The sequence below is a fragment of the Eubalaena glacialis genome, chromosome 20 (assembly GCF_028564815.1).
Source record: "Eubalaena glacialis isolate mEubGla1 chromosome 20, mEubGla1.1.hap2.+ XY, whole genome shotgun sequence".
In the NCBI taxonomy this organism is placed as follows: Eukaryota; Metazoa; Chordata; class Mammalia; order Artiodactyla; family Balaenidae; genus Eubalaena; species Eubalaena glacialis.
This window is the reverse complement of record NC_083735.1, coordinates 13,913,799-14,057,977: the sequence shown is the minus strand read 5'-3', so window position 1 is coordinate 14,057,977 and position 144,179 is coordinate 13,913,799. Positions and strand designations below refer to the sequence as shown.

Here is a 144,179-nt window from a genome sequence, read left to right as displayed (position 1 = left end):
TTTAATGGCAGTTTCTTGGGCCTGTGGAAGAGGGAGTAACACCGCAGATCACTAAAGCCCCTTAAAAGCCTTCTGAGAAACCTAGGCTTCTCAGAACAGAAAATCCCTATCTGCAGCTGATGGTCGCTGAAAATGGCGTAGACCATCGGTGTGGGTAGACATGGTGGGAGAGAGGATCCAGGCAGCACAGGGCTCACCTGGGATCGCTCATGGTCCCAGGCTTGGCAGTGCCCCAGCACAGGTGGGAACTGCGAATCATAAAAGCCATACCCTCTTCTCCCAAATTTCCATTCCCTATGGCAGCTGTGCCCCCCTCAGTCTCTCTTCCTTTTTTAATAATTTGCTAAAAATAATTTTTAATTGAGGTATGATTGACATATAACATTACATTAATTTTAGTGCACAACATGATGATTCAATATTTATATATATTGTGAAATGACCACCACAATGTCTCGTTAATATCCATCACCATACATAGGTATAATTTTTTTTCCTGTGATGAGAACTTTTAAGATCTACTCCTAGCAACTTTCAAATGTGCACTACATATTATTAACTATAGTTGCCAAGCTGTACCTTATATCCCTGTTTCTTATTTATTTTATAACTGGAAGTTTGTACTTCTGACAATTTTCATTCAATTCCCCCAACCCCGCCTCTGGCAACCATCAGTCTATTCTCTGCATCTATGAGCTGGGTTTTTTTTTTTTTTTTCTTTTTTCTTTTTTCTAAATATCCCATATAAGTGAGATCATACGGATTTGTCTTCACAAATTTCACTTCACATAATGTCCTTGAGGTCCATCCACGTTGTTGCAAGTGGCAGGATTTCATCTTTTTTTAGGGCTGACCTCACTCTCTCTTTTTAAAACGTCTCTTTCAGCCTTTCTAGGCCCACTCCTCCATCTCCATTACCTAAAACTGCAATGGAACAGAGTTCAGTAAAGCCTAAATCTGTCTTCAGCCCAAAGGTAAACCACTGTGCCTTAAGCATTCCTTTAATCCAGCTTGCCACTTATCCATCTACTTAAAGTCTTGTGGCCTCAAGTAAACTGGTAAACAGGGCAGAAGTCACCTTTGCACGCTGTGCCTCACGCGCACACACACACGCACGCAAACACATGCATGTGCACACACACACACACGCACACACATATACACAATTTAGAAAAATAAAATAATGAGTGAATGAGTGAATGAATGAATGAATACAAGTTCTATAGCCAGTACTGACACATTAGATGCCACTGTTCAGTTCTTGGGGACACCCCTGCTACCTTCTCCCACTTGGTACATTTCTTGTTCCTATAACCACAGTCTCTTTCTTCTCTAGAATGAGGAATAAAACATTTTTAAGACATCAGGGTAACTCCACTAGGACACCGACATCTGGCAACCCAGGGGTTATGGGAGACGTGATGCTGAAACATGGGTGAAAGCCATGCTCTCTCCTGAGTGCCAGTCAAAGGCAGGGGTCTTTAATGGTGGAATGGAATGGATCCCGATGTGCTTGTAAATGGGCTCCATGTGCACCAGCTTATATCAACTGCATTAGGTGCTTGTTCCTATGACCCCTTTGGCCAACTTCTGGGCCCTGGCTGTCAGTCCAGTTCGAGAAGTCAGAGAGCAGAGGCCCCACGTGGGCATTGGTTTGGGGAGAAATTAACACAATAACTGTACCCTGGCGTTTCTAGAAACTGCCTGTGGCTCAGCCAGGCCTGCTGTAGGTAGGGTCTCATGCCAGCTACGCAGGTTGGCTAATGAGCAATGAAATTCTGCGATAAAATCACGCCCTCTGTGCTCTTTCCTCTCTTGCAAACTGTTGGCACTGTTGGTTTAACATGTCCCTTATCTGACTGGGGAGAGGGCTGCCCAAGCCATGGCTTGTAACACTGTGGTCAGACCAGTTGGGAGCAGAGTATGTGTGGCATGTTCGAAGGCTTCTGTTCACTTGATTCTTCCTTGTGTGTCTTGCTGCTTATTGGCAATTCTTACACAGAAGGCAGTCTGTTTTCAAGGTGCTTGAGAAAAGAAGTACACTTACCCCCCTTAAAAAATACATTATTTCTCCCCTTGGGCTGTTTGTTCAAATCCACATTGAAATAGGAATATCATGTAATCTTCCCAAAGAAATGACATGATCACCCGATGACGAAAACATGGAGGACAATTGGTGTCTTTTCTTGTGAAGGTAGCACTCAGGTGGCAGTGATCTGGGTGACAGAAATTGGTAGCCGTTGAAAGAGACCTTTCTCCTTGCAGAAGAGTCTAGATCAGACCTTTCATATACCTTATTGCTATTACTGTGTTTTACTTTTGCTTTTGTTTATTTGGATGGATAAAGGGGCAGGTGGGGCAGAGAGCGGAAGGGTGTTTAGTTTTTATCAAGATCACACCTGGCTCAAAATTTAACCTCTGAAAGAAGCAATATCCTTCGTCCAGCTTCTCTGAGGATGAGGGAAAGCGTGGTGATGAAAGACATGGGTCTTTCGCAAATAAGCAAGCTGATGCCCCTGCTGGGCTGACCATCTCACAGCCCTTGGTGCCCCAGTGAGGCCAGCTTCCTCCTGACTCTTGAGCTGCTCACATGGTCCAGCCACCCATGACTTCTGGTGGTCCTGGGGTGTCTGTTCTCCCCTCGCCTGCTCCACCTCCGCTAGCTCTCAGCTGTCTCCAGCCTGTGGGAAGACCGCTTCCACTGCTCCAGTCTAGCCTTTTTAGCAGGTTCCGTATCCCGGTGATTTAAGCTCCCAAGAAAATCATCCTTTAATTTAGTTTAGTTAGTTCTTTACAAGTACTCTCCTTCCTGGGGTGCCTGCGCCCCACCTCAGAGATGAGGCAGGGCACATTACCCATAACCTTGAGAGAGTCAGAGCCCAAGGCCCATTCTGCTGCTGAGTCTGGCTCTTTCAACCCTCCTTCCTCACCTGTGGGGAGTTAGTCTCCTGGGGACCCGGTGCTCGGACCTCATGTCTGTCAGGGCCCACCGAGCCCATCAGATTTTCTGCATGTGCACTAGGATCCCAGCTCTGGACAGGATACAAGTTCCTTCCCATGGAGCTTCTGGCAAATCAAGGGTGTGGCTAGATGGTTGCTCATGTGTCCTTTAACATCCCTTGATTTTTAAGGAGCTTGGCCTGCCCCTGGCACCTGGACTGTCTCTGTATCTCCCCATTTCAGTGTATCTGAGTCTTTGGCACAATCAAAACTCTGTTGCTGGAGTTTCTATGTTTATGTGACAGGAGAAACTGCCACCCTCTCCCCACCTTTTATATGAAATGGATCTGGAGTCCAGAGACCCTCCTAGGGGATGAGAGAGCCGATGTTACAGGCGAAAAAGACCCTTTCGTGATTCCAGCAAGAGATTCCTTAGAAGAACATCAGAAACCAAACTCTCTTCCGTTTAAGGTTGGAGACCACTAGCCTTAAGAGCCGAACGAGTGCTTTGCTAATCGAGGAGCTCCTCAGGATGGGTTCAACTCCACTGTCTCCAGGAAAAATAATCATTTATCTCTAAGAGGTGTGTTTGCTTACTAGATCAGCTAGAAAAATCCCAACAGGCCTGCAGCCCTCTTGGTGCCCTGAGTGGGGAGAAGAACCCGTGAATGAGGGTGCACCCTATGAGAAGGAGTGGAGTTTTTCAGAGGGTGGGGTGAACTTATGAACAGAGACACTGGCAGCAGTGGGGGCTTGTGTTGGAATGAGGGGATCATGGATGCAAACTGAAGATGAGAAAATCAGGTTTGCAGGGGTAGGAAGGGCCCTGGGCATCCCCCCCGGGAGACTAGGTCGCCAGGGGCCACAAGGAGGACTGTCCATGTGTAGAACCTTAGCACTCACTCTATTACATTGTAATTCTTCTTTTTTTCCAAAGCCTTTTTTTTTTCGTAATAAAATATACATAACATAAAATTTACCATTTTAACCGTTTCTAAGTGTAGAATTCAGTGGCGTTAAGTATATTCACACTGTTGTGCAACTATCATCACTATCAATTTCCAGAACTATTTCATCATCCCAAACAAAAACTTTGTACCCATTGAACAACAACTCCCCAATCCTCCTTCCCCCAACCCCTGGTAATCTCTGTTCTACTGTCTGTCACTATGAATTTGCCTATTCCAGGTATCTCATATAAATGGAATCATACAGTATTTGTCCATTTGTGTCTGGCTTTTTTCACTTAGCATACTTAGCATAATGTCTTCAAGGTTCATGTATGTTGTAGCCTGTATCAGAACTTCACTCCTTTTAAGGATGAATAATATGCTGTTGCAAGTATATGCCACGTTTTATCCATTCATCTGTTGACGGACATGTGGGTTGTTTGCACCTTTTGGCTATTGTGAATAGTGCTGCTACGAACATTGGTGGGCAAGTCACTGTAATTCCTTTTTACAATTGCCCTCACCTTGCAGTCTGGTGGGCTACTCTGGTGGAGATGAAAAGGGTCAGGTGGCATAGAGGAGGTCCTAGCCCTCCACCCTCACCTAGAACCTCTGCCCAGGTTCCAGCTGGAAGGACCACAGCTCAGAGTCCCACACAGCAACATGGGCAATGGTAGAAACCCATGCTGGCAGAGGGTCATCCAGCAGGGACATTTGCAGGAGAGAAAGCATGGCCAATTTCCAATTACTTCTCCGTGTAGAGAATGCTGCCCACCCGCCCCTGAGGGGATGGGGGTGCCCATCCCACACCTGTTTGGTGACTGTATTTATAGTACATAATCTGGAAAGATATGAACCAAAATGTTTGCAGTGCTTATTTTGGAGGATGGCATTATTGGTGATATTTACTTTCGTATTAGACAAAAATAGAACTATTTCTGTTTTTAAAAAATGAATGCCAGGTTGATTACTCAGATTAAAAAAATAACAAAGTATTCTATTTTAGTGCTTGTTTCAAAATACATTGTTAACATTCCAGTTCAAATGTCCCTTCTTCTAGCTTTGTCTATCAGGAAGTTTTTCTACATCAGAACTGTCACAAATTTTATTAAGGTTTTTTTTTTTAATGTCAATCTTAAAGACAGTGAATTTGTGGCATTAATTGAGCATCTATTATGTGCATAATGCTGTGTTAGAAAACTACAAATAAGATGGGTAAATATTTATTCTCTTGAGTTGTTGTAATAAATCCATGTAATATACCTAAAAATATAAGATCTAAAATCGGATTTCCACCAACCTCAATAGAAATGCTTTTATCACATGCTGCATGTGTTTGGAAGGTAGAAAGCTTTATGCACACCCACAGGGCCAGTGTTCTTGTGGTGAAGTTTTAGGGAGATCCAGAAGGACTGGCTGCTCCTTCACCGCCCCAGAGAGCGCAGGAGCATGTTGTCACCTCAGATGCTTCCATGGCGGGAACTTAGGTGAGTGAAGCAGGCAGGGTATAGGTGGTGACCATATCATTGATCTTCCAGATGTAAACACTTTTAAGGGTGAAAAGGGGAGCTATTACTAATTGTGCAGGGATAGCCAGCATCAACTGGGACCATCCAGGTAAATCAGGATATATGCTCCCCGTTGGATATAAGGCATATGGAATGAGGGGACTCTAGCTCCAGCTAAAGAGCTGGTCCTTATCTAGAGGCAGTGAGATACAGCAGTCTTTAAAATAGGGCTCAAACCAAACACACAACCACTGATTTACAATATTTGAAAGCAGATCCATCCTTAGCAGTCCCCCCGCAAGGGGGTTAAAGCAGGGCGTCCGGGCACACGCCTCCTTTTAGATATGCCACAGAAGCTCAGCCAGTGACACACGTACACATGACTCTCCCTTCTGTTACACTTAAAACTGGACACAACGGAAATGTTGAATAATATGAAATAATGGGGGAAATCATGGTCCAGTCATATTAGCTTTTACTGATACTGTCCTTAAAGATTTTTCAGTGAGATGAACAAAAATCTCATTATATAATGTTGAATCCAAAAAAGACTACGAGACGACATATATAACATGAACCCAATTATGTGAGATATATATATATGTGCGTGTGTATATATATATATATACATAAATACACACGCACATATACACATACATGTATATATATATGAAAGTAGGAAAGAGATATGTAAAAGTAAAGTTTGCCCCTGGGAGATGGGTGAGGAATGATTTTTGTTTTCTAAATTTTCCATGAGGTTTTTTTTTTTTAAACTGTAAGTATGTATTGCAAAATTGGGGGGAAAAGCACTTTATATATGTGTGTGAAAGCTTAATATATATGTAGATGTGTGTGTATACATATACTGTTTTCTCATGTGGTCTGTCCAGCACCAGTCCCTCAGGCCAGAGAACCCCGAGTCATCTTACACTCGGCCTTGGGTGGTAGCCTGTGTCAGGATCGTGCAGGGCCCACGGAGGAGCCAAAAGGAATCCTCAGAAAATATCTGCTCCCTGAATTCTCTGCCCAGCCTGGTGCCAGGAAGGCGAGTGGGTGTAATCTTGTTAAAGATTAGCAGGAGTAGCTGTGTACCTATTTGCAGTGAAAATTTTTCCTATTATTACATGATCCTTAAAAATGGGCTTTCCTCTGCTGAGTCTATTTTCTCAGTTATCTCCTCTCTGCCCTGCCCCACACCCACAGAAAGGAAGGTTTTTGTTGTTGTCGTTTGTTTGTGCTAAAAGCAGTTCTGTTGGTGAGGTTGGATCCCATTGCCTGGCCACAAAGGGGGGACCCGTTTAAGATCTCTGCCCCTCCCCGTGTTCCATGGGCAGGGAGCTGGGTCCGAGGGCTGTCACCACACAGTCTAGGAAGAGAACCTTACCTTCTCTGTTTTGCTACTGGTTCTTTGGATTAAAAAATATCACAGAAGCTGGCAAAGTTGCTATGTTTTCCTCTTTGGATTCAGCAGCAGGATATCATATCTTCATGTGCAGTTTGTACTTCATTAGAAAGGCTTTGAGATGGCATAGCAGCGTTTATATTCTTAGGTTTGATTTTACTTATTACATTTGTATTTTGGGGTTTACCAAAATTTATACCTCCATAAAATTTTTAAAAATAAGGAAAAAACTCAGAGCAAAGGGAAAATAAAAGTAGAGGAGGAGGAGACTAGATGGAAAATTCGTGCACAGGATGCCTGTGATGAGGTCATGCTGAGTTACAAAGGTTGAGTGGGACACTGAGCCATGAGCTCCCTAATGCTTAAAGAGAATCCCAAACAGAAAAGCCACCTTATAACTGATTCAGTGAGGAGTCTTCTTCATGGTTCTAATCATTTTAAAGCACTATCAACAGGTAGCTGACACCGCGTGGAAACTGGTGGTCAAGATGGCGGAGATAAAAGATGGGAAAAAGATGGAGAGCCTGAGTCCCCAACTGCAGGAAAGCTGCCCACCTACCAAGAATTTATATTAAACATTTGGGAGTTTGTATGTTACAGCAGTCAACCTGCCGTAACACACCCAAGAAGAGAAATCACTACTGCACACATTGGTGTCATTACCTTTTTATATGTTCGGGTTCCCTCTCTTAAGCTGCAAATTCCTTTGGAACCCATCTTTTATTGTTTTTTATAACTAAAAAAAACTTTTTTTATAACCCCAGAGAGTCTAGCATAGAGCCGTGCACACAGTGAGCCTTCAGTAAATGCTGAATGATAGATTCAACGAGCTCCTAATGGGCTGAAACTGAGCCTTTGCCTTTTGTTTCCAATAGTACTTGAGATAAGATTATGTGCTATTAGTCACTTTTATTTTATTTTATTTTTTTAATTTTATTTATTTATTTATTTATGGCTGTGTTGGGTCTTCGTTTTTGTGCGAGGGCTTTCTCTAGTTGCGGCAAGCAGGGGCCACTCTTCATCGCGGTGCGCGGGCCTCTCACTATCGCGGCCTCTCTTGTTGCGGAGCACAGGCTCCAGACGTGCAGGCTCAGTAGTTGTGGCTCACGGGCCTAGTTGCTCCGCAGCATGTGGGATCTTCCCAGACCAGGGCTCGAACCCGTGTCCCCTGCATTGGCAGGCAGATTCTCAACCACTGCGCCACCAGGGAAGCCCTATTAGTCACTTTTAATAAAGGTTCTTACTCTTAAGGAACTTGAGACCCAATATTCTTATAAAGAGTGGAGATCTAGAGGAAAGAGATAAAATAGATATGCCCAAAAATCCATTTGGAATTTCTCTGAGAGATGTTTATCTCTTTAATCCCTGCAGTTATTGAATGTAATGGAAGCTTCAGTAGAACTTGAACAGGCCTGTGAGTCGGGAGGCTTGGGGTCTCTTGGCTGAGCTCCGCCACAAATGGTGACCTTCAGTTTCCTTGCCTGTAAGATGAACAGTGGTTCCTAAGTGAAATTCTATAGATTAATGGAACATTGGCTACCATTCAGTTACGTATCTGTGTCTCTATGTCTATATAGTCTCCACGTGATCTTGATGCACAGCCAGATCTGGGAGCCACTGGACAAGGTGATCTTAACCTATGAGTCCATCTTTTATAACATGGAAACATAAATTTGCTTTCCTGACCTGAGGTTGTGGAACTTAGAACTGGAAAGAGACAGAGGACTGAATTAATCCATCTCTTTGGGGGGGTGGGGGGAAATGAACAGTAATAACCAAAAACCACTTTTAGCTAGTCCAAGGATGAAATGGAAAAATAAACATGTTTTAAGATGATTTGGTAGAAGAGATATTTTCTTTGACAGGATATTAGAGAATTCGTCAAGAGTTATTAAACAAGGAAGTCAGGGGTTCCATTGCAGGAACTTAAATATTTGTTGATTAATCCGTTGATGTGCTAGTTCAAGCAGAGAAGGAATTTTGTTGCTGTTGTAAAGTCAGGGTTTCTAATTGCCCATTCAGGGAAAAAAAAACAAAAAAAAACTTTGTGTTGCCCTAAGCAACCTAAATTATCTATTCCATTATTCCAATAAGCACCAAAGAGCATTTAATGTATCCTTTGGCAACCGAAGCTAGAACTCCCACTCAAGCTTCTTTCAGGCAGATATTCATGGTTACTTTTAGTTATTGAGAAATATCACATGATCCATACCCTGTACTTGAGAAAGTAGACTTAAATTCTGGGCCCCCCAGGAATCTGAGGCAGAACACCTTATCCTTTAGGGGTGGCTTCATTCCCTGCCCCTGGGTGTTTACCATGATTCTGAGTGAAGCCCAAATGATAATGGCAGAGCTTTTCAAAATAGAAAGGATCCAAGGTCTTTTCCAAAGTGCAGCAATCAGAAGAACTATTGATTCTGAAATTGAGCAATTTCCAGAGGGACCAAAGAATTGGCATATCATAGTAATTAGAGCATGTCTTCTATTCAACACATTCCAAATTATTTTCCATTCAAACATATTCAAAATATATTTTAATTCAACGTATTCAGAATGTTCCTTCTTCAAAAAGTATCTCCCGATTAGCCAGCATCCCTCCTCCCCCCAGCCAGTTGTTCCCACCTTTATTCTATTCGGAGGGCTTAGCGGCCACTTGAATGCTCTTTGCTCTGAGTTGCTCTCATTGAAACAATGCACTCAAATTTCATGTGAATTTGAATTATGCAAATTTTAAATCATGCTGTGTAAAATAGTAATAAAATATCATGGAATGGGCAACATTTGAAATAGTGCAAATTCCTTCAAATTTGTATGATCGATCCAGAAGGGCATACAAATCCAGAACGGCATAACAAATCCAGAACACCAACTTAGGGAAAATCCCTTGTCTGGGGGCCATCCCACGTTAGCGGTAAACAGAAGCCCCCATGGGCCTGGTCTCTGTGAATCAAGCACAGAGGGTTTTGTGAGTGATTTTGGTGACTATAGTGATGTTATTTTAACATTCATCGTTTTGATAGTTTGACATCTTTTCTATCCTATGATAGTACCATCTAAACTTTTATAAAGTGCTGTTGGTGAAAATGTGCTGTAAATTACTATGAAACGAAGTTAGATGCAAGAGATAAAGAAGGCCCTGGCCATGATCCACAGTGCTGTTAATTTGGGAGAAAGACTGCAAAATAAAAGGGATATTGCCAAGACATTTTTTTAAAGCATCATTAAAGCAAAAATATGTTACTATGATTATAGATTTGTGTACTCTGAGAACATATTCCCCCCCACCCATTTTGTGATTATAACTATAAGAAAATTATACTTCAATTAGGCAAGTTTTGAATGATGTAGTTCTTCAGGAATGCAGTTGTCTTTAAAGCATCTTGTGAATATAGTTTATACTCCTCCTAGATTACAGTCTCTTTAAGATGAAGCAGAAACCATCTGCTATTTGCATAGTCCACACTCCAAACACCTACTAATAATCATGGTGACTTTGCTGTAGAAGTTCTCTGTTTACAAAGCTAATTGTCTCAGTTCGCCCTCATAATGACCCTATGAGGTGAGTTTTCTTATTTTCCCCATTTTACCAGAACCCAGGGGTCTAGGTTCCTTGATTTGCTCAGTCACTTAGCAAGGCGTGGTAGGTAAGGAAACTGTCGGATTGACCACTGAAATGGGAACCTATGGGCATCTGAATGGACTTTTAATATTTGCCTCATTTGAAGTCCTAAGTCTGATTCCTCCCTCCGTACATAGGCATGTTCTAGCAACACGGAGGATGAGAACCTCTCTCTGTTGGTTTACAAACTGGCCCCTGTACTCAACAGGGCAAGGAGAGACTGAAGAAAGAGGCAGACACTCCAGATCTGTGGGTGACAGGTTTAATGATTAAGGGGAGGGGCTTCCCTGGTGGCACAGTGGTTAAGAGTCCACCTGCCAATGCAGGGGACACGGGTTCGAGCCCTGGTCCAGGAAGATCCCACATGCTACGGAGCAACTAAGCCTGTGCGCCACAACTACTGAGCCCGCGTGCCACAACTACTGATGCCTGCATGCCTAGAGCCCGTGCTCCGCAACAAGAGAAGCTACCACAATGAGAAGCCTGTGAACTGCAACAAGAGTAGCCCTCGCTCGCCGCAACTAGAGAAAGCCCGCGCGCAGCAACGAAGACCCAACGCAGCCAAAAATAAAAAAGAAATTAAAAAAAAAAGAAAGAGAAAAGAAAATAAGCAAGGGGACTGACGTAGGACGCTTGTCTTGGGCCCTGAAAGACAGTAGGTCTCCACACCCATCGCCAGATCTTAGAAGTTTATATAGAAGCCTTCACTGGGCTCAGTCACATATGTCATCCAGATGGTCTCAACCCACGTCATTATCTCAAGGCTGTGTCCTTGGGGCAGCTCCTGGGAGCAGGGATGGCAAGCTGAACGCACATTCTAAGGACGGGGACAGGGTGAGGAGCCTCCAGTCACCTGGGTCCAGGTCTTGGGTCCACTGGCAGTCACATCCCCTCCATGAACTCCTTGCACGGGCCCCTGCGTCCCTCCTGCATTAGCTGTGACTGTGGGCCTGTATCCATTTCCCCGGAGAATCTTTCAGTTCAGGCAACAGTTTCCTCTGGGGCTGGCTCCCTGTGTGCATTGATGTTCAGGGCCTGAAGTGTGTCTCTAGGGAAGGTGAGAAAGGAAGGGGCTCAAGCATGTCAGAGCAGAATTGTCGTAGCTTCAGGTCCCAGCGAGAGCAGCAGAGTCAGGGAACTGAGTTCTGTTTCCATTCGGAGCTAATCAGGAGATCTCCAGGAGAGCCCTCTCTGAGCCTTAATTTCCTCATTTGCAAAATAAGAGTGACACTTGTCCAAACTACCTTCCAAGACTGTTGTGAACGAGGGGGATGTTTTCCTTCTTACACTTGCAGCCTAGGAGGGGACAGACGCAAGGGCCTGTGTCTCCACAGGCAGGCAGCCTTCCCAACCTGCCAACATGTCCACCCATCCAGCCCTCCACGGGCTCCCTGGTGGGCACAGGCAGGGTTTTGTTGTTGTTGTTTATTTTGAAAAATAAGCTCAGCTTTTCAGATTCAGAGAACAAATAACAAATATGATAGCTGGACAAAGAAACTGAAATACATGTTTATAATCAAACTTACTTTGTTCATTTTTACAGATACGAAATTATGTCTTCTTCTGGTCTATAAACTGAAATCTATAAAATTATTCAGGTGTAAGAAGTAAAATCAGTTCAAAACATTTTATTTTGAAAATGCCCAGAATAGGTCACTTAGATGCATTCTTGAAGAATCCTTTCTCCTTGCCCTGAAATATGCCTAGGGCAGAGGTTTGCCACGCCAAAGACCTGGGAGGGGACTTGTCCTTGTCAAACAGAAAACAGTGTGTGACTGTGCAAGCAACACAGGGGAGCAGGAGGGGCCATGTCAGCCAGGCCTGAAAAGGCTCGAAGCTCCTACACACACAGCCCTGGGGAAGGGGTTGGACAAAAGGCAGCAGTCCCTTGTCCTCTCCCAGGCCCCCACCAGGTAGCATCTTGTCCTTGGGGCCAGCCCCTCTTTCCCAGGCTGTCTCTAGTGTGTGTGGAATTTCACCTGAGTTCATAGATTTGTGGGAAATGGTTACACACAGTGGGGTTTGCTCCAGGGAAGGAGAGCAATACGTTCTATCTTGCAACAAATTGATCCAGGCTGCCTGGAGAGCCACGTTAAAAATGAGTCTCAGGCCAGACCTGGGTGGGGCAGAGAGTAATGAGCACCCATCCCATGTAGCTGCATCCTTTCTCCTGAGCCTCAAGCTCCCTTAGGATGGTCGTGGCTATAGCAACCGAACTTCTTTGTTTTATTTTAAACACACCAGAATTGGGCATAAAGCAAGGGTGTTATATTAAAGTTCTTTATAGAAGAAGAATATATGCAGATAGGTAAGTAGATAGGTAGGTAGATAAATAGATAGATAGACAGATAAGAAGTATGTTATAGGAATTGGCTTGTGTGGTTATGGAGGCTGAGAATTGGGGGTCAGTTGGTCCAAAGGCCCAAGAACTGGGAGCACCTGTGTCCAGGGGCAGGAGATGATGTCTCTGCTCAATCAGAGGCAGCAAATTTGCTCTTCCTGGTTTTTTATGTTGTTCTTGTTCTATTCAGGTCCTCAACAGAGTGGATCATGCCCATTGGTGAGGGCAATCTTCTCTCCTCAGACTACCTGTTCAAATGCTAGTCTCCTCTGGAGACATACTTGCAGACACACCCAGAAATAGTGTTTTGCCAGCCATCTGGGCATCCCTAAGCCCAGTCAGGTCGACACATAAAGTTAACCATCACTGTGTGCGTTCGTGCCTTGAGAACAAGGGCCTTCCATCTTATTCATGGTATAAATGAATTGTGTAAATGTGGAATTCACAAAATCCTCAAATTGCAGATGATCCAGGGGACCTCTAGATACTCTCCCCACCTGCCCCCCATTTTAGCACCTTTAGTACTTGCCATTTTGAGGTTGAGGAGGGAGGCTCAGGAAGGTCACGTGACTTGCCTGGAGCTACTTAGCCAATTAGTAGAAAGCCAGGACTAGAGCCATTTCTCTGTACTCTCCTGTCTGGGGACATGGCTTGCGTGACCTGGTTACCCATCAGATGGGAAAGGGCATGAAGATCAGAACCTGGGACTAGGTGTCCCTACCCGAATGGGACAGGCACCTGGAGAACACACTGAGAGGCCTTGGCTAAGAGCAGGGACACTCTGGGAAACAGAGTGAGGTCTCTGAAGGCTGTGGCTACAGAAAGAGGTGGTATAATTGACAGCTGTTGGAACCCAAGGAGAAGCTGGGAGCAGGTACCGTTGGGAGATCTTGCAGGCAGGTGGGGTTTGGTGCCCTGTGGGGCAGGCAGCAGGCCCCAGGCACTGGGCGCATTTTCAAGAACAGGTTTCCTGCTCCTGGGAGGGTCTCTGGAACTAGAAACTCAGAACTCAGCCCTATAAGGGCTGAAGTGGTTGGCAAGGCACACACATGGATATTCAAGTTTAAGAAATAGAGCAGGAACCCAACAATCAAGTCCAAGATGGAGTCCATTTTGGGGAGTAAAGCAGGAGCACACCAAGCAAGGGCCAGAAAAAGGTGTTAGGGCCTTGGGCTAAATCCACTGAACTGTGGACAGGATTGACCCAGGGGCCAGACTGAGGTTGAGTCTGCAGATTTAGGACGTTTAAAGGGGGCTGGTGCAGGGACAAAGGTGAAGACTGATGATCAGGCAGAACTTTGCACAGACCTTTAGCCCAGTGCTCTTTTCTATTAATTATTTATCTGTTAGGAGTTCTGCCGAGCTGGAAACTTTTCATCCTTTACCTAAAAAACAAATGAAAGAAAGGGTAAAGAGATAAGAGGTTCTGATTCGCTCCTGTCAGTTTGGGGAAAGCAGTGGTATTTACCCAGATTTGGCAATTGCATGTTGGATAACTCAAGCAAAGGAAAGTCATAGCCCTCAGAGTCTCCCATGGCCAGGTTTCAAGTTCTTCATACATGCTAGGAAAATGGGCACTTTAATAGTGTAACATAAGTCATCCTTTTAAAAAGTTAAGCAGGGTGTAAAATGTAGGATCAGTCAGTGAGCTGATTGTCATGGATGCCTGTGCAGGAAGAGGGGGATTGAGACCCGTATCTGAGACAGGATAGAGGCGGGGGAAGAATACTGGTCTTGGAGTCGGAAAACTTGGGTTCTGGTCAGGGCTCTTCCATTGAAATTGCTCTGGGCAATGTCCTCACCTATGACCCGGGGACTGTACACCTCGGACAGGGATGAGGAGTTCATGGAATCACGTCTTTGCAAGTGCCCTGAAGGAAGTTTCAGAGAATTGTTCTCTTGTAATTTCATTTCATAATCCCTTCCTTCTTTCTCTGAGACTCAGATATTCTTGGCTGGGTGAGGAGACAGGACTCCACTTGATTTGGCCTCTGTAGACTGAGCCTCAGGACCACTCCACTGTCCTGCAGGAGGTTGGTGGCTGGTCCTTCTAGCAACTACTCACCTTGTGTGTGATCACACTTCACTTTCTGAGAGCAAGAGAGAGAGGCTCGACTTCTCTCACTCTCCACACACCTACGATGATTGGGATCAAGCCCTATCAAACTAGGAGTGAGGGAGGTTGTCTAGATCCAGGGAAAGAGGAGGCTGAGCTTCCCATGGAGCCCCCGAAGCTCCTTTGTGACTCCCCCGTACAAATGCCCTCTCCTTCCTAGTTCTCCCAGGGACACATCCATTGTCCACGCCTGCGGGGCAGGTAGCTCATGCTGGACTCACTTCTGAGAATCTTCCGGACCTGGCCTCCTGGAATTGGGCAAAGCCAGTAGGCAAGGGACTGACCATCCTAGAACTGGCGTGGCCCAGCACAGGAATCAGAGGAGGCCCTTGTGGGCCCTTTCAAGGCATATGGCGTTTATTTCCTGGGCACGTTCTATATGTCTGGCACTGTGCTATCTGCCTTCTATACATATTGAAGAGTGTGTCATTGTAGAGGTGAGTAAGATGAGGAATGTAGAAGTTAAGTGGTTGCTTAATGTTGCCAGCTAGCAGGTAGCAGAGCCAGAATCCAAACCCAGGTCAGCTACAGAGCAAAGCCATGCTGTTTATATAACACCATGAAACCTCCTTCTCAGAGAGGTGCTCATTGCCTGGGCTCAGGGGGTAGGGCTGTGCACTGGAGCTGGAGAATCAAAGGCTCACAGCCCATTAGATCAAGGCCAAGAGTCCCACACTGACAACTGAGACCCTCACCCTCCCTTTCCTTCACTCCTTCCCCTCCTCCCTCCTGTTCATTTACTGGTGGCAGAGACCCCTGGAGAGGCGGGGGGAGCTTGGGCTGGGTCTGGAGGTGCTACCAGAGACCGAGGCTCTGCAGACCAAACCAGTGAACCAGAGCTGTGAATTCAATCCCACAAGGACTCATCGAACGTGTACCACATGTGCTCAATGAGGACAGCTTGCATCTTCGTTAGGGAGCAGGACATTCACCCCGAATGGTTCATGACAGTCAGGGCTGTGTCTGACTGGAGGCCAGAAGGAGGGCTCCAGGCAGCAAGGGCTCAGTTGGTGGTTGAGACCAGAGGAGAGCAGTGAGGATGAAGGGAAAGGCTCCCGAGAGGCACAGGGACCCAACTGCAGCCTATGCAGTGTCTGCCTCAGAGGAGTGTTTGTTGAATGAATAAATGAAAACTAAAGGGTGGCTTGAATTCAGACAGGAAGAAGTGAGTTGAGATGACACTCCAAAAATGAGAAAAACACCAAAGAAGTCTTAGGGGCAGGAATCAGCAGGAAGAGGGAGAAAGGAGTGGGAATAACATTGGGTAGTTGTGTGGGACTGAGAAAGGCAGGGCTTCGAAGCCCTCGGAAGACTCTGGCCGTGCCATAGGCACGTGTTACTTGCAAGCACGCTGGCATCTCCTCTGGGAGGCTAATGGCCTCTCAGACTTCACTTGTTTCAAGCTGAGCTCTTGTCTTTCGCTGCCAAATCCCAGTTTTCACATCTTAGTCCCATGCTTCCACTTGCTCAGGCCAAAAATCTTGGAGTCCTTCTTGACCCTTCCCTTCCTCTCACAAACTTTACATCTGGTCCGCTAGGGAAGCAGGCAAGCTCTACCTTCACAGTCTCTAGATTCTAGAACACAGCCCCGTTTCACCCGCCCACTCAGCACCTCCTGCCGAGACCACCACAGTGGCCTCTGGGCCGACCTCCCTCTTTCCACCCTTGCTGTCCTAGTCTGTTCTCAGTGCAGCAGCCAAAGGCATTCTTTTAAACTGCAAGTCAGATCCTGCCACTCCTTTACTCAAAACCTGTCCTTGGCTGCCATCTCTCAGCGAAAGGCCAGCATCCTTACGATGTCCTGTAAGGCTGATGGTCCCGTATACTTCTCTCCACCCTCCACAGCCTCGCCTCCTCCTGCCCGTCCCCCCTGATGGTCCCGTATGCTTCTCTCCACCCTCCACAGCCTCGCCTCCTCCTGCCCGTCCCCCCTGATGGTCCCGTATGCTTCTCTCCACCCTCCACAGCCTCGCCTCCTCCTGCCCGTCCCCCCTGATGGTCCCGTATACTTCTCTCCACTCTCCACAGCCTCGCCTCCTCCTGCCCGGACCCCCCCAACTCCCTCTGCTCCAGCCGTGCCGGCTCCTTGCTGGTCCTCCACGCTCCAGACACGCTCCGACCTCAGGGCCTTTGTACTTGCTGTTCCTTCTGCCTCGAGTGCTCTTCCTCCAGGTGTCGACATGGCCTCCTTGCAACTCCTTTATGTCTTTGTCCAGTGTCACCTCCTCAGGAAGCTCTTCCCTCACTATCTAATCTAAAATCGTATTACTCCTCTCCCTTGGCACTCTTACCCTTCCTTGCTTTATTTTTCTTCATAAAATTTACTATAATCTGACATATTTATGTCTGTCTCCGGCAACTAGAACTAAGCTCCATGAGGGCCAGAGTTGTGTGTTTTGTTTATTGCTGTGTATCTAGCCCCTAGAACAGAGCCTAGCGCATGGTAAGAATTCAGTAAATCTATGATGAATTGATGACTGAATGACAGAAAACTTGGTAGGGAGAATGCTGAAAGCAGATAACAAGAACAACTAATAATAACAAAACTTTTCAGTTTCAGCTTGTATCTGCTTCTTCGTTTAAGCTCCACCGGGGTGTTGTTTCGTTATCTGTCTTCTCCCTGTTCAGCCCTGTCAGATGGTAGTTTCGCAGTGCCGTTGACAGAGAAAAGTGATTAGATTGTGTTGTGAGTTGAATTCTATTTCCCCCCAAAAGACATAGGATGTCCTAACCCCCAGTATCTCGGAATGTGGCCTTATTTGGAAATAGGTTCTCTACAGAGGTAATCAAGTTAAAATAAGGGCATTAGGATGGGCCCTATTCCAATATGACTGATGTCTTTATAAAAGGGGAAATTTGGGCACGAGACAGACAGGCACAGAGGGAAGATGATGTGAAGACACACACAGCGGGGTCGGGGGGCGGGGGAAGAGGCCATGTGAAGATGGAAGCAGACACCGGAGTTACACTCCCACAGCCAAGGAATTCCTGGGGCCGCCGGAAGCTGGGAGAGTAACGGGGAGCAGATTCTCATCGCAGCCCCCAGAAGGAACCAACCCTGCTGACACCTGATCTGTCTTGGACTTCTAGCCTCCAGAACCATGAGACAACAAATTTCCATGGTTTGAAGCCACCTAGTTTGAAGTGCTTTGTTGCAGCAGCCCTGGAAAATTAATACAGATGGGATGCTTCCTCTTCACCAGGCAGTCAGCCTGATTTGGGCAGAAAACAGAAAACCCAGGCCTCGTCTCTCCCTGATGCTGACAGGCGGACGTGGAGATGAACTGGGATAGATGTGGAGGGTGTGGGCCCAGGGTTTTGGTTCCCACCTCGGCCACGCCCATGCCTTGTGCTGCAGGCAAACCACTCCACCATCTGGACCTCCGCATCATCACCTGTCAAATGAACTTTTGGGAGTGAATCTTGTCCCCAGCTCCAGCCAGCTCTCCATGTTCCATTGTTCTACAGCATTCTCAGAGGTCTAAACGTCAGCGGAAGGCAAGAGGAGAGAACATTTGATTAAATGGTGACCTTGAGGACATTTTCCAAATAACTCTTCATTTGCAGAGCCCAATTAAATAATTTTTAAAACTTTGTCTGTTCCCATTAGCTGGCATTTCATCAGCGTTTATTTCCAACCTGGGCTGATGTCATTGATAAAATGAATGGAGAGGAGAATCAATGCTTGAGTAGAGTGATAGGTCCTCATGGTAACTCCTACATTAAGCTAGGTGTAGCCTCTAAAGTTCAGTTCAAAAGCAAAAGTGAGGGACTTCCCTGGTGGCGCAGTGGTTAAGAATCCACCTGCCAATGAAGGAGACACGGTTTCGAGCCCTGGTCTGGGAAGATCCCACATGCCGCGGAGCAGCTAAGCCCGTGCTCCACAGCTACTGAGCCCACACGCCGCAACTACTGAAGCCTGTGCACCTAGAGCCTGTGCTATGCAATAAGAGAAGCCACTGCAATGAGAAGCGCACCGCAACAAAGAGAAGCCCCCACTTGCTGCAACTAGAGAAAGCCCACGCACAGCAAGGAAGACCCAATGCAGCCAAAAAATAAATAAATAAAAATAAATAAATTTTAAAAAGTATAAACGCTACAAAAATCTCTATAATAAAAGACTATCGGTAAAGGATTAAAAAAAAAAAAACAGCAAAAGTGAGAAAAATATCATGGAAAGGGAGAGGCCCAAAGAAAGATCATTTTCTGTCTGTTAGGGAATAGATTTGCACCGAGGGGCCTGAAATACTACATAATTGGCAAGCTTCCTGTCAACTCTGCTACTTTTGTCCCAGCAGAATTATATGTCAGTTGTGTAAACTGCTATAAATAATTATTGGTTTTGCAAAAATTATATCCAGACAGAAAAGTGAGTGTCATGTGGAGCTATTTCTCTGAAATATCCAGATTTGGAAACAGGATTAACTGCCTCCAAAACCTGCCACCCCAGCCTGCAATCACTTAAGTGTTGCAGCAACACAAGTGCAAGCACTCCCCTCCCCCCAAAATGGGGGTGGGAGGCGGAGGAGCTGGTGCCAAGTTGGTCTGGACAAGGCACAGCTGTTGTCCACGCCAGAAACGGGGACCTTAGAGGTTATTGATGCCACCTCCCACTCAACTCAGGCAAGTAGGGTATGATGGAATGAAAGGACCTTTTCTCTGATTCATTCAACATATCCTTATGCGAACCCACTACTCCCCAGGTGCCAGACCCTAGAGACACAAGATAGACAATGTTCCTGCTTTACAAAGCCTACAGTTTCAGATAAAATACCTGGAAATTGTAAGATCCGGGAAGGAAACAGAAACTAACAAGGACACAACTTTGATAAGTGCTCTTTGAAAAGGTGAAATTGAGACCTAACAGATGGGGATGTGAAGATTGAGATCAAGGCCATTCCAAGCAGAGGGAACAGCATTTGCAAAGGTCCTGAGATGAGAAAGTTAAATGTCTGCTATTGAAGTAGAAGGAAATATCTAGATAAAAATCTGCACGTCGGACAGAGAATCATGGATCTAGAAGAACTACAGAGAATAATTTGCCAGACACCATTATTTTATGTTTTCTAAAGTTTAGAGTCTCGTTACCTTCCCTAAAATCTCATAGAGGCCAGTGGAAGAGGGGGACTAAGATCCAGCACTCTGGACTATTCTGTTACCAACCCCTCTCATTAACCAAGCTGAGCAACTGAGTTTACTCCATTCCCATTCTTCCAGAATATTAGTAACTCTGTGTGTCATACAACAAGTGAATGCACATTTGGAAGAGATGTAAGAGGTCATTTTATGCGATTGCATTCATTCATCCATTCTTTTATTTTTTTTTTAAGATGGGAAGGTTTTTTTTTTAATATTTATATTTTTAAATGTATTTATTTATTTCTGGCACGTTGGGTCTTTGTTGCTGCACGCGGGCTTTCTCTAGTTGCGGTGAGCAGGGGCTACTCTTCATTGCGGTGCGTGGGCTTCTCATCTCGGTGGCTTCTCTTGTTGCAGAGCACAGGCTATAGGCATGTGGGCTTCAGTAGTTGTGACACGCGGGCTTCAGTAGTTGTGGCACATGGGCTCAGTAGTTGTGGCTCGCAGGCTCTAGAGCGCAGGCTCAGTAGTTGTGGCGTACGGGCTTAGTTGCTCCGCAGCATGTGGGATCTTCCCGGACCGGGGATCAAACCCATGTCCCCTGCATTGGCAGGCGGATTCTTAACCACTGTGCCACCAGGGAAGCCCCCATTCTTTCTTTCACTGACTTTCAACTGCTCAGTGCTCTCCTCAGGGAAGCCCTTGTACCCACCTCATTGCTACATTTCTGGCAACTGCATTTCACCATGCTGTTCTTATGTCCTGTGTACTTGTCCAGAGGTCCATGAGGAGGTCAGGATCTATCCCGAGCACCAGAGAATTCCCAGTGCCTACTTAGCCTGGCACATAAAAGGTGCTCAATTAATATATGCTGAAAGCTGAATGAGTGACTGAATGGATAGATGGAATCAATGAAGGTTGAATATCCTCAGCTCTCTACTGGAATGTTCACCTGTGAGAACGTAGCTCTGTATTCATTCATGCTCTGGTCTTGTCTTCAAACACTGCCAATAGGAAGTTGATAAATTATTAAATGCTTGTCTACCATTAAAGACCATTAAAATCCAGTAGCAAATTTTACAAAGACCATGATAATTTCTCAAATATTTTCTCAGTTTTATTTCTTGTTGTTTCCAATAGGTAATATACATGCATAATTCCAAAGTCAAAGCAATATAACAAGGTGACTTTGTGAAGTGTCACTCCCACCTGGCCCCAGTTACTCTGTCCCCCAGACCCCATTCCCACCCCTCTAGGTACAGACTGGTTTGTCTAGGACTGTACCAAGCTGTACCTATTGTCTTGGTACAAATATTAATAGTGACCCCTTTCACTCTCAAAAATATCCCATTTAGGCAAAAAAATAATTTGGTTACCTTAGCTATAGTTAACCATTTTCACTACTTCCTTCAAGCTTTTCTTTATTCAAAGTCAAACAAATAAGAATATCTTAATATATGGCTTATTTAACCATTCTGCTACTGATGGGCAGCTGGCTTATTTCCAATTGTTTGCTATTACAATCAATGTGGCAATGCTGTATCATTTACACGTGTGGAGTTGTGTCTACAGGAAAATACTTAGAAGCAGGATTGCTGGGTCAAATGGCACATGAATCTGTAATTTTGATAGAAATTGCCAAATTTCCCTCAGTTGGGGTTGTGACATTCTGCAATCCTAAAACAAGTTATGAGAAATCCCGTTTTCCTATAACCTTGCTCTCAAATGTCACAGACTACATGGCTTGATCCAAAATTAGCAACTGTGACCTAGAGGGGAACACTGTTGGTTAATCCCTTCCCCAGAACCCGACCTGGCTCCCTAGACCTGCCAAAGAAATGCTAGTGTATTAATATTTTGTTTCAATCAAGTGATGTAAGTTTTTTTTTAAAAAATCTTTAAATCAAGGGCTTTCATCAATACTAAGAACTTGCAGTATTTTCCTATTTTTTTTCTTAATAATTAATAGTTTTTCTATTAAATCTCCTAACAATATTATTCTAACCAGTGGTCCTTTAATCTGAGGCATACAAATTTCTAAGAACTATGGAAGATTGTTCTGTCAATAATATGTTGGGGTGCAGTAATTAGGTATGTAGCACTTGGGCAGCACTTACTCATCATCACAGTTTTCAAACCGTTTGGGCTAATGCAGTTAGTTGAGTTAATTGCCCATATCCTACTGTTAGAGTGGTCTTGCTAGAATAAAGAAAATGAGCCCATTTGGAAGCAAAAAATCAGGCTCATTAGTGAAGAGTTTCTCAAACTGTGGCCCTTGGGCCACCTACTTCTGAGTCATCTGAAGTGCTTGTTCAAAGGGTAGATTCCTGGACTGGCTTTATATCTACTGAGTTTCACAATTCCAGGCTTTTCACGTCATTGTTGTGATCATTAACACTATTGTTCATAATTATTGTCAAAAGCCATGTACAGGACACCAGACCAGTGCTCTGTAGGAACCTCCTAGCTCCCCTCACCCTGATTTTTAGAGAGGATTTCCTTTTTGTTTTTTTTTTTTTCACTGTCTCATGATTTTTAAAAAGTATTTTGTTATGAAAAATTTCAAACATAGGTGAAAATAGAGAGAATAGTACAATAACCTCCACATATCCACGATCAACGTTAGCAGTTATCAACTCATAGCCATTTTGTTTCATCTCTGTCCCTACCAATGGCTCCCCATCACTAGAAACCTTAGACATCTTATTTCACCTGTAAATATATTTGAGTAAGTATCGAGAGTTTCTCCTGTCCCCATAGAGGAGCAGCCGATAGGAGAGGGGGCTGGAGAGGCCTGCGGTGGGTGGAGGGAAAGCATTGGAGGGACGATGGCCCAGCGGGGTGTCCAGTGGATCTCCTCTGGGCTGGCTGTTACCCTGCTCTGAGGAGTCTCTACGAGGCACATCCTGAGATCCCCGGGCTCTAAGATGCGATTCTGACCTGTCTCCTGAGGGGGCTGTCCCTGCTGGGGAGAAGCCCTCCTGATGTGGACACCGCTGAACTTCAGCGGCTGAGTGCAGTTTTGCTACAAGTGAAGTGCTTTGTTGCGGCTTGAATATTATGCCAGACCTTTTCCACACTTCAGTAGTTTTGGTTTCTGTATTTCATTAGCATTTTGTCCTCACTCCCTTGCCTTGCACAAGCACGTAATTCCAAAAAGCATTCACTCCTCTGCAATCCTCAGTATCCTACCTGAATTGGAAGTGGATTTTTCTCCCCTTTTAAAGAAAAAGATGGCCCTATGCAATATAATAATTGCTGTTCCTGTAGAGAAAAGCCAAGCACTTCACTGACTGTGTGATAAAATGCCATTTCATGCTTTTGGAGCTGTGACTGGCTATCACTTGTACAGTAGTCCTCTAAGAGCCTAAAAGCCTTCACCCCATTGTGCTACTGACCGAGACAAGCATAGCAGACAATGGGGAAAGCAAAGCCCGCACCTCTCAGGTCAGTAACACAGGTGGCAAGAATGAACCACAAACCCAAACTGCAGGCACTCCAAAAGAAACCTCTTCCTCATCTCAGAGTTACAAAGTTTCCTACTAAATCCTGAGAGGAGATGTGTGAAGATTAGGATTAGGCTCTTGATTGACATTTGTCCCCCAAAGCAAAGAACTTCTTGCTGTTGGAACTGCTTTTCACATTCTGATTTCTACAGGGTTTTTTTTTTTTCTTCTCCAACATATTCCCAATAACAAAGGTCTTTCATCATTAGATAAACTGTTTAAAAAGAGATATATTTCTTCATCCTTAAGACACCATTCTGCAATCTTGTGAAAGACCGTGGTTTCGATGCAAGACACAAAGGGTTGGGACACGGGCTCAGATTTCTCAGCCTAGTCAGCACCTTGCTGTTTGACTACTCAGGCGCTCGGGACCTAAGGGCACTTGGCGGAAGCCTGTTGGGCAAAATCAGCCACTGTGCAAGGCACCCTGGAGCAAAGAAGAGGCACCAGGTTCCATTTTTCTTCTTGCCTCTTTAACAGCTTGGTAAATTGCACCTTAATAAAAATGTGAAAAAAAAAGTAAGCAAAAAAAAGTAAATTATAACAACAATAAGCTACTTTTCCACCCATATAATTGACAGATATTTCAAAGAATCATAATGCCCTAAGTTAGCAATGGTGTGGAAAGGAGGTCACTGATAACGGGAATTTAAGTTGATACAACTCTTCTGAAGAGAAATTTGGCAGGACCTGTCAAAAACCCTTTCAAATGCATATCCATTAACCTACTAATCTCTCTCCCAAGAAAATAATCAGACTGAGTTTGAAACTGTCTGCAACAGATGTTTATGATAAGAGAAAATTAAATGTCCAAGTATGTAGATTGGGTTAAGTGAGTTGTTATAAATTTGTAAAATGGAAATCTCTGAAGTCCTAAAAAATTATGAGGTAGAGCTATATTTATTGGTATGGAAGTATTCCACAGCACATTTTTTTTCTTTTGCATATATTTCTTGTCGCTTTATCCCCCCTCTTTGCAATGATGGATGTTACCATCAGCTATAATTAACATCAATAAACAGGTACTCTACTCTGTTGAAATCTAGACAGCCATTAGAATTGTGAAACAATGTGAATATTGTTACAATTTCACTAAAATAGTACAAGGAAACCTGCTGGTTCCTTTAATGAAATCAAATTCAGATGTCATCAGAGAGGTGAGACCTTCTTTTGGGAAAAAGTAGCTGAACCGCGTAGTCACAACTCTTATCCTCAGATAATCACCTTCCACCATCATCCTTGGAGGAGTCCATGGAGGGAATATTTCCTTATCTCATATTTTTCTCAAAAAGGTCTTGATGGAAAAGTGAAATTAGTGCAGCTGGAAAGTTAGAAATAAATGACAAACTGCTAATTTAATACTGAGGTAGGTAAAAAGGAAGGAGGTCCTTTATTATTTAAAAGTCTTTGAATCTAAAAGGTATGTTTCTAGACATTACTTGCAAAGGGACCAAAACGGAGAGCAAACATTGAGGTGGGTGGAGAAAATGCTTAACAACAATTAGAAATTTGGTCGAAATTCTCCCCAAACAATGCAAAGTTTGTTTTTAAATTTACAAATTTGTTCATTAAACATTTATCAAGCACCTATTGTGTGGCAGCTCAGATATATAAAGGTGAGCAAATAGTCTCTTCTCAAAAAGCTCCCAGTCAAACTGTCCTGGATTTGGTCAGGGACTACACCATGTTTCAGTTCTGGTCTATGTGGGCAAGTCCTCTTCTGCATAACTACGAGTGACCCATTCCACTCATTTTTTCACATATTTAAACTAATTTAACTAACTGGTTGTTTCAGTGTCACACAGATATAACCTGTCTCCATATGTTGGGGTGTCCTGGCTCTCAGTCCTGGGCCCTCTTCTCTTCTTTGTACACATTATTTCCCTAGGTGATCTCATCTAGTCTTATGGCTTTAATTACCATCCAAGTATGATGACTCCAAATTTGTGTCTCCAGCCCCTACCTTTCCCGAGTTCCACATTCAGATTTGCAGTGGCCTATTTGACATCCCACTTGGACATCTAACACACATCTCAGATCTCTCTGGGGACAATGGCACAGATCCTGTGCTCTGGTTGGCCAGCCCTGCTGTAGCAGGTGCTAAACTCTGCCGATGCTGGCACTCCACACAAGAGCAGGAAGGAGGAGGGGTCCACCTCTCTCGGTTGTTCACTTGGCAACATGCTTATTTCCTCGGTTACTTCTGGTCCTTGTTCCCTTGACTCTGAGCTTGGAATTCTGCCTGAAGCTCCCCTGACCCCATAGCTACCTTCTGAATGTGTTTTGGATTAGGGTTTCCTCAGTTAATATGATCCCTTCTGATTTTTATCATTCATGAATTTTTTCAAAGTTTTAAGCTTTCTGGTTGTGCTTCTTATTTTCTCTCTCTCTTTTTAATTCATTCTTTTAATGTTTTAAGGTATTTTTTCTGGATGTTTTGCATGGGGGTAGAAACGTACACTCAGTTTTCCATCTCGATTCAATATCTATTCTCCCTTTCTTATAGATTCAGTGTTGTACTGAATATAAGCCAGTTTAATAACTCAGTTATTTTGTTAATTATTGTCCTGTGCTCTAGGACTAAAATACCTTCAGGAGCTATTGAGATGTGTGGCACTACTGAACCCAAACACTAAGTGACACTCAATTGTTGGTTGAAGAAGTAGAAAGCAATCAGAGGTCTCATGGTTATTGTTTCCTTTAGCTATGAATTCTCACTTCTCACTTCCTTCACTGTCTCATTGTTGTAATTGGTGGTCTTATGTTTCATACAGTTGCCTCTCCTTTAGACAAAAAAAAAACATGCATGTGCTTTATGAAGCTTTTGCTCCTCAACACCACCACCCCAGGGGGAAGATTTCTGTCTTTGCAATTACATTATATGGGAAACATTTCCCCAGATTATTTCTTTCTAAATATATGATGTTCTACTATAATTATAATTTTTTAAGCCTTGAAATAAAGTAAAATTGGGTTTGTTTAAGCTGAGAGCCTATGCTTGAAGAGAGCACTATATAATTTACTTCTCGAGTTGTTCTGCTATCTTCAGGGTATGGGAAGAAAGAAAAGCTATGTTAACATCCTCTGATCGTAAAATATAATATCCTCCTCTACCTCAGTAGCTAGGCAAGAAGGTTGTGATGGTTAATTTTATGTGTCAACTTGGCTGGGCCATGATATCCAAATATTTGGTCAAACATTAATCTAGATGTTTCTGTGAGGATGGTTTTAGATGAGATTTACATCTAAATTGGTGGACTTTGTGTAAAGAAGATTACTCTCCATAAGGTGGGTGGGCTTCATCCAATCAGTTGAAGGCCTTAATAGAACCTAGACTTACCTCCCCAAAGCAAGAAGGAATTCTGCCAGCAGACGGCCTTCCAACTTGAACTGCAGCATCAACTCTTCCTGGGTCTCCGGGCTGCTGGCCCATCCTGCAGATTTTGGACTTGCCAGCCTGCAAAATAGTGTTAACTGATTCCTTAAAATAAATCTCTTTATATATGTATGTTTTTTTGAAACCTCTAAATTGACTTGGAGTCCTTGCATATCCTCACAGTGAGGGGTAGATGTTACAGAAATCAGAGTAAACACTACACCTATTCACGTATCTGCTTTGAGACTAGAGGTCAAAATCCCTTCTCTAGAGACCCTGTTGGGAGCCACTTGCTCACTACTGCCTTTGTAGACTCCCCTGGACTCGGAACTCGATTTGTCTACTAAAAGCCGTGATGGCAGCCTTGCTTCTAGCCCATTGGGCGTTCCCTGGATGTTGGATTCAGCTCAATTACCAGAACCACTATGCACAGCTATGACCTCATACCTTCATGAAACTCCTAGAATTTGCATTTGCTTCTGTCTCGCAGTCTCCCTGGACTTCCCAGTCACTGGATTGTGCCTTCATGTGCAGAGAAGTAACGTTCACTCATTTCGTCATTAACTGGACTCCCAGTCCCAGCCAGTCCAGGTGTCCTGCCCTTCCTCCCACCCCGTGACCATAGCGAGCACCACAGATCTTAGACTCGTTTTTCCTGGTTGTCATGACAACCTCACAAATTTATGTTTGTGTCCTTTGTTTTAATTTCTAATTTAGTTCCTATATTTTAATGTTATATTCCATAATATAAAGTTGACCTTAATAAGAAGGATGAAATTTTACAAATTGGAAAAGAAAACTCTTTTCCAAAAATTCAATGCTAAGTATGTCATCACAAACTAATGTTAAACTTGGAAAATACAACTGAGACCTGAGAATTCAAATTAAAAAACTAACTGAGCAGTACTTACCCTTTTAACAATGCAGAACTAGATGTGCAGATTCTACTTGAATCAGTCAGGGGCGAGTCAGGGGGTACAAACCTCAGCGGTTATTTTAACAGACAGAATTTAATATAAAGCATTATAAACTAGGTAACTACAGTAGCTTCCTATTGCTGCTGTAACAAATTATACCACAAATTGAGTGGCATAAGACAGCACAGATTTATTATCTTATAGTTCTGGAGGTCAGAAGTCCAAAATCAGTTTCACTGGACTAAAATCAAGGTGTCAGCAGAATTGTGTTTCTTCTGGAGGCTCTGGGGGACAGTCTGTTTTTTTGTCTTCTCCAGCTTTGAGCGATCACCTGTATTTCTTGTCTCACTGGCCTCACGTCACTCCAGCCTCTGCTTCCATTGTCACGTCTCCTTCTCTGACTCTGACCTTCCTGCGCCCACTCGTGTCGACCCTTGTGATTACATTACAGATAGTCCAGGATACTCTTCCCATCCCAAGATCCTTAAATTAACTGCAAAGTTCCTTCTGCCATGTAAGGTAACATATTCACAGGCGTGGGGGATTAAGACATGGATATCTTTGGGGGACCATTATTCTACCCATCAAAGTAACTGACAAGGCAAAAACAGAACAGAAGGTACCACACTTCATAGACTTAATCAGCAAGTGCAGGAAGCAGATAACCCCCTAGGGTTCCAATGAAGGGAAGATGTTGGAATGTTTAAAACTTAGATGCTTAGAAAAGGGGCCCACAGAGCAGAAGCCTAGGCTCTGAGGCCCCGATGCCGGCAGCTAGTGCTGGTGTGTCTGAAGGGGACAATGAGGCCAGTTCTAGGAAGGTTAGGAGAGCTGCACACTGCTGCATCTGGAACAAGCACAGCTGCAGTGGGGAAGAAGCAAGGCTTCTGATGCCGACCAGAACAGGAAGCAAACAGGAAGCCCACTGGAAGCCACCAGAAGGAGTAGATCCCTTTCCTCCTTCCCTCCCACCAATCTTCCTCTCGGGCTCCTTATTGGCAGGAGGGAGACAGCTGGCAAAAGAAAAATGTATGTGGAGTCCCAGCCCCACCGTTACAAAGCCGAACACAGAAAGTAAGTTGGAACTTGAGAGACAATAGCTTTACAAGTGACACAGGACTCAACTTGATGAAAAACAAAGAGCATAAATCAACCCATTGTTTATATTAAGCATCCTGGAACCATGACTTTTTCCCCTCAATTCCTTGGGTTTTTTTTGATATGTTGCAGCCTCAGACCACCTTGAGACATATGTATGGAAATTAGTGTTTTTAGATACACCTTATTTTGGGGGGGGGGATTTTTTTAATAGATCTTTATTGGAGTATAATTGCTTCACAATACTGTGTTAGTTTCTGTTGCACAACAAAGCGAATCAGCCATATGCATACACATATCCCCATATCCCACCCCTCTAGGTCATCGCAAAGCACGGAGCAGATTTCCCTGTGCTATTCTGCTACTTCCCACCAGCCAACTATTTTACATTCAGTAGTGTATATATGTCGATTCTACTCTCACTTCGCCCCAGCTTCACCCTCCCACCCCATGTCCTCAAGTCCATTTTCTATGTCTACCTCTTTATTCCTGCCCTGCAACTAGGTTCATCAGTACCATTTTTTTTTTTTTTTAGATTCCATATATATATGTGTCAGCATACGGTATTTGTTTTTCTCTTTCTGACTTACTTCACTCTGTATGACAGACTCTAGATCCATCCACCTCATTACAAATAACTCAATTTCGTTTCTTTTTCGTCGGAATGTAAATTGATACAACCACTATGGAAAACAGTATGGAGGTTCCTTAAAAAACTAAAAATAGAGCTACCATAAGACCCAGCAATCCCACTACTGGGCATATACCCTGAGAAAACCATAATTCAAAAAGAGTCATGTACCACAATGTTCACTGCAGCACTATTTACAATAGCCAGGACGTGGAAGCAACCTAAGTGTCCATCGACAGATGAATGGATAAAGGAGATGTGGCACATATATACTTAGGTAGTGCAAGGATTCCAAACTTTTTAGAAAGGATGCACTCTTGGATTTTTTGGTTTTACAACATCCCACGTGACCTCCATAAATCCCTTCTGGTATGTATTTAGTTTTTTAATTAAAGCAAATTACAACTGGTAATTCATTTGTTTAGGGATTTCATACCATTCTTTAGGACAATTTAGGATTACCCAAAACAGGAGGAGGATTTCTGGATCAAATCAGTGGATGAGTCCATCAAACCATTTCATAATAATTCAGGAAAAGAAACCCATAAAGGAGACCCCCTGAGTCAGAAAGTGAGATTAAGAAAAATATATCCTCAAGGACTCAGAGGCAAAGAATATACAAATCAATTTTCACTGCAAAGTAAAGGAGCTGTTACAGTGGAGGATTACTGGACTGAATGTCAATATTATGACATAGTATGAGTGTGTTTCGTGTTTGGTAATTGCAATCATTGTTGCTTTTGTTGTGGTCATCCATTTACAATGCTTGGTGTCAGTCTATTTATCTCTTGTAAAAATAAAATACAGTGTGTGTGTGTGAAAAAAATAAAATAAAATAAATTACAAAAAAAAAAAGAAAAAAGAAAAATATATCCTATTTTCAGAGTGAAATCTATGTATTTTCACTTATATTTTGGCCTCATACTTTAGTGGCTTGTATGAACACTGTGTTTCTTGACCCGGTTTTCAGTTTTCATATACCAGGTTTATGTTCTACAGTACTATGTATTTTCTGTAAGATGCTCGCCATATTTTCAAGTTGTTCTCCAATTATAAAAGCAGGACTAAAAGAGCTCAATGTTCTTGTGTCTATCTAGCATCTTCTTCTCCATGTTGACTTCTAGAATGTACCAAGCTTGAGTGCCTGCAGTGTTGTACTTGGTGTACTCTTTCGTTCTCAAGTAAACGAATTATCATGCTCTTAAGTCCTAGCCTTGGTCGGCTGGCTTTGCTTTCAACCTCATTCAGTAGACTTCCTTGTCATAATAACCAATGAATGGCTTCAAGCTAAAATGCTCGTTCAACTGCTTCTAACTCTCCATCCTCACTAATTCTATTTCCTTTCTTCTCCTGCATTTATAAGTGCATGTTTTGACTTTGTACTGTTGTACTGAATTGCTACAACTCTGAAAGTTGTACTTTTACTTCAAATCATTGATTAACCACATCACTGGAACCTTTTTATAAGCAGGTTTTTATGAAAAAGAAGCCAATACAAGGAAACAAAAATTATATCAGGAAGTTTTTCCAAAAACATAGTCCAGGATAAACTGGGTCTGTGTAGATTCATCCTATTCCCATACACATTTCATATTTCCATCTGTTCAATAAAGACTGTGTTCAAAGTAGTGACCCTAAAAAGCTGATTATAGAGTCCTAAGATAACAAAAAATCTTGAAATATATAATATGCATTGTAACTATTGAGGCGGGAAATAATAGATTAACTTATGAAAGACTGATTTTTCAATAAGAGTTTAAGGGAGTTTTCTGTTCAAGAACTTTTATTTCCTTAAATCTTATTCTAGCACCACTTGATTTTCTATTATTTTTGTTGGTGATAATGTTTCTTTAAGATTTCTTTTTTTTCTTTTTGTTAATGCTGCTGTGCTTTTATTTTGGTAGCACTAATCTGCTCTTAGTTTTTTTCACTCCCTCCCAGGAACCGTAGTTATCCCAATTATTATATTTTAAGTCTTTACTATTCTCACATATTTTTATCAACTACATTTGGCCCTCTGTAACCGTGAGTTCCACAACTGCACATTCAATTAACTGCAGATTGAAAATATATACATTTTTTAAATGCCAGAAAGTTCCAAAAGACAGAACTTGAATTTGCCACACTGGCAACTATTTACATAGCATTTACATTGTATTAGGTATTATAAGTAATCTAGAGATGATTTAAAGTAAATGGGAGGATGTGCATGGGTTATATGCTAGTACTACCATTTTATATGAAGGACATGAGCATTAGGGAATTTTGGTATCGGAGAGAGGGGCAGGGGTGTGGATCCTGGAACCAATCCCCTGTGAACACTGAGGAATGACTGTAATTAATTTTTGAATGGCAACTTTCTGTCTCTAATAATTAATTTACTATTTGCACCTTATTATATTGTTCTATTACTAAGTAACTGCAGTGTATACCATTTCTTTTTCCCTCTCTAAATTTCTTATATATTCTCACAAATAACTTGACAGTTTGTGTTTATGTAACAAATTTCCTCACACTTCTCAGGCAAATGTACCAAAATAAGGAGATGAATAGTCATAGGGGAGAATATATATCCATATACATATGAATATTCATATGTATATGGAAAGTCAAAGATAAAAGAAATATTGAGGAATATTAGAGGCTATAGCTATGTTTCACTTATGTTCATTTTATGTTCTTCATATTTATGTTCATGTACATATGATTTCTAATATTTTATTTTGTAGTCTGCCTTCTCCTTCACTCTGATTCTTTTCATTTATACCTAAACATTTTTGTTCTTAGGAATTCCAGTTCTGGATGTGGTAGTGTAAATAATTTGGATTAATCCTCCTGCTGAGAACTAGAATATCTGAACAATTATTTTTTTTAATGTTTGAAGTCATCAAGGAATTATGAAGTTAGGAAGAATCAAGCATCCACAATCTTAAAAAAGAAGGAAACACAAAGAGATGGTCATTGCATTCAGGTCTCTGGAGCTTCCAGAAGAGGCAGATGAGAAGCTGAGCAGCTCAGCAGAGGTACTGACAAATTCATGAAGTTAGGAGAAAAACCTGGAATTCACAAACTACTGAAGAAGAGGATCCCAGGAACCCCCCTAAGCTTTGGATAAGCTACAAGGCTACACTCTAGGACTAAGTGTGAACTCTAAATGAACTGACCTTCAAAGGGACTAAAGCAAGCTTCAGATAATCTCAGCTACTAACAAGAAGAAAAACATAAATGCTCTATTCAAAGATACCATCATCTTAGACTCCAATTTGTCTCCCAATTTTTCATATACAATATCTGCTACTCATTAAAAAAAAAATCAGGAAAATGAGGAGACAAGTTAATGTGATAGATAACCAAGGGGGGAAAACAATAATAAAAACAGACTTACAAGTATACAAATAATCCGACACAAACCTTAAAATAACTGTACTTAATATGTTTACAGAGATAAAAGGTGAAATTGAGAATTTATGTAGAAAACTGGAAATGATTTTTATTTTTATTTTTTAAAAATTTATTTATTTATTTATTTATTTTTGGCTGCGTTGGGTCTTCGTTGCTGCACGCAGGCTTTCTCTAGTTGCGGCGAGCGGGGGCTACTCTTCATTGCGGTGCGCAGGCTTCTCACTGCGGTGGCTTCTGTTGTTGTGGAGCACGGGCTCTAGGCGCAGGGGCTTCAGCAGTTGTAGCTCGCAGGCTCTAGAGCGCAGGCTCAGTAGTTGTGGCGCACGGGCTTAGTTGCTCCGCGGCATGTGGGATCTTCCTGGACCAGGGCTCGAACCCATGTCCCCTGCATTGGCAGGCGGATTCTTAACCACTGCGCCACCAGGGAAATCCTGGAAATGATTTTTAAAATGAAACTTCTATAACAGAAAAGTTTTATAATGTGTTTAGCAGCTGGAGAGAGAATAGTGAACTGGAAAATCAGTAATAAACATCCAAAATAAAAGCACAGAGGAACAAAAGGATAATAAATGCAGAAAAGAGGCTAAGAAACATAGGAGCTATAGTGAAAATTGTATGAGTAATTGGTCCAGAAGAAGAAGAAAGAGAGAATTAGACAGAAGCAATGTTTGCCAAGATAACAATTGAGAAGGTTCCAAAATGGATGGATGATATCAAACTACAGATTCAAGAAGCACAATAAAACCAAGAAGGTCACTATAAAACATATCACACCTAAGTACACCACAGTACACCTGCTGGAAATGAAGGGCAAAAAAGTGTTAAATGTAGCTAACAGAAGAAGAAAAATGACCTTCAAAGGAGAAACCAGACTGACAGCAAAAATATCCTTCAAAAATGTAAGTGAAACAAATACATTTTCAGACAAACAAAAATGAAAAAAATTCATCATCAGCAGACCAACACTAATGAAAATACTAAAAGATCTTCTTCAGCCAGAAAGAAAATGATTCCAGATAGTAGCTCAGAGATGCAAAAAAGAGTGAAAAGAAAAATAGAAGCTAAACATAAAGGGAAATATAAACGAATATTGAGGATTGAAACCATAATAGTGAAGTCTTATGGGGTTTTAAATATATAAAAATCAAAATACTTGGCAAAACCACTCTGGAAAACAATTTGGTTGTTTCTTAAAAAGTTAAACATACACCTACACGTGACCCAACAATTCCAATGTCCATCAAACGGTGAAGGTATAAACAAATTGTGGGATTTTAACACAATAGAATATCACTCAACTGTACCTAGTAATGAACTAACTGATCGATTTTTCTGAACCAACCATCTGTGAGTGGGCTGTGTTAGTCTTTGAAAGCTGGCTTGCTGACTATCAGATGAGTTTTGATGAGTTTTGACACAGCCAAGTTCAAACTGTCACGGAATAATTTTGCCCTGGGTTACAAGGCTGCAGACTTCCAGCTCCTCACTTATGTGAACCATGGCACTGAGTTTGGAGGTTCTATCCACCAGAAGGTTAAGGAGAAGATTGAAATGTCACCGAACCTCGCTTGGATGGCTGGCAGTTAATGATACCCGTTTCTGACATCACCGCTAAATACAAAGTGACTTATAGAACTTCTCTATCTGCTGAAGTAAGACATGCCAGCCTGATTGGACTGGGTCATACCCAAACACTTTGCCCAGGAGTCAAACTGACCCTATCTGCTTTGATCGATGGAAGGAACTTCAATGCGGGAAATCACAAGGTTGGGTCGGGATTTGAACTAAGAAGCTTAATGTGGTTTTGAGTAACGCACCAGCTTTGTTCCTGGGAATTAAGAGAAATGAACCCACTATGTCTTGACCTTAAAATTCTTCTGTGAAATTTGAAAAGTGTAAACTTTTATTCTTCCGAAGAATTGTAATCTTGCCCATACTGAAGTCTAGAGATCGTAAGTCCATCCTGAGGGAGGTGTTTGAAGGCATTCCTGGAGGTTGTCACGTTTGTGCCACCTTTTAGTTCCGAAGTGTTATTTTGAGTGTGTTCCTCAGTGACGATGTAATGTCATGTTATAAAGAAATGACATGATCCTCCAGTTTGTACATCATGTCCTGCCTGTCCCACACTTCCTCATGACCTTTTATTATATTGGTCTCTGTGCTGTAGTAGAATCTTTGGTTTTGCATCAGAAGAAAATAAAATAAAACCATCACATTTGAAACAAAAAAAGAATGGTTTAACACCTGAAAAATTTTGTCATATTAACAGAATTAGGGGAAAATATCATATTACCTTATAGATAAGTGCCAAAAAATAACTTGCCAAAATTCAATATATATTCATGATCAGAACTTTTAGCAAATGTAAATAAAACTGCTTGAATCTGATAAAATGCACCTATAAAAAAACGTACACAAACATTATGATTAAATGTTAAAAACTTTCCCTCTGGAACTGAGAATGAGACAAGACTATCTGAGCCAACTAATAAGAAAGATAAAGAAAACACGTGTAAGAATATGAACACAAGGACGAAAACTGCCCCTATTCACAGGCAATTTGGTGGTGTACATAGACTATCCAAAAAGATCTACACCTAAATTATTAAATTTAATTAGTTAGCAAGGTTGCTGGATATACCAATATACAAAAATCAATTGTATCCTTCAATCCCAACGACAAGCAAAAAATTAAAAATTTTATTTTTATTTATTTATATTTTAATTATTGAGGTATAATTGACAAATAACGTTATAGTATTAGTTTCAGGTACAACATAATGCTTTGATATTTGTACACATTGTGAAATGATCACTATGATAAGTCTAGTTACCGTTTGTCATCACAGTTACGAAATTATCTTTTCTTGTGATGAAAACGATTTAAGATCTACTCTCTTAGCAACTTTCAAATACACAATACAGTATTATTTGCTATAGTCAGCATGCTGTACATGACATCCCTGTGGCTTATTTATTTTATAACTGGAAGTTTGTACCTTTTGGCTTCCTTCACCCATTTTGCCCACCCCTCACATCCCCTCTCTGGCAACCACCAATCTGATCTCTGTATCTATGAGCTTGGCTTTTTTATTTGTTTTGTTTTAGATTCCACATATAAGTGAAATCATGCAGTATTTCAAGGTCCATCCATGTTGTTGCAAATGGCAAGATTCCATTATTTTTATGGCTGAGTAATATTCCTTTGTGTGTGTGTGTGTGTGTGTGTGTGTGTATCACATCTTCTTTGTCCATTCATTCATTGATGAGCACTTAGGTTGTTTGCATGTCTGTCTATTACAAATAATGTTGCAGTGAAAATGGGGGTGCAGATATCTTTTCAAATTTTTGTTTTTGTTTTCTTCAGATAAATACCCAAAGGTGGAATTGCTGGATTGTATGGTAGTTCTATTTTTAATTTTTTGAGGAACCACCATACTGTTTTCTGGAAAGCCATTTGCCAAGCAAATTGGAAAGAAAACATCAAGAGAAGTTTAGATAACATAATTGACACAGTAATTCACCTTCTAAGAATCTATCCTTAGAAAACAATAATATCACAAACACACTTGGACAAAGGCTTATGTCCAAGGGTGTTGCAGCCTTGCTTACCATGGCAAAAGACTGAAATAACCTAAATGTTCAAACATAGGAGAACGATTATAGCGACACTGTCTCTCAATCAGATAAAATGTGCCTGCCAAAAGAAAATAATAAAATGGATAAATATATAACATAATTATAATTATAATAACTGTAATTATTATATATAATTATATATGTAAATATATTCATATTATATATAATATACAATAAGAAATATTTTAATAAAATGGAGAATGATCATGAGATACTATAAAGTGAAAAAAGGAGATGCAAAATTGTAAATATGTACTGGAAAAACCCAAATGTCCATCAAGAAATGAATGGATAAATAAAATGTGAAATACACACACACACAATGGAATAGTAGTCAGCCTTTAAAAGAATGAAATTCTTTTTTTTTTTTTTAATTTATTTATTTTTGGCTGTGTTGGGTCTTCGTTGCTGTGTGCGGGCTTTCTCCAGTTGTGGAGAGCGGGGACTACTCTTCATTGCGGTGCACAGGCTTCTCATTGTCGTGGCTTCTCTTGTTGTGGAGCACGGGCTCTAGGAGCGCGGGCTCAGTAGTTGTGGCTTGCGAGCTCTAGAGCACAGGCTCAGTAGTTGTGGCACACGGGCTTAGTTGCGCCGCAGCATGTGGGATCTTCCCGGACCAGGGCTCAAACCCGTGTCCCCTGCATTGGCAGGCGGATTCTTAACCACTGCGCCACCAGGGAAGCCCAAGAAATGAAATTCTGATACATGCTACAACATGGATGAACATTGAAAATACGCTAAGTGAAACAAGTCAGGCACAGAGGGACTAATAGTGTATGATTCCGTTTATAGGGGGTACCTAGAATATGTAAATTCATAGGGACAGAAAGTAGAGCAGAGGTTATCAGGGGCTGGAGGAGGAATGAATGGGGAGAACTGTTTAATGAATATAGAGTTTCAGTTTGGGATGATGAGAAGTTCTGAAATGGATAGTGGTGGTGGTTGTACAATCTTATGAATATATTTAATGCCACTGAATTGTATACTTTAAAACTGTTAAAATGATAAATTTTATGTTAGGTGTATTTTACCACAATAAAAACATGCCCAGGAAAAAAATACACAAGTTTACAAAGAATGCATGCTTTGAAATATGGGATGATGTGCAACTGATATTAAGATGTAATTTCTGGATACCGATTGATTCATTTTTAAAGTATGGATTGATTTGTACAGAAAAGATGTGGAATTAAACGCCTACTATGTGCCAGTTACTCTTCTAGGATCTGGGGGTAGAGCTTGGTAAACAAGACAGGTGGCCCCTTAGGGCAGGAGATAACAGATATTGAGATTATAAGAAATTCTTTCTTTTTTATCTCTTTCTATATTTTCTAAATCCTTCTCATTGAGTATGCTATTTTTATATTTGGGGAGAAAACATAAGTGAAAGAAGAGAAGCAATTGAGATGGACTTTCTCCCTTGGTGTAAACTCATACCCCATCCATATAGAGAGGAACAGGCCTGATGATGGGTGAGGGGCTGAGGGGGGATCAGAATTTACGGAACCAGAGAGACCTGTGGTTCCTGTTCAGTCTGCCATCCTGCTCTTCTCCCTGCTATGTTTTGGGTTTTCCAGCTTCCCGAAGCATCTGGACTACAGTTACTCTGTTAATCCTGCCCACTCCATCCCATTCCGATGGTTTACATCCGTGTCCGAAAGATTAAGAGCTTCGCTTTTCTAGCGCCAGGATTTTATTTCTTTGAAAATAGTCCTGCCACAACTTTTGAATCATTGTGTTGGCCCTCTCTCTACTTACAAAAGGCCATGAAGTGTCTTCTAGAGACTCACAAAGCCGGTCTGCAAATATCAGGCAGAGGTCAGTAGACTTAGGGGTTCAACACCTCTCCACCGAGGAATGGTTGCTAATTTTTGGATCCTCTTATGACAGAGCAAAACTGAGATAATTTCAAGGCTTTGCAATGTAAGAAGTCCCCAGTGGCCTCATTTCTACATCCTCTCTCTGCCCCCAAATAATTGACCCTAAGTTTGTTCTTTCTTGTCTGATATGGCTGGGATTAGGGGAGGGAGCTTGACCTAACTGAGTGGAATCTATTTGACTTTCTTCATGATAATGCAAGAACCTCCCCCCTCCCTCCCCCGACAGCTCTTGCAATTCTTCTGTAACTTTTGGCCTAGGTATCTATTTTAGGCAGCCATTTCCACACTCTGTTAGAAATCTCTCTTGTTGTTGAACTAGATTTTGGAGGTGTATGAACATCTGGTTTTTAGACTGTGAGTCCCCTAAAAGCTGATATCATGTTTAATTCTAGCTATTCAGTGAATGTCTAATTTATAAGTCTATGATGCATGAATGAAACCGGCTTTGATGGCTTCATTTTCATCTTATTCTCAAGACAAATGTTATTCTCTGTATTTTCCCCACAAAAAACTAATGGTTTTTTCTTCTCCATTTCAATTCTTTTCATTTCTCTTTCCCCAAATCTCCAGTTATCAGTTCTTACCACTGAAAATTCCTTCTCTACTCTCTGTTCCTACTTGTTCGTGATCTAGCAGCTTTGCCTAGGAAAGACGGTGTGGTTTGGTGGTTATAAAGCACAGGCTGCCTGGGTTCAAGTTCTGATTCCACCACTGGTTTGTAAGTTCTGCATGCCTCAGTGACTTCATCTATAAATTGGGGCTAATTGACAAACTATGTGATAGGGTTGTTGGGGGAGGGGTCAGGAATGCAAGGCATCTAGTGTGGAATCTGGCAACTGAAGAAGGATTCAATGACTGTTCACTGGTAGTGGTGTTGCCTGAATGGGTATAGGGAATAATGTTATTTAGGTAGGCAGTCCTTCCTTCATGGACTTTGTCCAACTCTAGACTTGATCCTATGAGGAGAAAATGGATCATTGACCAGTGAGGGAAAATCTGGAAGAATGGGTTTTGGCCCCAGGGGAGAGGTGACTGAGAAGGGTGACAGCTGCCACTTGTCCAGCGCCTTCCAGCTCTGGGAGCACTTCTGTGTGCCTCAGACCCCTTGATGCTCCAGCATCCCCGCCATCTGCACAAGCTCTCTAAGATTCGGTGCCCCTCCTCATCAGCTGTATTGTTCCTCCCTTAAAAGGAAGAAGCCACAACCTAGAGATACAAACCGTTTGCCTGGGGCACACAACCAATGAGTGGCAAAGCTGAGCTGAAGTTCCAGGTCTTCAGAGGACCAACCTAGGACCTTTTGGAGACAGCAGAGCTGCTGGGTCTGTTCTTCATGTCCACTTGATCCACCACATTTCCATGTAATCGACCCTGTTCTGGGGGCCTTGCCTTCCTAATCAACCCGCAGTTACATCCTCTCATCCCCCCCAGCCCTGGAGTCAGTCCTGGACGCCACAGATGCAAAACATGAGTGTCTCCACCCCTCCTCACATACCTAGGGGGCTTGAGGATAAGCCACCAGCCCAGACTGGGTCCTGTGGCCTGGCCACAATTGCTGGGCTTAGGTGACTCTTGGAGGGACCTTGTGTGAGACCTGGCAGCTTCCAGAAGCATCCAGGGGGCTCACCTAGTCCCCAGCCCTCTCTCTCCCTGCACCCATCTCTAGCTAAGCACTGCTTCCTTAAGTCTGATCTGTTGCCCTAGCTAGTCTCTAGGCCATGGGGAGGCCAGCCTTATTCTGAATCCCGGTTCAGCTGTCAGTGGACTTGGCACCCAGCCCGGCCCCATCTCTGGGATTTGAACTGACCCATAGTGTCATTTCCTGCCATAAACAGATGTCAGTGAACAGTGCTTCATCCTCTTGGCTCCTGAGCACTTGAAGGCTGCCTGTGTCCCCCAGTCCCAGGCTTTGCCCACCTGATTATAGACACTTTCTTTACCTACTGCTTCAGAAACTAGGGCCTCCCATCCCTCTGGTCTTCCTTCCTACCACCCATTTTGTCAAAGGACCCATGATATTTTGCATCCAAGTAGCCTCAATTTCAACACAACCATAGGATTGCTAATACCTCTTTATGGAGTAGAATTAGACTATTCACTCCAACTGTGACATTGGGCAAATTATTTTACTGCTTCAAGACTTTACTTCCTTTTAGTTTTATAGTGGGCATTAAATTAGGTGACATCTTTCTGCTATAAAACTCTGTATTTAGAGCTGAAACATCTTTTCTGTTACCCGAGAACTCTAAGAGAGAAAACACGGTTATTGGTCTAATGACTTTAAGTAAGTCTGTCTGTCTTCCAGGGGGAGATTCTGCACATTTTCTCTGCCATAGACAAAGAACTCTAGCCTTTATTCCCAACTCATATCCCTCATGCTATTGTTTGAGAATAATCCTTTCTGTCTGTATAACCTCTATCATACTGGTCATTTTTTTTAACTTTCAAATCTACCTTGGACACTCTATAAAATACCCTCAACTTGCTACATTAAGGTACTTGCATGAAAAGCATGATAATTTCCTTCAATCTGAAAGAGGTTTGGAGACCTAAAATAACCTTGGAAATGAAATATCACCCTGATGCAAAACTGAAACATTGAAGTCACTAGATTTCATCTATTTCAAAGCTCCATACTTTTGTCTCTTGATAAATGCTGTAATTGTTGGCTGAGTGATTAATTTTCATAATTCTCATTTCTGTTTCTTAGATTTTTTTAAATTTCTTTGTTTCTTGGTGGGGAAGAATTAGCTCCCACTACATCCCTATAGAAGCTTCATTAATTTAGTAACTCATTGATTCAACAAATAAACTTACAATCTCCATTTACTCACATTCTTTTACCAAAAAACACATGAGACCGATAGGCTTTTTGGGTCTTCACAACCCAAAACATCTGTTTGAAATGAAAAATTAAATAATTCCATGCTTATAGGCATGTTGATTGGCTGAAAAATTTGAAGCATTATTTGGATTTTTAAAAATCCAACCCAATAGCTGATTCACTGTTATAAAGCAGAAAGTAACACACCATTGTAAAGCAATTATACTCCAATAAAGATGTTTAAAAAAAAAAAAAAATCCAACCCAATATTTCCCTCCACAGGGATTAACTCACCCCTCCTATTTCATACTCCTAGGAAAACAGTCAAATTAATTTCCCAGTCACCACTGCATCTAGGTGAGGCCTTACAACTGGTTCTCATCAATGGAATGTAGAGGAAGTGATCCTGCCACTTAGGGACTAAGGAAGTTCTCTTCCCGCTTCCCCCATTTGCTGATAGATGATTCCAGGATGATCTTGACATCTTGGGTTGAAGACAGCAGAACTTCACTGAAAGAGCTGCTTCCCTGAATTACTGTGTGGAAGGCCACCTGCCTAACACCTGATTGGACATTAGAGTTCTGGGATTGTCTGATGTAGCAGTTTGCACACCTGGTGAATACATCCCTCTTATCCTTTAAGTCGAACAAGCTAGTGACTGCAGAGTCTTTGGAGTAAGTAGCCTTGCCTACTTGCCTTGGCCTGAGGCCAAAGAGGCTGCTCTGCAAGTGATTTACAGCAAGCTGACTACTTACTCTGCCTTCACATCATATAATATAACTTACATCCCCTCTGCAGAATAATACAGGGGTTCAAAGCATGAATACATGCTCTCCTTTCAATTCTCCTTGGATGCTCATCCATGGTGGCCAGTCCCACCGGTCAGAGTTCATCAGCTTGTCAAGATCTCTCCCTATTCTGGCATTTTATGAATACAGCAAATGGGCTCCCTGGCGTGACTCAATCTCAGAAACCAAAACAAAGCACCTGTATCTAGCCTTTTTCACTTCTTCCAGGTCACTCAATAAACATAATCTGGTTTCTTTCAAAATAATATGGTTATCTGATTTCCTTCCTTAGTGGCTAGTTAAGCAATGAATCTGGCTTTCCACGAATTTACTGGGTCCTTGAGTTCATTTAAGGCTTTTCCTCTTACTCTTGCATCAGTCACAATATCACTTCTTTAATGTTGCCTGGGTTTTTCTGTTTAAATGTGCTTCCTGGTTTTTTCTGTGTGGTTTACAAACGTGAATGTCTTGGACCCTCTCTTCAGTACTTCCAGCTCAGGGCATCTTCACACCATTCTGTCTCTTTCACTGCCTGAAGATGTGTCTCACAGCATTTTCTCTTGGGTTTATCTCTTCTTTAGGAGAAAGAATTTAAAAGTAAGAGATGAATAATACAGAGATCTACCATTTCTCTGTCCCTATACTACAGTTGGTACCAACTCTTTTTCTGTATCTCCCGTTCTGGTTCAGGCTTCTTACAGGATAATCTAAACACCAGTCATTGATTGCTAAATCAAATCAAACAAGAGAATATCCAATTTGCTCCTTTTTCCTCTCACATTTCTCCTAATGTTTAAATTTCCCCATCAATCAATTAACAAATCACTTTGGTACACTTTGCCAAGAGCTTTGAGATGAGAACAGAAGAAATACAAACAAGTTCACAAGTAACTTGTGAGGCTGATTTATGCGAAACCATTCAAGAATAAGATAGTATATGATACTAGTTGTCTAGTTATATAAAAAGTGCATTCAGAATTGTAGACGGGAGAGACCAATGTGTGCTGGAGTAAAGGAAAACTTTAATAAAGATGGGATTTGGGATTAAGACATACAAACTACCAGTTATAAAATAAATAACCCACAGGGATGTAATGTACAGCACAGAGAATATAGTCAATATTTTATAATAACATTGTAATCTATAAAAATATCAAATCTAACCTAATATCTACTGTCTAATATAATATCTACTATAATATCATAAGTCAACTATACTCAATTTTAAAAATAAATAAATAATAAAAAATAAAAATGGGATTTGGCCTTTAGGAACTGTTAGGCTAGAGCAATATGAAGGACAAGCATTTCCTATGTGGGGAATATCATGAACATAGGCACAGAGGCAGGAATAATAGTAACAGCCACAGTGGGTCCTGTTTATTATGCACCTATTATGTTCCTTGCACCATGCCAGGCCCTTTACATTCATTGTATCGAGTCCTCACAGCTATCCTGGGATTATGAGGTAGGTATTTTACAAATAAGAGAACTCAGATGTAGGGAAGCAGTAGATGTCAGATTCATGATTCAATGTCTGTGCTCCACCCATTACATAGGAAGGTGGGGCCATTAAGAAAGGTACCACTCTGGAGAGTAGAAGGCAGTAAACTAGACAGATTGGTGAGGCTAGATTATGGAGACACTGGATGCTGGATTTGACCTGAAAAGTAACAGGAGACTGTTGTAGATTTTTTAGCACATATGTAGCATGACAAGACAGAAGTTCAAGGCCATATTCCATGTTAGCTGTATGACTCTGGGAAACATGGTTAAACTTGCTGAGATTCAGTAAATGTAAAATGTGTTTAACAGTAGTATCAATTCATAGAGTTGCAAGGCTTAAATGAAGTAATGTATTTAAAGCTTCTACTAAAGTACTTGACATACAGTAAGTGTTTGGTTATGATACTACTATGATACTACTACCACTGCTACCGAAGCAGTGTTTAAGGAAGATAATTTAGAGAAAAACAACAAACATTCTATTCCCTGGAGAGATGTAACGAGAAGGCTTGGGCTTCTTGGGATAAGGAGAGACAGGTATGAATTTACCAACATGGCAAAGATGAGTCCACAGGACTTGGTGACTGATGTAAGGGACAAAGGAACACAAAAGCCCAAAGACACAAATTTAGAAGAATTTGAGTGTGAAGTGTGATAACATGGCCAGAAATTAGGAAGTGAGGGGCGGGAGTTAGTTTTGGGAGATAGATGAGGAGGTAAGTTTTGGATGTTTTGAGCTTGAAATGATGATAATACATCAAGGAGTAGGTACTACAAGCTTTGGCAAAAAGGTTGACTGTGGAAATGCAGATTTGGAGATTATTATAAATGTATTTATTTGAAAAGTGAAAATGAACAAGAGTCCAGTATAAAGAGAGCAGACCAGAGGACTAGGATTGACACCTGGGGGTGCCCACAGTTGAGGAGCATGATATGGGAAAGGAGTCACTGAAAGATGAAACGAAGGAGCAGAGAGAGAGAGATAAGACACTAATGTAGGTCACGGAAGTCACAAATCAGGGAAGAGAGTTTCCAAAAGGAGAGAGCCCTACTGTGCCCAGGGCTCCTGTGGGGAGAAAAGACTGAGGGGATTAGGAAAAGACTTCCACCATGACAGCATGGAACCCAGATGGGGAGGAACCCAGTTAGCAGGCACTGCCCATTGATTTGAGACATAAATATACAAAGAGAACTAGGCTGTAGCTAGAGGTAGTAGCAAGACAAACAGAGGAGGTTATTTCTTGTTCTTGGAGAGGCCAACACCACCAGTAATCCTCAGAGTGAGCTTCCGTTCATCTTCACCCCTTGCCACGGTCATCTCTTCACGGACATGCCGCCTTTTCCCATGGCTACTACAACCGTCCTAGTCTGACCTCTATTAACTCTCATCTTCTCCTTTAGATCTCACTATTGCTACTACACTCATCAACCTCATCCATTGGACCCCAAACCCACCATTTCTGATGATGTTGTGGACTCTATGATCTTTAACAAACACAACTAAGATTGTTTCTCTTTTAAAGACATCATCAGGAATGAAGATTATTTTACCTAATTTATTTTCTTCTGCTTAGACACAGGTATCTAAAAAACGATAGCAATTGTTATTCAGATCACTCCTCTCAAGCACGCTCAAAGTTCCTTTACCTCTTACACTGTAATTGCATCATGAGATGTACCCAACTGTTATTTGGAGCATGCACTGGGAATAACCTCCCTGCCCAGCCAACTATGTGATTCTTAGAATCCTATTTCCTCCACAAACCCTCTGCAGTTGGATTTCTCTGATTCCTGCCCTGTTTAAGCATAGGACTTCAGTGATTATTTCCCATTTTTCTTCTTCCAAAACATGCTACCTGCATTCCATTTCAAGTAACAAATATTGTGTGCCAATGAACAACGTAGATACAGTTATTGCACCGCGTAAGTAATGTCTTATTTTCCTTCTGTTGTTGGTTTTACCCAATAAGCTAGCCTGAGTTAGCTTCATTTTACGTTACCTTCCATCATACAGGTCAGAAACCATGTCTAATCCAGCATGTGTAACTAAAGGCCATCCTCTACACTCCAGTATCCCTGCACAGTGTAATGTGCGAAATGGTACTTTAATGGTGCTTTTTGTAGATGAGTTGATAATGATTGCGACCCCATTCCTATTCTCTACAAGTTCATCTTTCATGGTAACAACCAGATAGCCTCATTTTTCTTCCACTTCCTGCAAACCCACTGCAGGCATCGTAAACTTTCTTGGTTGCCAGCAGCTCTGAGTTCCAGTTCTTCCTTTCAGAGAGTTTCTCTCTTAATACTTGTATCATAATGTTTACCTGCTTTCCTTGCATTGTATTCTGACTTTGGGCAGGTACAACAATTATTTTCTGATTGGAAGAATTCTCCACAGACTAGCTTCCGGTTATATACGTTTCACACTTTGTTTCTCCTCCACCACGCATGTGTTTTCATTCTAATTCCAGATACCACAGGACACAGTCAGATCACAGTACGAGCTCTGGCCTTGGACTTTAGTATCACATTCCTGGATGAGTTCCAGTAAGCCATAGGAGTATTTCTGGAAGTCATTTCTGCTTTGGGAAGCCCAGTAATAACAACTATATGTTGAAGTTACTGAAATCCACATCTATAAATCCCACTCCAGCAAAACTAAATGTATCCATAATTCACTTTCCCCTTAACAGAATCTCCAAAATGCTCATAATCATTCCAGTGACACCTGACACAAGGAGAAATGTGATGGAGAGGAGGTCAAAGTGGAAAAGTACAATGGATTTAACCAATTGCAGTTAAGATATCTTACCTCTGAAAATTTACAAAACATATGACCCTGTGAACACAATTCTGGGACCCTCTTAGGGCCTTAGAAGAAGGTGTCAGTGCTAGTGAGGGGCTCTGAAACTAAAGCTTCATTAAATTCATGGCAAATCCACCTTTCTACTCTTGTCTCTCTCAGTTTTGTTTCCTCATCTGCAAAATAAGAATAATAATAGCTTTGCCTATTTGAAAGGTTGCCATGATATATATAATAAAATTATCTGTGTTTTTAAAAAGTGCTTTATATTACCATTTAATGCATCATTAGAGATGGTTCTCACATATATTTTCTAAAATTGGCTATCACTTCTCCCCACCTTCTCTTCTTACAAAGAACTTTGATGCTCCTCGCATTGGGAGGCGGAGTCTCTGTTCCCTCTCTTTGCATCTGGGCTCGTGCTCACAGCCAAAGTGATACTCTGACTCCCTGAACTAGGTCGTAAAGGTGACACGTCTTCCACCTGGCTCTCTGGGAATGCTTACTCTTGCAACCCAACAGCTGTGGGGAAGCCCAAACTATAGAGGAGCCCACATAAAGAAGAAGAGACAGCCGTCTCCAACCCTCCAGCCATGGGAGGGGGTCCTCATGAAAGTGGATCCCCCAGCCCCAATTAAGCTGATGTTGAGTAGAACAAAGACAAGCTATAGATTCATGAGCAAAATAAATGGTTGTTGTTTTAAGCCTTTAGGTTTTGGAGTGGTTTGACTTGACAGGAACCATCCATCTTTCCAATGAAATCCCTCTCCACTCACTCCAGACTGAACTTCTCTGCATTCCCTGACCACACCTCAGAATTCCCTACCCCTATGCCTTTCTCATACCATTTCCTCTATCGGAATGTCCTCTTCCCATTGAAATCTTACATATCCTTGATGGGCTCACTCAGTTGCCACATGTTCTATGAAGCTCCCCTCGCTGCCTCAGTTGGTTGTGATATCTTCCTCCTCTCAAAGCTTGAAGAACTTTGTTTCCACCAGTCATATAGTACCTATTGCCACGATTGATATTCAGCATATTTCACTACTGGCAAGGCCAAGTACCGACCAGTCAGAAGGGGGCCTCTTGCGTTATCTATCCTGTAATTTGGTGACCCTCCGCCTTGCAGCACAGTTGGTTCCGTGTAGTCTTAGCTCCTCCTGTGGCCTGTATGCACCTTCAGGGCAGGGCGCCTCATATATTTTTGTCAGTATTCCCATCCCCCATGCAAAACATAGGGTCTTGCATGTAATATACTATATACATTATGAATACTTTGTCGAGACTTAAAAAATAGATCCCTGACTAATAAAAGAGAAAGTCCAGAGAGTATATACAGGGAAAAAAGAGCTTAAAACTTTAAAACTGTAAATAACTGAAAAATAAGATAAATTTTCTCAAATCAGGACCATGAAGGTTTTTGATCTGAGAGCTTAGTGATCATCTAATTGCATCTCACACTCTTGTGTGCAAAAGAATGGCTTGGGGAAAACTAGTGTGTGTTGGTGGGGAGAGAATGCAGATTCTGGATTCCACTCCCAGACATTCTGAATAAGTAGGTCTGGGTGGGGCTGATGAAATCTCCTCCTTGGTGAGATCTGCAGGGGACTCTGATGCAGGTGGTCCATGGACCACACTTGCAGAAACCCTGGTTTAGTCAGACCCCCTCCATCTGAGTCTGATTTATGCACTCACGCTGTGTCCTGTGCCCTTTGAACTGGCTGTGGCTGCTGGCTGCCATGGACCGGAAGAGGTAGCGTGGCCAGAAGGAAAGAGAAGTTGGGAAAGCTATAACTTCAGGGCTGTCTTTGAAGGAGAAATCACTGCCCTTAATCTTTGGGTGGTGGCTAAATGAAACAAAACACTTCACGGAGATCAGCAGGGAAGCAAGTAGCCTGGTTGGGGAGTCTTCCGTCTGGGGGTGTCCTCGGGTGGGTTGACCTGTTTCCTCATAGTTGAGTAAATTGTTGATGGTGTGAATCACCTCGTGCATTTCAGTCTCCACCCCTGGCTACCCGGTTGCTACCGGTCCAATGCCTAATTTCATTTACTCACAACCTCAGAGAAGCCTGGATTCTAACATCAGATTATCTACTTCAATGCCTTTTTTCCGGAATAAAATCTATGCGGTTCTGAGTCCTTCAACTATTTAGAAATAAACTCACAGGGTCTTTCCAGCTTTGTTCTTCCAGTTTCACTCGCACCATCTCCTAGAATCCTTTGCCCAGTGAGCGAGACTGCCCTGGAATCTGAGTCTCTGGAAGAGGCCTCTGAGTCACTGCTTATTCCTGTGCTGTCACCCTGGGGTCTCTAAGAGGCAGGGCCCCAGCCTTTCAAATCTCAATATTGCCCTGGAATAGAAACTGCCAGATGACCTGTAACTCAAACAGCTTTTTGTTCCCAGCATCTTCCTCATCTTAGAAGGCAGAAGAGGAAAGCAGGGAAGCAGTAGGCAGCTACCACTGACTCACCACAAATTATCCTTCACCGTAAATTATTCAGGAGCTGCGGAATAGCCATCTTCTATAAAATTTAGGCCTTTCTGAAAACACTCTTCATCTTCCCCAATCTTTGTGCATTTTAAAATTTTCATAAATATCTGCCTGGAGCATAGTCTAGAAACTGGCATCCACTAAGTGATAGAGACCCTGTGGAACTTGCACACCGGGCTAGCGTGCAGTGTTCCACAAACGTAACCACGAAGATGGGGAAAGTCCCTCTCATTGCCACAGACTTTCCTTAGAGCAACATTCCACACTTCCTGTTGTTGGTCTTTAACTGTGCTTTGTTGATTTTGTTCAACGCGGGCATTCAGTGTTTGTATCAACACTGTACAATGCACTCTCTCCCACGTGAGCTCATTTCATTTTCCACAACACTGTGAGACGGGTATTGGTTTCAAATCAAGAAACCGAGGCTCTGAGAGGCTCGGTGACTCATCTAAGGTCACAGAGCTAATAAGTGATGATCAGGAACTTGACCTAGGCCCTCAGTGTCAATTCCAGGGCACAGCCCCCCATGTCATGTGGCCCTTGCTCTGTGTATGAACCATGCACGGCCCACACAGCTTGTTCATGAGAGAAACTGGACATGGGCCTGAAAGCGGCCATGGCGGCGCACCTCCCAGACCTCCAGCTACCAGGGGCATCACTGGTCCAGGGCACCAGCTGCTGCTCTGAAATCCATCTCTGCCTTGGCCAAGGTCTCGCTCCCCACAGGCAGCTCCCCACCGATGACTGAAGGTGGCAGGGGCGCTAGGAACGGCCCCTTCCTGGGGGACATGGAGCTCTTCTGGCTGGCTGGTGACTTTGTCTCAGGCTCCCTTTGGCTCTGCCCAACTTTCCTACGACTGCAAGGAAGAGTCCATCCCAGCTTCCTTCCTCTCCTTCTCTCCTTCCCTCAAGTCTGCTGGCAGGCTCGCCTTCCTGCAGCTCCCTGATAAGTCCTTGGCTGCTGCTTCTCGAAGGCCCCGGGTTATCACAGCCTGTCTCATTCCTTCATTGCCGACGCCCCTGCAAGGCACATCTCTAGGCTCAGGAAGCCAGGGGAGGACCTAGTGTTCAGACTCTCGTGAAATAGCAGATGAACCAAAAAGGCAAAAGGTAGAAAGACTGGGCAATTTTCAACATGCATGCCCATGCTGGGCTGAATCTGTCCTTAGACATGGAATCTTCAGGGAAAAAGTTAAGCAGGAAAACTGCCACAGGCATGTCTGCACGGGCAGCCTTCTTGAAATGGTCGGGAAGAAGTACTTTTCCTAAGCAGCTTGCTCCCAGTGAAGCCCCATCTCACTGTTGGAGCTTCTGCACCTCTCTTAGGTTTCAGAAGCCGCTGTCCTCAAGACCTCTTTTTACTGACCTTTGAACTGCACGTGATGGGGAAGAGGCAACCAGCTATGACGCATCCTTGTTAAAGAAAGAAATACCCGTGTTGATTCCTCCTGAGAGGAAGATGTCAGAGAAGGCATTAGTCTTTGTCTATATCTGTCATTTGAGGAAGGAACCAATTTCAGAAACATAATCCCACACACTTTCCTCCCCTGAGTCATGGAACAAGCATACCATTCCCGTGTTCACTTGCTGAACACATAGTGAGCCCTACCATGGCCAGGTGCTGGGATTCAGAGGAGACATACCACCAAATGGAGTCACCACCACATGTCAGGCACACATGACAAGGGAGGTTGTCCACAGAGACTGCAGGATTGAGACAGCTTGATTTACAGAAAGCCAACTTTTTTTTTTAACCTTGCCAGTAAACATGTTTACCATGGTGGCAATGCTGCCATTTTAAGAGCACACAGCAGTTATCCTCCAGTGGGTCACTAATTAATCTAGGTGTGGCTTCGGACAGCTGGATACTGATCTGTGGAATGATAACGCCTGTGTCATCAGGTTGCCATTGCTGGCCCTTCAGGCAGCATGAACTGATGGTTTTGCTCTGGGGCCGTGATCCTCAGAGGTTCCACCTCGCTATTGTACAGCATCCTGGAGCTCCAGATGGTCCCCGATGTCCTGAGATAATCAGTGGGCAGAGGGAGGGATTTGCATATCAAGGAGCAAAGGTGTACAACACACTCTAGATCTGAGCTGTTCAATAGCCACGTATGACTGCTGAATTCTTGAAACGTGGTTAATCTGAACAGAGGTGTGCTGTACGTGTAAAATACACAATGGATTTGGAACACCTAATTTAAAAAAAAGTAAAATATCTCATTAATAATTTTGATATTGATTACATGTTGAAATGATATTATTTGGGGACATATTGGGTTAAATAACATATATTATTAAAATTAATTTCATCTAATTCTTTTTAGCTTTTTAATGTGGCTACTAGAAAATTTAAATTTACATATGAAGCTCAGATTGTGTGGCACAGTGCTGCTCTAGGTGTCAAGGTCGATGAGGGCAGTGATTGTATCTGTTTTTACTCATCTTATTACCATTGTAACCACAGAATTCAACACACCATCTAGCACTGAAAAGCACTCAGTAAATGTTTGAGGAAAAAATGAAAATATAAATTGACAAATAGACATCAGTTCCTCGTTTCTCTGAAGCCGAGAAGGATTTCTTCCCCCTCCTTACCTTAACCTAACACCTGAGAAGGAGGTTGGAGATTTGCAAACTCTGTCTGCCAGATCTGAATCTCCACGCCGGAACGCCCCTGAGTGTACATCTGACAGCCTGCTCAGAAACTCTGCTTAGATGGGTAGTAGACCTCTCAAACGTAACATCTCCAAAGCAGAATTCTTTATTTTTTTCTCTCAAACTTGTTTCTGCCGAAGTCCTTCTAATCTCAATAAACGGAACCATGATCCACCAGTTTTTCAGGGCAAAAACCTAATCATTTTAAGTACTCTATTTCCTCCATTAATAACACCACCCAACCCCATCCAATCAAGAAACAAGTCTTGTTGGTTCTACTGTAAAATATATTCCAGATATATCCACTTTCTCCACCACTGCTACCACTTTGGTACAAGCCGCCTTGGTCTTTCACTGGCACTACTGTTCCTAATTGGCCCACATGTTGCTGCCACTGCCCCCAGAAACCCTGTGAACCATTATTATCCTTCTGACAAAGACAAAGAAATGGATGCCCAATAAACTTGACCATAAGAACATTTTTATCTATATTTAACAAACGTGCTTCAATCAGGCACACAAACTACGGGATGGAAACAGCTGGGGCAGTCATCTAAATATACGCTTGCCTTCACGCAAGTATTCAGTTAGGCTGGTCCAGACAGAAATTAACTCTATTTATAAAGCTCTCTGCAGATGTAGGCTCCAGAGGCAGGCGGGTCGAGGCTTTGACTATCTGTTTGTTAACTGTTTGACCCTGGCCTTCCCCCGGTGGTGGGTACAGTAGCCACAGCAGCATCAGTCTCCATCCCAGCGCTTTTGGGCACGTCACCAACGATGCTCCCTAGCTCAGAAGCAAGCAAAGCAGAGCCCTCGCCCCTCCACTTAGAACATACAAAACATACAAATAGCTTTCAACTGCTGGATCACAGATAAAATGAATGATCACAGATAAAAGAAATCAAACACTCATGGAACTAAATCACAGGCACATTTTGCTGCCTGGGTTATTTAATGAGCTTGTACTGCTGCAGAATTGCAGGGAAAATTAGCTTAAGGGAAGAGGGACATGCTGAGCAGGAACCTTTCACAGGGACCTCAGCCTGTTCCCTTCCATGACAGGAGAGCAGGCATCTTCCCTGCTCATCTCTGCGATTAGACTAAGGCTCTACATCTCCATGGCCTCCCTCCCCCAGCCCCTAAATTTCACCTTCTCCTGGGACGATCCTCCTTAAACATCCTCTTCCCTTACAAACCACAGCCATCCTTCTAGTCCCTCGTGTCACCCTTGGACTCTTCCTTCCATCCGATCCCTCATAGCCATCGCCAGCTCTTGTGTAGTGCTCCAGACGTTTCTTAGACCTGTTGCCACTATCCGGAGCATCACGTTCTTCCCCGTGACTGCCCGTTTCCCTGGGGGTGGGCCTCTCTCCACTTTCCTCCCTACTCAGTCCTACTCACCATGTTCATTTCTGCCAGGTGAATCTTCCAGAAGCACCATTTTTTCTAAGTCATTTTCCTGAATATGAATCTACGTAGCCCCCTATGGCTTATTCATTCATTTAAAAAAATCCATTCATCCCACAAATATTTATGTCAGGCCGTATGCTAGGTGCTGGGGATGATGATGAGTGAAACAGTCTAGTGCTAAGTCCCCGAGTCTGAATGAACTCCACACTCTTCTGTATGATTTGTAATACTTCACCATTTCTCAGATAGGCCTTTGCTGTCATTATTTCCCCAAATTGGAGTTCCACCTTTGCTCATTTTCATCCTGTGAATTTTGCTCATCATGAAAGGACCGATTCAAAGCCTCCCCCCCACAATACTTCTCTGAATTTATATCATTTACTGATTTGCTTCCTATCCTTCACTGTCTCATTTCTTAAATGCAGTTATCTTTTCGTATGTGTAGGTGTTATCCCCACAGTTAAATATAAATATAAACACCCTGAGGGGGAGTCTCCCACAGTGTCTAGCTGGTAGAGTGTTTTGCAATATTTTTTGATTAATTGACTGACTTCTATAGAAATTTATTATTTGAGAGATCTACTCCACTATCAGTGAAAGTCATATATAGATATTTTCATCATCATACTCAATTATCCAATTGAATTTCTATTGTTTGAACTTTATATTAAATCTTTAATAAGCAGATATTTAATATCTATTCTCTACAATGAAAAATTGTTTAAAAATTCTATTCGTAAAGCAGGACACATGCTTAAAGTCAGGATTTCCTATTTTACTTTTTGTTACTTCTCGTGCTTAATATGGCATTGAGCATACAGCAAGTGCCTGATTAAAAAAACGATTGATGGTAATATTTCCCCGTATTTCAATGATTGAAAGTTCTTGTTGAACTTTGCCGTTACATTCTGATGTTGTCAAAAGTAAGATTGTGTTTTGCCCACTGCTGCATCAGCAGTGCCCAGGACAGGCCTGCTACCTGTTAGAAAGAAAAAGAATCAATGAATGTGATGGATGGATGGATGGAGCAGCAGAGATTTCTTCAAGCCTAGGGTATTAGAAATTTCCTGAAGGAACTGGTATTTGAGCTGTGCCATAAAGGCTAAGGAAGCTTTACATGTGTGAGATGGTAATAAGGGCAAACCTGGGCAAAGCAAACATCTTAAGCAAAAGCTTGATGGACCAGAAGAGTTCGACTGAAGTTGGCAAGATAGGAAGTGATGGAAAATAAGGTTGATGACTGAAAATGTGTTTGACATACTTGGGAGTCCATTGAAGGGACTTAAGCTCCTTGAGGGCAGGGCCAGTTCAGGGCTGTGTTCCCAGAGCTTAGCACAGTGCCTGCCACCCTGATATAATGGAATAATAAAAAACTTGTGGACGAAGGTTGACCCTTGGCCACTTCTCTGAAGTCATCCCTGTCTGTTTTCCTGGCTCGCTCTTATACTCTGTGGATAGCCTTGCCCTCTCTTCTTTTAAACTTTTTTAAAAAAATATATTTATTTATTTATTTATGTATTTATGTATTTATTTAGGTTGCATTTGGTCTTCGTTGCTGCATGTGGGCTTTCTTTAGTTGCGTCGAGCGGGAGCTACTCTTCATTGCGGTGCAGTGGCTTCTCTTGTCGCAGAGCACAGGCTCTAGGTAGTTGTGGCACGTGGGCTCAGTAGTTGTGGCTCGTGGGCTCTAGAACACAGGCTCAGTAGTTGTGGCTCACAGGCTCAGTAGTTGTGGCTCGTGGGCTCTAGAGCACAGGCTCTGTAGTTGTGGCGCACAGACTTAGTTGCTCCGTGGCATGTGGGATCTTCCCTGACCAGGGCTCGAACCCGTGTCCCCTGCATTGGCAGGCGGATTCTTATCACTGCACCACCAGGGAAGCCCAGCCTTGTCCTTCTTAAACTTGACTCAGAGCTTTTGCATTTGCTTGTCCCATTTCCTGAAACATCTCTTATTCGGCTCTGTCCTCTCTGACCTTCCTGCTCTTCCTTAAACATACCACCCTGAGACCTTTGCACTCACCCTTTATTTGATCACTCTTCTTGGAAAATTCTCCCCACCTGTTTTCATGGGACTCAATCTCTTCCTTCATTTAAACCTCTGCTCAAAAAGCTCTTTCACTTCCTCTAGAAGCCTTCCCTACCAGCCTATGTAGGGAGTGCCTCTCTCCTTCTGTCACTCTCAATCCCAACTTTTATTTTTCTATTGTTTTAATTTTCTTAATAGCATGTATCGCCACCTTACATTGTTAGAGTTGTTTCTTTACTGTTGGCCCCCTCCCTGTTAGAATATAAGCTCTCATACGGTGGTGAGGACTTTTCTTGTTCACTGCTATTTCCCTGAAGCCTACCTTGAGCAGTGCCTGACGCATAGAAAACACTCAATAAATATCTGTTGAATAAATAAATAAGTAGTTTAAATACCTTTTTCCTAAAGCAGAAGGCTTTTCTTTTTTTTTAACTTTATTTTTTGGCTGCACTGCTCAGCATGTGGGATCTTAGTTCCCAGGACCAGGGATCAAGCCCGTGCCCCCTGCATTGGGAGCGTGGAGTCTTAACCGCTGGACCACCAGGGAAGTCCCCTAAGGCCTTTTATTTGCATCCTCCAATGTACCTTTAAACTAAGTCCTAGAACTTTAAAGGTAGAATGGACCACATTAGAATTATGTTACCCGTTCAAAGCATTTTAAGATGACACTAACGAGGCCCAGACAGGTAAAGCCCAGGTTGGAGGCCAAATCACACAGTTAATTGGTGAAAAAGCCAGAATTGGAAACTTGGTCTCCCCAGGCCTACTCCAGGCTTATCTAACCCAGGCCAGTTCCTGCCATCTGCCTTCAAGAGTACAAGATAAGCCTACTCTAGGCTTATCTAACCCAGGCCAGTTCCTGCCATCTGCCTTCCTGAGTACAAGAGGAATGGAGATTTGAAACGCTGTTATTATTCATTTAACAGGTGTCTGTAGATAATTCACTGCTACCACCAGACATGGTGCTATGGGCTCTGTGTCATATAAAGGTGAATAAGGCACAGTCTATATGTGTGCATGTTGCACAAACAAGTGATCACAATTGAATGTGACAAGTCCTATACCAGAAACATTATAAAGAGCTGTGGGAGCACCTCCAGAGGAAGGAAAGATTATACCTAAGGGAATGAGAAGCAGTTCTCCTGGAGGTGACCTGTCAGTTCAATTAAATAAACGTGTATCAAGTGCCAGGCACTGCATTGGCATGGGGCTGGAAGATGTCTAGACGCTGCGTATTTGCTGTCAAGGAGCTCAAAGCCAGGCCACAGGCCTAGAAGCATAGACAAACCTGTTACAACAAAGGCCCTGCGTCTGAAGTGCAGGGTAGCACAGCTCTGGGAACAAGAAATGTGTGTGTGTGCACGTGTGCACGTGTCCTGGAGAAAGTGATGCCTCAGTTAGGTTTTGGACGATAAATAAGAATTTAAGGGGTTGTAGGTAGAAAGAGGAATAGATACAAAGGCTTTCCAAAGAGAAGCAAAAATACTAGTAATTATAGAGTGTTCACTTGGCACAAAGCGCTATACTAAGTGCTTGGTGCCAAGCACTCTGTGACATATGTCACGAGAGACACCGCTTTTTTAACATAATGGTCCTTTCTTGGATAGAAGGTGACACTCAGCCCCAAAAGAGCCTACCATACTCCAGACACATCTATCCATCCATCCATCCATCCATCCGTATCTATTTATCTATCAGCATCATCTACCTATCTATCCATATCTCTCCCAGTGTTTATTCAGGAATCAGATATAGGATTTTCTTTTCTTCAGAAATTATAGTTTTCTTCTAATAAGCAGAAAACACATTTTCAAAAATATTGGCTTAAGTATTCCTGTATTAGGTTGGCTGAGTGATTACTGAGTGAAAAGAGAGCACCACGTATGGAAGACAAGACTGTGATTCATATTTAAATACCTTGAAAGGAGCTCTCTTGGTGATATATTTCATCTCATCACCCCAAACTGTTTAAAGTGACATTCCAGGAATTTGTGGTTTGTCAGAGCAGTAGTGGTTATGAATTGGGAGCTTTAGTTCTATAAACTGTGTGGACTCAGTAAAGTTTATGTACAGCTGGAGGGCTCAAACGGTGGACCTGCCAGGAATGCTCCAGAGCAGAAACTCCTTAGGGAAAGCTGTGTATACCATTGTCGTCCGTTGAACTGGGCAGTCCTACATGTTTTCAGGTTGATCAAGGAACTATTTCCTTGGCAAAAACCCACAGAAGCGTTATTTTTCCTGCAAGAGCATTATTTCTTCTGTGAAAACAAAAGGACTGCAGGATTGTAATCTCTGAAGGAAATGGGGGCTGAGGGGGAAGGCTTTGTGAGCATCTACTGTTTAGAATGGAGAATATTTGACTTACTTTAGTCATAAGAGTAAAGGGTGGGATTCCTTTCTCCTTCAACTCTAATATCTTCCAACTTTATCTGTATCCTCTTGTACTTCTTTCCCTCCAGTCCCAGAAAAAGGTCTTTTCCTCTGCTAGAAGCTTTACCTGTTTTCAAAAACATTTCCCTCCCATCTCTTCCAACATTGAGGTCTGACTCCACCAATAATCCCTGTTCCCATTTTATTTTCAATCTCTTCCATTTTGCTGGCTTCTGACTCAAAGCTTATAGGTTTATACATGCTCTAATTTCTCCCATCTTTATAAGTTAAAGCTACAGACAAAATAAATATTCTTAAACTCTATGTTCCCTTTAGCAAATATGTTTCTTCTCTCCTTTATGTTCTTAAATTGAGACAGAATTGACATATAACATTATATTGGTTTCAGATGTACAAGATAATTATTTGATATGTATATATTGCAAAATGATCACCATAATAAGTCTAGTGATCACCATAACAAGTCTAGTCCATCACTATTACTATATTTTGTGTATTCTTAGCTGCATAATTTTCCAGATTTTTTTATTTTTTACATCTCTAGAATCAGGATGTGAGGTAGATAGTTTGCAAAATGGCCACCATGGTTCTCCTCCTTGTATCCATGTCCTTGGGTAGTTTTCTATATGTGTGCATGTTGCACAAACAAGTGATCACAATTGAATGTGACAAGTCCTATACTAGAAACATTATAAAGAGCTGTGGGAGCACCTCCAGAGGAAGGAAAGATTATACCTAAGGGAATGGATTTTCCCACATGGATTCTTGACGTGGTCATGTGGCTTGCTTTGGCCAATGGAAGAGCAGCAAACATGATGCAAGCAGAGGTTTGAAAAGCAATTGTACATTGGGGCTTGTCCCCTTTGCAGAGTTAGAGCCTTGAGACCACCGATTGAACATGCTTGAACTAGCTAACTGAAGTGGCCGTGTGGAAGAAAACTAAAGGACCCCAGCAAATAGCCTGACAACCATCAAACGTGTGAGCGAGGCCATCCCTGGACCATCCAGCCCCAGTTTATCCACCAGCTGACCAGCTGCAAGAGAGAGCCCAAGAGAGATTAACAGAGGAACTGACCAGCTGAACCTGGCCCAAGTGCCAACCCACAGAATCATAAGCTAATAAACGATCATTGTTTTAAGCCACTTAGTTTTAAGGTGATTTGCTATAAAAGCTAATCAATATAGGATGCATCACCCAACAGATGATGTCTTGCAGTTATAATGCGCAACATTTTTTTTTTTCTTTTTCAGGGGTACATAAAGTAATGGTGCATCTTACAATTGATTTTGATTTAGATTGGACAAAATACAGTACTATACTCATTTGGCAGATAATAAAGCTAGGGTCCAGAGGGTTTTTTGCCCTAGGTTTGCAACCAGTAAATTGTGGAATTTGAATCCAAGTGGTCTGACTCCAAAACTTTAGCTCTTAACCTGCAAGTAGTTCCATGCAGCTGGAGAGGGGAGTGGTCAGAGAGCTGGCTGGTGAGAAAAGCAACCAGCATCTTATGAAGGGCGTCTTAGAAGTTCTGATAAAGACTTTGAATTTTATTGGTTGACAATGAGAACCCAGTTGAATTGGAAGATTGGGGTACTTACAATTTCTATTTGATGGACTAAAAAAAAAAATCTTCATCCCACCTCAAGAAACGAAAGTCTAGTGTTGTGGGAGTGCAGGATAGAGTCTGGAAGCCCTGTCGTCATCCAACAACTCTGTGTTGGGGCAGCCCTGAAAAGCCAGGAGAGGGCCTAGAGAGCGCCTCTAGGAGACCTGGTGGACCCTCACCCAGGAGGAAGAGGGGCAAACCCAGAGAAGTCACTGCCTGCGCAGCTGTGGACTAGCTCTCCCTCATAAAGTTAACAGAGTCGGTGGTTCAAGTGCAAATGAAGCAACTGACAAAGGATTCATCTCCAAGATTTACAAGCAGCTCATGCAGCTCAATAACAAAAAAACAAACAACCCAATCCAAAAATGGGCAGAAGACCTAAATAGACATTTCTCCAAAGAAGATATATAGATTGCCAACAAACACATGAAAGAACGCTCAACATCATTAATCATTAGAGAAATGCAAATCAAAACTACGAGATATCATCTCACACCGGTCAGAATGGCCATCATCAAAAAATCTAGAAACAATAAATGCTGGAGAGGGTGTGGAGAAAAGGGAACCCTCTTGCACTGTTGGTGGGAATGTAAATTGATACAGCCACTATGGAGAACAGTATGGAGGTTTCTAAAAACAGAACTACCATACGACCCAGCAATCCCACTGCTGGACATATACCCTGAGAAAACCATAATTCAAAAAGAGTCATGTACCAGAATGTTCACTGCAGCTCTATTTACAATAGCCAGGACATGGAAGCAACCTAAATGTCCATCATCGGATGAATGGATAAAGAAGATGTGGCACATATATACAATGGAATATTACTCAGCCATAAAAAGAAACGAAATGGAGTTATTTGTAGTGAGGTGGATGGAGTTAGAGTCTGTCATACAGAGTGAAGTAAGTCAGAAAGAGAAAAACAAATACAGTATGCTAACACATACATATGGAATCTAAGGGGGAAAAAAAAAAGGTCATGAAGAACCTAGTGGCAAGATGGGAATAAAGACACAGACCTACTAGAGAATGGACTTGAGGATATGGGGAGGGCGAAGGGTAAGATGTGAAAAAGTGAGAGAGTGGCATGGACATATATACACTACCAAACATAAAATAGATAGCTAGTGGGAAGCAGCCGCATAACACAGGGAGATCAGCTCGGTGCTTTGTGACCACCTAGAGGGGTAGGATAGGGAGGGCGGGAGGGAGGGAGATGCAAGAGGGAAGAGATATGGGAATATATGTATATGTATAACTGATTCACTTTGTTATAAAGCAGAAACTAACACACCATTGTAAAGCAATTATACTCCAATAAAGATGTTAAAAAAAATAAAAAATAAAAAATAAAATAAAAGGGATGTGGGAGACGGGAGGACTATGGCTTCATTAGGGCAACTAAAGACCATGTGATAATCATCAGTAGCTCCAGAACAGTGTCAGTTTGGAGAAATATCCTCCCTCCCTATTGCTGGAAGCACAAGAGAGCTGCACTAGCAAATCTGACCAGTAGCACAGTAGCTCTGCAAAAAGTCCTGCCAACTGTGAAGCTAACGTAGCTTAATTTTCAGGTCCCCTCCTTACAGCAGCCCCTTGTAAGACCTGGGAAGGGCTTTAGCAACATGTTCACATAGTTCAATGTTTCTGCAAAATTTGCAAAAGTAAGATAATTTAACTGCAATCAGTTAACACTGTTGCCACTCTCTACTCCAAGTCCCCTCTGTCACCACCCCTCCCTTGGCAGTGCTGAAGTGGTCAGGTCGTTTTTGGCACCCAGCTAAGGGGAACTGGAGTTGGGCATATATTACTGTGGGTTTGGGGAGATATATATGGGATGTTCAGTCAACTGCATGCATATTTATAACCTCAAAGTGTAAGAAAGCCTTCAGGACTATTCTCTCTGCCAACTCACGCAGTATCCTGGCAGAAAAGCTCAGGGCCAGTGCTCATATTTCCTTATCAACCTGTCCTAAGGCATCTGGAAGTATTTGGGCAATGAAAGAGAAACACGGGGTGAAAGGTATATAGCCAGAAGCCATACTACTGAAAATTCTTCTGATCAGTGCTTGTTTAAAATGGAAAGCACTGGATCTGGTTCTCATCAACAGCTAATTAAAGCTATCATTAAAAAAAAATTCCATCAACCATGTTGAAGGAAAAGAATGAACTTTCCTTCTATTCTCTCTATAGAAAATTATATAATAAAAATGTCATATGTGGTCTTCCTCCCCAAAATCCATACTTATTGTGAGAAAAACCCCAGACAAATCCCAATAGAAGGACATTTTACAAAATAAAATAACCAGTATTTCTCAAAACTGTCAAGGTCAAAAACAAGGATCATCTGAGAAACTGTCACAGCCCAGAGGAGTCTAAGGAGATACAACCACAAAATGTAATATAGTGTCTGCTCAGGAACAGGAAAAGGACATTAGGTAAAAAATAAGGGAATCTGAGTGACGTATAAACTTTAGTTATAAAAAACTATCAATGGTGGCTCATTAATGTTAACAAATGTACCATACTGGGGACTTCCCTGGTGGTCCAGTGGTTAAGACTCCACGCTCCCAATGCAGGGGGCCCAGGTCCGATCCTTGGTTGGGGAGCTAGATCCCACATGCTGCAACTAAAAGATCCCGTGCGCCACAACTAAAGATCCTGCACCCCGCAACAAGGATCCTACGTGCTACAACTAAGACCTGGCACAGCCAAAAAAAAATTCATTAAAACAAATGTACCAGAGATTGGTTCAAGATGGCAGAGTAGAAGGACATGCACTCACTCCCACTTGCGAGAGCACCAGAATCACAACTAACTGCTGAACAATCATCAACAGGAAGACACTGGAACTCACCAAAAAAGATCCCCACATCCAAAGACAAAGGAGAAGCCACAATGAGAGGGTAGGAGGGGCACAATCACAATAAAATCAAATCCCATAACTGCTGGGTGGGTCACTCACAAACTGGAGAACAGTTATACCACAGAAGTCCACCCACTGGAGTGAAGGCTCTGAGCCCCACATCAGGCATCCCAACCTGGGGGTCCGGCAACGGGAAGAGGAATTCCCAGAGAATCAGACTTTGAAGGCTAGTGGGATTTGACTGCAGGACTTCGACAGGACTGGGGGAAACAGAGACTCTACTCTTGGAGGGCACACACAAAGTAGTGTGCACATCAGGACCCAGGGGAAGGAGCAGTGACCCCATAGGAGACTGAACCAAACCTACCTGCTAGTGTTGGAGGGTCTCCTGGAGAGACAGGGGCCAGCTGTGGCTTACCATGGGAACAAGGACACTGGCAGCAGAAGTTCTGGGAAGTACTCCTTGGCGTGAGCCCTCCCAGAGTCCACCATTAGCCCCACCAAAGTGCCTGCAGGCTCCAGTGCTGGGTCACCTCAGGCCAAACAACGAACAGGGAGGAAACTCAGCCCTACCCATCAGCAGACAATTAAAGTTTTACTAAGCTCTGCCCACCAGAGCTCTACCCACCAACAGTCCCTCCCATCAGGAAACTTACACAAGCCTCTGAGATAGCCTAATCCACCAGAGGGCAGACAGCAGAAACAAGAAGAACTACAATCGGGCAGCCTGTGGAACAAAAACCACATTCACAGAAAGACAAAATGAAAAGGCAGAGGACTATGTACCAAATCAAGGAACAAGATAAAACCGCAGAAAAACAACTAAATGAAGTGGAGATAGGCAACCTTCCAGAAAAAGAATTCAGAATAATGATAGTGAAGATGATCCAGGACCTCGGGAAAAGAATGGAGGCAAAGATCAAGAAGATGCAAGAAGTGTTTAACAAAGACATAGAAGAATTAAAGAACAAACACCTAGAAGAATTAAAGAACAAACAAACAGAGATGAACCATGCAATAACTGAAATGAAAAATACACTGAGGGAATCAAAAGCAGAATAACTGAGGCAGAAGAACAGATAAGTGACCCGAAAGACAGAATGGTGGAAATCACTGCCAAGGAATAGAATAAAGAAAAGAGAATGAAAAGAAATGAAGACAGCCTAAGAGACCTCTGGGGCAACATTAAATGCACTAACATTCACATTATAGGGGTCCCAGAAGGAGAAGAAAAAGAGAAAGAACCCGAGAAAATATTTGAAGAGATTATGGTCAAAAAATTCCCTAACATGGGAAAGGAAATAGCCACCCAAGTCCAGGAAGTGCAGAGGGTCCCAGGCAGGATAAACCCAAGGAGAAACATGCCAAGACACATAGTAATCAAACTGACAAAAATTAAAGACAAAGAAAAATTATTAAAAGCAACAAGGGAAAAATGACAAATAACATACAAGGGAACTCCCATAAGGTTAACAGCTGCTTTCTCAGCAGAAATTCTACAAGCCAGAAGGGAGTGGCACAATATATTTAAAGTGATGAAAGGGAAGAACCTATAACCAAGATTACCCGGCAAGGGTCTCATTCAGATTTGATGGAGAAATCAAAAGCTTTACAGACAAGCAAAAGCTAAGAGAATTCAGCACCACCAAACCAGCTCTACAACAAATGCTAAAGGAACTTCTCTAAGTGGGAAACACAAGAGAAGAAAAGGACCTACAAAAACAAACCCAAAACAATTCAGAAAATGGTAATTCAGAAGATACATATCGATAATTACCTTAAATGTCAATGGATTAACTGCTCCAACCAAAAGACACAGGCTCTCTGAATGGGTACAAAAACAAGACCCATATATATGCTCTCTACAAGAGACCCACTTCAGACCTAGGGACACATACAGACTGAAAGTGAGGGGATGCAAAAAGATATTCCATGCAAATGGAAATCAAAAGAAAGCTGGAGTAGCAATACTCGTATCAGATAGAATAGACTTTAAAATAAAGGGTGTTACAAGAGACAAGGAAGGACACTACGTAATGATCAAGGGATCAATCCAAGAAGAAGATATAACAATTATAAATATATATGCACCCAACATAGGAGCACCTCAACACATAAGGTAAATGCTAACAGCTATAAAAGAGGAAATCGACAGTATCACAATAATAGTGGGGGATTTTAACACCTCGCTTACACCAATGGACAGATCATCCAGACAGAAAATTAATAAGGAAACAAAATCTTTAAATGACTCAATAAACCAGATAGATTTAATTGATATTTATAGGACATTCCATCCCCAAACAGCAGATTACACTTTCTTCCCAAGTGCACATGGAACATTCTCCAGGATAGATCACATCTTGGCTCACAAATCAAGCCTTGGTAAATTTAAGAAAATTGAAATCATTTCAAGCATCTTTTCCAACCACAACGCTATGAGATTAGAAATAAATTACAGGGAAAAAAACGTAAAAAACATAAACACATGGAGGCTAAACAGTACATTACTAAATAACCAAGACATCACTGAAGAAGTCAAAGAGGAAATCAAAAACTACCTAGAGACAAATGACAATGAAAACAGGACCATCCAAAACCTATGGGATGCAGCAAAAGCAGTTCTAAGAGAGAAGTTTATAGCAATACAATCCTACCTCAAGAAACAAGAAAAACCTCAAATAAACTATCTAACCTTACACCTAAAGGAACTAGAGAAAGAAGAACAAACAAAACTCAAAGTTAGTAGAAGGAAAGAAATCATAAATATCAGAGCAGAAATAAATGAAATAGGAACAAAGAAAACAATAGCAAAGATCAATAAAACTAAAAGCTGGTTCTTTGAGAAGATAAACAAAATTGATAAAGCTTTAGCCAGACTCATCAAGATGAGAGGGAGAGGACTCAAATCAATAAATTTAGAAATGAAAAAGGAGAAGTTACGGACACCACAGAAATACAAAGCATCATAAGAGACTACTACAAGCAACACTGTGCCAATAAAATTGACAACCTGCAAGAAATGGACAAATTCTTAGAAAGGTAAAACCTTCCAAGACTGAACCAGGAAGAAATAGAAAATATGAACAGACCAATCACAAGTGATGAAATTGAAACTGTGATTAAAAATCTTCCAACAAACGAAAATCCAGGACCAGATGGCTTCACAGTTGAATTCTATCAAACATTTAGAGAAGAGCTAACACCCATCCTTCTCAAACTCTTCCAAAAAATTGCAGAGGAAGGAACACTCCCAAACTCATTCTATGAGGCCACCATCACCCTGATACCAAAACCAGACAAAAATACTACAAAAAAAGAAAATTACAGACCAATATCACTGATGAATATAGATGCAAAAATCCTCAACAAAATACTAGCAAACAGAATCCAACAACACATTAAAAGGATCACACACTGTGATCAAGTGGGATTTATCCAAGGGATGCAAGGGTTCTTCAACATACGCACCTATGGTCAACTAATCTATGACAAAGGAGCCAAGGATATACAATGGAGAAAAGACAGTCTCTTCAATAAGTGGTGCCGGGAAAACTGAACAGGTATATATAAAAGAATGAAATTAGAACACTCCCTAACACCATACACAAAAATAAACTCAAAATGGATTCAAGACCTAAATGTAAGACTGGACACTATAAAACTCTTAGAGGAAAACAGGAAGAACACTCTTTGACATAAATCACAGCAAGATCTTTTTTGACCCACCTCCTAGAGTAATGGAAGTAAAAACAAAAATAAACAAATGGGACCTAATGATACTTAAAAGCTTTTGCAAAGCAAAGGAAACTATAAATAAGTCAAAAAGACAACCCTTAGAATGGGTGAAAATATTTGCAAATGAATCAACAAAGGATCAATCTCCAAAATATGTAAACAGCTCACACAGCTCAATATTAAAAAAACAAAAAATGGGCAGAAGACCTAAATAGACGTTTCTCCGAAGACATACAGATGGCCAAGAGACACATGAAAAGCTGCTGAACATCACTAATTATTAGAGAAATGCAAATCAAAACTACAATGAGGTATCACCTCATGCCAGTTAGAATGGGCATCATCAGAAAATCTACAAACAACAAATGCTGGAGAGGGTGTGGAGAAAAGGGAACCTTCTTGCACTGTTGGTGGGAATGTAAATGGATACAGCCACTATGGAGAACAGCATGGAGGTTCCTTATAAAACTAAAAATAGAATTACCATATGACCCAGCAATCCCACTACTGGGCATATACCCAGAGAAAACCATACTTCAAAAAGACACCTGCACCCCAATGTTCATTGCAGCACTATTTACAATAGCCAGGTCATGGCAGCAACCTAAATGCCCATCGACAGACGAATGGATAAAGAAGATGTGGTACATATATACAATGGAATATTACTCAGCCATAAAAAGGAACGAAATTGGGTCATTTGTAGAGACGTGGATGGACCTAGAGACTGTCATACAGAGTGAAGTAAGTCAGAAAGAGAATAACAAATATCGTATATTAACGCATATATGTGGAATCTAGAAAAATGGTACAGATGAACTGGTTTGCAGGGCAGAAACAGAGACACAGATGTAGAGAACAAACGTATGGACACCAAGGAGGAGAGCGGGGGGCGGGGTGGGATGAATTGGGAGATTGGGATGGACATATATACACTAATATGTATGAAATAGATAACTAATAAGAACCTGCTGCATAAAAAAATAAAAAATAAAATTCAAGAATAAAAAAATTTTTTAAAAAAGCAAAAACTAAAATCAAATATACCATACTAATGTTAGATATTAATAATAGCAGAAATTGGATGTGGAGTTTATGGAAATTCTGCAATTTTTCTGTAAATCTAAAACTGTTCTAAAAAATAAATTTTAGGACTTCCCTGGTGGCGCAGTGGTTAAGAATCCGCCTGCCAGTGCAGGGCACACGGGTTCAAGCCCTGGTCCAGGAAGATCCCACATGCCACAGAGCAACCAAGCCCATGTGCCACAACTATTGAGCCTGTGCTCTAGAGCCCGCAAGCCACAACTACTGAGCCCATGTGCCACAACTACTGAAGTCCGTGCGCCTAGAGCCCGTGCTCTGCAACAAGAGAAGCCACCGCAACGAGAAGCCCGCGCACCGCAACGAAGAGTAGCCCCCGCTCACCGCAACTAGAGAAAGCCCGCACGCAGCAATGAAGACCAAATGGAGCCAAAAATAAATAAATATTTTTAAAAATAGAGATTATTTTAAATAAATAAATAAACTTTTTAAAAATCTCATATAAAGAAGCAATTAATGAGTATGCAGCCAAAATGGTAGGGGTAAAAACTTATTATAGAGGTCGGAAAAAATTAATAAAATGTTTAGATTTCTCCTAGTTTTTGTGAAATGTATGGTGTTACAAAGTTTTAAAATTTGAAATTTATCATTATTTCTTGTTTCAATCTATAGAAACGTTCTCTTTTGTATTCAACTTTGTAATTTTCTTAAGGAGGCCCTCTAAATTATATAAACTTCCAGTTCCACAAAACCTGGATCCACGCTTGTTTGATCATGTGTGAATAGTTAGAAAAGTACGTCCAGTTCAACAACTGAGTATGTACTGTGCGTAAATAGTATGCTAGGACTTGCATAGGCGTGCGGGGTGGTGGTGGTTTATGAAGATTAATAGGATATGGTGCCTGCTCTCCAGACACTTACAGTTTCATGGGGGAGATGGTTGTATGTCTAACGTAGACGTAGCCTCCAAACAGACTGAGTGACAAACGCCCAGCCACTGATGCCAACCCTTTCTTTAACCATCCACCTCCCAAGGTCTGGAAGTAAAAGCACATTGGCCATTATTACTTAATTAATTTATTTATTTTAGCTGTGCCGGGTCTTAGTTGCATCACGCAGGATCTTCGTCGCGGCATGCGGGATCTTTTAGTTGCGGCATGCAAACTCTTAGTTGTGGCATGCATGCGAGATGTAGTTCCCCAACCAGGGATCAAACCTGGGCCCCCTGCATTGGGAGCGCATAGTCTTACCCACTGGACCAACAGGGAAGTCCCAGCCATTTTTTTTTTAATTGTTCATACATTAAAAAAAATTTTTTTATTGGAATATAGTTGCTTTACAATCCAGCCATTATTAACTGATGTGGCTTAGTTCAGAGGACCATGCTCAAAAGCAACAGATGTAGACGATTAATAATCATCACAACTTCGCAGGGGGCAACTGCAAGTGAGGGCTTTGGAGACAAGGCCATTGTCAACCTGCCCCTCAGCTTGTCTCCAAAGGAGGACTTTGACTCACTTTAGCTTCTCTAGAAGATTGATGTAGATTTAGATCTAGCTGGAATTAGCCACAAAATTCTAATCAAGCCAAAATGTAATGGGGGTGAGAACAACTGAGAAAACTCAAGCTTCTGTTAGGAAATTCGTTGCACTGAAACATCCAGTTGGCTCTTGGTCGCTCAGGTAGAGAGGCGTTTGGAAGAAATAAAGTAGAAAAGAGGTTTGAGACTGGATTCCTACTTCTACGCGAGTCACAAAATGGAACCCCTAACAGTGGAGTCTGGAACTTTCATTTAATGAGAAGACTGAGGCCAGAGGATGGCAATCCTTGTGACACCCTTCTAAGGTACATACTCTTAATCTCGTTTTACAGAGGATGGAATGGGGCTTTATGCAGGTTGGCCCAACCCCAAAGCCTGTGTTCTCAACTTCTGTGCAATACTGCCACCCATCAGGTCTGTATCTGATGGTCACAGGACAACCCCATAAACTGTCACCGCTTTTGAAATGATTACGGAGCAAAGGTTTTTTAAAAAGTCTTTGTGACCACCAGAAGGGTGGGATAGGGAGGGTGGGAGGGAGGCGCAAAATGGAGGGGATATGGGGATATATGTATATGTATAGCTGATTCACTTTGTTATACAGCAGAAACTAATACAACATTGTAAAGCAATTATACTCCAATAAAGATGTTAAAAGAAAAAAAGTGTTAGTGCCCAAAAGGACCTGAGAAATGATTTCATCTAGCCCCCTTAATTCCCGAGGGGAAACCTGAACTTCTGGGGAGTGAAGTTGCTTCCCAGCGTCACACAGTAGCTTCTGCCAGCGGGCTAGGAATCGAGATGCAATCCCCGGTTGTGTGCCGGTCCCGATCTAGAGCCTGAATTAAGGGCTAGAACCCAGGGACAGGCATGCTCATTAGGAGAAAAGTGTCCTTGGAGAGGGAAGGGAGAAGAGGAGGCAGCCAATGACAACTGTGACATGTTATGGGTGGAATTGAGGGCCCCCCCCCATTTATATGTTGAAGTATTAATCCCTAGGACCTCAGAATGTGACCTTATCTGGAGATAGAGTCTTTACAGAGGTAAGCATGTTAAAGTGAGGTCATTATTGTGGACCCTAATCCAGTTGGACTGGTGTCCTTATAAGGAGAAATCTGGACACAGGCACATATGGAGGGAAAGCCACACAAGGCGACATAGGGAGAGGACGGCTCTAGAGAGAGGCCTGGAACAGAGTCTCCCCACACAGCCTTCAGAGGGAAGCAACTCTGCTCTCACCTTGATTTTGAACATCTAGCCTCCAGAACTGTAAGACGATACTTTTCTGTTGCTTAAGCCACCCAGTTTGTGGCACTTAGTTATGGTTGCCCCAGCAAACTAATGCACCACAGACCTTGGGAAGCATCTGAGGAGGCACCGGGGCTGAAGGACCCGGAGAAGTCAGGAGAAGTCAGGGGGCAAAGGAGGGGCTGCAATGATGAAATCACGGGTGGGGAGAAGGAGACACAGGCAGAGATCTAAATCCAGGATTAGCAAGTGGAAACCCATACAAACGAAAGTGGAGTCCATTTTTTTTCTTTAAATGGAGAGTCAAGATCTAGCAGATCTAGATGGAGAAGGGGGCCTAGGAGAAGTGAGCTGTTACAGAGGCCGCCGGGGTGTGGGCTGCCTCACCATCAGTGGACCTCCGTGCAGGAAACAAGTACTGTTGCCACGTTCAGATGTTCTGGAGCAGTGAGAGAAGCCCAGGGGAAGTCCTTAAGAGATTATCATGGAGTCAGCTGCAGTCCGCTTTGAGGTCTCCATGAGCACAAGTTCACCAGAATATTAAGTACAAGTACACTTGTACTGTACTGTATAGTGTACAAGTACACTTGCGCGGCCTGACTATTGTGGACATGCTCTGGAGGCCGACTGCCTGAGTTCCCAGTGACTTTTGCCCTCACTAGCATTCAACCTCTCTGGGCCTCAGTTTCTGCATCTGTGAAAAGGGAATAATGACTGCACCCACCTCATAGGGTTATGATGAAGATTCAATAAGATAATGTGTGTGAAATATTTCAGTAAAATTTATCTGTCATTAGTAGAGGTGTTTATTATAACAATAATTCTTCTCCTGCCTCCAATTCCAAGCAGTACTAGATAAGAGCCCTCCACGCACTGCGGGGCACAAGCGCCACTGTAACTGGGACCACCGGTATTAGAGGTTAAGGATACTGGCAGGCCACAGGTGCTAAGAGGAAAAATAACATTTGGGCTACGAGCCTGAAAAATATTGCGTTGGCTTCTGAAAGCCCCAAATCGGCATCGCATGCTCGCAGACAGAAGCCCTCAAAATCGCACAGCCAGGACTGAGCAGTGGACAGGCCACAAGAATTGTCAGGTGAACACTGCCCTTGAGCGATGTCGAGCCTGCGCTCTGCTCCACCTGTACCCGGGCTCACCTGTCCGGGTTGCTTCATGTCCAGGGCTCTGCAGAAATCCAGACCAGAGCCTTCCCAGCCAGGGAGTGTGGCGAAACTCTATGTGGGGGCCGTAGTGAAACCAGGTTAAAAGGGGTGGCGCACGTCGCTGCCAAAGAAAATAGGAAAGGAAAGTCCTCGGGCCCCCAGGGCCCCTCCCTGCAAAAGCCCCCGCCCGCCAAGGAGTCAGCGGGGCACGCGGTTGCGGGTGGAAGACGCAAAAGGGCGTTTCGCGGCCGCCGCGGCACCGCAGCCTTCCGGGCTGAGCCACCACAATCTACCCCTTGCCCTTCCTCGGACTCGTTATGAAATCCACGGCAGTTCGGACGACTAGAGATACGTGTGCCCCGGGCCTCTCCGTGCCCTCCCGGCATGCGCGCGACCAGACGGGAAGGCGAGCGCTCGGCGGGCGGGGCGGGGCCTGCTGTGGGGGCGGGGCCTGAGGGCGGGGCGGGCGCGGTACGAGCACCCGCCGCAGCCTGGCTCCAAGGCGGCGGGGTCTGGGGCGTAGCCAGCGCACGCAGCGGCGGCGGCGCCCTTAAATAGGATCCGGAGTCGGCTTGGGGTCAGCAGTGGGCTGCGGTGACAGCCGGCGGTGGACTGCCGAGCCTCTGGAGGAGGTGAGTGCTCCTGCCGCGGGGAGCCGCATCCGTGCCCGCTGCGGCGCCGGCGTCTCGGCGGGGCGCGGGGCTGAGGCTGCCCTGCCGGCCCGAGCCCAGGAGGTAGCGGCCGCAGCGGAGGCACGCGAACAGGGCCTCGGCTCGCAGGGACGTTCCGCTTTTCCGGCCTCTGCCCCGCAGCTCCTCGGGTTCCCGCCGCAGTGGAGGCCTCCGGGCCGCCCTTGCCGCCGCCGCTTCCTGTGCCGGAGCCGGAGATGCCGGCCCGCAGCTCCCCGCGGGCGGCGCGGGCTTGGGGCTGGTGCACGGCATGGTGCGTGTGACGCGCGCCGCCGGACCGGGTCCTTGTTTGTGTGGCGGCGGGGACCGGCCCGGCGGGAAGCCGGACCCGGAGCTGCAGATACCAGGCAATGATCCCGCGGGGCCGTGACGGTGCTCTCTGGGCCGCGGCCTCCGTGGCGGGGTTTCAGGCGCGCTCGGACCGCGCGTGGAAGCATCGGAGCAGGCGGTCTCCCAGCCTCGGCGTGACGGTGGCCCCTGCGCGCGGCGCCCGCGGGAGGGTCAAAGGCAGCATCAAAAGCCGGTTGCCACCATGTGGAAATTCTCGCGGTGCCTGCAGAGGAGAGCCCATATCCGCTGCACATGGCCGTGATGGAGTGATTTAAAGAGCCTGGCATGTTTTGAAATTAGGAAGCAAAAATCATGTTATCTATTACCTTGTAGCCTAGACGGTGACTTGAATGAACACGTGCACGAGAACCTAGAGACAGATGCTCCTGCTAATCAGTGTGTACGTTAGAATTGCAAACTCCTTCCCCACCCCACTCGCTTTCAAGGTTATGGAGCTTAACTAAGACCATTATAAAAGTGCCCTTGCCTTTGAAAGTTCAGACTTTTAAGCTTCTTGTTGGTGCAGGAATATACAGAGTGCCCTAACTGTTAATATCCTTACTTTTATTTTTGACCTTTGCTTAGCGTAAGAGAAACTGGTTAAATTTCACAGTTTCTGACACAAATTTCACCTGTGATTATCTCAATGTAAACAATTATTTGCTTAACACTTACAAACAAAAAGCCAGTCAAAACCTCTGGTTTGATTCAGCATTTTCAGATGGAGGTGGCAGGTTAGATTGGCTTAAAACTTAAGGTCTGAGTTGACAGTCTGGTTGGGTGGGCTTGAGAAGGTGGGACTTTCAAAGGAACCTTCGCTTGCCATCAGGGTAGAGCCAGTCCTGGGAGACTTTCTTATTCTGACTCAACTGGGAGAATCCCTTCCCAGTATGAAACTTGACTCCTCATTTGGAAAAGACTGCATTAGACCAAAGTCTTTCACAGCTAAAATTCTGTGACTAGAAAAAGCAAACCCTGAAGAGCAGCACACTTCTTACCTCCCTCCCTCACTTAAAATAAGATAGACGCATCATAGACCATGTGTTACAGATTTCTGTTTTCTGCATTTGCTGTAAAATGAAAAGACTTTTATTAAATCACCCTTCTCTCACAATTATAAGCATGTTGACCTATTTCCTTCCCGTCTCTGTTATGCATAGCTTGGCAGTATTTTTATTATTGTTGTGGGCAGACTGACTAAAAAGAATCTCTGGGCTTTTAAATTTGGGGCATTTAAGAGATAGATACTTGTGACAAAGGCAGGTAGAGACAGGTGTCTATTTATATCACAAAGGTCAAGTGTTCATAACTGTCTCTGCTTCTGGTTCAGAATAGCTGACAGTGTACCGCATGCCACAGTGTCCTGCTTGATATCCAGGGCTGGCTACATCTTTGGTTTTTGATGTAGCTGTCCTGTGGAAGTTTGGAAGAGGGGCTGGGGAAAGATCATGTTGTTTTGTCATTACAGCTGGGGATTTCTCCTCTCTCCCTTGAAGTTTCACTTTTCTGGAAAGAGTGAGACTGTAGGAATAGTAGTAATTTCTAGATGTGACACTCAGTAACCTTGGGGGAATAGATAATTTTTTAAGGTCGGTTGCTGAATTTATTGTGCAAATTTGCCACCTATGTCCATTATTCTTTTGCATTTACTATCTGTTATAACCAAATTCTGTCAGTGTTGACAGAATTAATCACGTTTTGTGAACAGTATTGTTTGGATGATGCAATGCGTTAGACTCCTGTCTCAGAAAATACAAAAGAACATCCTTTAAGGCAGCTCAGAGTTGTAGTTATCCTAAGTCCTCTTCAAGCTCTGCTCTCTGACAGGCCGTGGCCAGTCAGGAGGGAGATCAAAGATGCCAGAGTTTTTATTGAAGGTTATCGGTCCAACTTGATGTCCAAACAAACACATTAGAGTCACTTTGCTTTGACGCTCAGGGAACAGAGAAGGTGCCAGGGGTTGAGTTTGAGTTTCAATGTTCTAGTACTTATAAAGGAGCTTTGGAGAGCTTTTAAACAAGCACAAGCCCTGAAGTCATAGCTGGACGTGATGAACTAGAAGGTAGAGGCAAACTTACCAGTGCTTGTGTCCGCAACTCCATGCCATTTCCTCGCCCGTTCCTCATCTAAAATGCTGAATGCCAGCTCTTAAGAAATCCTAGTTTGTGTAAGCTCGAGGTGATACATAATTTGTACCACAGTGACAAGAGAAAAGGGTCACATAATTTGAGTTCGGTTCATTTTTCTGCTTTCTCACATCCTAACATTTAGAATTTCTTAACTGTGTTGGAGGCGACACAGGTATTAGTCATAACTTTTGTGGAATCAAGAGGGAAGGGTGAAATATGACAGAGCCTTCCCTGAAATTTGGCCGGCTTGGAGGGATGGCACTTTCTTTGGCCAAAAACTTAGCTGGAGGTGAGGACTGTTTCGCTGCTGCAGAAGAATACATTTGGCTGGAGGCCAGCGTCGTGTCTCTAGAATCTAAGATTTCAGGACTGGTGGCTCCATGTAGTTTTCAAGTTTTAAATAAAAATTTGAAAGCTGTCTAATATCTAAGTCAAAACCATTTGCCTCAGAAAGTCTGTATGTATAAATAAAATTATATATTTATATAAATACAGTATACAATAAGACATCATTTTTATAATATATATATTTAATGTTGTAATAGAAATCTATGCTTGTTATAGAAAATTTGTGAACTATAAAAAAGAAATCTGGGAGTTCCCTGGTGGCCTACTGGTTAGGATTCTGGGCTTTCACTGCTGTGGCCCGGGTTCAGTCCGTGGTCGGGGAACTGAGATCCTGCAAGCTACATGGTATGGCCAAAAAAAACCCCAAAAAACAAAAACCTCTCTTCAAGAGATTGAATATTATTAACATTTTCATGTATTTCCTTTTTGTGTTTTTCCAGATTTTTTTTTTAAGCTTAGGTGTATATTTTTAATCGAAGATAAAATTTTTGATAATTTAATTTTAATCACCTAAGTTATATCATGAACAGTTTTTTTCATGTTGTTGCATACTTTTGAAAAAAAATGAGTTTTGAAGGTGACTGCCTTATATGGTTTATGGGATATGCCATAATTTATTTACCTTTCCCCTATTGTTGGATATTTAGGAACAACTGTCTATTTCAGAACAGTTCACCAAGCTTCTTATATATTTCAATATATGTTTTTTTAAGTTTGGGCATGTTCTGCTTTAAAATTGTTGAAATTGACAATGATTTGGAAATTATTTTTATTAGTGTATGGTTTTAATGGACTTCTGGGTTCATGTGTTCTAGTCAAAAGCTGTTGAAATGAGGATTTCATGCTTTGGAAAGATAAGCGAAAAGAAGTTAGGGCATCACAGGAGGAAATGTGGCTGCCTTTTGCACCATTTCCTCATTCTGGAGGGACTTCTGTTAAATGTATTATCTGTCCATTTGCACACTTATTTGGCCGCTATAGAAGTTGGCACTTTTCCCACAGGTTTGTAGTGGAGAAAATGTCCATATACGTAAGGCCAAAATGCCCTGAGTACCATTTATTCTTTTGTTAACCAGAGTAAAGAGAAAGTTCCTCCAGGAGCTCGTTTCTCCCTCCAGGCTTAGCTGTCAGCTGCAGAGCAGGGCAGTGTCAGCTGAGGGACAGGATAGAGCGTAATGACAGCTAACAGCGCCAGGCACTGTTCTTGGTGCTTCAGATCTGTTAACGCAGTTAATCCTCCCAACTACCCTGTAAGGTAGGTCCTCCTTTTATCCATATTTTACGAAAGGTAAAGGAACAGGTGCAGGGATTAAGTCTCCCAAACCAGGGTTTGAACCTAGGCAGTTTGGCTTCAGGGCCAGAGCGCCTAATGGCTTGGCTCTGCTTCTTGAACTTGAAGGGTTCTTAGTCCAGGGGGGCCTGGAGGGTTGTAGGTTATCCAGCAAGACTGAGGACAGAGCTGGTTCTTCTTCCGTATCATTGCTCCTTGGTCATCCCCTATCTCATTCACACGCTGTCTTTACTACCAGCGGGCTGAAACGACAACAGATTTTGATTCAGCTCCATGCGGCGAGTGATAAGATCACTTGCTACACAGCTGTGACTTTCTAGAAAATTAAAGAGTAAAAGGCTTTGTCTGCCCTGGAAGTTAGTCTTGTTCTAGACCGTGCTGGAAACTTTTAATAGACAAGAGAATAGAATTGTGGATTTGCAGGGTTTGAAGGCACAGAGGTATAGTCCAGTGGTTATGGCCTCCTTTCCTCAGGACAGTTTTAGGCAGAACCCCAATATATGAAATAGATAAAAGCAGGGCTGCCATGGTTTAAGGAGGGAGGGGTGGGAATCCCAGATCACAGAGACTGCAGACGCGGTTGCTTCCTCACCTCTGAGACACTCCAGCGCCCCCCAGGTTCCCCGGGTCCCTGAGCCTAACTCACTCATCGCCCGACGCAGTACCTGGTGCAGGAGAGGCGGTGACTTACCGAGGTTACACAGACCGTGTTCCCCTCGGGCCGTGACACACAGTGGCGTTTGTTCCCGGGCCCTATGCCTGTTGGAGGAACGGCTGGACCTCGGTGTCATCCTTGACTTGTGCCCCACGATCCTGCCGGTCAGCAGCTTCTGCTCATTCTGTCCATGCTGCCCAGCACACGCGCATTTCTTCCTTTCATTGTCCATGTCACTGCCCGAATCCAGAGTCTGTCACCTCTAGTTTAGACAGCAAAAGTCCCCAGTTAAAAAAAGAGGGGGAGGATGATGAGTCTTCCTAACACAGAGTTCGGATCGAATCCCTCCTCCTCCCAGAAGCCTTCCAGGGTCCCTCTGGAAGGCCCCAAGTCTTCACGTAGCTTGGCTCTCGGGGGCTTCTGGGGTCTGGTTCCAACCTGCTGTTTCCCATGAGTCTCCCAAACCACCACGAGCTGGGACTTTTGGCAAGAGACTCTGGTGGCACAGGGTTGAACCCAGGCCTCTACACCCATGACTCTGTCTTCCACCCAACTCGCCGTCCTGTGCCCCGGCCGAGCCTCCCGGGCCTGTGTGCCCGCCGTCCCCTGTCCACAGTGACGTTCCTCGTCCCACCCTCGTTGCTCACCGCTCCGCTCTTCAGAGGCACTTTCCCCAGAGGGACCCTCGCCGTCCTCAGACTCCACGTCGCTCCCTGAATCCCTCGGCTGACAGCAACTGGTGGTTAAAATGATGAAACACTCCCATTTCGGTTAGAAGACAGCTGCTACCCCAAGAGTCCTCACCCCTAATTCAGAAACTGAAGGGTTAGCGCCTGGCCGGGGAGGCTCTCCTGAACCCTGTTCTGCGGGTTGGCCTACTTCTTTTCCAGTTGGTTGGTGCCTGGCTGTGCTGGTTACTCTGCGTTTTGAGTGGCACCCCCCCTTCCTTTGCCTCTTCGTACGCGCATAGCTCACTTCCCCACTAGGTCCCCAGCCACGCACTGAGCTCTGTGCATTTAGGAGACCTAGTCACTGTCGTTTCTGTGTTTTCAGCAGCGTTTAACACAGGGCCTCGCTGCTAGTAAGTCCTTAGTATTATCTGAGGATTGATTGAGACCTGGAGACATTCAGATGGACAGATGTCTCATAGACGGTGTCACTGACGAGAATGTACATTTCATCGTTCCAGGGTTGTATGTTATGATCCTGTGCAAGGCTTAGATCTTGTAGCTGAGATCAAGGTGTTGAAAATCTCCGGAGGCACCCCAGACTGAGCAGCTGGCAGGGACCTTGCTGTCACACTGTCCAGCCAACCGGCTCACCGGGGAGGGACCCGCAATGCAGAGGGTATGCCCAGCAGCCCGAGCAAGCTAGATGCCAGAGGCGGTGCCGGGCCGTGTTTCCCCTCCTGGCATGAGTCAGAGAGCAGCATGTCAGACTCCAGGGCCTCTCTGGAGGGCACGCAGGGACTCTAGCTGAGGTCCCGGGACAGACTGCCTCCCATGAGCCAGGCCCTTAGCCTGCCGGGGGCCCTTGCCTAGAGTCTCCTTCCTCCAGAGCAGCCCCCCCAAGTCCGCTTGGCCTCGGCACTAGCCCGGGTGCCTGTGACCTGTGCTGTACTGCCCTCCCCGGCACGCTTCTTTCCATCACAGGGCGATGCGGAGTATTTTTGTCTCCCCCTGGATGGAAAGTCCGTGTGCAGCTTGGGCCGGCGCTGTTACCCTGCGTCCTGGGCGCCGCGGGCTTTTGCAGGCGCTCCGGTTAGCAGTTGTATTTACTGCTGCCCGTAGTCGGGAACTGACAGAGGCTCTAGCCAGGCAGGTGACAGAGAGGAGGTGGAGCGCTGGTCTCCAAGATGGGGTGCATGTGCCCTGGGTGGGGGGAGACCATCTATTAGGGTGCAGGTGGATGTATTAGAACTTCTGTAGATATTTATTTTTTAGCTTTCTTTTTAAATTCATAATTGTATGTTTCATAATGTTCAGAAAATATTTGCACATGTATACAGTATAAATAAGTACATCTACATATTAGTGATACATTTACTTACGGTTTTTGATGCATTATCAAAAGTTTAGAGAGCCAGAAAATTAACTCCTTCTCTGCCACCAGTGTGGCAAGACCCCTCCAAATGCCATTTTTAAAAGAAAGGAATTTGTTAGTTAAGGGGGGATAGACACTGCTTTGTGACACTGGGTTGTGATTCGTGTCAAATTGGCCTCTGACTTTAGGAGAGCTGGGTTAAATCTGGAAGATGTTTTGCCTTTGGCCAAAACTTGACAATGTAGAAAGAAGCATCCTTAGGACAAGGATTTCATTTTTTTCTGTTTTATTCACTCCTGTGCCTCAGGCAGTGCTAGATGTAGAGTGGGTGCTCCCTAAATATTCTCAGTGTGTATATATTTACCTTTTTCTTGCATGGCAATTAAATATCATGCTGGGTTGGACACTTCAAGTCAATATTTGAGTTGGCTTTCTTTGTTTAAACCTTTGGTCAGTGGCAGGTTACAGCATCTGTGCCCGTTTTACTCCTCTTAACTAAGTTCTCAAAGCTGTAGGATCGTAGAGCTAAAACGGGCCTCAGAAGTGTCACCTGAATGATGAGATGTTTGGGATTTTCTTTTAAGTTGTTTTTTAAGAATGAAACAATGCTGACAAGATGTTGATCATTGTTGAAACTGAAGCTGGGGTTATTATGGGTACATGGTGGCTTCTTATACTACCCTGTATACTTTTGAATAGATTTGGAAATTTTCATAATAAAAATTTAAACAAAACATAAAGGAAAAATAAAGACCCAAAACTAGCATCACCTGTTCTGAGGAGGTACGGCCAGATGGGACAATCTCTTTTTTTTCCCCTTCCTTCTTTTAAACACTGGGTCATTATTCTATAATCCTTTGCAACTGGTTAGATTCGTTTTGTCTTTAGCTTCCCCAGGGCTAATCACCTCTTATAGTTACCTGAACTCTGGGTGTAACCCTCGCTCACCGAGGCCTCCCTCATCCCTTCTCACACAATGAGCCAAATCCTGCTTAAACCTTTTCTCTGTTTCTCCTGTCGCTTCCTGCTGCACCACTGAGGGTGTCCCCAGAGCTGAAATCCGTCAACGCTCAAAAGTGGATTTCTCCCAAGTTTGGGAGTAGCTGGCCTTGCTCTCTCTCTGGGTAGAAATCTGCCTTTTATTCTGTGTTCCACTCACCCCTGCTTTGTTAGCCATTTCTCTGGTTTATCTGTCCCTTTGGAACCTTGGTCTGTTTTCAGAGGTGTAAGTATCTCTACCCAACCTTGTGTCCCCTCAGCCTCCTTATCCAGGTCACTGACATTTGATCACTGCAACCTCTGGGAGCTGCAAGGGCTGGTCCTGCTTCCTCTCTGGCTCCTGCACCAGCTTTGCCCAGACTGCCGCCAGGCTGCTCTCCTGGGAGAGAGGAGTGTTGGGGCCTCTGGTTTATGTCACTGTTGTCCTTAACCTACCCGCCACCCTGAGTGCTGCCAGCACAGGCTGGGCCTTGACGTTTCCCCACCCCCAGCTGCCTCTGCCTGTTCCTGTCTGGCTCTCGGCTCGCTGGACCGCCCTCCCTCTGCGCTCCAGCCCATACACAGTGCTTTCTCCCCTCTGGCTCCTGGAGCCCAGGGCCCTGCATAGTTTGGTTAACTCCTGCAGGTGTGTTAACTCCTGCAGGTGCATTAACTCCTGCAGGTGAGTTAACTCCTGCAGGTGAGTTAGCTCCTGCAGGTGAGTTAGCTCCTGTAGGTGAGTTAACTCCTGCAGGTGTGTTAACTCTTACAGGTTAGGGCAGACGGTGAGAGCTTAGATATGTATTTTCTGGGAGGGGCTTTCACCCCATCTGTCACTTTGCTGGAAGGACAGGTTACCACCCGGGGCCCTTTCTGGAGCAGATGGGAAATACATAAATACAGGAGGAAATGAACTGACCTGATCTAGTTATAGCTTGTTTATCTTGAGAAACTAAAAAAAAAAAAAAAATACAGCAAAGTACAAACAGTAATAAAACCATAAAATAAATACCCATAGAATTGATGGTTTTTTTAACAATGGGTTGTTTTCTTTTTATGTCCTGCCATCACCCGGAGTTTCTGGGTGGGTGGGATCCTGTTATTTAGTCCCAAATGCCAGGACTGCGTGGCCAGCTTTTGCCTCTTTGAGCATCACCTTGGAGATGCTCTGTGGTGTTGGTGACAGAAGGGGCGAAGCTTCCCTCTGTTCCCGCTCCCTTCCTTGTCCCCCGGGGGCCTACGCAGGCAGCAGGGAGGCTGGCTCAGGTTTTGCAGCTCACGGGGCACAGCCAGTACCTGGACGGAGAGCTCCGTGCGTGTGGGTCTAGCGTTCTTTCATGATTCTGTTCTGCCCCCTCCCATGGCCACTACCAGAAGTTGCTAGCTTTGGACAGAGCATCTGAAGGGACCCCAGGACTTCGGTGCCTTCTCTGTGTGCAGCTTCTCAAACAAATGGACCTCCTCCCGGTCCTGAGGCCCTTAGAGGAGGGCCCCTGCCAGCTGGGTCCAGCCCTGGTCGTTGTGAAAGACATGGGTCCTGTTTCCTGTTCGATTGTTGTCCCCTTCTCTGGGGAGCCTTCTGCTTCAGGGTTTACTTTGTGGTTCATTGCATGCCCGGAAGGTAGAGAATCTTGTCTTCTGGATTGTTTAATGGCCACAAGAATTTTATTTCTTCTCCAGCTATCATCATAACAGGCTCTCCTTGTGTTGCCTGACTGCCCCATACCACGGTGTCATTCTCTGTGACGTGCAGGCCCCCAGACGTAATCAGGACCCTCCCTGTGCCCAGATCAGCTGAAACAACCTGCCTGTCAGACCCACTGATGAGCGGGAAGCCTCGCCTGCAGGAGCCTCTTCTGTCTTGGTTCTCACGGAAGCCTGGGGTCAGCCTCACAGACAGCCTCCTGGTCTCCAGCCGCTGAAGCAGAGCCGGCTGACTGTGGGTCTGCTCTGTCCAGGGCTGTTCCCTTCTCTGGCTCTTCCTGGGAAACGTCCCTGCCCCGTCATGACTCATATCTAGATAACACTTAACAGTAGCGAATCGTTGTTTGAAGACCAGTGGAAACATCTTCCTTCTCTTAGGAATTTTTTTTTTTTGAATGGAAACATTTCCTCTTAAATCCATGCCACTAAAATTTCACCCTGACGGAGAGGCTTTTAGGTGACCTGCATATCTTCACCAGGCAGGGCCTGACTATAATTATCGTTTTCCCAAGTGGATGTACCTGACAGGTCTCTGTATCTGTGTTGAAGAGAGAAGGGAGGAGAGCTGTGTGCTTGGTGGTTTTTTTCTCTCTGGGGAATGCTGGGCAGGTCCTGCTTCGAGGATTCCTTGCATCCCAGATGGCCACCCACCCATCCACGCTCTGGGCCTTTCTGAGGGCTCCTCACGCCAGCCCGCCATTGTGTTCCAGCCGCTGGGCAGTTTCTCTGGTTGGGAGGATTTGCTTTCCTTTCAGAGATAAAACTCACTTACAGAAGTTGGTGCCCAGCCCTGGGGTCAGGCTCTGGACTCAGCCCTTCCTCTGGCATTGGCTGTTCTGTTTAAGAAAGGGGTTTGCTCTCTTGTCTTCCTCATGGGCAGCCCTGATTTGCTGTAAACTAACCCACAATCACATGTCTGAATGGATTTCTACAAAGGAGAAGTGAGGACCCTTGCCCTTAGATGACCTGGGGGGTGACATCATACCTAAGTGAAACAGTTTGAGAAATAGGCAATGGGAAGATGGGAAAGTGGATGTTCTGAGGTAGCCTCTCAGTCAGTGGCTTGCCATCCTGTCTGCTGGTTTGTTTCTTTCCCCTTCAGTTCCCCTGGAAGGTGCTGCTTCCTCCCAGCTCACTGCCTCATAGCAACAGCGAGGGTGCCGAGTGAAGATGCTAAAGTTTGGAAATGGCCTGAATACCCCCTTTCTCTTTGGAGAATCGCAGCTCTGTGTACACATCTTCCGGAGGCTTGCAGTAGAGAACTGGGCAGAATCACAGAGGGTTGTTCATGACTCAGGAAATGTTTAGGAAGCACCTGTTCTGGGCAGGGCACCATGCTAAGCACTGAGGGCATCTTGAGACAGTTGGGCCAGGGCTCTGGCCCATGAGGAGGGGGAGCATCTCCCCAAGTGAAGCGTACACTCACCATAAGCACAAAACAGGAGACGCTAAGGACCACATGAGGGCTACAACTAAAGCATTCCTGGAGTTCAGAGGAAGGACTCCCCGCTTCTGACTGAGTGGGTCCTGTAAGAATTTATTCAGGAAAGCAGCCTCTGGCCTATTTGGGTAGGATTTGGACATCTTTTTTTTTTTTTTTTTGGCTACGTTGGGTCTTCGCTGCTGTGCGCCGGCTCTGTCTAGCTGCGGCGAGGGGGGGGACACTCTCCGCTGCAGTGCGCAGGCCTCTCATAGCGGTGGCCTCTCCTGCTGCAGAGCACAGGCTCTAGACACGCGGGCCCCAGTGGTTGTGGCTCGAAGGCTCAGTAGTTGTGGCTCACGGGCCCAGCTGCTCCATGGCATGTGGGATCTTCCCGGACCAGGGCTCGAACCCGCGTCCCCTGCACTGGCAGGCGGACTCTCAGCCACTGCGCCACCAGGGAAGCCCCAGGACATCTTAAAGCAGGACCAGGGAGGAGAGCTGTAGGTGAGGGGGACTGCGGAGCGGGTTTGGAGGCACAGGGACCTTCTGCTGGGCTTTGGGGGGTTCGTGAGGTGCAGCAAGGGCAGGGGTGCCGAGGAGGAACGGAGGTGGCGTGCGCTGTGACACCTGCCTCCGTGGCTGCCCCGAGGCTGGGGTCGGCAGGGGAGACCGGAGGAGCACGGGGAGAGGAGGGATCGCCCTTCCACTCGCCCCGGGACGAGGGCCTACAGATGCCTCACAGCCACCTCCGCACTTCACGGCTCCACCATCAAAAACTCATCCTCCAATTCCTTCTCTTTTTTCCATTTATATCCACTTAGTTACCGAATCCTGGTACGTATTTTTTTTAAGTGATTAAATTTTTTAAAATTCTGGTAAATTATGAGTAACATAAAATTTACCATTTTAACCATCGTTAAGTGTGCAATTCCGTGGCGTTAAGTACATTCCCAGTGTTGTATAACCATTACCACACTCTAGTCCAGAATTTCTCATCATCCGAAGCAGGAACTGTACTGTGAAGCAGTAACCCCCACCGTGTGTCTTCTTCTGTCTCTATGAATTCGCCTATTTTAGGCCCCTGGTATAAGCAGAATCGTATGGTATGCGTCCTTTTGTGTCTGGCTTCTCTCACTTGGCATAACGTTTTCAAGGTTCACCCACGTCATGGCGTGTATCAGAACTTCCGTCTTTTGTGAAGGCTGAAGAATATTCCATCGTGTGCCTGCACCGCATTCTGTTTATCTCTTCTCCTGTGGGTGGACATTGGGGGTCACATCCCAGCTTTTTAAAGCCCCATGTGTCCTCGCTTTTTGTCATCCTCTGCTTTGTGCCCCACCTTTGTGTAGATTTGAATCACTGTGTGCCTGGGTCCCAGCACTTGCCTCTTAAGGTCCAGTGGCCTTGCCCTCAGCCCAGGCTCTAGTCCTGTTCTTGTGCGGAGCTGGGCAGGGACTTGAACTTTCCCGCACGGTTTCCTGGTCTTTGCATTGACAGGAACAGCTCCGTGCAGTGAGGACTGTTGCTACACGTGCTCTCACGGGTGACTGCTCAGCACCGGCGTGACACGTGCTACGTGCTTAGCTCACAGTGGCCTCACAGACATCGTAACCGCACGCTGATTTCCCCGAACGTCTTCCTTCCCACCTCCTGTGCAGCTTACCCTGTCGTGCGTTCCGGATTAACTTGCTCCAAATCCTTGAGCTGAGGTGGGGAGCTGCTTCTCATCCCCGGAGCCTGAAGTTACGCTCATTTTCTTAGGCCACACTCATCTCCTGCGTCCACACACAGCTCCCCCGAGACGGTGTGATGGCGTCCACAGTTTCTTTTGCACTTACTGGCACCTCGTTATTCTCTATTTTGTGTCTGTATTGTTGTTATGCAGTTTACTTCCAAGCCTCATGGATGGCGTCTGCAAGTTTTTGAAGTTTGTACGCCCAAGTGGATATTAAATCATGTACATGCCCAATAGAAGGTGAGGTTTTCCCAAACCCTCTTTCAGTCCTCACGTTAGAGTCTTACCAAGCCTTTCACGCTACGGAGTGTGCTCTCTCGGGCACTTTATTTTGAACAACATCAGTAGAGGGGGCACCCTGCCTTTTTTTTCATTTATTTATTTTATTTATTTATTTTTGGCTGCGTTGGGTCTTCGTTGCTGCGCGCGGGCTTTCTCTAGTTGCGGTGAGCGGGGGCTACTCTTCGTTGTGGTGTGCAGGCTTCTCATTGTGGTGGCTTCTCTTGTTGCGGAGCACGGGCTCTAGGCACGTGGGCTTCAGTAGTTGTGGCTCACGGACTCTAGAGCGCAGGCTCAGTAGTTGTGGCACACTGGCTTAGTTGCTCCACAGCATGTGGGATCTTCCCGGACCAGGGCTCGAATCCGTGTCCCCTGCATTGGCAGGCGGATTCTTAACCACTGTGCCACCAGGGAAGCCCGGGCACCCTGTCTTGAAGCCACCCATGCCAATCCGAATCTTGGGTTCTTGTAAAAGTCTAAGGCAAAGAAATTGAATGCTGGCTGGGTAATTACTTCTGGGTAATTACTTTTGGACTTTACAAAGGCAAGCGTTGGATATTATTATAAAAACCTTTTAAACATCAGTTTAGAAAGCAGCGAAGTATGTGGTTTAGTTATATGAATATGGACCCATAGGACAGATTTTTTTTAAACTGTCCTAACATTATACAGATGTATTCCTTTGACTTGGGAGAATTTTTGCAGTGGGAGCTGCAGATGGGAGTTCAAAAAATGCTTCCACTTAGCCAGCTTAAATGGAAGAGAAAAATGTGAAGATATGCCACAGAAAACTGTTAATCCTCAAAATGTGGCTTTGGAGATTCTGAAGACCCTGTTGGAAGAAGCATGTTCAAAGACTTTGAATAAAATATTAATGAAATGTGAATAGAAAACCAGTAAATATTTCTAAAGTAATGTATATTGTTGTGTGACTTAAATATATGTATAGCTTGGTGAATACAGAGACTGTAATAAGCAGGCATTTGACCAGTTTCATCTGATGCCTAAAAGTTTATCTGTTCCAGTTGGGCACGTTATATTTGGAATCTCTTTATTTTGGGATATATGTGGTAGTGGTGGCCGGTGGCCAGTGTGAACGGGTGAGGCCTGGCCCTAATCTTACTGGTAAAAATCAGTCTAGCCCTATACTTGCCTGTGAAATCTTTGTGTCCCACTCTTGGACAGCTTTAAGGAGGTGGGCAGGGAGTGGTTGAGTATAGAATTACTCAGCTTGCCTCGACTATTTCAATAAAACAGTTTTCTAAAAACAAAGCATCTCCGCTCCCTTTCTCCTTTTAAAATCTTCTTGGAAATTGAGTTGGGGATCCACACACAGAATCAGTTTAAAGAAAATTAAGCGGGCTTAAGGTTTACTATGCTTCCTTGGGGAGGAAAGCCCCAAGGCAGCGGGTGGGGATAATTCCCTGTGGAACTACTTGCTCCTTGTGCCTGGGCTCCCTGAGTGACCCAAGTGGCCCTTCTCCTTCTCACGCTCGGGATGAGGAGATGGTCCAGGGGCAGCGACCACGGTCAGGAATTCCCCCATGGGATGGGGTTGGAACAGCAGACCTGGGCACCTCTGTGGAGCTTCTATGGCTCCCACTCTCTACAGAGAGCCTGACTGCCCTTTCGGTTCCAGAGGGGATGGTTTAAGCAAATCTAGCTTTAGGTACTTTGCCAGCCAGGGTTAAGGAGCAAGAATCCAACGGGTTTGGAGAGGCCTGTTGAAAGAACAGCACACGGTCTGGCTGCTGCCCTCTTGTTGCTCTCGAGGCCGAGCTCTGCCCAGCTAGTGCCGGACAAAGAGGGCGCTTTCAGGCCTCTGTAAACAGCCTATTGTGCAGGGGAGGAGGTGTACAAGGAATGGCAGCATCTCGCCAGCTTGGCTTGCTGCTTTAAGGCGAGATGTCAGGACTTCTTCATTTGCTGCTGCTGCTGGGGCAAGGGTGCTATTTATGTGGGTTTGTTTGAGGGCTGCATTCCTGGAGAAATAGTCCATCAAACCGCTGTTATTCAGCTGGATGAAAGCCTGAGGAACTTTAGAAGGAGAGAAACATCCAGCTCACCCATTTGGGGGATTTATAAATGACACGAAGACAATAAAATGCTAATGTAAGTATCCTTTTGCAGAATCGCAGGAGCTGTGCGTGTGTGTGTGTGTGTGTGTGTGTGTGTGTCCATAGAAAATGCTGCCCTTGTGAGTCACCTCTGGCCCTGAGCCACTTTTTTCCTGGTGCAAACAGAATGGTAAGAGGTGACCCTTTGTGTACAGTGGGCCTTGAACCCACATGCCCCCAGGCCAAGGTAAAGGGGTGAATGCTAGCGGTTCTGTAGGACATGGAGAGTGAGATGGATTTCAGATGCCGAGCTCTCCTAATACTGTGGCGTGTGAGTGCTGGAGGGACCTGTAGAGGCCGCCTGCTCTCATGGTTCCTAACCTGGGGTGTGGGCTGCAGGGGGCTTGTGAGCCCCAGGTGCAAACAAGTACGTGCATGTTCTTAGTGGAGAGAGTCAGCGGCCCAGCAGAGGGTAAGAATTGTTCCTGTAGAGGAAAAAGCATGAGTTTAGTTGGGTTGGTGTCCCGGTCTTGGGAGATACCTTCTGGAAGCCTTGTAAGTGTCCAGCCTCCGTTTCCTCATCAGATTTTATATTTTGATGTTTAAATAAGACACACAATGTGAAAGCCTTTCCAAAACACAAAATTGAGGCTAATTGTATCATTTAGCTCTTCTTCCCAAAGTTCCGGCAGATGGGTGTCAGGATTTCTGTTTTCTGACAGTCATGCAGTCCAGTTTCTATTCCCCTGCCCGTACATCTATTTCTACCCAGGTCTATTTAAAGGCGTCCTCTGCTCTGGTTCTTTGCAGTGAGCTTGTGCCAGGTTTCCCCCACCATTGGTACGCTCCCTGTCATCCTGTGGTTTTAGACTCCAGCTTTATAGGAGTTTCGAAAGACTCAACTGAGCAAGCTCACTTTCTGTAGGTGTGAGAGTAGCTATAGGGAAAGAGGAGCTGGCTGCCAGTAGCCTTGTGAGTGCAACAAATACTGGCCGCTTAAGCCGGCTTAAAAGCCGACTGAATCATGTTCTTAGCAAACAGCACCATGATTATATGCCTGGGCTATAAAAAGCTTCCTGAGATGATGATGTGGAGATTAAGAATTAGGAAAAAGATTCCAACTAGAGCACTATTGGAACAAGAATAAAATCTGGGTTTTAACCGCTTGTTGGCAAGTACGTGAGTCTTGATACTTCTTAGAGACCTGCTGGGACTGTCTTAAGACGTGGTGTTTGTGTTCACCTGGAGCATTTAAAGGCTATTTATTGTGGCTAATTTTCTTTGAATATAGGTCTGCCTCCATTTCTAAATAGCCCAAGTGCCGTTTCCTTAATAGCAGTTAAATAGAACGGAAAAGATTTATAATACTCCCCATTCACGTTTAAGAGTTCTCCCATACGTGGATCTACATGAGGTATTGCCTTTGTTCTTCATTGTGTGGACTATAGTTTTCCCATGTATAGCATTAACCGATTTGTTCAGCAAAGTTGATTTGCAGCTTGTTACCTGGCTGCCAGCTAAAAAAGGCATGAATTAAACTGCTATAGCTTGTCATCATCACCCACTAAAGATAAGAATTTAGCTGGATTTAAATCCTTAGTGTTACAGATTAGTACCTAATAAAATGTTCTTGCATGGGTGCTACTGAATCAGCACTTTTCTGTGTTTTTTTTTTTAAAGTTTTCTTTCCTAAACTTATTTCTAGAAATAGACTTATTTTTTTCTTAGTATAATGCTACTGAATCAGCAATTTTCTGGGTTTTTTTTTTTTTTTTAAGTTTTCTTTCCTAGACTTATTTCTAGAAATAGACATTTCTTTCTTAGTATATAATGCCATCTACTTGTAGCTTGGCTATTGCTGATGCTTAATATAATATAAAAAAATTAATCACTTGTTTATGACTGTGTTTGTTTATGGGGGGATGATTTAATATTCTCACACAGGGATGTGAGTCTGTTGAACAACTCCTGTAAATTTGCACCATCTAGGTTTTACGGAAATGACTTCAGGGACTTTGGGGAGAGAGGAGGGAAAGGCAGGCATGTGTGTAATAAATAGGGTGGATACCTCCCATTCAGACTCGAAGTGCTGTGAGGTGATGAAGACAGCCAGAATGATTGGAGGGAAAGGCAGGTGTACACATTATATGCATAAGGTTTCTATGCATCCGTGGAGTTGCAATACTGTGTATGAAATCTGACCAGTCGGGGCCAGACCTGGACTTGATTTGTCTGCTTATCCTCGAAGTCTCGGTGTAAACGTCCCCTCCTCAGAGGGGTCTTCCCTGATCACTGGATCTTAACGGTGCTAAGACTTACTGCACCTTGTAGACAGATCCTGCTTGTTTATCTCCCCCACTAGCTGGTTAGCCCGTTGAGAGCCCAGACCAGGTCATCTGGCACTGTCTTCCCAGCTCCTAGCCCACACAAGATGCTCAGATTTGTTGAATGTCTGGGATAGTTCAGTTCGAGTTATGAATTCATCTAGAAGAAACCTGCTGTCAGTGTACTGATAATCAGTTACTTTCTTGATCTGTCTTATGTCCGTTTGACATGACCACCCAACATCTGATCGTTCATTTCAGTAGTTTTAAAAAAAATACGCCCATTGTCTCTCCTTATTGGGCTGCTGAGCAGAAAGAAAGCAGTGTCTGTCTTCGGAACTGGCACCGGCATTGACACTCACTGATCCTGTCCCTGCCCAGTGGGGTGACTGCTCCCAGCTTCTCATTGGCCTATCCTCCACTGTCTGTTCTCTTGGGAAGTCAAGTATGGATTTTGTCTGCTAGTTACCTTTAGCCCAGTGGGCAGCAGCACAGGACCAGGCATGTGATGGATGCCCTGAGAGACCTTGGCAGGCTGGGTAAGCGCCGGGTGAGCACGTCCATCCCCTACTCCGCCCCTACCCCGCTGCCTAGTCTGTTTCTGCCGTGGTGTGTCACCCAGCAGCCAGCTGTTGGTGGCACAGATGGTGAGTGGTTTTGTAAGTGCTGGTGCTTTCTCTGCACAGTTATGACCTGAAGAAATGCACTTACCTGCTCCTTCTCTGTTGTCATGTTAAAGCTCGAAATTTTCTGTGTGTCTGTGTGTCTGTGTGTGTGTATGTATGCCTGCACAGGGCTATTGTAGCACAAGATTGCATTACATTGCCTCCTAGAGTATTGATGGCCAGTGAAAGCTCCTGGTATTCTGCAGCTCTGTAAAAATATATATACGATGATGTAGATTTAAATTTGAAGAGAATTTCTATATTTGGAAAAAAAAAACGATTTTCAGTCTTGGGACCTAGCTATTTAAAAAACATATAATAAGGAGCTCAAAAATACCATCTGAATTAATGATAAAGGTTAACACTTGTCGCATTGCCGGGCAGTTTTTGAGAAAAGTCTTTAAGATCGTTTACTAGGATTTCCTTCCCTGTACTGCCAAACATACTTTAGAGCAGTTATTCATCAATAATTTTCTAATTAGAATTATTCTTATTTGTTCTCTGTACTGCACATTAATTTTTACATTGATATATATATATATAAATTGCTTATAATATTCAATTTGAGGCTTTAATATATATATGGGGTTGTTCATCTGATTTTCTTCTGTGTGTTTTGGCTTCTTAATTTTGTATGTAAACTCCTTGTAGTTGTGTCGTCTTTTATTACCTCTGTCTCTTACTGTTCTCCATGCAGGACTAATCACAGAATGTCGGTAGAGGAAATAATAATAATGCCCAACATGGATTGAACACACTGTGGTGCCTCACACCATTCTAAGCTCTTTATGTGACCCATTTAGTCCTTATAAAAGCCCTATGAGATAGGTGCTGTTTTTATGGATGAGGAAACTGAGGCACAGAAAGGGCAAGTGATTTGTCCCCAGTCATACAGCTGATGAGCTGGGGAGGCGGGATTTAGCTCTAGAATCTGGGATCTTAAATACTATTTTATACTTTCTCTCAAATACTATGCTATATAATCTCTCTAGATATTTGCTAGATAAATATCTCTAGATATTTATGCACACCCTTTTATTATTTATTTTAGCTATAATAGCTTGAGGAATATAAATGACACTGTTTTGTCAGAATAGCCAACTCCAGTTTTCCCTGCGCTTATATGGCTGCTTTTGTGGTACAAAGAGCGTGGGGAAGGTGAGGGGCCCACTCAAAACCCAGCTTGGTCTCTTTCACCAGCTGGGGAGCTTGTGCTGAGCTTTGTCAGAAGAAATGGAAACTGATGGCCTTTGAGTGGTTCGGGCTAGTTTCTGCCTCTCTGTTCTTCTCCCCATCAGCTGTGATAATGAGAGTTGAGTGTATTTGATTAGGTGGAAGAGAACAAGAGAGAGAATATAAGGCAAGAAAATGGTAACTTATGCCCCTTGTGTGAACATTTTATGGCAGGAATTCTGAGTGACTAAATCTTTTTAATGTGGTCAACAAAAACTTTACACAAGATGATAGAAGTAAAACGAATTCCTAAAATGTTTTTAGAAAAGTGAGATTTGACAGCCAAGAAAAGACCTGGACCATCAGCCTGTGGCTTTAATGCCCCCGATCGGTCAGCCAGCGTCGAGCTGATGGTCGGCCCCGGGGAGTCTGGAGCAGCATCGCGCCACCCTGGAATGAACGTGACGTTTTTCTCTCCGGCAGATATCGGTGTAGTGTGCCACCAACCCAGGACGATGCAAGCCCACGAGCTGTCCCAGTACTTTCGGATGCCAGAGATGGTTGACTTCCGGCAGTACGTGCGCACACTTCCAACCAACACACTCATGGGCTTCGGTGCGTTTGCGGCGCTCACCACCTTCTGGTACGCCACGCGGCCGCGGGCCCTGAAGCCACCGTGCGACCTGGCCATGCAGTCGGTGCAGGTGGCGGTAAGTGGAGCCTGGCCGCCCCCAGGCCTCTGCCTCTCTCTCCACAGGTTCCAGGCCCCATCGAAGGCGGCGTCGAGCAAGATCATAATCACAAGCACATATTGGTGGGGCACTTTGTGAACTGAAATGTGCTCCCCAAACAGAATTTCAGCAGTGATGAGAAGAGGAGAGCAAAAAATAGGGCAGAGGGACACAGGCAGTGACGCTGCTTGGGTGTCTGGCCACGTCACACGGAGCAGAGGCTTGTCCCATAATCTCATGGGGCTTCTGCCCTGCGCTGGGCTCTGAGCTGTGCCCGGAGGATCCTGAGAGGGGAAAGGACAGGCACAGGGTCCCTGCCCTCAGCGGAGAAGAGGTTTGTCAATTGTTAGAGAAAGAAGGATTTCACCTGTGGTTGTCTGATACCTGGAACACATTGCACAGGGCTTAAAAAGGACTCAGGGATTTCTTTTTTTTTTTTTGGCTGCATACTCATTAACTGCTTCTTTATATCAGATTTTTTTTAAGTTGAGTTTTTAGAACAGTTTTAGATTTACAGAAAAATTACAGAATTTCCATAAACCCCACATCTATTTCTGCTATTATTAACATCTAACATTAGTATGGTACATCTGTTTTTTGTTTTTGTTTTTTTTTTAAGCTTTTTTATTCTTGAATTTTATTTTATTTTTTTATACAGCAGCTTCTTATTAGTTATCTATTTTATACATATACGTATAGTGTATACATATAGTGTATACATGTCAATCCCAACCTCCCAATTCATCCCACCACCACACCCCCACCGCTTTCCCCCCTTGGTGTCCATACGTTTGTTCTCTACATCTGTGTCTCTGTTTCTGCCTTGCAAACAGGTCCATCTGTACTATTTTTCTAGATTCCACATATATGCATTAATATATGATACTTGTTTTTCTCTTTCTGACTTACTTCACTCTATATGACAGTCTCTAGATACATCCATGTCTCTACAAATGACCCAATTTCATTCCTGTTTATAGCTGAGTAATACTCCATTGTATGTATGTACCACATCTTCTTTATCCATTCGTCTGTCGATGGGCATTTAGGTTGCTTCCATGACCTGGCTATTGTAAATAGTGCTGCAGTGAACATTAGGGTGCATGTGTCTTTTTGAATTATGGTTTTCTCTGGGTATATGCCCAGTAGTGGGATTGCTGGGTCATATGATAATTCTATTTTTAGTTTTATAAGGAACCTCCATAGTGGCTGTATCAATTTACATTCCCACCAACAGTGCAAGAGGGTTCCCTTTTGTCCACACCCTCTCCAGCATTTGTTGTTTGTAGATTTTCTGATGATGCCCATTCTAACTGGTGTGAGGTGATACCTCATTGTACTTTTGATTTGCATTTCTCTAATAATTAGTGATGTTGAGCGGCTTTTCATGTGCCTCTTGGCCATCTGTATGTCTTCTTTGGAGAAATGTCTATTTAGGTCTTCTGCCCATTTTTGGATTGGGTTGTTTGTTTTTTAATATTGAGCTGGGTGAGCTGTTTATATATTTTGGAGATTAATCCTTTGTCCGTTGATTCATTTGCAAATACTTCTCCCATTCTGAGGGTTGTCTTTTCGACTTGTTTATGGTTTCCTTTGCTGTGCAAAAGCTTTTAAATTTCATTAGGTCCCATTTGTTTATATTTGTTTTTACTTCCATTACTCTAGGAGGTGGGTCAAAAAAGATCTCGCTGTGATTTATGTCAAAGAGTGTTCTTCCTGTTTTCACCTAAGAGTTTTATACTGTCCAGTCTTACATTTAGGTCTCTAATCCATTTTGAGTTTATTTTTGTGTATGGAGTTAGGGAGTGTTCTAATTTCATTCTTTTATATATACCTGTTCAGTTTTCCCAGCACCACTTATTGAAGAGACTGTCTTTTCTCCATTGTATATCCTTGACTCCTTTGTCATAGATTAGTTGACCATAGGTGCTTGGGTTTATCTCTGGGTTTTCTATCCTGCTCCATTGATCTGTATTTCTGTTTTTGTGCCATTACCATGTTGTCTTGATTACTGTAGCTATGTAGTATAGTCTGAAGTCAGGGAGTCTGATTCCTCTAGCTCTGTTTTTTTCCCTCAAGATTGCTTTGGCTATGCAGGGTCTTTTTGTCTCCATACAAATTTTAAGATTTTTTGTTCTAGTTCTGTAAAAAGTGCCATTGTTAATTTGATAGGGATTGCATTGAATCTGTAGATTGCTTTGGGTAGTATAGTCATTTTCACAATATTGATTCTTCCAGTCCAAGAACATGGTATATCTCTCCATCTGTTTATGTCATCTTTGATTTCTTTCATCAGTGTCTTATAGTTTTCTGAGTACAGGACTTTTACCTCCTTAGGTAAACCTTAGGTAGGTTTATTCCTAGGTATTTTATTCTTTTTGTTGCAATGGTGAATGGGATTGTTTCCTTAATTTCTCTTTCTGATCTTTTGTTGTTAGTGTATAGGAATGCAAGAGGTTTCTGTGCATTAATTTTGTATCCTGCAACTTTACCAAATTCATTGATTAGCTCTAGTAGTTTTCTGGTGGCATCTTTAGGATTATCTATGTATAGTATCATGTCATCTGCAAACAGTGACAGTTTTACTGCTCCTTTTCCAACTTGTATTCCTTTTATTTCTTTTTCTTCTCTGATTGCCGTGGCTAGGACTTCCAAAACTATGTTGAATAGTAGCAGTGAGAGTGGACATCCTTGTCTTATTCCTGATATTAGAGGAAATGCTTTCAGTTTTTCACCATTGAGAATGATGTTTGCTGTGGGTTGGTCGTATATGGCCTTTATTATGTTGAGGTAGGTTCCCTCTGTGCCCACTTTCTGGAGAGTTTTTTATCATAAATCGGTGTTGAATTTTGTGAAAAGCTTTTTCTGCATCTATTGAGATGATCATATGGTTTTTCTTCTTCAATTTGTTCATATGGTGTATCACATTGATTGATTTGCGTATATTGAAGAATCCTTGCATCCCTTGGATAAATCCCACTTGATCATGGTGTATGATCCTTTTAATGTGTTGCTGGGTTCTGTTTGCTAGTATTTTGTTGAGGATTTTTGCATCTATATTCATCAGTGATATTGGTCTGTAATTTTCTTTTTTTGTAGTATCTTTGTCTGGTTTTGGTATCAGGGTGATGGTGGTCTCATAGAATGAGTTTGGGAGTATTCCTTCCTCTGCAATTTTTTGGAAGAGTTTGAGAAGGATGGGTGTTAGCTCTTCTCTAAATGTTTGATAGAATTCACCTGTGAAGCCATCTGGTCCTGGACTTTTGTTTGGAAAATTTTTAATCACAGTTTCAATTTAATTACTTGTGATTGGTCTGTTCATATTTTCTGTTTCTTCCTGGTTCAGTCTTGGAAGGTTATACCTTTCTAAGAATTTGTCCATTTCTTCCAGGTTGTCCATTTTATTGGCATAGAGTTGCTTGTAGTAGTCTCTTAGGATGCTTTGTATTTCTGCGGTGTCAGTTGCAACTTCTCCTTTTTCATTTCTAATTTTATTGATTTGAGTCCTCTCCCTCTTTTTCTTGATGAGTCTGGCTAATGGTTTATCAATTTTGTTTATCTTCTCAAAGAACCAGCTTTTAGTTTTATTGATCTTTGCTATTGTTTTCTTTGTTTCTATTGCATTTATTTCTGCTCTGATCTTCATGATTTCTTTTCATCTACTAACTTTGGGTTTTGTTTGTTCTTCTTTCTCTAGTTCCTTTAGGTGTAAGGTCATATTGTTTATTTGAGGTTTTTCTTGTTTCTTGAGGTAGGATTGTATTGCTATAAACTTGCCTCTTAGAACTGCTTTTGTTGCATCCCACAGGTTTTGGATGGTCATGTTTTCATTGTCATTTGTCTCTAGGTATTTTTTGATTTCCTCTTTGATTTCTTCAGTGATTTCTTGGTTATTTAGTAGTGTATTGTTTAACCTCCATGTGTTCGTGTTTTTTACGTTTTTCTCCCTGTAATTTACTTCTAATCTCAGTGTTGTTGTCGGAAAAGATGCTGATATGATTTCAGTTTTCTTAAATTTACTGAGGCTTGATTTGTGCCCCAAGATGTGATCTATCCTGGAGAATGTTCTGTGTGCACTTGGGAAGAAAGTGTAATCTGCTGTTTTCAGATGGAATGTCGCATAAATATCAATTAAATCTATCTGGTCTATAGTGTCATTTAAAGCTTTTGTTTCCTGATTAATTTTCTGTCTGGATGATCTGTCCATTTGTGTAAGTGAGGTGTTAAAATCCCCCACTGTTGTTGTGTTACTGTCGATTTCCTCTTTTATAGCTGTTAGCATTTGCCTTATGTGTTGAGGTGCTCCTATGTTGGGTGCATATATATTTATAATTGTTATTATATCTTCTTCTTGGATTGATCCCTTGATCATTATGTAGTGTCCTTCCTTGTCTCTTGTAACATCCTTTATTTTAGAGTCTATTGTATCTGATATGAGTATTGCTACTCCAGCTTTCTTTTAATTTCCATTTGCATGGAATATCTTTTTGCATCCCCTCACTTTCAGTCTATATGTGTCCCTAGGTCTGAAGTGCATCTCTTGTACACAGCATATATACGGGTCTTGTTTTTGTATCCATTCAGTGAGCCTGTGTCTTTTGGTTGGAGCAGTTAATCCATTGACATTTAAGGTAATTATCGATATGTGTGTTCTGAATTACCATTTTCTGAATTGTTTTGGGTTTGTTTTTGTAGGTCCTTTTCTTCTCTTGTGTTTCCCACTTAGAGAAGTTCCTTTAGCATTTGTTGTAGAGCTGGTTTGGTGGTGCTGAATTCTCTTAGTTTTTGCTTGTCTGTAAAGCTTTTGATTTCTCCGTCGATCTGAATGAGACCCTTGCCAGGTAATCTTGGTTATAGGTTCTTCCCCTTCATCACTTTAAATATATTGTGCCACTCCCTTCTGGCTTGTAGAATTTCTGCTGAGAAAGCAGCTGTTAACCTTATGGGAGTTCCCTTGTAATTTGTCATTTTTCCCTTGTTGCTTTTAATAATTTTTCTTTGTCTTTAATTTTTGTCAGTTTGATTACTATGTGTCTTGGCATGTTTCTCCTTGGGTTTATCCTGCCTGGGACTCTCTGCCCTTCCTGGACTTGGGTGGCTATTTCCTTTCCCATGTTAGGGAATTTTTTGACCATAATCTCTTCAAATATTTTCTCAGGTTCTTTCTCTTTCTCTTCTCCTTCTGGGACCCCTATAATGTGAATGTTGGTGCATTTAATGTTGTCCCAGAGGTCTCTTAGGTTGTCTTCATTTCTTTTCATTCTCTTTCCTTTATTCTGTTCCTTGGCAGTGATTTCCACCATTCTGTCTTTCGGTCACTTATCCGTTCTTCTGCCTCAGTTATTCTGCTTTTGATTCCTTCTAGTGTATTTTTCATTTCAGTTATTGTATTGTTCATCTCTGTTTTTTTGTTCTTTATTTCTTCTAGGTCTTTGTTAAACATTTCTTGCATCTTCTCGATCTTTGCCTCCATTCTTTTTCCGAGGTCCTGGATCATCTTCACTATCGTTATTATGAATTCTTTTTCTGGAAGGTTTCCTATCTCCACTTCATTTAGTTGTTTTTCTGCGGTTTTATCTTGTTCCTTCATCTGGTACATAGTCTCTGCCTTTTCATTTTGTGTGTCTTTCTGTGAATGTGGTTTTTGTCCACAGGCTGCAGGATTGTAGTTCTTCTTGCTTCTGCTGTCTGCCCTCTGGTGGGTGAGGCTATCTAAGGGGCTTGTGCAAGCTTCCTGATGGGAGGGACTGGTGGTGGGTAGAGGTGGGTGCTGCTCTGGTGGGCAGAGCTCAGTAAAACTTTAATCTGCTTGTCTAGTGATGGGTGGGGCTGAGTTCCCTCCCTGTTAGTTGTTTGGCCTGAGGCAACCCAGCACTGGAGCCTGCAGTGCCCTTGTCCCTGAGGTGAGCCACAGCTGCCCCCCACCTCTGCAGGAGACTCTCCAACACTAGCAGGTAGGTCTGGCTCAGTCTCCTATGGGGTCACTGCTCCTTCCCCCTGGGTCCTGATGCACACACTACTTTGTGTGTGCCCTCCAAGAGTAGAGTCTCTGTTTCCCCCAGTCCTGTCAAAGTCCTGCAATCAAATCCCACTAGCTTTCAAAGTCTGATTCTCTGGGAATTCCTCCTCCTGTTGCCGGACCCGCAGGTTGGGAAGCCTGACGTGGGGCTCAGAGCCTTCACTCCAGTGGGTGGACTTCTGTGATATAATTGTTCTGCAGTTTGTTAGTCACCCACCCAGTGGTTATGGGATTTGATTTTATTGTGATTGCACCCCTCCTACCGTCTCACTGGGGCTTCTCGTTTGTCTTTGGATGTGGGGTATCTTTTTTGGTGACTTCCAGTGTCTTCCTGTTGATGATTGTTCAGCAGTTAGTTGTGATTCCGGTGCCTCTCACAAGAGGGAGTTCTAATAGGATGAGGCCAGACTGGGAGCCTGCAGGGTTAATGTGGCCACAGAATTTAGGATGGGCGTGAAGAATCAAGGACATTCAAGAGGTGTGTAAGGTAGAGTTGGGTGCCGTGGTTGTGTTTAACTTGGGCAAACAAAAGGTCAGGCTCTCATCGCTCTAAAAACCAAGCAGAGAGTGATGTTCCGTAATTAGGGCTTGCTGGGTGGGATGATAGGGACGTCCAAAGGGAGATCCTCAGTGCTCCTGCTCTACCTTCCTTCCCTCGCGCATCTCTTTTTAAGGTTAATAGAAAAGATGAAGCAGCCAGGTGTTCACTGGTGCTTTGACTCTTCACCTCCTGTCTGTAGTTTTCTGCTTTCCCCTACCCAGGTCAGAATTCATTTTCAGGATTTATGACTCGCAAAAGAAAAGCAATGGGAAACAGAGAATCGCCTCATTTACTTTTAGATGTAGCAGTGACTGGTCGCCCCCCACCCCCTCCCTGCCCTCCTCTGACCCGGACTGCTGGTCTCGAGCAGGAGAGTGTGTCCTTCCAAATGAAGCCCTGGCCTAATTAATACCTTTTTTGTATTTATAGGGTTTCTGTTCTTTGTTTCATTTCAGACAATTTCTTGGCTTCGTTAATGTGGAACTCTTAAAATATATAAAAAGATATGTCATTGTAATTCATGCCAAAATGTAAAAATAGAATGAACTACTGCTGAGGAAGGCTGGCTTTGTATTTTATTTCTAGTTAGAAGGTAAACTTAGTATTTCACAACAGCTAGTCAGATACCAAACGTAAATAGAATTTAATTTTTTCTAATATGTGTGAAGTTTTTGGCATCCCTTCTCTTCTGGCAGAGGACTTGATGTCTCACCGTAGCATTGCCATCGCTCTGAAAAGAGTACTTGGCCAGTATAGATTTAAGATATTTTTAATTAAGCAGTAACTGTAAAAAATAAAAAATAAAAAAGCCAAATTCTTATTGTATGAGAAATTGGAGAGGCACTTACAATGTGGTTTTTAAGTTCCAGTTTAACATAAAGTCATTGAGCCTTATTAAAATAATCATACATGTTCTCTGTAGAACAATTTAAAACTGCAGATAAGCAGAAAGAAAATTAAAATCTCTAATTCCATTACCTGGTGTATGGGCTTCCTGATTTTTCTCCTTGTTTATAGGAATAGATTTAGCTCTGATTTTCAGAATTTGTAGGTCTTAGGAAGAGATACAAAATTTGCTTTGCATATCTAAAAAAGAACTTAAAATATTGAATTTGGGATTATGATACTTAGTAATATAGATGCTTTTATATAGCTAGCATCATCATATGGACTTCCATGGCAGAAAGAGTAACTTAATTCATTAAGTATTAATCAGCAGCCTGTCTGGCTGGCACTGTTGAAGGGGCTGATCAGCCGAATAAAGTATTGTTGCTTTGTTCCTACTTTGAAGCCAAGTAAGCGCCATTTGCCCATCCCCACCTTCACACCCCCCTCCCATTTTGCATAGGCAGTTTTTTCACCCTCCTCTTCCCGGAAACTTTACATGGCTATGAGATTGAGAGGAATCTGCCCTTTGCGTTTGGCTGCATCTCATCACTACCCACACGGGCTGCTTCCCAGTCACACTTTTCTTTTAAAGCAGCAGCACAGAGGGGACTTCCCTGGCAGTCCAGTGGTTAGGACTCCACGATTCCACTGCAGGGAGCATGGGTTCCATCCCTGGTCACGGCACTAAGATCCTGCATGCCGCACAGTGTGGCCAAAAAAAAAAAGGAAGAAAATAAATAAATAAAGCAGCAGCACAGAGGTTCTGGATAAGTTAAAGCTTCTGAAATTTCCTTTTACAAATCAGGGTAATAAAGAGGCTGTTAGCACCTGTGCAGGAAAGGTGATGCAGACACACTCTATAGAATAGGGCAGAGAAACTGGAGTTGGCAACAGAATCCCAAAAGTCTGTCATAAATTTTTGAGCCTGGTTTGATCAGGACCCTATTTAGAGAGCCGTTTCCCTCTGTCTGCAGGTACAGCCCCCAACCTGCAGCGGTGCGTGTCCGGGAAGAATTCTGTCTTCCACAGCGTTTCTCTACTGTTGCTCCATAGCTTTGAGCAGGGGATGAAAGCACGTTTTTGTGTGTATATCTGGGTTTTTTTGTTTTTTGTTTTTTAAATCACATTCACAAGTGATGTGCAAGTTTTCCAGTTTTAGCTGGTCTCAACCTGTTCTCTGGAATTGAGATCTCATGTCCCACTCGTGAAGCTGATCTTTGCTGGAGTGACCAGAAACCCTTTGGGACTGATCAGGGCCCAGGCCGTGGTAGTTGCAGTTACGGGGCGTAGGAGAGCATTTTGGAGCCGGAAGGGACCAGAGGGACAGGGGCAGCTGTGGCCGAGGCTGGACCTGACCACTCTGCTTGGACCAGGCGGCCTTGGGCAGGCTCACCCAGCCTGACCTTCAGATTCCTCATCTGGAGAACGGAAGTGACGGGACCTTCCCTCCCGCAGTGTTAAGAGACTGCATAGTTGCAAGCAGCATCCACTCGGCCCAAGAGAAGCGTTCAGTAAATGTTAGTTTCTTCTTCCGTAAAGGTCTTCTCTTTGAACCCTCACATTTTATACACAAGAAAATAACTGAGCCCACAGAGGCGAAATTATACCATACAGTTAGTGGAAGTTCTGGAACTCTGTTATGCTGCCTCATTACGGTGGTTGAAAGTTATGTACTATAACTAGGACTCTGGTCGGGGGAAACGGATAAAGCAGGATAATAAGGAAACTTTGGATCCATGTGGGTAAATTTGACGAGTCAGTGGCTAGAGTTTCTAAACCCAGGAGCAGACTCTTCTGAAAACGGATTTGCAGGCAAATGAGTCCAAAGGTAGTAATGGAAATGGAAGGAGGAGAAGATACAGGTAGGGTAAGAAACAGAGTCTGGGGTCCCCCACACGGGTTGGTTGTATTGATAGGATCAGAAACTGTCAAGGGTGAGGTGGAGGTGGGGACCGGGGGAGGGGCAGAGCGCTGTCAGAACCTGGGCAGCAGCCCACGCGAGTTGTGGTGAGCTTCTGCCTTCCCTGAACCGGGTCGGGCATAGGTGGGATTAGAGCAGAACTCGGTGCTGATGGGGTCGTGGGCCTGGGTTTAAGGGGTTTAGGCAACAAACCATTACAAAGTATAGGTGAGAACCATTGCCGTTGCGGAAGGAGGTGGCAGGACAAGTATGTGAATTCCTCCAATTGATGAAAGATGTCTTACAGGCATTGAGATGGCTATCTTCTCAAATTACGTTGGAAAGATTTTTGAGACCTACCACGAGATTATAACGCACTGAAACAAAAACTCAAGTTAACTGTTTTGTTTTGTTCTTAAAAATTAGAGAAGGGAATACATCGTAGCAAGTAAAAACTTTTTTATACCTTCCAGTCCTGAGTGTTTTAAAGGCTTCATTTGAAGACTATCACAACTTAGTTTAAAATGTACCTCTGGTAACTCAACCAGTTAGTCTATAACAGAGTCACTATTTAGACTTGTTACCAGGCCTTGGCTTAGCGTGGGTTCATACCTTTTAATATGTAGAACCAGTTCTGTGGGTATAACTCATCCTGTCTCCGTGTTGGATGACTTACTTCCACCCCAGATAACCTCATGACATCCAGGTCACATGCTGGCTGGGTGACCCTTCTGCATGAAAGGTTGAGATTTAAACATTCATATGTTGGGATATATATATGGTGAGGAACTTGCCTTAGCATTTTAATCCCGTGCTGCTGAAAGTCAAATATAGAGGCTGTGACACTCTGGATTCGATCCTCCCTGAGTCACAGAGTAGATATGAGATGGGCATTCATTCAGCAAATACATGGTGTGCCCAGACCAGGCAGGAAGAGGCTGCTGCTCTTGTGGAGTGTACAGCCCAGCAGGAAGGACCACCAAGGACTCCTTCCAGCCCTGGCAGAGGACAAGGGCCATCCTCAAACTAAGAATCACATGAGCGACTTGTTTTCATGCCATAAAACTGGAACCACGGTTCTTTATCAGGAAGAACTTGAAAGAAGCAAACTAAAGGTAGCACATCCAGCCTGTGGAAGACATGCTCAGTAAATAGCAAGGCTTTCGAATTCAAAAGTCCCCTCCTCCAGGGAGGGCCTCTTGATGCCATCGCTTATCCGGACAAACCTTTGGCCTCCCAGCTCACGTGCCCGCTGTGACAGGGACTGGCATTCTTAGTCTACGTGTACAGGTGCCTATGGAGACTGTCACTGAGTAGGGTTTCCCCCGTGGCTGGCAGAATCACGCTTGACACAGGGTATGGTGTAAAGACCTACTTGCAAACTGGCAAAGCAATTTCCACACGAGAAGAGAGCAGGTCGTTGTTTGAAAGCTTTTATGAAGTTCTCACCCTGGACTTGTGGAGACAAAGGGGTGATGATGGTGCCTCCCCAAAAAAAAGAGTTGAACTCCTAGAAACAGTGAGTAGAATGGTGGTTGCTAGGGGCTGGGTGGGTGGAGGAAACAGGGAGAGGTTGGTAAAGGGTCCAAACTTTCAGCTGTCAGAGGAATAAGGTCTGAGGATGTGATGTCTGACATGGTGACTGTAGTTGATAATGTTGTATCGTATAATTGAAATTTGCTGAGAGAGTAGAACTTAAGTGTCCAAAAAAGATTTAAAAGGGTAAATATGTGAGGTGATGGATGTGTTAATTAACTCGATGGGGGGATCCTTTCACAACGCATGTGTGTATCATGTCACGTTGTCCACTGTAGATATGTTACAGTGTTGTCAATTACACCTCAGCAAAGCTGGAAAAACACAGCAAGAATGGCGATGCCCTTCTGGACCTGAGTGGAGGGGCTTAAGCGGCTGTTGAATTGGGCAGCATGAGAGGCAGCAGCGTCGGGACGAGCCCGAGGGGAAGCTGCAGGGGCAGAGCAAGAGGAAGGCTGTCCAGGAAGGGCAGGTGCGGCCAGATGGTGGGCTCACTCACTCCTCGGACACAGCCCTGTGGGCGTGCGGAGGACTGACAGGGCAATCTGGGAGGGGCATTAGCCTCGTCAGGCATTAGTCTGAGCCAGGTCCACACGAGGAGGAAGGGAGGGGCGGCCTCGTTACTGCAGTCATGTGTAAATATGAACGTAAACGTGAACATCATTCTCATCTCTGGGAAGCCCGGGAACAGTCAACTAGGACAACGTGTGAGACTTTGGAAGAATCCCTTGGTCTGAGGCTCTGGCTTCATATCTGTCTGGAATCCTTGTGTAAATCTGTGATTAGGCATTAACGCTCACTTACTTACCATTTGTAATTGCAAGCTCCTGTCACTGTTTCCCACGGCCTGTTCTTCCCTGTGATATGATTATGCATGTGGTCAGGTAAAGAGGTGGGCAGAGATGTGCCCTTCCAGCCCCACCACTGGCGACTTTGCTGCTGTGATATTCAGAGAATTTTCACACAAGTTTTCCAGAAACATCGCAACTTCAGAGGGCATTTTCAGCCAGTTGTCCTAGCAGTTGGGGCACAGAGGGTGGGATGGAGGGGACACGGGTTCAAGCCCTGGTCCGGGAAGATGCCACATGCTGCGGAGCAGTTAAGCCCGTGCGTGACAACTCTTGAGCCTGAGCTCTAGAGCCCACGAGCCACAACTACTGAGCCCATGTGCTGCAACTACTGAAGCCCACGTGCCTAGAGCCCGTGCTCTGCAACAAGAGAAGCCACCGCAATGAGAAGGCCACGCACCACAACGAAGAGTAGCCCCCGCTCGCTGCAACTAGAGAAAGCCCGCGCACAGCAATGAAGACCCAACGAAACCCAATAAATAAATAAATAAGTAACTTAATTAATTAGCCTTGCCCCAGGCAAGGTCCACTCCTATTGAATGAAACATTGCAGATGTAGGCCTTCTGAGCCTCTGGGCAAAAACCCCGCCTTCACAGCAGCCTCTAAAAGGCCGAGAAAGGGTAAGGAACAGACACGTTTCCTTCAGACTGTGAGCTAGTGCCTCGCACGTTCTAAGTGGCCAGCACTCGGAGATGCTACAGGCAGGCTTGTTTTGCTGGACCAGTGTGTGTTTGTGGGAATTTGGGTTTTGTGACTCTGAACTCTCTCCCCTTCCACGGAGGTGGGAGGGAGCTATTTTCCCTTGTGCAGTTGGCTAGTCTTCTCTGGTGACGAGATTGACCTGTGTTTGGCGGCACAGAACTGGTTTGCTAAGTACTGAGTCGGCCTCCCCCACCCCTTAGGCAGGTCCTCCCGTCGGTACAGGGGGCGCTCAGGAAGCTGAAAACTGGAGAGGAAGCTGGGGTGGGGGGACAGGAAAGCCTCCTGAGGATTAGAGGAGAGTGATAGAGAACCAGACCCCCCCAGGTGGCCACCAGGATCTGGGCTTGTCTCCTGCAAGGTGGAGATGAACCACGTGTGGGCGAGTTTGAACCCGGATGTCCTACAGGCTGGTCTGAAGCTCGCTCTGCCGCATTTTAGACGTGGGACTGAGACGGGAAGGTCTCCCCACCGTCTGTTTGTCCGTTTTCTCATCTTCGAAGTGAATACTCACTTCCTTCCAAACCTCCTGCACTCAGATGACAACACCCAGCACCGGTTGTAACGGATGCTTCTGCCCCTTCTTCACTCACTGGGTGTAAAGGATCTCAGGAGGTTGGCTGGTTAAATGGTGAGTACGAATAGTAAACCTGAGGGTTCATGGTTGCATGGTTACATTTTTGTCAACATAATGGAGGAGTCTAGGTATTTTTTAAATACCCTGTTCATTATCCTAAAAAATCTGGTTGGGAACATCACCTATTGGCTGGGCTTGAATAAAGGCCCTAGTTTGCTCTGTCAAAGATCTCGTGCTGCTGGATAGAACTGATGGCCAGAGAGCCTCTAGGTCCCCGGATGGAAAAGTCTCTTTGTGCCTGTTTATAAAAGGCTGCAGGTGATGGTGGCCTGAGCAGGTAAGATGCATGTGAAATCTACGTGCTGGGAGGAGTGTATTTTACATGGACGATATTGGAAAGAGCAAAAAAAAAGTCATTTTTACCCCCGAGAACTGTGGTTTCCACCTGCTGCTTTTCTCCCTAGAGATGGAGTAGATAAAATCCAGCCCAGTCTTCAGCAGCCTCTTTAGATGTTACTGGGTTCTCCCCACTCCCTCTCTGCTGTCCCTTCCTTCCCCTCCTGCCTCCCTCCCTCCCTCCCTCATTCCTACTTCCTGCCCTCCCCCAGTCCATCTCCTTAGAGGAAATAAACAGTAGTAACATAATAGGTGGTTGACTGTTGGGGCCATTTTCTAGATGGAGATAAATGGGACCACAATTTATAAAGCTCAGGCCTTTCTATCCCTGAGAAATCCTCAAGGATGTAATAATTTGCTTTTGCATTTATTCATTCATTCATTCATTCATTTATTTATTTATATTTATTTTTGGCTGCGTTGGGTCTTCATTGCTGCGTGCGGGCTTTCTCTAGTTGTGGCGAGCAGGGGCTACTCTTCGTTGTGGTGCACGGGCTTCTCATTGCGGTGGCTTCTCTTGTTGCGGAGCACGGGCTCTGGGCACGCGGGCTTCAGTAGTTGTGGCTCATGGGTTCTAAAGCACAGGCTCAGTAGTTCCTCGGCATGTGGGATCTTCTCGGACCAGGGCTCAAACCCTTGTCCCCTGCATTGGCAGGCAGATTCTTAACCACTGCGCCACCAGGGAAGCCTCTGCTTTTGCATTTAAATATGGGAGTGATGCAAAATGAGTCTCACCATCACATGTTCCTTTTTCTCAAATATTGGCAAGAGCTCTAGTCCTGGGAACCATCGATTCACAGATGTTCACTGTCTTCCTGTCCTTACTGCCCCTGAGGGGAACTTGAACTTTTATTTCCTAACTCAGCCCATGTGGGGAAACTGACCTCTAGAGGAACCTTTGCTTGTATAGCCATTGCCGAATATCCTCGTGACTGCGATTTGACGGTAGTGTGGTCACTACCCACTGACTCACAATCTTTTTTTTTTTTTTAAACCTGGAAAACTGTATAAACCACATTAAAGAGGAAAGAAAAAACCCTTAATCCTCCCTGACTCAATCTTCTTGGCCAATTTCCTGCACATTCCACTGGGGTTGTCTGCATAGCTCTCCCTGCTTTTTGAGCACAACTGAAACCCGCACCTCCACCCCCGATCTGTAGGTTATGTCGGAAGTCCAGAAAGGCCAGACTTAAAATATTTCTTCATTTAAGTAGGTGTTCCTAGAAATAGCTGCATGTACTTGAATAACCCGATAGTTAAATGCCCTGCCTTTGAAATGGCTCAATTTTGTAGCACATACGGACATTTGAGCTTCCATTGCACTCAGCATGCAAGCCCTCACCTTGCAGGTGTAACTAAGGTTGCTAACACCCAGGGTTTATGGATAGCACTTGCGTTCAAGATGAATGGTAACTCACATGCACATCAAAAATGACGAGTCCTTACGGGCATATTGTGATCATCATGGAGCAACAAAACACAGACCTTGTTGCTCGGTCTTCCCCACCCTCATTTCACTCAGCTCCTCTCCTGAAATTACAGAGTACGCCTTACAGTTAAGTGACAATGTGACCTGTCACCCAGTGTTTCACCTATACCTTAAATTGTACAGTTTTGGCATAGAATTCATTTACTGCTTTATCTTCAAACTTTTGCTACTTATTCTAATTGCTGATTAGAGTAATAATAAATGTCTTGTCCTCGGGTTACTTTGTCAAGATGATGGCTTTATTTGGGATGTGATCAACTTCTTTAACTTTGATTTGGCTGTTTTACCACCATGCTTCTCAAAGTCCTGAAGATCATATACCACCAAAACGGTAGCATAACCAAAGAATTATTTAGGCAAAAGTTTGTTATAAAGCGATACTCCAGAGCAGTGATTCTCAAAGTAGGAACTGGGGAGGTGACCTGTTGTCTTGAAGAGGTAGGGTCTCCATATATCCAGAGCTAAACTTAATCTCTTTTTTCAAACCTACCCCCAATCCCTAGTTTCCTATTTTGGATAAATCGGAACTGCTGTTCTCTCAGGCCTCCGACTCTCCCCTCCTGCTTTCCTGCATCCCGTTACCTACCGATCCCATTCGTTCGTGCTTAGCGCCTCCAGCGTCACGGCCCTGCCCTAGTCCAGGCCCACGTCAGTTGGTCTCCGTCCATCTTGTTCTGTACACTGCTCAACCTCCTAGTAGATTTCCTTTTACAGCATTACCCGGATCTTCACCGCTTCCCTGCTGGGGACCTTAATGCCTCCAGGCTGGCGCACCAGAGTCCCCCGAAGGGCCGGCTGAAACGCGGCTGCTCGATCACACCCCCAGAGTTTCTGACTTGGTAGATCTGGCAAAGGGCTCGCTAAATGCTTTCCCTACAAGGGCCAGGAGTTCCCTTGACCATCCTCTGAGGACCTCAGCTCTGGGGTGAGCCTGTGCTCTGTAGATTGTAGGCTTCTCCTCTCTATTCGTTCCAGCTCCCTCCACGCTCCTCTGCTCAGCCAGTACTCCTTGGAGTCCCTCTGGTCATGTAGGGATAAGATTTAGCCGCCTTCAGAGCAAGCCCTGTATCTTATTTGCCTGGTTCCCATCAGCTCTGTTGGCAGCCGTGGGCACCGCTCAGCAGAACGCCCTGGGAAGGCAGTATTGCCTTTGCAGAGAAACAACTGAGTAGTGCCATGGATGAGCGACTGTCCTGATGAGAGGTGTAGGTGGCACCGTGCTAGGCTGAGGTCATGAGGACCTCTCCGCGGGCCACCAGGCTGCCTGCGCCTCCAGGCCATGTGGTGACACGCAGAGCAGGTTGGGCGGGTGGCCAGGAGGCAGCTATTTAATGGCGGTTGGCTCCTCTACCAGGCACACCTCTTACTTTTCTCAGCTTTTTTTCTCCTTCCCATTTTCTGTCTTTCAGTCTCCTGTCTCTCTCTTTCTATCTTAGCCTCGATGCCCTGGGTCTTTGGGGTAGCTTCCTGGGTTGAAGAGGCTTCTGATGTTTACTATAAAGCCACGAATTGCTTCTGAATTTTAATCTGAATATTTGTTGGTGAAATGATATAGGCTAAGAAGGACTGGCTTTGTAGTTAGGACACGTTATCAGGTGTCTGAGTAATATTCTACACATTAGTGTTTTACAGGAAAGTTCTTGTTTAACTAAAACTAACCCTGGACATGGGCACGTGATATCCCCATTTTACAGAAAAGAAAACAGACTCCAAGATTAAGTAATAATAATGCAGGATTCTCAAGTGAAGAGATTTTTCCGTCTTTATGTGCACGAAGAATAACTTCTTTGCTTTTATAAAGTAGCATGTTGTAGTTAATAATTGTATTTGGAATCATGGCTACAGGTCTTGGAAAGTTTCTGCCAAGTTAAGACTGTGTGATGATTAGAAAATATGATTGGGTGATATTTACCCCAGAAGACTATTAGCAGTTGTAGATCAAGAGTTAAACACACATATGTAGCACATAGTAGATATTAAAAGAACGTGTATAAACGTATAAGCAAAAAAAAAAAAAAAAGTCTGGAAGGAGCTCACCAAACTGATAACAGGGGCTAGTCATTTTTTTCCTCAATATACTTCTATACTATTAAAAATTTTAATAAGTATATAAATGATAACTTTTAAAAAAATATTTATTTATTTATTTGGCTGTGTCGGGTCTTAGTTGCGGCATGCGGGCTTCTCTCTAGTTGCGGAGCGCAGGCTCCAGAGCTCACGGGCTTAGTTGCCCCACAGCGTGTGGGATCTTAGTTCCCCAAGCAGGGATCGAACCCATGTCCCCTGCACTGGAAGGCAGATTTTTAACCACTGGACCACCAGGGAAGTTCCCTATAAATGATAACTTATTAGGGGAAGGAAAGAGCTAATGGGAGGAGGAGTGAAGAATCCTAACTTTTAAAAAACAACAAAAATAAGGAAAAGAATCCACCAACACCTGTCTGGCCGTCTCTTTGCCTTATAAAGGGTCTCCACATTGGTCTGTCCCCTGGAGGGCATCCTGTTTCCCCATCAGCTCTGCCTCTTCAGACTGTTTCCTCTTTGAGACCTCACCTTTTGCCCCTTCCTGAAGCCTTTCCTAGTTTCTTCCTTCAAACCTCATGCTAGAAACAATGTCTCCCACTTTTGAACCGTGCTTCTTGTGGTACCAGAAGTCCTTGTATCGTAATCTAATTTCCCCCAAGAAATTTTAAACAAAAACACATCTGTACCCCTTGCAGTATCTCCGGGGCCCCAGCATGCTGAGCTGCTCGCTGGTTGAGAACTCCTGCCTCTTGAGATGACTTGCCCGTTAGGAGTTCTTGTCCATAACGGGTGCACTTTCTGAGCCGACAGATGGCAACTTAGAGGAGGGGGCACAGCGGTAGCAACTCTGCCTCCTTACAAGTGCTGCAGGTCAGTGTGTCCATGCACATCCTACATTTTATAGCTGATGATGGTAGCGAGTAGATGCTACCTGAGAAACTGAAGTTGGCAAAGAGAAAAAGCAGTAGACATAATCTCCAAAAGAACATAGATAACATGATGGAAGTAAAACTGAACGGTGTGTTCTTTCCACAAGACCTGACAAAAATCGGTCCTCTGTGCTGCCGGCCACGGTTTGAGAATCATCGCAGTGCATTTAGGGGGTTGGTGTCCAGTCCTCAGACTCTTCAGCCTTGTCTGGCAGGACCAGTGCTTATAGGTCTGTGAGCCTCTTTTCTTTTTCCCTCAGTTGCTTCCTTTTCCCAGGGGTCCTGGATGGACATGGTCCCGGCCTTGCTTCTCTGAAGCCTGCACTTGTCTCCAGGTGGATGATTTATATCAGTCGCCAGCACATCCCGCCCTGGAGTTCATCCAGCAAATGCTCACCGAGCAGCTGCTCCCGGGCCCTGGAGAGGATTGAAGGTGCACACGGTAGACTTTTTATTTTTGATGCTTTCTGCTGACGTGCCGTCTGTCTGTCTGTCTTTTCCCCAGGGCAGCGATGGTGCCCGGAGATCCGTGCTCCTGGACGGTGACGAGCCCTTGGTGTATTTCTATGACGACGTCAGAACGTTATATGAAGGTTTCCAGAGGGGCATACAGCTGTCAAGTAAGCATTTGACTGAATCCGTGTGACTCATGCTTCATGTTTTTCCTTCAGAAAGAGGGGTCTTTGGTCAGAAAGCCATATTTGTTCCCAACTTTCTCCCTCTCAGTCTGGCTCCCGGCACCCTGTCTCCTCCCATAACTTCCGCAGAGTGAGTCCCACCGCACACGGGTCCCGCTGGGTGTGCCCCGCAGCCAAGGGGCTTCCGTGGTCACATATGTGTTTCATGGAGAGTCACACGTCTGTTAGCTCAGAATAGGCTCTGACGTTTTCTTTCAGTAAAGAGACCTGTTTAATTGCGCCTGATCCAACATTTCTCAAACTCGCTTGACCAGGAGACCCATATTTTGAGAAATAAACACTGACATCCAAGGAAGCGGGGTTCCATCAGAGACACTTGGGGGGTGTCGGCTCGTGGGACTGCCCTTCATCCCTGAGGATGGCACGAAAGACCCCGGGTACCCGGAAGCTGCCCGGCCTTCCAGCCCCTCTCCCTCCTGCCCCATGTAAGAAACAAAATAGAAATAAAGAAACAAACAAAGTCTCAGACCAAAACCCAGGGAGAAAACATTTCCAATCTGAATTCATTGTTTCACATCTGAGGACCACAGTAGAGTCTACCTGATACTTTGTGGAATGAAAGATACAAACGAGAATCTAGGAATATTTATGTGTGTTAAAACGAGAACCTAGGAATATTTATGCATGTTAAGTCCATCCTTTTTTTAAAAAATTTTTTTCTCCTTTCAGATAATGGCCCATGTTTAGGCTCTCGGAAACCAGACCAACCCTATGAATGGCTTTCATACAAACAGGTGAGCTTTCTGGCTGTGTGGCCGCCTCACGCGAGCCGTAGTGCTGCAACATGGCAGTTCTTGGAGCTGTTGAACATTGGGCAGGAAGGAGTAATGAGCTGTAGGTCTGGTGGGCAGAGGGATTTCTCAGTGCTTATTTTGCCTTACCAGAGCCAAACAGTAGTTTTCAGATCCCTCATTTTCACAAGTGGTGTAAAAACAGTTCATGTGTGGTGGAATTTTCACATGGCACGATGGTCTTCAGGCCTCACAGAATCTTCAAGTGCTACTGGGTTACATCATCTTCTGGTCATGTTACTGTTTTGTGCAGGTCTCAGCCTATCAATAATCAATATTGTGGCCGGGCCAGCCCTCGTGGTTCATATTATGATTGCAAGACGCCTTTCAGCAATAACCATAAGGAAACATGGAAAAAATAAAGCTTTCTTACTACAGGACATGGAAATGACACAACACACCTGGGCCACACAAGCGAGGTCTCGGGTAGGGGAGAGAGAGCGTAGAGCACCTGGGGTTCTGCTTTATTGGGGTCAAAGATGGGGGCCTAGGGTTTCGAGGGCTCACCCTTATTGATGAATTTGAAACAGAAGAGCAGGAACAAAGCACAGGAAGAGAGAAAACAGGTGGCTCAAATGGTCGGTTAACAACATCAACCAAGATCTGTAAAACAAAGGAGCCTCATTTGGGGAGGGGGCCTGGCTCCTTATCTAGCCTCCGGCTGGTGATGCGTCAGCCTTGGAAGTGGATGGTCAGCAATCAGAGCTTAAGGCAGGCACTTGCATTACAAAAAAAGAGAAAGCTCAGCCCTTGGGGTTTACACTACAGTTACCTATAGTGACCTGTTCCTCTATTGCTTCTGTTATATATTGGCTGGAGGAGAGAAAACAGGTCCATTGCAGGTGGGATGTTTGAAGGCAGATTGAAAATCACCGGGGTTTCAGAAGGTGTTTTGCACATTTCAGACAGAGGCTGGTGAAGATAAAAAAGTAGACTTAAGCTAACTTTGAATTTGTATATTTAAATCACTTTTTCCCCCTAGCCCAGTGATTCTTAGCTTTGGGGGCTAGGAACCCCTGTAAGGTTTTTCGAAGAAAGGTCTGGACCCTCTTTCTAGAGATACAAGTGCGTGCGTAGAATCCCAGTAAGCTCTGAAAACCATCTAGGTACTCGCAGGTTCCCAGCCCTTACACACAAGCAGGAGTTGTGGAACAGTCCATGGGGTGCGGAAGTAATAAGCATGTTAATGTCATTCTTGCTGTCGCCTGGCCACTGTTGCTCTCACCGCCATTGGTGTGGGGGGAGGGGCACTAAGTGCCAGAACCTACAGGCTTCTAGGGCAGGAGTAGGTGTGGTTTTATTTTCTGCGGATTTAAAGTGCTCTTGAGAATTTACCAACTGAGAATAAAGAAAAGAGTTCCCACTTAAGATTTAAAAAAAATTTTTTTAGTTCATTTGGGGTAGGAATGAGGAGAGGATGAGGGATGGGGGCAGGGATATAGCCCTGCCTAATTTTTGTGAATCTACCTATTTTTACATAGTTGTAGTTAATAGTATGCGTTTTTGTATTCATTTATCTTACTTAAAATTGTTACAAATACTCTGTTTGATATGGTTTTCATAACTGTAGTATTTACTAGCTGTAGAACATTTTCTTAGAGATTTACCATCATTTACTTAACCATCCAGCCATTGGTCTTTTTTCCCCTAGACTTTTGTGACTTTCGATAATTTTGAAATACATATCTTTGTACCTAAAGTTTTTTCAGACCTCTGGTTAGGATTGGGTTATTTCCAAAGAATAAATTCTCAAGAATAGAATTGTGGAGCCTAATGATAAGAGCTTGTTCTTATTTTTTTTTTTTAAAGATCTCCCCCAAACTTGTTGTTTGTGTGTTTACATCAAAGGACAAGTTTTGGCTGCTTGGACACAAAATTCTGTGTTCCTGGATTGCTTTTATAATTTTATAAAACTGAAGTATAAAAGTATCGAAACTAAACAAGTATAGGAACTCTGACATGTATCATCTGTGACCTGCAGCTGCTGGGGTGAAGTTCATTTGCTTTGCAGAAGGAAATATCATCAATCATCAGTTTTCTTACAGTGAGTTCTGGTGATTCAAACCTTGAACTTTACAAAAACGTGTAACTAAAGGAATACCTGTTTGCCCCTGTTCTTCCCCCCCAGGCAATGCTGCTTCTTGGCTAAGATATTAGGCTTGGCCATCACAGGAAGCTGTGTTCCTTGAGCTGGGCCTGATGCTCTTCCTGATTTTTTCTCCCCCGTTTTAGGTTGCAGAAATGTCAGAGTGTGTGGGCTCGGCGCTGCTCCACAAGGGCTTCAAGGCGGCCCCAGATCAGTTCATCGGCATCTTTTCTCAGAACAGACCTGAGGTATTAACCATTAGGCACTGACTGTACGTGGTTTGGAGAGGTCTCAGATGGAAGAACCAGTTAGGGTTCGCAGCTACCTCTGCTTCAGACCAGACTCTTTGGTCTGATTACCTCTGAGAACATGACTTTGTATTATGCCTTAGAGAGTTACATGGATGAAAACCCAAACCAGGCCCTTCTTAGCCTTTAGGTAGAAAAAAAAAATCACTTTTAAAGAAAATTATGGTTTTTGTTTTTTTTTAAATCAGGTCCCCAAACAAAAACTAGTGAAGAAAGTCTTAGAGCAAATAACTAACAAAGAAGTCTTCCCACTTTAAGGGCTTCCTCTGTGATTAAAAAAATGGCATTAATAAATGACAGAGAAACTTGGATACATTTTTGTCAGTAGCAAACTCTCATCTTTTCTCTCTAAAAGGTCTGGGCTCTCTCTGCCCAGGTTATCAAGTTTAAAATCCCAGGGGCCATGGGGAAGGGGCCTCACTGGGAGCTGGCCTTAATTTGGACAAGCAGACTGTTGTTTAGCCATCCGGGCCCATGCATGGTGCTTCTGTAAACCACTGTATTAAATTACATTTAAATGAGAAGCCCCCTGGAGCTATTGCCTGTAGTGCAAGTAAGCAAATAGTGGCATAGCTGGTGCAGAAAAATTCAAGCACTGGGCTTGAAGAAATTGAATTGATTCTTAGACCTACTTGGGTCCAAAAGATATGTTGGTTCAATCCCTTGCTACTATTTTATAAATTAGAGTGGTTTCTCAGCGGTTTTTTAAAAATAAATTTATTTATTTATTATTTTTGGCTGCGTTGGGTCTTCGTTGCTGTGGGCGGGCTTTCTCTAGTTGCAGCGAGCTGGGGCTACTCTTCGTTGCGGTGCACGAGCTTCTCATTGCCATGGCTTCTCTTGTTGGGGAGCACAGGCTCTAGGCGCTTGGGCTTCAGTAGTTACAGCATGCGGGCTCAGTAGTTGTGGCGCGCGGGCTGTAGAGCGCAGGCTCAGTAGTTGTGGCGCGCAGGCTTAGTTGCTCTGCGGCATGTGGGATCTTAGTTCCCCGACCAGAGATCGAACCTGCGACCCCTGCATTGGAAGGCAGATTCTTACCCACTGGACCACCCTCCCTGCTTTGATCTCACAGTCCCCGCTCCCAGGGTCCCCTTACCTTTCTCTCCACCTGTCCAAATCGTGCTGCTCTTGCAAAGGGCAAGCTCGGTTACCTCCCCCACCAAGGAGGCCCACTGCCGGCTGTCTTGCCTCTGAGCCCGTCACTCTCATGCTGTTCATTCTCTTTTCACATATTTGCCTCAAATTTTCAGGCAAATTGTACTTTCCTCTTTAGAAGTGGGCAAGTGTTTTGCTCTCATTAGGAATCCCTTTGGTGCCTGGCACGTAGTAGTAGATACACAGATGTTAGTTTTGCTACATCTGGTGTTTCCACGTTGAATCTCTATAGAGGATTGTTTTCCCTGGAGTGGTTCCACAATATCTCATTTTCTCACCCTGATCTTTACTTTTTTCTTTAGTGGGTGATCATTGAACAGGGATGCTTTGCTTATTCAATGGTGATCGTTCCCCTCTACGATACCCTCGGAACAGAAGCAATCACCTACATCATCAACAAAGGTACGTTTGCGGCCTTTGGGGGCACGTTGGCATAGTTATTGGTTAGATACAGAGACTACATTTGCTGATACATGATATGATAGGGATTTTTCCATTTAAATGTACATCTACCCTCCTATTCAAAAAATGTAGTACTTAACCTGGTGTCAGATGTTACAGTCAAGCTTTTAATATCCCAGAGCTGGTTCCTCACTGTGTCTCTTCACTTCCAGCTGAACTCTCTCTGGTTTTTGTGGACAAGCCAGGGAAGGCCAACCTCTTATTAGAAGGTATAGAAAATAAATTAACACCATCCCTTAAAACTATCGTTCTCATGGACTCCTATGGCAGTAATCTGTTGGAACGAGGCAAGAAGTGCGGGGTGGAGATCATCAGCATGAAGGCGATGGAGGTGAGTCACCCTGCCCTGCCCACCTCGCTGCAGGGTTTCCCTGAGGTCATTTTGGCTCAAATGTGGCGTCCAGTGCGACCACAAAGTCCCAACTCTGGCTGGTCCTGTAAATGATGGAGAGCAGAAATCTGTGTCTCATTACTGGAAAGAAGAATTCTACCCGCATGCCCAGTGTTAATCCATCACATTTTACAGAAAGTGTTCTCATCAGGCGCGTTGCAGTGCTCACGTACTCATTCTAGAGCGCTGACAAGCCACGCCAATACATGCTGGAAATGGGGATTTCAGATTCAGGCAGAGATTTAAGTTTGTATGTCCTCTTTAGGCTTTAACACCTTTTACGTACTGATTTATCTCTAAAACGGAGCCAGACATAGAAATCTGCCTCATTATTCTTTTCCCCAGGTTGCTTTCATAGGGTCCTGGTGAATTTCTAGCATAGAGGCTTGATTTGGTTTATTTTCGTATTATATTTTAAGATTCACATTAATCACAACTTTAAAGGTAACCATTCTAGGAAAATGAGTGTGGTCCATATTTAAATTGATTGTTTGACATCGGATCATATAAGAAGCTAGTCTCCCCAGTTGTTTTTGGATTAAACTTCAATCCAAAACAGTGGGCAAGAGGAGGCCCTTGTTATTATGTGCACATCATGGGAAGCAATAGGTTCAATAGAATAAGTCATTCTCTTTCTGAAAATGTTATAAATATTTTCCTGGAACTGTTATAAATAGGGTTTTGAATTTTATTGACAGTTCTCCTTCTATCAAGAATTTGAGCTACGAGGAAGGATCTATAAAACCTTTCCTAGGGAACTTAGTCGTCACAGAGAATCTGTCATTTGTTCTGTCAGAGCTTCTGCGTCTCTCTCACTCACACACACACACACACACACACACACACACGATAGCATACAACAGGAGTCCATAAGAGCTAATGGGTGTGCTGAATTGCTAAATTGGGTTTTTAACTAGCTTTTCACCTAGCATTTCCCTATTTTTGTATTTTTTACTTGTAACCCCATTTCATAATAATATCTTTTCCCCCATTTTTCCTCTTCCTGCTGCCCCCACCACACACAGACACATACACAAACATTTTTTTGTCTTTTTTGACTGCTCTGTATGATAAAGAAGTAATTTTAAGATTAAAATTTAGATAAGTAAGTGACCAAAGATTATAATATAAAGTTTATATGAAAATATTTATAAAAGACATTGTTTTACACTTACCTGTATAATATGATTCATATTTGGTTTTTTAAATTTTTATAAGCAAAAGATTAAATTTTTAAGCAATGAATTTAAAACTAACTTTTTGGTTGACCATGTGATCTAATTTTTATTAATGTATATTTTTATAGCATCAAAAATAGAAACATTGGTATTTTTGCATTTTTTCCAATATTTTGTTATGAAAATTTGCAAATGTGCAAACAAGTTGAAAGAATTGTACAGTAGACCACTATATCCCACCAAGAGTCTACAATTAACATTGTAATATATCTGCTTTATCACAGATTAATCATTCTATCTCTTTATTCACTGATTTGTCTTTTTTTATGCATTTTCAGTAGGGTACAAATTTTATCACCCCCAAATACTTCATTAAGTAGAATTCAGTTTTCCTTCTGTTTATGGTTCTTTTTTATTTTGGTATTTGGAACCTAAAAATGACAACTTTAATTTTTATAATAGCTGTATTTTTTCCTAAATAATGACATAAGTCAGGCTTCAGGCTATGAAACTTTCTTGGCAAATAATGGACTAATTTGGATAATTTTTTTCTAATAAATTAAAAGTCTAATTGCATATAACTTGCTTTATTTTACTTAACATCAATTTTTGAAGAATTAGAGATCTTAAGAAGTTAATGTAAGAATTTTAAAAAGATGAGTGGAAATTTGGATCTGGTAAAGATTATTTTAGAAAAAAGATTGCTGGAATTATCGTTACTTTAACTCTTAGTTGACTTCTTTTTGGATGTCAGTGTTTCTATTTTTAATCAGTGGTCTGTTATATATATAATTGAAAGTGTGATTAGGATTAAAAACTGTTTAAAACTGTATGCTGGGTAGAAACTCACTGAGCCCTGAGCCCACCCATCTAATTTCCATTTAATTCTAGGCATGCTCATTCCATATGCTCACTCAAGCTGTTCAATTGTAACAGGAAAAGAATATAAATAGTTCATTAAAAAAATTAATAGATATTAAAGTGGTCATGGAGACACCTTCATGAAATAACAACATCAGAATTAGCCCTTGGTAGTAACTGGGAGTCCGCCTTTGGGAAATGCCGTACCTCAGAAATGAATCTGTCGTTCTTAACCTTCATAGCCATTCGAGAGTGGTCTTAGAGCTTCTGTCGTGGCCTGTTTTATAATCAGAGGTGCCCAAATCCTTCCTCTGCTCCACGTGGGGCGTACAGATAGTTGAGCCTCTCCAGAATGGCCACCAGTTAAATCTGGCAGAGACTGATTTTCTCTCTCCAGATTGAAGATGTCAGTTTTGCAGAATTGGGTGATCACGTATCTGTGCTGAGCTCTGGTTTTGGAAGGGTACAGAGCAGCTGTGGTTCTCTGATTACGGTGAAGAGCCGGGCTTTGTTAAAGGCTGTGATAGGAAGGGGAGTAGAAACCAGAAGAACGTGTAAAAGACTTTGATTCCTGTCTTTTGAATAAATCCTATTTCAAAGGCCAGTCCTAATGCCATCGATATAGTTTTATATAAGAGAGAAAACAACCAGAAAATGGCTTCTTAGAACAATGGGTAAGTATTTGGGTTCAAGTTAATTAAAATTGCTGTAGTTTATTTAATTTGAAATCTGTGCTGTCTTTGAGTCAGCTGTGAGTGAATCCCACAGAAAAGTCAGCTTGAACTGACTTGATGTGACTTTTGTTCTTTACATTTAGAAAATGTTTCCATTTAAGATTTTTTTTTTTCTCTTCTCTTTAAGGACCTGGGAAGAGCCAACAAACGGAAGCCCAAGGTGAGTGCACCATGTGCGACCCTGCTCCAGCCTCTGTGTAGCTTCCGTGTCTAGTCAGCTCAGAGCCTAGTAGAAATCTTGAGTGATATCTTATGACTTAAAGTTTTCTATTCTATTCTGATTTATACTGGCTTTTTTTTTTTTTTTTAATGTGCTGTAGCCTCCAGCACCTGAAGATATTGCAATAATTTGCTTCACAAGTGGCACTACAGGTCAGTTTTGAAAAGGAATTGTTTCTGAGTGGTATCTGGAAGTGTATATTCCCTGCCTTTTCTTGTGGATGACTTATTCGAGCTATAGATGGCCTAGAAGCAGAAGAGACCGAAGTGTTCGAGCCTGTCTTACGGTAGCTCTATAAGACGGTCCCAGAATCTGAGCATGTCCTCAAAGTTCACAGTAGGATCACCCATCTTCCTGGGACAAACTGTATCCATGGTTTCCAGAAATAAAATTCCTGGATTTTCTTTTCTTACTGCTACACACACCCTCTAAAACTTGCCCATATTAGTAAAGATGGTTTAAGATAATAAATTTCATTTTAAAGGATTGCAGATTGCTCAGGAATTTAATGTGACTTAACTTTTGGCTTTCATGGGTGTACCTCACACTACAGGCATCAGAGGCTCTAATGATATGGGGTTTCTGGGCTTCTGTCATGTCCATCATTCTTGGATGGAGTTTCTGTCCTCTAACTTTGTTCTGTTCATATGTGTTCACAGGCAACCCCAAAGGAGCACTGATCACCCATCGAAATGTAGTGAGCGATTGTTCAGCATTTATGAAAATGACAGAGGTAAACTTTGGGGATATTGTCATCTTTCTTCATATCCATTGGTTGGCATCAGGCCTCAAGAATGAAGGTGGCAAAAGCCCCACTATCATGTTAGGCATGGGCTGTATTTGAAACACTGTCTGAAATATAGATAAGGTCTGAGCTTTCGTACATTCACCTTCTCCCAAATAGTTTTCACTGTGGACCTAATCCCCAGCTCCTGCTGTGACCATTAAGCTGAATTGACAGATAGAATTTATTACATCTTTTATGTAGTAAAACTTTATTTGGATACTGCTCTATAAATGTTTCCAGGAAAGGACAGAGAAGAACTGACTCTCTTGTTTTTATCTCCTATTTTAGTATGGAAAAGAATTAATTTCTTTAAGTTGACAAAGAAATGTTAAATGCTGCTGAAGGTTTTTTGGATTATTATTGTTTTTATTATTTATTATACTTGATTTGATTTGGCTTCCATTTTATAAGAAGGATTAAAGCCTCGAACTTTAGTTATTTCCTATAATCTTAAAGTTTGCTTTGTAAGTATCTTAGTCTGTGTGGGCTGCCGCAACAAAATAACACAGACTGGATAGTTAAACAACAGACTTGTATTTTTCTCGCAGTTTTGGAGGGTAGAAGTCCATGATCGAGGTGTCAGCAGGTTTGGTTCTGGTGAAGGCTCCCTTCTTGGCTTGTAGACCGCAGGCTCCTCGCCACACCTCCCCCGACCTCTCCTCTGTTTGCATACGGAGAACAAGAGAGAGGTTTCTGGTGTTTCTTCCTGTTCTTACAAGGACACCAGCCTTATTGGATCAGGGCCCCACCCTCATGACTTCATTTAACCTTAATGACCTTCCCTGTCTCCAAATACAGTCACTTTGGCGGCTAGGGCTTTAACATATGACTTTGAGGGGGGTGGTCACATTTCAATCTGTAACATCAAAGGTCTATTTCAAACTTGCCTTTTAAAAAAGTACTTATTGAATAATATAATGTATGCCTTTCCCTCATATCCTTTGCACACTTTTACATAATTTGCTTTTGCAAATTACATGTCTCTGGGAGGGCTCCATACGGTCTCCTTTTTGTGGTAGGAGCCTGTGCTTAACGGTTTTGGGGAATGGGCACCTTTGGCGACTGCAGAAGCTCGATCTCACTTTAACTTATACTTACACTTTCTTAATCCTTTTGGTATATACTTTCTAAACAGAGTTCAACATTTAGTACCTTACCAAGTGAAATTTTAATTTCCTTATTGACCTTCAAAGAAAACCTAAAATTCATGAATCATTGAAGTAAATGTTTACAGTTAATGTTAATATTAAGATTAATAATTCGTAATTTATAATAATAAAATGGAAAATTCCTGGAAATTCTAATGCTTTTCTGCCTGCCTGGTGTCTTTACTTTCCAGGGCGCATTCATTGCTTCCTCAGATGATACTTTGATCTCTTTCTTGCCTCTCGCCCACATGTTTGAGAAAGTTGTAGAGGTAGGCACTGAGTTTTACTTTGTTTGTGCACATGCGTTTGGTTGTGTTCTGCTAAGTTGTTGTGTTTTACAGAAAGCACTTGTCTTCAATGCCAGTGACACAGACATTTCATTTTTACCATTGCACACATGCATGAGTGGTTCATGCAGATAAGTTTGAATGTGCAGACTGTCCTCTATGTAGAGAGTTCTTTGCTCAGCCCTATTTTAGAAATTGAGCTAATTATTTAAGAGTATAATTTTTTTCCTGGGTCCAGATACTTGAACTTTAATACTCATTTTAAAATTGGAAGCTCAGACTTTTGAAGGACACGAATATGGACATGAATTCAGAAAGGTGAGCTGTGAATGTAGAATTTTTATGAATACCATCCCACAAAGGCTGGTGAGGCTTCAGTTCTGTAAGAAGTCTATTTTTTTTTTTTTTGGCCACGCCATGCGGCTTGTGGGATCTTAGTACCCCGACCAGGGATCGAACCCATGCTCTCTGCAGTGGAAGGTGTGGAGTCCTAACCACTGGACCGCCAGGGAAGTCCCAGAAGTCTCTATTTTTGACTGTGCTTGTTCATAAGGCACAAGTTGACTTCAGATTCATTTTTTCAGCAATATTCCAAGTGCCTTTGGCAAAGCGGGATGATCTTCAGCTGACCTCTGCCTGAGCTCCTCATACACAACCGTGTGACTAATTTAAAAACTGACCAAGAACCATCTTTTTTCCTTCTTGGACAGTTTTGGATTGTATGCTTATAGGAGAAACAATGAGCACTGCTCACTCATTTTAATGAATGTTCACGGAGCACCAGCTGTGTTGCAGGTACTGGGCAGGTATTGGAGAGAGAGGGGTGGCTGATAAAGTCCCGGCCCTTTCACTAGCTGCCGCCCTGTAGGATTCACTTCCCCCAAAGGATCAAGGATCTTCCATCCGATACTTGTGTCTCCTGCACGCCTCAGGAGACCTTGTGAGTTTACGGAGTGATTGCAGACATGTTGACAGTGGACCGTAGGTACCTAACTAGTTTTCAAAGTGTGCCCAGGAGGCAGGCCACACTGAACAGAAACCTCCGAGCTTTATTTTTAAACAATGAACCTTTCTAGTTGTTTCTGCTTTCAAGCCTGAGACCGTTTGTACTTCCGTTGCATCATCTCTTGAATCTCTCTTTCTTTTTAAAATTTAAAACAGGCAGACTCTTTGTCAAGTGCCTGTGGCTTGCCAGTGCAGCTTTCATCAGACAGGAAAAAATTCAGGCACTAGGTTATAGCCGAATGCAAACCGCTGTGGTACAGATGGCCTAGTGCCTCAGCAGCAGCGTATTCTGACTACTCAGAATTTTTTAGTTAGATTCAAATAGAAGAAATGAGACTTTAAAAAGCTAAGGCAAGTAGCTAAGTTTTTTCGATGAGAATAAGCTAGACCTAAAGTTTCTGGAAGGCTAAAAATATTTGGATTATCGAATACCGTGTCATTCATTCAGCAGATATTTATTATTGAAGCTAAAATAGCAGAACCTCTCTGATCATCCCTGAAAACCACATTCCCTGGTTTCTTACTAGTCCCTTTATCTTCAGGATAATCAAGAGCAATGCCACATTCCCATGTTGTACAAGGACCCCAGAACACAAGAATGTTGCTTTAAAAGCTCCCTACATTTAGGAACTTTATGATTTCTGGAAGCTGGTCTGAAATGCTAAAACTGGAGCCTTGTGTGTCTGTGTGTGTTGTGTAATCCCTGCTGCAATGATGACATGTTGGATATTTCTGTTTACCTCTCTAGTGTGTGATGCTGTGTCACGGAGCTAAGATAGGATTTTTCCAAGGAGATATCAGGCTGCTTATGGATGATCTCAAGACCCTTCAACCCACCATCTTCCCTGTGGTCCCCAGACTGCTGAACCGGATGTTTGACCGAGTAAGTGCCAAGCGAAGAGCAGGGGCAGAGCTCCGGACCTTGAGTCCAAGACCTCGTGTGACCACGGCCGCTGCCCTTACTCTCTCTCGAGGGACTGCAGTTTACCCCTCTGCTAATAAACCTGAGTGCGTTGACCTCCCAGAGCTGTGAGTGAGGGTTCTAAGAGAAAGGCCTGTGGACGCACCTTGTAAACTGGAAGGCACAATACAGGTGTGAGGTGGAGGTTGTTTTATTTTCACGGTAAACTCTTTGAGCCTCTGTTTTCTCATCTTTACAGTGGGCTGTTACCTCCTCCATCTCATAAAGATGCTAATTACATCATAGGAAGATAATAACTATGAAATGGCTTTATAAATTGTAAAGGTCCACTGCATGAAAAATATTACCTACTTAGCCACCCTGAGAGACGTGACTAAACCAAGCCAGGGACCGAGAGGAGGTGGTGAGCCTTTGGAGCATGGACCCCACAGCTGGGGCAGGACCCCGTGTGGTGTGAGCAGTCTCCAGAATGAATTTGGACTGGGCGGTTCTAATACTGTTTATTTTGAGACATGGCTTTCGTCATCTATGAGAACCTTCTCATTTTTTTTTTTAAATTTATTTATTTTTGGCTGCATTGGGTCTTCGCTGCTGCGCGCAGGCTTTCTCTAGTTGTGACGAGCGGGGGCTACTCTTCATTGCAGTGCGCGGGCTTCTCATTGCAGTGGCTTCTCTTGTTGTGGAGCATGGGCTCTAGGCACGCGGGCTTCAGCTGTGGCGTGCAGGCTCAGTAGTTGTGGCACGTGAGCTCTAGAGCGCAGGCCCAGTAGTTGTGGCGCATGGGCTTAGTTGCTCTGTGGCATGTGGAATCTTCCGGACCAGGGATCGAACCTATGTCCCCTGCATTGTCAGGCAGATTCTTAACCACTGTGCCACCAGGGAAGTGCCAACCTTCTCATTTTTTTAATGGTTCTTTTTTAAAAAACTGTAAAGCAGCTTTATTGAGATATAATTCACATTACATGCAATTCACCCATTAAGTGTACAATTCAAAGGTTTTTAGTACATTCACAGAGTTCTGCAACCATCATTACAGTCCATTTTAGAACATTTTTATCACCTCAAAAAGAATGTGGTATCATCCTCCACCCTGCTACCTCCCTCCACCCCCCAAAAAACTCATCTACTTTCTGAATCTATAGATTTCCCTATTCTGGATTTTCATGTGAATGGAATCATGCAATATTCTTTTGTTGCTGGCTTCTTTTGCTTAGTATGCTTTCAAGGTCCATCCATGTCGTAGCATGCATCCATACTTCATTCCTTTTAATGGCCAAATAATATTCCACTGCATGGATACAACACATTTTATTTATCCATCCATCCATTGATGGGCATTTGGGTTGTTTCCGCTTTTTGGCTATTATGAATAATGCTGCTGTGAACATTCACGGGCAAGAGGCTGTGTGGACATGTGTTTTCATTCTCTCCGGTGTGTGCCTAGGAGCGGAATTGCTAGTCATACAGTAACTCTGTGTTTAACTGAGGAACCACCGGTCTGTTTTCTAAAGCAGCTGCACCATTTTACATTCCCACCAGCAGTGTATGAGGGTTCCAATTTCTCTACATTTTCACCGACAGTTGTTATTATCTGACTTCTTATTATCTCGCCATCCTACTTATTGTGAAACCTTCTTGCTTCTTGACTTATTAGATTTTTGCTCAGGCAAACACCACACTGAAGCGATGGCTGTTGGACTTTGCCTCCAAGAGGAAAGAAGCCGAGCTTCGCAGTGGCATCATTAGAAACAACAGCCTGTGGGATAAGTTGATCTTCCACAAAATACAGGTGGCACATTGACTCACAACGGTTATTTGTCATGTAAACTCCTTTGTGTTTCGAACTTTCTGTGAGGGCTATTTTTTTTTTTTCAATTGAAGTATAGTTGATGTACAATATTATATAAGTTACAGGTGTACAATATAGCAATTCACAATTTTTAAAGTTTATACTCCATTTATAGTTATTATAAAATATTGGCTATATTCCCCATGTTGTGCAATATACCCTTGTAGCTTATTTTATACCTAATAGTTTGTACTTCTTAATCTCCTACCCCTATATTGTGTGAAGGCTGTTTTTAAAAGAGAAGGTGAGAGAGAGAGAATTTCTGGCACATTTCTAAAAACTAAGGACAAAGCCATTAGCAAAACCTCAGTGTCCAAGATAAATCTGAACAGTGTTTAGCTATCCAGGGCAGAAAAGGAATCAGGTAGCATAGCCTTTCTGATTCTCCATTTTGTTTTACTGTCCTGGAACTCTTGAGGTATTTTTTTAGGCATGAGTGATAAAGAATATGGAATAATATTATGTCCCCCAGAAGGTGGTGGTTGCCATAAACCCACGACACTCTTGTTCTAATTCCTTAAAACAGCTGCAGGTATAGAGGTGTTGCTTTATTTCCACACCTGTTGAGAGCGAATGGAGTGGTTTCGGGTGGAACCAAACTCCAGTCAGGGGTCCCCCTTGGGGTGCCTGTGCGTCCTTGGGCGCAGTGAGTTCTGTGCAGCCTGCAGACAAGAAGCTGGTGGGTTAGAGTATTGGGGTTCCAAGAAGGAATCTTTGAGAAGCCCGCCACCTTCCAGTCACTTGCCTCTCATCCTCTCCCCTCTCCCTGCCTTGCAAGTCGAGCCTGGGAGGAAAAGTACGGCTGATGATCACAGGAGCAGCGCCCGTGTCCGCCACCGTGCTGACCTTCCTGAGAGCCGCGCTGGGCTGCCAGGTGAGGCACCTCCCTCCGCATCTCCCTCTGGTCTCGGACCGAGTCGTGCCCAGGAGTCTGCTTTCCAAAAGGCACTCTTCTTCTCCTCCGTGTGTCGTATTTTTGTTTGGAAGATTATGTTATTCCTAGGTTGCTTGGAGAAAGGGGTATAGGCACACCTCGGAGATACTGCAGGTTCAGTTCCAGACCACTGCAATAAAGCCAATATTGCGATAAAGCCAATATCGCAGTAAAGCCAGTCACGTGAACTTTTTGGTTTCCCGGTGCATATAAAAGTAATGTTTACACTAGTCTGTAGTCTATTAAGTGTGCAATAGTGTTATGTCTAAAAAGCAATGTATATATCTTAATTTAAAAATACTTTATTGCTAACCGTCATCTGACAACGCAGCGTTGCCACAAACCTTCAGTTTGTAAGAAATGCAGTATCTGCAAACTGAATAAAGCGAGGTGTGCCTGTATATATCTTTTACCCCAGGCAGAATATGCGTTTGTGTTTACCACTGGGTAATTTTCTCTAGGGTAAGGCACAAAAGATGCCTTTAGATCAGGTGTGAGGGCATGGGGATTGGTAGTAAGTGATAAGCCAACCTGCAAACCATGCAGAGACCCTTTCTTAAAGGGGAGGGGGAGCCAGCAGAGACTGGGTGATAAGTAGCCGTGAGCCGACGGAGCGAGTGTGTCCCTGGGCAGGTTGTGCGCAGCGCGACCTGTTAATGACATTGTCTCCTATGCAGGTGAATACATTGGGTGCTGTAATAAAGCGTGTTGTAGTGTATGGGCTGAGGTTACCAAACGAGCTAGAGGAATTTTAGTTACTGAGCACTTCCAGCAGAGGTGTGACTGTCCCCCTCTCTTCCTGTCCCATCTCTTGGTGACCCAGTTCTACGAAGGCTATGGACAGACCGAGTGTACTGCCGGGTGCTGCCTGACTGTGCCTGGGGACTGGACCGCAGGTATGATGGCAGGGCTTTCCTTATTGGGATCTTCCTTTTGGCATCGGAATTATTGGAATTGGGTTAATAAACCAACTTAAACAAGTGCTGTGTCTCTGATGATTAGGCCTCGGGGCCAACAATCTTGGAAACCAGGGGGCCCTGTGGCAGAGTGGGATGTGACTTTGAGGCTCTGACTGTCAACGTGAGTGGGTGGCAACAGAGACTTACGTAGATCCTGAAGGTCATATCTAAAGATGGTGTTCTTTATACCAGGTTCAGAATGTTTGGCCCAACAGAGCTTTCCAGGAATTGATTGGGGCCTAATTACTTGCTGGTAAATTTTAATTAAATTTCCAGAGACTCCAGACAGAAATAAACACAAGTCCTTTGTCCCAAAAGGAAAAAACAGGGGAGGACAAACTGTCCTGCATGAGGTTCTGCGTCAGGAGTTTATGATGCATATTATCTGCGTTTCATCCCAACATCCCTGTGAGAGAAGCCCTGTTACCTCTGAGAGGACATGATTGATTGTTGGCTAAAAAGCATGTCAGTAATGTATAAGAATTTACACAGCTTTATGTTTTAGAGCCAGGATTCCAACCCAGGTTTGACCACAAAACTTCTATGCTTTCCCCTGTCCCACACCGGCAGTGTATTCTACACTGTGATAAATAAATTCTGTGATTTGTTCGCTGTTTTACACATATGAGCATCTAATGACATAGATTCTAGTATCAAGCACTTTCTAGTAGCATAATTCCACTGCGATTGGCACTAACAGTCTGTGAACCTTTTTCATGGTGTTTGTTTAATTTTTTTTTTTTAAATAAATTTATTTATTTATTTTTGGCTGCGTTGGGTCTTCGTTGCTGCCTGTGGGCTTTCTCTAGTTGTGGCGAGCGGGGGCTACTCTTCGTTGCTGTGCGTGGGCTTCTCATTGTGGTGGCTTCTCTTGTTGTGGAGCACGGGCTCTAGGCACATGGGCTTCAGTAGTTGTGGCACATGGGCTCAGTAGTTGTGGCTCACGGGCTGTAGAGCGCAGGCTCAGTAGTTGTGGCGCACGGGCTTAGTTGCTCCGCGGCATGTGGAATCTTCCCGGGCCAGGGATCGAACCCGTGTCCTCTGCATTGGCAGGTGGATTCTTAACCACTGCGCCACCAGGGAAGTCCCTGTTTGTTTAATTTTTAACTCCTGGTGCCTTACCGGCTAGAGAATTTGAATAGTGACTTCTTTAAGCTAAAATTATCAAAACATAGGAAGAATGATTTGTGATACTCTTAAAACTTATTCTAATTTCTGTTATTTTTGTTTTGGGAAAAGAACCCAGTCCTAGCACCCTTTGGCAAGAGAGTTAAGTGAGCTGTGAAAAGAATCCCTGTCCTGTCTTAATAAACTTACATGTAAAACATGTTCATTTATAATCAAGGGAATAAGGCCGTATTGGTCAGAGCCATCTGACCCGTCAAGGTTTGTTCTTATAGAGAACGGGGACATTACATCTGTATGAGGGAGAGCAGGGCCGTCAGATCATAGGAACCAGGTAAAAGTTTCAGGAAACCTGCTTCCAGGTGTTCAAAGAAACCCTGAAAATGAGCAGCCAAATCATTTATACTTTGAAAAATAATTTGGAGCATCAGACTTGGGAAAGCTCCCTAAGAGACTTTTGAATGTTTTTGTCTCTTTTCTAGGAATAAACTCTGTAATTTACCAGGGGGCAGACAGGCTGTGATTGCCGAAACCAGAGGTTTATACCCTCTGTTCTCATCATGAGTGGGCTTGTTTGTAATAAAAGTGATCTGTCCTAAGGATATCGGTTGTCACATTAGGAGTGATCATCTTTTATTTGATATACAGGCCATGTTGGTGCCCCAATGCCTTGCAACATTGTAAAGCTTGTCGATGTGGAAGAAATGAATTACGTGGCTGCCAAGGGCGAGGGCGAGGTGAGTGAAATCCCTCAGTCACCCCCTCACTGCGGGCTCCTCCAGTAACCAGCCACCTCTCAGCACCACAGCACGTAAAGCCACTGAGCTTGGTGTTGCTGGTGACCCTGAGTCACACAGGCTTCTTTTTGATGGTACATTTATGCCTAACTCGCAGGGCGGGTAGGGAGGTGGGGGGCACTAATGCCTGCCTTCTGCCGCCAGCCACGATGGGGCCATGGGCCCAGGAGGGTACAGAGGCTCCAGGGCCTGAAGTCCTGGGCCACGGCTTCCTGTCTGCTAATTGCCCTCCATGCCTGTTAGTGAGCTGCTGGCTAGAGGAAGGAAGGCCAAATTGCTTTGGGATTTCACCCCCTTTGGGGTTTTCCAGCAGCTCTGATCCAGAGCCTAGGGTGAGCGTGAGCCCTGGAACTTGACTGCAGCCAAGGCCATTATGGAAGGGAAGTGGGGGGTTGGAGGTGCCGCCACGATGCCAGCAGGGCTCTGGTAGCTCCCTCTGCATCATGGCATTCAGGGTCTGGCTAAAGGCTGGGAGACACACACACACACACGAGTTTTCTCTGGAGAAGCCCCAGTCAGTGCTCTTAACAGATCATCTTTTTCCCCCTCCAGTTTTGTTGAGATACAATTGACATCAGCATGGTGTGAGTGTAAGGTGTACAGCATCATGATTTGACTCGCATATATTGTGAAGTGATCACCGCAGCGAGTTTAGGAAACATCCATCATCTCATATAGATACAAAAAAAAGAAGAAATGTGGTTTTTTTCCTTGTGATGAGAACTCTTTAAGATCTGCTCTCTTAACAACTCTAAAACCTTCCATATGGCTGTGCTAACTGTAGTCGCCATGCTGTACATGACACCCCTGGTCCTTATTTATCTTACAACTGGATGTTTGTACCTTTCATCCACCTTCTTCCGACTCCCACGCCCACGCCTCCCTCCCGATCTTTTTCCCTCAGGTGTGTGTGAAAGGGGCTAATGTATTTCAAGGCTACTTAAAGGACCCAGCAAACACAGCAGAAGCTCTGGATAAAGACGGCTGGTTGCACACAGGGGACATTGGAAAGTGGTTGCCAGTAAGTGGTCCCCTCCCCTGTTCACAGACACTTTTGTTCCACCGTAGGGAAGAGAAAACCCCACGTCGCAGTGGCACCCTAACTTTCCCTCCTCTTTCTCCTTACCGAGCGGTGGAGCATAGACCCTTCCGTCTTCTGCAGGAAACAGGCTTATACTTAGCATCCTCGTGTAGCATTTTCACTTTAACGGCAGCAAATATGTTTTGTTTTGATGCTTGACATCCTTTCCGGTTGCTGCTTCTGGCTTGAAATCCAGAGACACTGTGTCTGGCTTTTCACATTTCACTGCTGTGCCTTGATGTTGAGGCCTTAGTTAAGGTCTGGGGAGCACTGCATAGGCTGCCAGGAATGTATGACAGGCGAGACTTTGTGAACACACATGTTTCTTAGCTTTGTCATCTCAGTAAAAACAGGATAAGTGCTTAGAGGATCAGGCCATCCCCTTTGAACTTAGCCCCAGAACTGTTTACTATAGAGAAATACAGAGTCCGTCTTGGGAGTGAGATGCTTGTGCAAAAAGCTGACCTGTAGGTTTCATCACTTGTGCTTGTTGTGGTGACACCACTGCTTTTTAAAGTTGTTACTGTGTTTAATTGCAAGCACTCAAATGGCTAGTGTAATTTTTATTATTGTGTATTGTTCTAGTCTTACAGATTTATGGTGCTTTATTTATTTATTTATTTATTTATTTATTTATTTATCACCTATGAGGAATGATTACATAGAATTTCCCCTGTTCTGCTGTTTCTGCTGTTCTTGGACAATTTGAAAAAGGAGAAAAACATGATGACCATTGGTTAAGGGAACATTAGTTTTAGAATTTTTTTTAAATTTTTTAATTTTATTTATTTTTTTATACAGCAGGTTCTTATTAGTCATCAATTTTATACACATCAGTGTATACACGTCAATCCCAATCGCCCAATTCAGCACACCACCATCCCCCCACCGTCACTTTCCCCCCTTGGTGTCCATACGTTTGTTCTCTACATCTGTGTCTCAATTTCTGCCCTGCAAACCGGTTCATCTGTACCATTTTTCTAGGTTCCACATATATGCGTTAATATGCGATATTTGTTTTTCTCTTTCTGACTTACTTCACTCTGTATGAGAATCTCTAGATCCATCCATGTCTCCACAAATGACCCAGTTTCGTTCCTTTTTATGGCTGAGTAATATTCCATTGTATATATGTACCACATCTTCTTTATCCATTCGTCTATCGATGGGCATTTAGGTTGCTTCCATGACCTGGCTATTGTAAGTAGTGCTGCAATGAACATTGGGGTGCATGTGTCTTTTTGAATTATGGTTTTCTCTGGGTATATGCCCAGTAGTGGGATTGCTGGATCATATGGTAATTCTATTTTTAGTTTTTTAAGGAACCTCCATACTGTTCTCCCTAGTGGCTGTGTCAGTTTACATTCCCACCAACAGTACAAGAGGCTTCCCTTTTCTCCACACCCTCTCCAGCATTTGTTGTTTGTAGATTTTCTGATGATGCCCATTCTAACCAGGATGAGGTGATACCTCATTGTAGTTTTGATTTGCATTTCTCTAATAATTAGTGATGTTGAGCAGCTTTTCATGTGCTTCTTGGCCATCTGTATGTCTTCTTTGGAGAAATGTCTATTTAGGTCTTCTGCCCATTTTTGGATTGGGTTGTTTGTTTTTTTAATATTGAGCTGCATGAGCTGTTTATATATTTTGGAGATTAATCCTTTGTCCATTGATTCGTTTGCAAATATTTTCTCCCATTCTGAGGGTTGTCTTTTCGTCTTGTTTATGGTTTCCTTTGCTGTGAAAAAGCTTTGAAGTTTCATTAGGTCCCATTTGTTTATTTTTGTTTTTATTTCCATTACTCTAGGAGGTGGATCAAAAAAGATCTTGCTGTGATTTATGTCAAAGAGTGTTCTTCCTATGTTTTCCTCTAGGAGTTTTATAGTGTCCGATCTTACATTTAGGCCTCTAATCCATTTTGAGTTTATTTTTGTGTATGGTGTTAGGGAGTGTTCTAATTTCATTCTTTTTCATGTAGCTGTCCAGATTTCCTGGCACCCCTTATTGAAGAGACTGTCTTTTCTCCATTGTGTATCCTTGCCTCCTTTGTCATAGATTAGTTGACCATAGGTGCATGGGTTTATCTCTGGGCTTTCTATCTTGTTCCATTGATCTATGTTTCTGTTTTTGTGCCAGTACCATATTGTCTTGATTACTGTAGCTTTGTAGTGTAGTCTGAAGTCAGGGAGTCTGAGTCCCAGCTCCGTTTTTTTCCCTCAAGACTGCTTTGGCTATTCGGGGTCTTTTGTGTCTCCATACAAATTTTAAGATTTTTTGTTTTAGTTCTGTAAAAAATGCCATTGGTAATTTGATAGGGATTGCATTGAATCTGTACATTGCTTTGGGTAGTATAGTCATTTTCAAAATATTTATTCTTCCAATCCAAGAACATGGTATATCTCTCCATCTGTTGGTACCATCTTTAATTCCTTTCATCAGTGTCTTATAGTTTTCTGCATACAGGTCTTTTGTCTCCCTAAGTAGGTTTATTCCTAGGTATTTTATTCTTTTTGTTGCAGTGGTAAATGGGAGTATTTCCTTAATTTCTCTTTCTGATTTGTCATCATTAGTGTATAGGAATGCAAGAGATTTCTGTGCATTAATTTTGTATCCTGCAACTTTACCAAATTCATTGATTAGCTCTAGTAGTTTTCTGGTGGCATCTTTAGGATTATCTATGTATAGTATCATGTCATCTGCAAACAGTGACAGTTTTACTGCTCCTTTTCCAATTTGTATTCCTTTTATTTCTTTTTCTTCTCTGATTGCCGTGGCTAGGACTTCCAAAACTATGTTGAATAGTAGCGGTGAGAGTGGACATCCTTGTGTTATTCCTGATCTTAGAGGAAATGCTTTCAGTTTTTCACCATTGAGAATGATGTTTGCTGTGGGTTGGTCATATATGGCCTTTATTATGTTGAGGTAGGTTCCCTCTGTGCCCACTTTCTGGAGAGTTTTTATCATAAATGGGTGTTGAATTTTGTGAAAAGGTTTTTCTGCATCTATTGAGATGATCATATGGTTTTTCTTCTTCAATTTGTTCATATGGTGTATCACATTGATTGATTTGCGTATATTGAAGAATCCTTGCATCCCTTGGATAAATCCCACTTGATCATGGTGTATGATCCTTTTAATGTGTTGCTGGGTTCTGTTTGCTAGTATTTTGTTGAGGATTTTTGCATCTATATTCATCAGTGATATTGGTCTGTAATTTTCTTTTTTTGTAGTATCTTTGTCTGGTTTTGGTATCAGGGTGATGGTGGTCTCATAGAATGAGTTTGGGAGTATTCCTTCCTCTGCAATTTTTTGGAAGAGTTTGAGAAGGATGGGTGTTAGCTCTTCTCTAAATGTTTGATAGAATTCACCTGTGAAGCCATCTGGTCCTGGACTTTTGTTTGGAAAATTTTTAATCACAGTTTCAATTTAATTGCTTGTGATTGGTCTGTTCATATTTTCTTTTTCTTCCTGGTTCAGTCTTAGAAGGTTATACCTTTCTAAGAATTTGTCCATTTCTTCCAGGTTGTCCATTTTATTGGCATAGAGTTGCTTGTAGTAGTCTCTTAGGATGCTTTGTATTTCTGCGGTGTCTGTTGTAACTTCTCCTTTTTCATTTCTGATTTTATTGATTTGAGTCCTCTCCCTCTTTTTCTTGATGAGTCTGGCTAATGGTTTATCAATTTTGTTTATCTTCTCAAAGAACCAGCTTTTAGTTTTATTGATCTTTGCTATTGTTTTCTTTGTTCCTATTTCATTTATTTCTGCTCTGATCTTTATGATTTCTTTCCTTCTGCTAACTTTGGGTTTTGTTTGTTCTTCTTTCTCTAGTTCCTTTAGGTGTAAGGTTAGATTGTTTATTTGAGGTTTTTCTTGTTTCTTGAGGTAGGCTTGTATAGCTGTAAACTTCCCTCTTAGAACTGCTTTTGCTGCATCCCATAGGTTTTGGATGGTTGTATTTTCACTGTCATTTGTCTCTAGGTATTTTTTGATTTCCTCTTTGATTTCTTCAGTGATTTCTTGGTTATTTAGTAACGTAGTGTTTAGCCTCCATGTGTTTGTGTATTTTACGTTTTTTCCCCTGTAATTCATTTCTAATCTCATAGCGTTGTGGTCTGAAAAGATGCTTGATATGATTTCAATTTTCTTAAATTTACTGAGGCTTGATTTGTGACCCAAGATGTGATCTATCCTGGAGAATGTTCCGTGCGCACTTGAGAAGAAAGTGTAATCTGCTGTTTTTGGATGGAATGTCCTATAAGTATCAATTAAATCTGTCTGGTCTATTGTGTCATTTAAAGCTTCTGTTTCCTTATTTATTTTCATTTTGGATGATCTGTCCATTGGTGTAAGTGAGGTGTTAAAGTCCCCCACTATTATTGTGTTACTGTCGATTTCCTCTTTTACAGCTGTTAGCAGTTGCCTTATGTATTGAGGTGCTCCTATGTTGGGTGCATATATATTTATAATTGTTATATCTTCTTCTTGGATTGATCCCTTGATCATTATGTAGTGTCCGTCCTTGTCTCTTGTAGCATTCTTTATTTTAAAGTCTATTTTATCTGATATGAGTATTGCTACTCCAGCTTTCTTTTGATTTCCATTTGCGTGGAATATCTTTTTCCATCCCCTCACTTTCAGTCTGTATGTGTCCCTAGGTCTGAAGTGGGTCTCTTGTAGACAGCATATATATGGGTCTTGTTTTTGTATCCATTCAGCGAGCCTGTGTCTTTTGGTTGGAGCATTTAATCCATTCACGTTTAAGGTATTTATTGATATGTATGTTCCTATGACCATTTTCTGAATTGTTTTGGGTTTGTTTTTGTAGGTCCTTTTCTTCTCTTGTGTTTCCCACTTAGAGAAGTTCCTTTAGCATTTGTTGTAGAGCTGGTTTGGTGGTGCTGAATTCTCTTAGCTTTTGCTTGTCTGTAAAGCTTTTGATTTCTCCGTCGAATCTGAATGAGATCCTTGCCGGGTAGAGTAATCTTGGTTGTAGGTTCTTCCCTTTCATCACTTTAAGTATATCGTGCCACTCCCTTCTGGCTTGTAGAATTTCTGCTGAGAAAGCAGCTGTTAACCTTATGGGAGTTCCCTTGTATGTTATTTGTCGTTTTTCCCTTGCTGCTTTCAAAATTTTTTCTTTGTCTTTAATTTTTGCCAGTTTGATTACTGTGTGTCTCGGCGTGTTTCTCCTTGGGTTTATCCTGTATGGGACTCGCTGCGCTTCCTGGACTTGGGTGGCTATTTTCTTTCCCATGTTAGGGAAGTTTTCGACTATAATCTCTGCAAATATTTTCTCTGGTCCTTTCTCTCTCTCTTCTCCTTCTGGGACCCCTATAATTCAAATGTTGTTGCATTTAATGTCCCAGAGGTCTCTTAGGCTGTCTTCATTTCTTTTCATTCTTTTTTCTTTATTCTGTTCCGCAGCAGTGAATTCCACCATTCTGTCTTCTAGGTGACTTATCTGTTCTTCTGCCTCAGTTATTCTGCTATTGATTCCTTCTAGTGTAGTTTTCATTTCAGTTATTGTATTGTTCATCTCTGTTTGTTTGTTCTTTAATTCTTCTAGGTCTTTGTTAAACATTTCTTGCATCTTCTCGATCTTTGCCTCCATTCTTTTTCCGAGGTCCTGGATCATCTTCACTATCATTATTCTGAATTCTTTTTCTGGAAGGTTGCCTATCTCCACTTCATTTAGTTGTTTTTCTGGGGTTTTATCTTGTTCCTTCATCTGATACATAGCCCTCTGCCTTTTCATCTTGTCTATCTTTTTGTGAATGTGGTTTTTGTTGCACAGGTTGCAGGATTGTAGTTCTTCTTGCTTTTGCTGTCTGCCCTCTTTTATGGTGCTTTATACTCCGAAATTTTTATTGTTTTGAAAAATATCCCCCCCCCCAATTAATTCAGATTTCAGAGTACCCAAGCTATTTATTTTTTTCATAGACATTATGGTACTTCACCGTGGTTCTTTTTTTTGTTTTCCTTAATATTGATTGATTGATTGATTGATTGATTTTGGCTACGCTGGGTCTTAGTTGCAGCATGTGGGATCTTTAGTTGCAGCATGTGGACTCTCAGTTGTGGCATGCGTGCAGGATTTAGTTCCCCAACCAGTGATTGAACCCGGACCGCCTACATTGGGAGCTTGGAATCTTACCCACTGGACCACCAGGGAAGTCCACCCAGGCTATTTAGAAATAAATTAAGTCCCTCTTTCAAGACTCAGGAGGGATGAAGTATCCGTTCTGATTCTGACTATGGCTCTAAGGAGCACATCTCATAATCTCCCTGGACCTCAGTCGGCTCCTTTTGGAAACGGAGGAAAACTGATGTGGGCTGAGAGAACTTTCCAGTGGGTGACTCTCCGAAGCGAGAGAGTGGCCTGGGGTGGGGATGGGGGTTTTGTTTACGGGAGTTGGGGAGGTGGGAGCTACTGGCATTTGGCGAGCCTGGTCTGGAGATTCTCGCATCCCCACAGTCATCATGGGGGGCAGCTGACAGCCCCCTCCTGCCCCCACCCTGGAACAGGGACAGAGGGAAGTGAGCTGCTGCCTCTGCAGCCCCTGCTCTGCGCAGAGCCCTGTGGGAGGATGAGCGCGTCTCTGCTCTCAAGGACCTTTACCCCATCGAGCGGCCGATTCAGATATGAGGCAAAGTGAAGCTCGCTGAGCTGAAGGGAGCAAGCGGGGTGCTCTGGTTGGCTGGGAGTGAGGGGAGCTCCCAAGTCCCTTCTCTGTCTCTCTACTCTGCTCAGTGGCCTGGGGGAGGTTACGTAATCTCTCTAAGCCTCAGTTTGCCTGTCTGCAAAATGGGTTAACAGCTGACCCCCGCCAGAGGTTATTAGGATTAAATGATAGTGTACAGGAAATGCCCGCTGCTGGGGGGAAAGCAGCTGCTGGACCTGCTCACAGGCCACTCCCCGCCCTCCAAACAGAATGGCACCTTGAAGATCATCGACAGGAAAAAGCACATCTTTAAACTGGCACAGGGAGAGTACATAGCTCCGGAGAAGATTGAAAACATCTACCAGCGAAGTGAACCTATCGCTCAGGTGTTTGTCCATGGAGAGAGCTTGCAGGTACGCACTGCCCCAGCCGTGAATTCTGTGGCCGGCGTGGCCCGGGCCTAGAAGTCCAGGGCCTTTCAGTGTGATGGGAAGTTTGCGATGGGTGTGAGTTGACTTTCATGTCTGATGTGCTGGAATATTATCAACACGTTACTGGTTTTTACTGCTTGGCATTTCTTTTTTTTTTTTCATCTATTTTGTAACTGGAAATTTGTACCTCTTATTCTTGGCAATTCTTATCCAGAAAAGTTTTTTTCTCTTTAATTTCATGTTACCAAGGGAAGTTGGATAAGGATACCAAGGGAGTGGGTAAAATAAGCTTCTAATTTAATTATGAGGGGAAATATTGATATACAGGTTATAAGAAAGTTTAGAATTTTCAAACATATTAAACCCAACTTATTTATGATATGTCTCCTACGTCATTTTTGAGCAAATGGTGGTTGTGAGCCAACATATCTTAAAGTCGAAAACCAACATCAGTATTGCAATGAAACATCATTTGCTAAAATTTTGGACAGATGGTGAGAAGGAAGAGAAGGGTGTCTGGTTTCCTGAGGGTTAATATTTCTACAACTCTTGAAATTTTCAAATAATTTTGGAAGAATATTTTCTTGTAAGAAAGTGCACCTATTTTTCTTCGACCTGGAATCATACCCATGCCTCTAATTTTTATTTAGTTTCGTTGTCACTAAACTGTAAAGAATGAGGTATTAGAGCTTTTTCTAAATGAATCTGCATACATTTTCTCTTTTTCTAAAGCAGTTATCTGATATCTATCCCCTTGTTTGCTTATTTGACCCTGTTTTATTTTTAAAAATATATATAAGAGTAAGTAAAAATTAGGGTTTTATTAGGTTTTGATTTCCAATGGTTCTTTTAAAACATTTATTGCAAAATCCCCAATGCTGTCTATATTTCAGAGGCAGGAGTTAACCTGGGCCCTGCGGACTCTGGGGCTGGTAACATGCTCTGAAAAGAGGATCTGTAACTCCCATCAGATTCTCCCAGGGGCTCAGGCTGCAGATAATAACGAACCACAATTTTAGAGCATCTGGATCAAGCCCTTTAATAACTTACTTGTCTCTGTTAAAGGCATTTCTCATAGCAATTGTGATACCAGACGTTGAGACGCTAGGTCCCTGGGCCCGGAAGAGAGGCTTTGAAGGCTCCTTTGAAGAACTGTGCAGAAACAAGGTAGGTTCCGAAGCGTGCAGCCTACTCCTGACCCTCCCTTTGCATTAAGTGCAAAGTTCAGGGACTCCCGCCATGGGAGTAAGGATCTTACTTTTCTTGCCTTATTAGGGTGTCCAAAAAGCTATTCTGGAAGACATGGTGAGACTGGGGAAGGATTCTGGCCTAAAAGCATTTGAACAGGTAAGACTTGCATCCAAGTGTATGAATTCCTGCAAAAACGGGTTTTTGACTGGAGGATGTTTTTTGTGAATATATTATAGAAGAGGATGAGGTGACGTAAAGACATCTGTGTGGAAGGGATAGTGGAGTGGTTTGGCAGGGGAGGGGATTTTTGTAACCAAGGGTATGAATTCTCTTCCTGGAGGTCAGGCTACAATCCTGATTCTGTACTGACAACAGGCCACTGCCCTTTGTTGAGACAGTGCAGTGGGGCCTGGCCTGAGAGGCTGGCTTGAATCGCCCAGAAAGGTCTTTATCCCTTGGGAAGCTTAAGTGCTTTTTAGACTCAGGTGGCCTCCGTCCTCCTTTCCTCCTTTGACTGCCTGGTTTCTTTGCAGGTCAAAGGTATTAGTCTCCACCCTGAATTATTCTCTGTCGACAACGGCCTTCTGACCCCAACGATGAAGGCTAAAAGGCCAGAGCTTCGGAATTATTTCAGGTCACAGATCGATGAACTTTATTCCACCATCAAAATCTAATGCGAGGAAGGAAGCTGGGAAGAGGCCGCATGCCTCTGCGGTCTTCTCCCGCCCGTGGCCTCAGTGGGTAGTTTTGACAACAGCAAGTAGGGAAGGAGCGTCTTTGTCTGCCTCGTGCGTTCAGATTCTCGTCATAGGAAGCTTAGAGGGAATGGAACACTGCCTTATGGTCACCTCGCATTGCAGACCATGTTCACGGTGATACACAATTTCCAAAATGAGCCTTAAAAAAATTGTAAAGGGGAAACTATAAATGTGCTAAGTTATTTACGACTTCCTCAGTTTAAAAAGAGGGTGAAAACTTGTCTCCCTGTTTTGCTAACCAAGTGGTTAGGACTTTGCTCTTTCTGAGACGGCTGCTACTTGCTGCACATTCTGCAGGCGTCTGCTGCTCTGAAGAGCACCGTGCACTGGAGGCAAGCGTCCCTTATAAACAACAACCGTCCCAGCTGCAGGAGGTCGCAAGTGGACCAGAGGTTTTCTTTTAATCCCTGCCACCGTCCCCTCCCCATCTCACGTGACCCTTCTGATTAACCCCTGTCACTCCTGTTGGAACAGAGGATGGACCTAGCTCAGAACAGCGCAGGTATGGATGGATGGCCGCTCACCAGAGCGGGCGGATTCTGGCGCCCACAGAGCAGAATATTCGCTGACCCTCTTCTCCAGACCCGATTCCCTTCCTCCATCCCTTCCCAGGGGTTATTAAAAAATCTGCCTTAGACTCTGCAGTGAAGACAAGCATTTCAACAAGGAAACAATTACCTGGATCAGCCATGTTCAACTGTGACGCCTGAAGAACTGTCCACTTTGTCTTCACTGAACCCGTCGCTCTGTCTGTGATGGTTTTTAATGTGGTTTTCATATCAAAAGAGTACGTTGTGATTAAGTGGCTTTTTTTCCCCAGAATAAACTCTCAGGCAAGGCATGTCTTTAAAAATATTAAGGGAGTAGATACGCTTGGGTACTTATTGAAATGGACGGTAATTAATAAATGCTCTTCTATCATAATGCTACCTGATTTCTATGAAATGTATTTGACAAGCCAAAATTCTAAGACATAGGAATCTGGAAAACTCATTTCCTGGGATTAACTTCTCAAGGGATTTTTTTTTTTTTAAGTTAATTTGGGAAATTAGCAGCATTTCACTTTACTGCAAGTCTTTGCCACATGTGACTGAATTTAGTTGTCATTTATATGTTGAAAGCAGTTGTTTGTGGATATGTGAGTACCTGTATTATACAAGCACAACGGGGTTTGCCCTAAAGAGTTGTCGTTGTAATAACGCTATTTGGTAACCTAGCTTCATATGTGCATTCTTAATTGCACAAGAAGTCAATAATTTGTCACATTGGGGTTTTGAATGTTTGCTTTAAGTGTTGGCTATTTCTATGTTTTATAAACCAAAACAGAATTTCCAAAAACAATGAAGGAAACCAAAATAAATATTTCTGTATTTCAAGTGAGTGAAGCCTCCCTTTTTGCGTCAGGTGTCGCGTTCGGGGTGGCCTCTGGTGTGCACAAGCGGAGAGCAAGAATGACCTCAGCCTCGCAGTTCTTTCCTCCCTCCCAGGTCTGCTTCCTAGGACGCAGTCATCCCGACACTTCCAGTTGCTGACCCCGGGCCCCGGCCAGCTCCCAGCAACGGTCCTGCTATGTTGCAGAGAAGAAAGTCTTGGTGTGAATAACATGGATATTCTTGAAAGTGCAAATTCTCGGGGGGAAGGCGACAGTGCAGGAGGCATCGCTGCAGTTGGTGGTTCTGGCGTGGATTTCATTCGGCCTCATTGTAGTCATTCTCTTCTGTAGAACTGTCGGAGAAGATGTCCCATTGACAGCAGCCGACTGTTTCTTCTATTGCTATCCTACGCTGTCATTTTAAAGATTTTCTTTTCCAGCGGTCTTAGTTAATCACGCCCTAAGTTTTTCTGTAGCCTGTTTTCAGTCCTCTTTCCCTTCAGTCTTGGGTTTGGGGTGCTGATGTCTGCTTTCTTCCTCTAAAGCTCAAACCCTGTGCACCCCTCTCTGGTGAGACTCCTCATCCAAGGGACTTCCCTGGCGGTCCACCTTCCAGTGAAGGGGGTTTGGATTCAAGGCCTGGTCGGGGAGCTGAGATCCTACATGCCTCAGGGCCAAAAAACCAAAACATAAAACAGAAGCAGGGCTTCCCTGGTGGCGCAGTGGTTAAGAATCCGCCTGCCAACGCAGGGGACACGGGTTCGAGCCCTGGTCCGGGAAGATCCCACATGCTGCAGAGCAGCTAAGCCCATGTGCCACAACTACTGAGCCTGTGCTCTAGAGCCCCCGAGCCACAATTACTGAAGCCCGCACACCTAGAGCCCATGCTCCGCAATGAGAAGCCACTGCAATGAGAAGCCCGCGCACCACAATGAAGAGTAGCCCCCGCTCGCCGCAACTAGAGAAAGCCCGCGCACAGCAACGAAGACCCAACACAGCCAAAAATAAGTAAATTTTTTTAAAAACCGGAAGCAATATTGTAACAAATTCAATAAAGACTTTTTAAAAAAATGGTCCACATCAAAAAAATCTTTAAAAAAAAAAAAAAAAAGCCTCCTCATCCAGTCTGCCTTGTTAGTTAGGTTATTAAGTTCCTCGTGTCGTCTTTTTCTGCCCTGCGCCCTCTTGCTCTCGTTCCCTCACGGGAACTGTGACCTTTCTGTCTCCTCCCTGGGCTCCCAGCACTGGACTTAGGAACTGGTGGGTGTTTGTTAAATTACTCTCATTTGAACAAATATTTGAAATTTTGAACCAAGCTTCTGTAATGAGGTTGATAGAAACACTGTTTTGTTTTGTTTTCTTTTTAAAAATTCTGGTAAAATACACATGAGATTTATCATCTTCATCATTTTTAAGCATACAGTTCAGTGGCATTAAGTGCATTCACACTGTTGTGCAACCGTCACCGCCGTCCATCTCCAGAACTCTTCATGTTGCAAAACTTAAACTCTGCCCATTAAGTAATAACTCCCATTCCCTCCTCGCCCCAGCCCCTGGCCACCACCATTCTGCTCTCTCTGAATTTGACTACTTTAGGTGCCTCGTATGAGTGAATCATACAGTGTTTGTCCTTCTGTGTCTGGCTTATTTCACTTAGCATAATGCCCTCAAGGTCCATTCGTGTTGTCTCTCACTTTTTATAGCTGAATAATATTTGTACAATTACACCACATTTTGTTTATTCATTTGTTTTTTGGGTTTTTTTATAAATTTATTTATCTTTTTATTTTTGGCTGCGTTGGGTCTTTGTTGCTGCGCGCGGGCTTTCTCTAGTTGCGGCGAGCAGGGGTTACTCTTCGTTGCGGTGCACGGGCTTCTCATTGCGGTGGATTCTCTTGCTGCGGAGCATGGGCTCTAGGCGCGCGGGCTTCAGTAGTTGTGGCTCGTGGGCTCAGTAGTTGTGGCACTCGGGCTCAGTAGTTGTGGCTCGCAGGCTCTAGAGCGCAGGCTCAGTAGTTGTGGCGCATGGACTTAGTTGCTCCATGGCATGTGGGATCTTCCCAGACCAGGGCTTGAACCCGTGTCCCCTGCATTGGCAGGCGGATTCTTAACCACTGCGTCACCAGGGAAGACCCTGTTTTGGTTTTTTTAGATTTTTTTTTTTTTTTTTTGATGTGGACCATTTTTGAAGTCTTTATTGACTTTGTTACAATAGTGCTTCTGTTTTTATGTTTTGGTTTTGGCTACAAGGCATGTGGGATCTTAGCTCCCTGACCAGGGATCGAACCCGCACGCCCTGCATTGGAAGGTGAAGTCTTTTTTTTGGTAATTTATTTATTTATTTATTATTTATTTTTGGCTGCATTGGGTCTTTGTTGCTCCACATCCTCACTTTACTTTGTTTTCTTTTTTTTTTTTTTTGATAACGCCCATCCTAGTGGGTGTGAAGTGGTATCCCATTGTGGTTTTGATTTGCATTTCCCTCATGATGATAAGATCGAGCATCCTGTCGTGTGCTTATTGGTCACTTGTGTATCTTCCTTGGAGAAATGTCCTTTGCCCATTTTAAAAAACTGGTTTTTGTTATCAAGCAGTAGGAGTTCTTTATATATTCTGGATATGAACCCCTAGACACTGCTTCCCATTCTTAACTTTCACGGTGCGCTATATACAATGGCGCTCCGTCCCCCAAATCAAAACCACACCTCAAGCCCAGGGGTCTCTGTCTTAATCCGGCAGCAGTGACCCTGCTGCCCTGAGAGTTCACCTTGCCCCTCCCCGCAGGTCTAGCTCTGACACACCCTCACTCTGGGTCTAAACTCAGAAGAACAGTTTGTTTTTAAGTATATTTGGCATTTGGTAGTTAAAGTATTTTTGCCTCACTTCTGCTTTTTAGATTACTTGGAATAAGAAGAAGAAGAAGAACTGAAATGTGTTGAGTGTTGCCACGCGCCAGGCACTCTTCTGAGCATCTTACACAGGTGACCTTTTCATGTTTGCAACCCTCTGAGCCAAATGCTCCTGGTGTCCCCATCATACGGTGAGGAAATTGAAGCACACGACTTGGGTCAGCGTCATACGCTGGACAGAGTTGGAGCTGGGCGGTCTGCCTCTGGACGCTGAGCTTTCAACTTCACGCCGTGGAGGTTTCTCGTCTGCCTGCGCCAGTAACCTCCTGACAAAACATGTCATTGGATTGTTTCTTGGTGCCAGCAGTTATGCCTCTAAGCTTTGGTCCAAACGGTTTTGATTCCTACCTAATGATTGTTCTTTGTCATAGCAGAGGCCAGTACCACTTCCCAGTTTTATTCTGGCTCATGGGTCATCAAAAATTAAATATGGTTGCTCTCTGTGATGTTGGAAACCCCAAATCCATCAAGGACCAAAAGTTAGGTAGAACCTGCCGCTCTGTTTCAGGAGGAAAGTAGGTGTAGAGCTGGGTCACAGACCTGTGGCATGTTCATGAGGTCCCTCGGACGTCCTAGGAATCATCAGCTACGGAGGTAGTAACAGCTATAGGGGGCTGTGGGCTCGCTCTGGGTGGTGAGCTGTGCTGCGCTCTTAAATTCTCAGAGGGGTTACGTGGTGTGATGGTTAGCATTCTGGGCTCTGACTTATGTTCTCATGTAATCCTCGCAAAACCCCTGTTAGGCGGGTGATGCACCCATAGTTCTGTGTCTAACATCAGCTAAGTGCCAGGCACAGTTCTGTGCTATGGGGACGCAGCAATGAGCACAGCAGACAAGATCCTTGCCCTGGGGCAGCTAACTTTCTAGCCGAGAGAGATGGACAGTAAACAGGAAAGCAAATGAACAACTTCGGATTGCAATGGGTGCCTTGAAAACAACGCATAGAGTCTTGGGGAGGGGCCACGAGGGCCTATTTGAAGTGTTGGGGTCAGAGAAGGTCTCTTTGAGGAGGTGACACTTGAGGTGATAACCTGAAGAATGAGGAGGAACCAGCCTTACAGAGGTTTGGAGAAAGAGGTTTCAAATAGCAGAAGCAGTGAGTGCAAAGGCCCTGAGGTGAGAAAGAGTTCGCTCTAGTCCAGGCCCTGAAAGGAAGCCGGTGCGGCTGCGGTGTCGTAAGCACGGGAAAGAGTGGAACAGAAAGCAGTTAGAGAAGAAGGAGGGCCGGTTACCAGGCCTTGCAGCCCAGAATGGAACCTGGATTTTTCTCGGCAGGAAACCAGTGAAGGGTTTTGAGACAAGGAGTTCATTCCCTGAATGAACCCCTCCTGGTGGCTGCAGAGCGATCGGAGGAGAAGCACGAAACCCGGTCAGGACAGGCTTACCTGTGTAAGGCAGCCTGAACCGGGTTGGTGGCAGTGGAGATAGAAGACAGGCGAAAGCAGCTGGAGGTGGGACCCGTCACGTGGGGAATCAGGAAAAGGGAGGGCTCGGGGGTGAGCACCGTTGGGTGGACGGTGGAGCCCTACTTACCGAGACGGGAAGACCCCGGGGCGTTGGTTTTGGGAAGGGAATCAAGAGGTTGGGTTTGGGCAATTTCCATCTGAGGTTCCTGCTGGACAACCACGTAAAGATAGATATGAGTCTGCGCCTCGGAATAGGGGTCCCCAGGCCCCGGCACCAGTCCACAGCCTGTAGGAGCGGGGGCCGCACAGCAGGAGGTGAGCGGCGGGCGGATGGGCGAGGAGTGAAGCTCCATCGGCCGCTCCCCGTCGCTCACGTTACCGCCTGAACCATCCCACTCCCCTCCCTGGTCCGTGGAAGAATTGGCTTCCAGGACACCGGTCCCTGGTGCCAAAAAGGTTGGGGGCCACTGCCTCAGAAGATGAGTCAGGAGACAACAGATTGCAAAGTCCGCAGCACAGAAAAGGTATTTCAGGCTGAGGGGCTTTATCAGGCAACCTGGGGACCGGGAAACCTGGATAGGAAATCGAGGCGGCCCCAAACGGAGCCCTGGGGAGCTCCATGGTGGGGCGTTGATGAAAGAGCCAGCAACGGGGGTTGAGAGTCACCTGCCATGAGGAAGGTGGGAACCAAGCACGTGGCATCCCTGAAGCCCAGAGGGAAAAGTGTTTCAGAAAGGGAGGGAGGGGGCGGGCCGGTTATGT

General features: G+C 43.6%; 1 protein-coding gene and 1 pseudogene across 1 annotated transcript; both read left to right on the top strand.

Annotated features, from left to right (window-relative positions):
• Positions 1-34,204: 34,204 nt before the first annotated feature.
• LOC133081265 (voltage-dependent anion-selective channel protein 3-like) lies at positions 34,205-34,693 on the top strand (annotated as a pseudogene).
• Positions 34,694-71,001: 36,308 nt separating this feature from the next.
• ACSL1 (acyl-CoA synthetase long chain family member 1) lies at positions 71,002-139,020 on the top strand. The gene is made up of 21 exons (XM_061177540.1): positions 71,002-71,140; positions 90,815-91,041; positions 109,416-109,530; positions 110,278-110,342; positions 112,632-112,733; positions 114,251-114,350; positions 114,563-114,741; positions 117,702-117,734; positions 117,895-117,946; positions 118,454-118,527; positions 119,921-119,998; positions 121,770-121,904; positions 123,598-123,732; positions 124,571-124,666; positions 125,550-125,622; positions 127,459-127,547; positions 128,512-128,628; positions 135,620-135,763; positions 136,847-136,948; positions 137,057-137,128; positions 137,506-139,020. The coding sequence occupies exons 2-21, from the start codon at positions 90,847-90,849 to the stop codon at positions 137,644-137,646; spliced, it is 2,097 nt and encodes a 698-aa protein (XP_061033523.1). The 5' UTR covers positions 71,002-71,140; positions 90,815-90,846; the 3' UTR covers positions 137,647-139,020.
• Positions 139,021-144,179: the final 5,159 nt, after the last annotated feature.

What these genes read in the sequence shown, in the direction of transcription:
- ACSL1 (XM_061177540.1), top strand. Translation starts at nt 90,847, where the DNA reads ATGCAAGCCCACGAGCTGTCCCAGTACTTTCGGATGCCAGAGATGGTT. An exon ending in CACCTACATCATCAACAAAG is followed by an intron (nt 114,351 to 114,562) that starts GTACGTTTGCGG and finishes CTTCACTTCCAG; the next exon opens with CTGAACTCTCTCTGGTTTTT. An exon ending in AAGAACTGTGCAGAAACAAG is followed by an intron (nt 136,949 to 137,056) that starts GTAGGTTCCGAA and finishes TTGCCTTATTAG; the next exon opens with GGTGTCCAAAAAGCTATTCT.